This window comes from Ptychodera flava, chromosome 1, assembly GCF_041260155.1.
Source record: "Ptychodera flava strain L36383 chromosome 1, AS_Pfla_20210202, whole genome shotgun sequence".
NCBI classification, from domain to species: Eukaryota; Metazoa; Hemichordata; class Enteropneusta; family Ptychoderidae; genus Ptychodera; species Ptychodera flava.
In genome coordinates this window covers 43,948,648-44,050,636 of record NC_091928.1, presented here as the reverse complement: position 1 = coordinate 44,050,636, position 101,989 = coordinate 43,948,648, and the positions used below count along the sequence as shown (strand labels likewise).

At 38.0% G+C, this 101,989-nt stretch overlaps 5 protein-coding genes and 2 long non-coding RNA genes across 7 annotated transcripts; all 7 read right to left on the bottom strand.

Moving 5' to 3' along the window:
• Positions 1 to 26,474: 26,474 nt before the first annotated feature.
• Positions 26,475 to 30,419, bottom strand: LOC139138593 (uncharacterized). Its single transcript, XR_011553640.1, has 2 exons — positions 30,118 to 30,419; positions 26,475 to 27,978 (listed from the first exon to the last, which is right to left on the bottom strand). It is a non-coding gene; the product is annotated as an uncharacterized lncRNA (long non-coding RNA).
• A 1,370-nt stretch (positions 30,420 to 31,789) lies between these two features.
• On the bottom strand, positions 31,790 to 36,076 carry LOC139138582 (uncharacterized). Its single transcript, XM_070707021.1, has 2 exons — positions 35,842 to 36,076; positions 31,790 to 33,924 (listed from the first exon to the last, which is right to left on the bottom strand). The coding sequence occupies exons 1-2, from the start codon at positions 35,993 to 35,995 to the stop codon at positions 33,704 to 33,706; spliced, it is 375 nt and encodes a 124-aa protein (XP_070563122.1). The 5' UTR covers positions 35,996 to 36,076; the 3' UTR covers positions 31,790 to 33,703.
• Positions 36,077 to 40,236: 4,160 nt separating this feature from the next.
• Positions 40,237 to 43,152, bottom strand: LOC139138600 (uncharacterized). Its single transcript, XR_011553641.1, has 2 exons — positions 42,756 to 43,152; positions 40,237 to 40,700 (listed from the first exon to the last, which is right to left on the bottom strand). It is a non-coding gene; the product is annotated as an uncharacterized lncRNA (long non-coding RNA).
• Positions 43,153 to 46,068: 2,916 nt separating this feature from the next.
• Positions 46,069 to 55,334, bottom strand: LOC139145078 (1,25-dihydroxyvitamin D(3) 24-hydroxylase, mitochondrial-like). The gene is made up of 9 exons (XM_070716026.1): positions 54,884 to 55,334; positions 51,802 to 52,001; positions 51,185 to 51,388; positions 50,459 to 50,622; positions 49,388 to 49,554; positions 48,097 to 48,175; positions 47,085 to 47,241; positions 46,730 to 46,773; positions 46,069 to 46,610 (listed from the first exon to the last, which is right to left on the bottom strand). The coding sequence occupies exons 1-9, from the start codon at positions 55,291 to 55,293 to the stop codon at positions 46,500 to 46,502; spliced, it is 1,536 nt and encodes a 511-aa protein (XP_070572127.1). The 5' UTR covers positions 55,294 to 55,334; the 3' UTR covers positions 46,069 to 46,499.
• Positions 55,335 to 56,661: 1,327 nt separating this feature from the next.
• LOC139138450 (1,25-dihydroxyvitamin D(3) 24-hydroxylase, mitochondrial-like) lies at positions 56,662 to 67,741 on the bottom strand. Its single transcript, XM_070706841.1, has 9 exons — positions 67,112 to 67,741; positions 65,754 to 65,953; positions 64,294 to 64,497; positions 63,440 to 63,612; positions 62,760 to 62,926; positions 62,072 to 62,150; positions 61,355 to 61,511; positions 60,319 to 60,362; positions 56,662 to 59,557 (listed from the first exon to the last, which is right to left on the bottom strand). The coding sequence occupies exons 1-9, from the start codon at positions 67,540 to 67,542 to the stop codon at positions 59,447 to 59,449; spliced, it is 1,566 nt and encodes a 521-aa protein (XP_070562942.1). The 5' UTR covers positions 67,543 to 67,741; the 3' UTR covers positions 56,662 to 59,446.
• A 2,654-nt stretch (positions 67,742 to 70,395) lies between these two features.
• Positions 70,396 to 86,123, bottom strand: LOC139138478 (1,25-dihydroxyvitamin D(3) 24-hydroxylase, mitochondrial-like). The gene is made up of 9 exons (XM_070706871.1): positions 85,667 to 86,123; positions 82,522 to 82,721; positions 79,559 to 79,762; positions 78,835 to 79,007; positions 75,408 to 75,574; positions 74,118 to 74,196; positions 72,929 to 73,085; positions 72,519 to 72,562; positions 70,396 to 71,321 (listed from the first exon to the last, which is right to left on the bottom strand). Exons 1-9 carry the CDS (start codon positions 86,074 to 86,076, stop codon positions 71,211 to 71,213), a joined length of 1,545 nt encoding a protein of 514 aa, XP_070562972.1. The 5' UTR covers positions 86,077 to 86,123; the 3' UTR covers positions 70,396 to 71,210.
• Positions 86,124 to 88,417: 2,294 nt separating this feature from the next.
• Positions 88,418 to 101,076, bottom strand: LOC139138496 (1,25-dihydroxyvitamin D(3) 24-hydroxylase, mitochondrial-like). The gene is made up of 9 exons (XM_070706899.1): positions 100,642 to 101,076; positions 97,504 to 97,703; positions 96,460 to 96,663; positions 95,732 to 95,904; positions 95,019 to 95,185; positions 92,332 to 92,410; positions 91,174 to 91,330; positions 90,764 to 90,807; positions 88,418 to 89,116 (listed from the first exon to the last, which is right to left on the bottom strand). Exons 1-9 carry the CDS (start codon positions 101,049 to 101,051, stop codon positions 89,006 to 89,008), a joined length of 1,545 nt encoding a protein of 514 aa, XP_070563000.1. The 5' UTR covers positions 101,052 to 101,076; the 3' UTR covers positions 88,418 to 89,005.
• Positions 101,077 to 101,989: the final 913 nt, after the last annotated feature.

The window sequence follows — 101,989 nt, the reverse complement described above, 5'->3', positions numbered from 1 at the left end:
ATACTTGGCTTTTCCCACTCGGTCGATGCAGTCATCAATCCTCGGGATTGGGAAAGTGTCTGTCTTTGTTAAAGTGTTGACCTTCCTAAAGTCCGTGCACATACGATAACTGTGATCTGATTTGGGAACAAGTATGCACGGCGAACTCCAGTTACTTTTACTGGGTTCAATAAAGTCATTGTCCAGCAGGTATTTGACTTCTTCCTGGAGATATTTCGCTTTTGTTGGATTCAGTCTGTATGGATGTTGTTTTACAGGCTTACTGTCCCCAACATCAACGTCGTGATAGATGACGTTGTCCTCGTTGGAACATCTTGAAACAGGTGTTTATATTCGTGGAGCAGTTCTTTCACCTGTTGTTGTTGTTCTGGCTGGAGGTGTGCCAACTTTGTAGACTCCAGCTTCTCCAGGATTTCTGAGTTCTGAAGCTTGACCGAGCCCAGCTTTGAGTTTAGAGTATTTTCACTCAAGTCAGTTTCAGTATCACTATCTTCATAATGGCTTGAACTGACTGCACTGACAGGCTGAGTTATAGTAGGATTATCCCTATCCAAATATGGCTTAAGCATATTTATGTGACATAGCTGTTTTTGTTTTCGCCTGTCAGGTGTTATTATGATGTAATTTAAATCACTCAATTTCTTATCAATTAGGTATGGCCCAAAGTAACGAGCATGGAGTGGTTTGCCAGGAATTGGAAGTAGAACAAGAACTTTTTGACCTGGTTCAAACTTCCGTTTTGAGGTGCTTTTATCATATTTGGTTTTCATTGACTGCTGAGATGACTCAAGATTTTCTCTGGCTAATTCACATGCTTTAGAGAGTTTTGTACGAAAATCTGACACATATTGCAAAATATTCAGACAATCATCATCGTCTGATAGGAATTTCTCTTTAACGAGCTTAAGTGGGCCACGGACTGTATGTCCAAATACAAGCTCAAATGGCTAAAACCAAGAGACTCTTGAATTGACTCTTTAACAGCAAAGAGCAGAAAATGAATTCCTTCATCCCACTGCTTCTCTGTGTCAAAACAGTAGGTCCTAATCATGTTTTTCAAAGTTTGATGAAATCGCTCAAGAGCACCCTGACTTTCTGGATGATAGGCGGATGACCTATACTGTTTAATGCCTAGCTGCATTACTTGTTGAAAAATACCAGACATAAAGTTGGAGCCTTGATCAGACTGGACACATTTAGGGAGGCTAAATAAAGTGAAAAATTTGACTAAAGCTCTCACTATAGTCTTTGTCTTTATGTTTCTCAATGGTATGGCTTCTGGGGAACCGAGTTGATGTACACATAATTGTCAACATGTACTCATTTCCTGATCTTGTTTTTGGTAGGGGCCCAACACAGTCTATTAGAATCCTACTAAATAGTTCTTGAAATGCAGGAATTGGCTGTAAAGGGGCCTTTGGAATGGTCTGATTCGGCTTTCCTACCATTTGACATGTGTGACAAGTTTTACAGAAATGTGCTACATCCTGCCTGAGATTAGGCCAATAAAAGTGACTGAGAATTTTATGATAAGTTTTCCTGACTCCTAAGTGACCAGCCCAGGGCGTTTCATGGGCCAGGCGCAATATTTCAGCACGGTAGGGCTTTGGAACCACAATTTGATGTTTTATAGCCCAATCGTCATCAACCAAAACATCTGGAGGTCTCCATTTACGCATGAGAATACCAGATTTTGTATAATAGGAAACAGAGCTATCTGAAGTTTTACCTTCATCATCTACCCTGTCAAACAAAGACAAAATATCTGGGTCTTTGTGTTGTTCTGCAATGAGATTTGATCTAGAAAATGTCTGACTTTGGTCAGCAGAAGTTTTACTGGAAGTTTCAAATCCACGAGGGATAACGGAATGATCCGTGTCAAACACCTGACTGAGAAAGGTGTCATTTAAGTCAACATCTGTGACATTATTTTTGAGAGTATTTGATTCTCGGAAGTTTTCTTTGACATGGCTCGAGTAATGCACATGAAGGAAATAAATCGGTATCTCTTGTTCAATTGGCTCTGGATCCTGATCTAAACTAGGATTATCAGTCACAAGTGGATTAGTAATGACCTTGTCCCCAGCAAGGTCGTTTCCAAGAAGAAGGTGAATCCCTTCAAAAGGCAAAAAAGGCCTAATACCTAAAGCCACAGGTCCAGAAACAAAGTCCGAAGACAAATAGACATTATGGAGAGGAACAGGAATGTAGTCATTGCAATCTACCCCCTTAATAAGAACTTTAGAACCTGAAAATGACTTTTCAGAAACGGCAGGGTATCTGCCAACAAAAGAGACTGGGAAGCCCCGGTATCTCTTAAAATTTTGACAGGGGTAGCGGAAGAAAAATCACTAGAAAGTGATATAAAACCATCGTGAATAAATGGTTCGAAAATACCCATAATGCTATCTTGAGAAGAATTGACCTTGACCTCATTAATTGGGGATAAGAGGGATTTAACCTCAGAAAATGTGTTGCACACATTATTAGACTCTAATTGAGTTGATGAAGAAATAAAGCCGGTGGCTTAGATCCACTTTGACCACTTTGACCTTCACGTTTTCTTTTCAATTGAAACAATCTGACATTAAATGGCCGTCTTTCTTACAATAATTACAAGAAAGTGTACCGAACTGTTTGTCAGAAGGAGATTGAGACTTGGGATCTGATGATGTGGGAGTGTTACTTGAACTTTGTGAACTGTTGTCATTTGATTTCCTACTTTCCTTTGAGAAATTCTTGGATGAAAAGGAGGAGTTAAATTTACCTGCATTGTTTCTGTATGAAAAGGACTGGGATGGTTTGCTGAGAAATGAAGATTTGTGGGTCAATGAATAATCATCGGCCAAACGTGCAGCAACCTCCAATGTATCTGCCTTTTGTTCATTGATAAATGTCTTGATGTCACTCCGGATGCACCTTTTAAATTCCTCAATCAAAACAAGCTGTCGTAATTTGTCATAATTCTGACTGACCTTTTCGAAGAACACCAACGATCAAACAGTTGTTCTTTTGTTCGAGCAAATTCAACATAAGTTTGATCCTTCACCTTCTCACAATCCCTAAATTTCTGACGGTAAGCTTCAGGCACCAACTCATAGCCCTTGAGAATTAATTCCTTCACAGAATCATAATCTGAAGCCTGCTCTACTGACAACTGAATGTAAATTTCTCTGGCTTTACCCACCAAAGCACTCTGCAAAAGCATAGACCAGGACTCCTTAGGCCAATTCAGACTCTGAGCAATTTTCTCAAAATGAAGGAAATATTTATCAACATCCTTTTCTTGGAAAGGGGGAACTAACCTGAAATGCTTAGTGATGTCAACTTGTCTGAAGGGAAGAATTTTCCTGACTGTCCAAGCTCTAAACGTCTCATTTCTAACTGTAGTCGATGTTCTTCTAATTCTCTTTCCTTTTCTCTCTGTCTTTCTTCCATTTGTAATTTCTCCTTTTCTAATTCCAATTTCTTAAGCTCCAAATCTGCCTGTATTTCTAATTCTAATTTTTTGAGTTCGAAGGAAGACTCAGGCTCATAATCTTTTAAGGCAGACTCCTCAAAATGGCCAGAATTAACTAAATGTTTTGCAATCTTGAACTGTATTTCTCGCTTGCGCATAGATCTTTTGACATCTACTTTAAGGAAATTGGCCAGTGTTATGAGGTTGTCTTTTCTGAGGGAATTAAATGTGTCCTGATCAAGGTCATCCATAAATTCGTCTGGCTTAAATTCCGCCATGATTGAATTTCGCTGAGTTCACAGTTAAAGTAGTTTTGAAAAGGTAGGCAAAATGTTGTCAAACGGCTCAAAATATTCGTCTCCCGGACGAGCCCCCAATTTGTTACGTGCAGAGAAACGAACAAAAGGGTGAACTCAGCAGTTAACGTTTAAACAAAATTTATTACAAAAATAAAACTAATTGCTAAGTCGGGATAGAGTACAAGCTTTAAAAGTGTACAGACTACTTATCTCAGCTGGGACGGCAAAGCTCCAGTCTCAGAGTTGTAACAGTCAGTCGGATGAATGAACAGTCCTTTGGCTTGCAGGCTTGAAGCTGCACAAAGTCCACAGTATAAATCCAGCGTTGACAGTGAAGGTCTTGAAAAGTCTTGAGAATGACTACTGCTGGAGTTTAGTAACACACAAGAGACACGATCCCAAAAGTCTGACTGGAAGCTGTGCACGTCCCTTTTATAAAGGCATATAAGAACAATCTAGAACTTTTATTGACATGCTAATTACTGTTCTAAAATTATCTCCCTTACACAACTAATCAACTTTCCAGAACATTCCAAACATGACTAATTGAATTCAAGGTTGTTAGGTCATCAAGGGCAGTGACCTTGAGAATGTTCTAGACTAATTGAACTCAGGTCATGATGAGTGTGGGGGGAAATGACCTACATAACAATATATATTATATATGCTGCATTTAGATGAATTAAGAACCGCTCCAACATGTTAAATTGGACATTGGATTTAAATTCTGATTTTATTTCTCTTACCTAAATCAAAATAGTAGATTGACCATAAAATGTCTTGGCACTCAGAACGTTTAGAGCACAACAAGAAATTAAATATTTATGCGAACAAATGCGGTGAAAAAATCATGGCAATGGATAATATTTCTTAAAGAAATCCTAAGAGTAGCTTCTGCACCTTTCAATTTTCTTGAACTCTTTTGAAGGTTATCCGATATCAGTAATGACAAGACAACGTGATTTGACGCCGAAGATTAGCCACGAGCAAACTTCGAAATTTCTCAATCTGATCGCAGTTCTGGCGTTTATTTCGTTGCGTAATTACATACTTGTGACCCACACGGAAATCGAAAGTTATAATTTTGACAATTCAGTGTACATGTTTGTAAAGTCTAGTCAGAAACAGGCTTTATTTGACGGATCTACATAGCAAACGTGGAGGCTTCATGACGACAGTCTGTGTCAAAAGTGATAGAGAGCATCTTTCCAGTATTAATTCAACTGATGAAGCGCTCAGAGTGGATGACGTCATCAGCTGTCGGAAAAAGCGCACACATCCGCATGCGAAAGCAACACGTCAACAGGAAATGACAAATCGAAAAATAATAACCCAGCGGAAATTCACTGATTCACTGTTTACGAAAGGCGTCTTTTCATAAAACTTGCACGTTTTGTTTTCAAGTGCTTGGAAACCAAGGTTTCACGGTAACACAATGGACAATTTTTGAAGTTAATTAAGTCAAGAATTATATTGACTGTACTGTATGATACATCAAACGGCAGAAGCACGAAATTTCCATTTTTCGAAAACATTACTTATTTGTTGGACAGACGCGAGCAAAAAAGAAACGGGGAACAATAATCATCCTTACACGGTCAAAATAATTTGATCGACAAATTAGGGCCCCCAAAAATAAATTGTGCTGTTACGATAACATTGTTTGCAAAAACAGGGTATATAGGTCGGCAGGAATTTTTTTTTTCAAAAATATTTTTATTTTAAAAATGCATTTGCAGGGGTTCAGGGCGGTCAAACACTGGCCACAAAATTTCCAGAAAAATGTATCATACATATAAAAGGAAACAAAAACATAAAAGATATCCTCGTTCAAGCAAAATTCAAATGCCAAGTAACAAACGCGTGATTTTACGGGTTTTTTTCTTATCTACTTCCGTCTTTACGTAGCTCTAAATAGTTTAGGGTCGGCAGGTAAAAAATAGGGTAGGTTGGGTTATCGGAACGGCACAATTTTTTTTGTTTGGCCTTAAGTGCGTTTAGTTCGTTTATTATTTGATACCTGTAATTCAACGACGCACATGAGAAAACGCTTGCATTGTGAGGGCATAATTCTCAAGATTTTGTTTGTATTTCAGCATGACATTCCTTTCCTGTCGGCTTATGTTCAGTCCATTCCCCTTGACTATTCTCTTATTACATATGACTGACTGACTGACTGACTGACTGACTGACTGACTGACTGACTGAATGAATGAATGAATGAATGAATGAATGAATGAATGAATGAATGAATGAATGAATGAATGAATGAATGAATGAATGAATGAATGAATGAATGAATGAATGAATGTGAATTCGGATATCGTCTTCCTGCTCACATAAAAATGATTTTTCTCGTGTAGTTTGAATGGTAATATATCGGTATGCTTCAGTGTAAATAAGAATGATGTCATCTTACAAAAATGTCACTGAAAAAACACAAATCTCTTGCATTCACTGTAATTTTGCACTAAGTCTTCCCTTCAGAGTCTAGTAAAAGCGCGTTCTTCACACATGTGCCCTTAATTCAAAAAAGGGCCATAATTATTCGACACAGAACGAGAATTTCTTAGTGTTAGGTTATGACTAAATTCTCTTTGTCTGGGTCACATTTTTAACTTTGAACTCCCTTAACCACATCTAATGTGAGAAACGTGCCTTCTCAAACCCCAACGTTGTGGGAGACAGAGGCATGTGATCATAATACATCAAAACAAATTCTCAATAAGGAAAGAGGTCGTTTTAAGACAAGGAAATGTTAAGAAATATCTTGAAGGTTTGACCTTTAGAGGAATTCGAACTCTCGTAAGATACTTTTCCCCCTTTTTATCATTTTCTGATAAACACCTTGGCAAACCCCGTGCATTTAGTTAACTTTATCCCTCTTCAGTACCATGACAACAATCCTGTCACCTTAAATTTATCGATGCTGTCACTATTACTATGCTGTTGGCACGTTTATGTTTCAGATATCCCATTAGAAAATTAATGACGGCAAGCTAGCTGCACAATCGACATTTTCAATTTACAGGAAACAGCAAAGCTTTGGCAGAGGTCTGAGGAAACTCTAGTGCTATGGGAACTGTATACCATATGAACAAGATCAAGACTACGTTTATGGCAAAACCATTAGAATTATGCACAACGTATAAATTGAGCCATGTCTGTTACTAATTCCTGAAACGGTGACGTACGTATGTATGTGGGTAGGTAGGTAGGTAGGTAGGTAGGTAGGTATGTAGGTATGTTTGTATGTACTGATACAAGGCAACAGACGGACGGAGAGAGTGACAGACGGAAAGAGAGACCGACAGACACAGGCAGAGGCAGACAGAAAAATAGACACAGAGACGAAAAAACAGACATTAAAGACTAATAGCAGGACAAAGACAGACAGGCAAAGAGAGGGGCAGACAGAAAAAAGACAGACAGACAGAACGACAGACAGACAAGTAGACAGAGTCGAGTAGTAGTTACGCACTACGAAGGAAATGAGATAAGATGCATAGTGAGACATAGATGAAAATCACTATGGATAAATAAAATTGTCAGGCTAAATATTAAACGATATTATTGTTGATCATTCATGCATCAGGAATTTTGATAATAAAATGAGACAACAGCCGGAGACAAATCTATTTTTAGTATGCCAAATAGCCAGGGCTATTGTTATAAATTTACGAAAAAGTTGTTACTTTTTCTTGTGATTTGAACTCTTGACCCATTTTCTGTGTCTGCAGCAGGTCGCAAGTTAGTGTTCGCGTTGCATGTGAATAAAATGCAATGTTGATGAACGTACATGTAATGCATATTTATCGTAGGATACTGTGTGCGTCTGTTGTCAACGTTATCCAAACTTATAAAAATGCTCGGTCTCGGGCGATGAATTTCCGACGTTCGATCTCTCATGCGTACGTTTTCTGCATTATGGGCTTAAAGCGACAAAAATACCCAAGCAAGACAACAAAGACACACAAGTTGATATAATATAATAGCAATAACCCCCTTCGCAATCGGGTATACACCCGATTTTGGTACAATTCGCTCCATATAGCACTCGCCTATCGGCTCGTGCTATATGTCGCGCATTGTACCAAAATCTCGTGTATACCCTCTTGCGGCGGGGGTTATTGCTTAAATAACGAATTGCGATTAAGGCAAATAACAAAGTAATGACATTGCGGGAATTTCTACGCAGTAGGATGTCACGGTTTAACATTGTATAATTAAGCAATAAACCACACCCAGCGACGATATCGCACGAGATTTTGACCAGTTCAGGGCGCATGTATGTAGCCTACACATGCGACAGCAGGTATGGAGTAAACTGGGCAAAATCGAGTAGTAAACCCATTGCTGTGGAGGTTTATTGCTATTATATCATATAATTAAAATGAAATCATTGCTTATGACGTCAAAATATTTGAAAATTTCTCTAGTAAGAGCTTGTGCCTGTCCCAAACCGTGCAATATTGTGAATGTAGCAAGGTTATTTCCACGCCTAGACCAATCAGATCGCAATATTTGCGCCATCAATATACAGGTATGATATAATGTCTGATGTTGTATGACCGCATAATACATCATGCGCCAGCAGCTCCCGCAGTACGTGATATCATTTTTCAAAGAATAGCAAAATTGTTCAAATTACAAGAACAACTTTATCCATGAATTGTAACGATTTATAAGTGAAAGAGAAAGAGAAATGATGCACTAAAATCAATTTTGTATTGTAATATATAAAATCGAGTCATTACTTTAAACCTAACCTTCCATTATCTGTAACTTTTCAGGTATTTCATGATCTGTTTTTACAGTACAGTTCATTGTTCTGCCCTCAAACGTTATATCATTATGCCAAGCTATCAACATTTCAACCTGTGAACACAACCTGTATAAGAGTAAGTCTGATGCAAATTGACAGCTGAATAATTTTTAAGTCAGAGTGAGCATTCCTTTTTTAACGATTACATTGCATACCATACATAAAGGGGTTGTGTTGGCAAGGCTTTTACTGAAATGAAACATTTAAACATTTGCTCAAATTTTCCTAAAGCAAACTTGCAACCATTCTCTTTCTAAATCAAGAATAGAAACCTGTGGACCACCGTCCAAATGTTGGTATTAGAAAAACGACTTACCCAATATTTACCGATCTTTGAAATTCCGAAATTACTGCCATCTTTGTGTTATCTCTTTTGAGTAAATAAACTTCACAATTTGAACAAAACTAAGGAGGTTTACTCCAAAGAGCGTCAAAATAAACCCTCACAAGAATCAGACAAAAATAAAACTGTAAGAGTTTGAGAGTCCAAATATCTTCAATGGAGGATCATTCTTAAGAAAGAAGATGTACTTTGTTTCCTAGGACAAAATAATGAAAGTATTGTCAAAGTTACCGTCGTCGTTCGTTTAAAGTAGCAAAGGACTAGAACATGGAAAAATTTAACTTTCGCTAGCCCACTTTCAGAGACAAACTCTTCAACCTTTTATAGATTAACAATAAACATCAGCACACATTTTCCGAATTAGACATTGTCATTTTCGACTGACAGTGATGCACGTGTACCAGACAAAACTCTTGCTAATTTGCATGTTTTGAAATTCAAAATGGCCGCCGCAATGTGCGTGCCCTGAAGAACACACTCGGTCTTTTGTTTTATTTTTGCAAAAAAAACCCATCAAAAACAAAAACAAAACAAAGTCTACACAATCTTTAAACAAGACAAGAGTTGTGAAATGTAGAAGTTAGTATCTGTCCAAATGGCGCTCTTTAGCTTACATTTTATCGTGTGCCTGCAACGCGATTGGAACTAATTTGGGATATTTGGATTTTCATATTTTGCAAAAATTTCAAAAGTGTTAGGTGCCATAAAGGTGAATGTTGCAATATCGCAAATTACTCATAAAAAGAAGTGTGTAATATAAAAAGAAAAGCAGATGAGATAATCTTTGTAGATTAAATCGACATTACTTCATCATTCAATTATCCCAAATTAGTTCCGAAATCGAATCGTGTTCTGCGCACTCCGGTCAGTAACGGCCTCTTATACAGTGTGGTGCGTACCTTTACCGTGCAATAGACGAGCATCCCCACTTTTGCTACAATTTCAAGTTGAAGAGCGAATTTGCTCTTGGTTCTCTCTATTTGTGTTAACAGATATGCTCTCTGTCACACGAAGTTGAAAGATACAGTCCACTGTCTTGAAGGCGTATATCACCCACACACAAAAATGGTTTGATGACAGGCTTTCACGTAGCAACTTGCGTCAGCATCTGCCTTTTGCTCTTAGATTGTACAGTGCCTGCGGTGAAAACACTGAACGGCTAGCTGACGTCATCGGCTAGTGAAGTAATAAATGTACAAAATCGAAAAAAATATTCTTCCAAATACAAGCAACGTACGGAACATATATCCCAACGATATCACTCGCCAGACAGCTAATAACAGCTAATTTTGCCACTGTTATTTCAGTATCAAAATGTTCTCTTAGTCTGAGAAATTCTCATCATGACATCGCGAGTATTTTAATCAACTACCTTTCCTGCTTACCTTGAAAAAAACTTACACAAAAAGATGAAATTTTAATGCAGTCAGTTCATCCACTGAAAAATTTGTTCAAATTTGCCCCGGACGTCATCCTTATTTCTGTGATGCTTTCGGGAAAATCGCGACTGACATGCCACACCCTGAAAAATGTGTGACGTCACAATTCCAGAGCTTGTTATGACGCAACGGGAAAAATATGCAGCACGGGAAACTATAGTTAGGGCAGCCATGCAATGTAGGCGATCGTATAGCATATGAGTTAAAATGAAAAGCGAGAGACGACCGTTGTCAAGGTAATGCCTGTTTCTACCATAGAAACCACGGCAAGTCGCTTGCATCGTGATAAATCGATGTAATTATACCCTGATTACTAAAAAAACCCCGCCGTTAATAATTTCCTCGCCACGACATCTCGATTTACAAGGTGAATTTACTTCGCCCGTGCAGCTACAATTACAGTGTGTAACGCTTTTGCTTGGAACTAATTTGGGATAATTTGATGGTGAAATAATGTCGGTTTAATCTGCCAATGTAACCTAATCTGCTCTTCTTTTAAGTTCAACACTTGTTTTAATGAGTAATTTGTAATCTACATTCAGCTACAGGGCACCTAACACTTCAGAGAAATTTGAAAAATATGAAGATCCACTTATCCCAAATCAGTTCCAATAGCGTTTATTTTACCATGACGGCAACGGTTCGCTTATATCATCAGTGGAGAATTTTAAAAGGGGAAGTGACACGTTCGGTTAATTTGCTGTCAGAGTCTCTGCAATGCTTGCGTGACGGGAAAACATAAAGAAAAGGGGAACTAATAGAAATTAAAAAACAACATTTCCGTGTGTATTTCACTATGGCAACACGACCAGCACTAATGCCCCATAGGCCTTTTCTGATGCTTGTTGCCCCTCATGATAGCATCCAATCGTTTAATGTTTTTATTATCTTTTCAAAGTTGGTGAATATCTTTCATTGTAGCAATTTATTTTGCATCAAGTTCGAAAAAAGTGCAGCGAATAGAGGCCAAACCGTACTGTACTTTGAATTATGACGTCACCTGTTTGGATCGATGATGCGTCAAATATTAATGATGTTTCAATGCATCATGTCTGCTAGTTTTGTAACACAGACAGGGGTTGAAAGCTCTAATTGGAAAGTTTTGAATTTTTAAGAAATCCATACGGCACTCAACCAGCATAAATACCAAGGGGCATAACCTCTGCGTCTGATATGAACACATTTCCATGACGCGTATGGAACTGTCTGACATCAATATGCGGGAAAGTACCGAAACACTTTCTTTCCAGTTTGTGATCAAAGCTTCGCTTTGGTCAATCTGTTGATATTTAGTTACTTTAGTTGATTTGGTTTTTTCATAACTGAAGATTTTTTTCCTTTTCGTTAAGCACGACAAGACTTGCAAAAGTACTATCAGTAAATTAATTTATGCAATATCAGTATTTGCATCCTAAACATATCGTCAACTGCGTGCAACTATATTGAAAGTAAGGGCATTACACACGCATGGTCGTCAAGCGACACAGTAAAGATAATAAACTAACTTGTATATTGTCGATTTCCCAACCAGCAAAATAAAATGTGAATTGCACTCAAAGCCATTTAGGAAGTGTCACGGAAGTGTATTATTTTTGAAATTACTTAAGAATGTAAAGGTCGATTGCAACCTGACAGAAATAAACAATACTATTTACTAACACCTCCGAGGGATGTTATCTATGTAATGTAACTGCATATATATATATATATATATATATATATATATATATATATATATATATATATATATATATATATATATATATATATATATATATATATATATATATAAATGCACATCTTGTCATTGCCTTTTTTTCGGTACCTTTGTAGATGTTTGTCACAGTCTCAAATTAACACACAACTGTCCAGCCATGAAATCGGCTAGCGCTAGGGCATTGAACTCTGTGTCTTATCAAAATGTTTCTGAGGAGCAAACTTTCTTCGTAACAGTCTCCACAATAGTCAACGTTTCACCTGTTTTGCTCCAGTGAAGGCAGAGAATCAATTAAGATTCTTGGATACCCAGATAAAGTAAAAGAAACATCTCAATCATGAACTTGAATAATGTCGATCATTGACACGAAGATCCTTCAGAATAACCGTGATGTTTGATGTACTGTTCCTCACGGTTATATATATATATATATTATATATATATATATATATATATATTATATATATATATATATATATATATATATATATATATAATATATATATATATATCTTTACAGAAGAAGATACACTTATCTTTTGTATATATACATGTGGATTGTTTCATATATTTTGGCATACTTATACTACCATTTACACACCATGTAAAAGCACTTTCCATCAAGTATAACAAATAAACCTCAATTGAGTCCAACGTTCTCGAAGGCATCAATATAAAATATTGGCCAGTAGTTGCAGAGACATTTGCTGCCAATACCCGGTGTCAAACTCTTCTGTAATTCATCATTGTGACACCGAAATGGTGAAGTGTCATCGGAGATTGACATATGATGTTTAATTTAACTCTGAATATTATTACTACGAACACTATGTTCGTCTTACGAGCAGGATACCAGAGATCGACCAGAGTAGAGGCTTGTGGATGATAAATAAGGATCTTTATTTCTTGAAGGAAGATGCTTACAGATGAGCCCGCTGGTGTTAAGAGCTGCTAAACCAACTTAATGCCCAACTATATACTTTATCAACTTAATTGCAAATACAGCAGACGTTAATTAACTTAACTATAAATACAGCAGAAATTAATTGTAAATGCACGTTCTAACTCATTACCATACAGAAAATGAAAACAACAGATGTTATAAGCGGATGTGTACCCTGAACTTCCAAATTTGTTGCTAAGTTTAACTTGTGGACATCTTGTCATTGCCTTTTTTTCGGTACCTTTGTATATATGTTTGCACCCTTACTATGGAATGATTTGCCATTTGAAATTAAGACCGCCAGAAGTGTAGATAGTTTTAAGCGCAGTTTGAAAACCTACTTTTTTACTCAGTTTTATGTGTAATTTTCTGTTTTAATTTTTTAGTGTGGTTGTATTTTTAAATTATTTTATACAGCTATGTACAATGTGCTGAGACGTATGTGTAGTGCATTTTAAACAATTTTTAATAATAATAATAATTTGTCACGGTCTCAAATTAACACACAACTGTCCAGCCATGAAATCGGCTCGCGCTAGGGCATTGAACTCTGTGTCTTATCAAAATGTTTCTGAGGAGCAAACTTTCTTCGTAATAGTCTCCACAATAGTCAATGTTACACCTGTTTTGCTCCAGTGAAGGCAGAGAATCAATATAGAAATAACGGGCGACGCACTGACCATTAACGTTTATTTGTGGGCAAGGGCGAGAGGAAAGCCAAAAATTAACGGGCGAGGCTTGCCGAGCCCGTTAATTTGGCTTTCCTCGAGCCCGCGCCCACAAATAAACGTTAATGGTCAGAGCGGAGTCTGTTATTTCCATTATATTATCAGCGAACCCAAGAAAACCGTCAAAATTTCCGAAAATTTCAGGAGCGAACGACAACTGGGCCCCAGAAACTGAGCAATACGCGACGCACTGTCACGCGCGCTGTAAAAAATTGGCAAATCCGGGTATGTTTTCAGAAAAAAGTATCTCAACTTACAAGTGCTCAACCTACAAGTGCTCCACTTTATTTTATGATTGATTTTGATTTACGTTTCAGCTGTAAAGTTACGATACTTTGAGTTGTTAATCTTATTATTCATATTCACGGGCATGTAAACAGACCATTACTGTGTATTTGTGGTCAGTCACGTGGTTCAGCTCGACCAATCAAAATGCGACAGGCAGGGCATGGTAATTTAATTAAGATTCTTGGATACCCAGATAAAGTAAAAGAAACATCTCAATCATGAACTTGAATAATGTCGATCATTGACACGAAGATCCTTCAGAATAACCATGATGTTTGATGAATTGTTCCTCACGGTTACTGTGTCTAGTTTGTTCACCATGATATTGTATTTCTGGTGGCTATCGGTGACCTTTAATGTTTTGTTTCTTCTTCTTCTGATATGTAATTAGTTGCTGTTTAGGTAGAATGTATTTCGCGACTTGGGGGAAGGTTATTTTGAAACTCGATTCTGAATCACAGTCTTGTTCAGTTTTTGTGTGTGAAAATCGATATTTTAATTTGCCTCACAAAGTTAACACAGCGTACAGTAACAGTATTTTTTCTCAAATCCAAAAAGGCGACCCCTTGCCCTGATTTGTACTTTACACTAAAACAAAGAAAGAGGCTTAATTTTGCTTGAGGGAAGTTTCGATCGTGAAGTTTAAAACGTCTTTTTGGAGTCTCTAATCACCCCTGTCCAACTATTTCAACATGTTTGAAGATGTCAAAAATTTAACTAGCTTCACAGTCACGTGATACAAACTGATGAAAACAAAGTACACAGAAAACCATTTTGTTCATATCAGCTGATTTAAAGTGTTGTCCTATATAAACACGTGCATACGAAGAAAATAAAAACAAAGCGAATCCCAAAGCACTACCTATCATTTGGCCTCATATAGTTTCTACATGACCATTTTCGACAATTCTGAGAATGACCGTTATTAGTGATTGATTCCTCGATAACTATTTCCCCGTGTGGAACTGATGTATCAACCAAACTTTCTAAGTCTACTTCAAAAGACAAGTTGAAAATACCCAGTATTCGATACGTCAACTGTTTATAATATCTATGAATCGGTATATCCATAGGTTGCAATAGTTATTATCACATGCCTCGTATATCGAACGTCGCGCGCTACATAGGATTCAATGGTAACTCGTCGATGACGTCGCGGGCTGCATAGTCATCACATGACTGAAAGTGAACCGGAACTATTTTCAACTTGACAACTTTTTGATATAAAGGTCTTGAAATTTCATGTTATGCACAGGAAATCCGGTTCTGGAAAATTTTGCATAAAAAATTTGATAAACGGCATAAACAGTAGTTTAAATATATCATTTGATGATGAAAATCGTTCCATTTTTAACGGTTTTTCATCTAAAATGGAAATAAAGCATTTGATTATCATTTGCCAATAAACGTAAATATTTTGAGTAAAAACTGTAAGAGAGGCATGTAATAAAAACATTATAGCCCAAACAAGGGACTATGTACCCTCGGGGCAGAAGACCATTTGCCCTCCTTACGTCGGACAAATGGTCACATACCCTCGAGCACATAGTCTTGAATTTAATCTGATTATTGAAAAAATAATAACAATTCACGTCATAGATATATGCTCACAGCGTTGAACAACCAACTACTGGAAATTTTAACATGTTATTTGGCGTAAAATAAGAAATACTTGACCATGTCTATCAGTTAATTATGAAAACATTGGAAAATGGTCCAAACTAATATAACGGTGTAGCAAGAGCTACTTCTCCGACGCGAAATGCAATAGAGAGACTGAATCTCATAATCTCACAATCTTCTCTGTCCTAGAATGCAAACAGAATCATTTTGAATATTGTGGGGAAAATTAAGTTTCATCGCCTTGTTTATTATATGAAATGGAAAATTCAATGCTACCCAAACAGTGAATACAGCAAATGGCGACCACTTTGAATTTGAATTTTAGGGTAATTTACTTCTCTAATACACTATGAAAACCATCAATTTTGAAGTTTTATCCTTGATTGTTGTGTTATGTAGGCCATTCTCCTCCATGGCCTTGAGTTTAGTTAGTCATTTTTATAACTTTCTAGAAAAACATGTTTACTACAAGTGAAGATATTTTTAGAACAGTAATTAACATATCATTAGAAATTCTAGATTGTTGTGATATCTTCTTGATATCGATAGAATCGTTTTAAATATAAATACGGCACGGTATAGATTTTCAGTTTGGCTATTAGGGATCACGTCAGTGTATATTTCAGGACCTTGGAAACTTTCCAAACCTTCACACTCACGCTAGATTTGCTCTGTAAACTCTGCACGCCGCGGTTCGGACTACATCAAGTCTGCAGCCAAAGAAGGACTTCCTCTCCCATAAGTGTCTGTCTGACTCAACTCTCTGGAGATTAGGAGTTTTGTGCAGTCCTAGCTGAGATACATGATTTTTGCTCTTCATTGTAATTTTTATTTAATTTACATCCTAAATTTAGTTGTTTCAATGAATTTATTTTAAAGAAAAGCGCTAACTTTACCGCCTTTTTCTGTCGTAACATCTGTTGGTTAAAATTTGGTTCCACAAAAAATGTCAGCGAAGCTTCAAAACCTTCATCGTCAAGAATTGTCTGTCAGGATGCAGTACTATAGTTCTTGTCTCCCATTCTGTCTTCAGTAGTTCAGAGACGTGCTCTACGAACTAAGTAGAGCTCTGCGGAACAACAAACTATTCCTGTTTACACAGTGAGGTCTTTAAATGATGAACGTTTATCCTTTTGTCATGATCGCCTGTAAATTTGGCAGATTAATACTTGGTGATGACATTTAATCTTCGAATATCGATTTGGTGAGGCCCACTTTTTAAACAAAAGTCTACATAGGTATGTTACCACAGTCACTTTAAATCTGAACATATCTGCGTTTAACAGAATAACGAGGCAAAATATTGTGATGGATGCTAATGGCACATTGCGATATCATAAACTGTTCGAACAATTGAAATCATGTTTTTAATAAAGGCTCTTGTTGCACTCATTTGAAGACTTAGTGTCAAATGCATGTTATTCTGAAAGCAAACTGATATGACAGGTTAAAACTCAAAATGCCTAGCTAGTGTGAAATCCTGGTAAAAACACAATTACTGAATATTTGAATATCCTATATAGGCCGCAAACGTTCGCTCTTTAAATACTTTCATTCTTCTGTGAAGCTATGATTCAAACAAAAGCAAATTTCAGTGGTCCTTTGGCAATTTTCAAAAGATTACTTTTAGGCGGTAAAATAGAAATCCCCCTGGAAATCGTTTCAGGTTGTCGAAAATGTCGTAAACAGCTCTGTTGCTATCAGAATTTTGAACAGCACTGAAATAACGGGGCATTCCATTCAGAAAGGTTTCCGCAAAAATCCGGCAGGACGGCTTTTCATTATTATCACCGGAAGCGATGTTGAAAGAAGGCGATTCTGAACTGCTATTTTTTCGTATACTGGAAACACCGACACCCACTGTGTACTAGTATCTCGTTGTAGGAACAATTTGCATGACGTCACAAATTTACGTATGACGTCTACGATATGACGTATTTACTATGAAACAATTTGTCTAGCTGTACACAGTCCGTACACCCACGTTCTGCGCCTGCACGTCATCTCACGTAGGTGGTAGGCCGTGTTGCCTACGCAACGTGTATCTATGAATCTGTTCAAAAGTATAGCTTGGAATGTCGACGACAGATGGCTAGCGTTGTTGACTTCAAAAGTCTCACGCGCAGACGTCACGTCCGATTCATTTTTAGAACCACCGTGACCAAATACCAGTGACTTGTTTCAACAACAAGGTGGAGATAAACAGTATTTATCCGCAAGTTATTATCTAATTGGAATATGACCGCTAACGATCTGACCGATGGCCCACGCAGTGTTCATGCTGATAAGTAAGGCCGATAAGAACTCAGCGCATGAATGAATCTCGCAAAAAGACATAATCGCCTAATGCGAGGCGGTGCTGCAAACCGACTGACGCATACAAATTTGCCTTTTTTTCATTATTTCTCTGATAATCACCACAACGTCTGGTTCTGTCGAATGAGAAAAAAAATCCATCCTCCATACGCCCTACACTCTTCCTACAGTGACAAATTAAATACAATATTGGAGAGTATTGTCGTAGATGGGTAGGGGAGAGACAGAGAGACAGATATAGAAAGTTAGTCAGTCGGTCGGTCTATCAGACTGGCAGACAGAGATGCACATATATACAGCCAGCCAGACAGACCGACAGACGGACGGACAGACAGACGGGGAGGCAGGGGATGATGCCGTTGTTACTGTACATAATATTTTCGACAAAATTCTTCCGAATTATATAAATCGTTCGCTTTTGGTGCATTAACTACAGTTTGCAAAAAATTTGCAAACCGCAACATTCTTTCTCCTACCTGTTCTTACTTATGAAACTGTCATAAGTAGATTGTATACACAAGTCAAATTGTCCGGCGCTCTGGCCTTGGTTCTGCGACCTGCCTTTGGAAGATTGTCGTCGACAGTTTGTTACGATCTTAAGTATGTTTACGGCAGAAAAGTCCACCAGTATTCAGAGATTTATGTCATTCTCTTGTTTTGTCGACAGATATCGATCGATAAAAAAGCAAGGTAAATGCCATACTTAGGGCAGCGGCCTTGGAATTGACAACGAGCGTAAAGTTCAATGTAAGGGACGGTTAGTTTTACAGTATGGTTCGGCGACTGTGTGGAATAAGTATATTAAAGGTTATTGAAGCAGTTGATTGGCATGGCAACAAGAAGATATATCTTGGTGTAATGAAGATTTTGAAACCCTGTAAGGCGTAAAGTCGTTATATTAGTTTGGTCTTCCCGCTTAAATTTACAATCCCAGTAACAATAGAATGATAAAAGTTTATTAACCTCGAAGGAAACATTTCAACGTCTGCCTCATGTCTATAAAGTGACGTAGAAAGACGCCATCAACGTAACAACACAACGACCACTCTGAATATACCCGATATTTGGCGCCATTTGAGACAAATTCGATAGTTCAGGGTTCGTTCAACTCGCCAATATTTATTTTTAGCATAAAGGGTGATGTTTCTGTAAGTTTGATACATTTCAGCTGGACAACGGCATATACTCGACAACAAAACCAAAACGTTGATTGCCAATGCCAGTGCGTGTGTACCTTTGCATTCAGTTATAACGACTCCCAACTGACGGATTAGATAATAACCTACTATTCCTGACTCAGACTGATCACACATTGATAGTTCGTCGTATTTCATGACAGACAGTATACTTGTCGATGCAAGATTCCGTTCACGAACTCAAAATGATTGTGTGAACAAATACAGCATATAGCTTACTATAGGCAGGTGTCCCCAACGAACATTTTCGTGCACAAAGGTGTTCAGCGGGCGGGGAGAAAAAGTCAATTTTTACAATGGGCCGGGAAGAAATTTTAGTTTTTTTACAGTGGGTGGGGAGAACATTTTTTGCGGTGGGTACCGGAAAATAGGCAGAGGAAGGGAATGCCGTGGTTGATATAACTTCAGGGATGATGAAGCGCCCAACTTAGAGGGAAGCAATGTCCAAAACTTGTCCAGTGTCCAAAGATGTACACGTGGCGGTCAATGGAAAATGTGGTGGGGAGAGGGCAGTTGGGACCTCGAACTCAGTGTACGTGGCGGGGAGTAGGGAGCAGGCAGCTCATGGACATCGGAGTGCATATTTTCCGCGTATGCCAGTGGGAGGGCAGTTAACGAACAGCTCCACTTTAATTTCCTTTCCAAATTTTAGGTCAAGGTCAAAAATATGTGAAATCAGTATATCAGCCTTTGTAGCATGTTTTGTGTCGATTTTGTAAAATTCAAAAAATATTAACAGTTGGCGGCACCTGTATAGGTTGGTACATGATTCCGTTCGGAAATACAAATATTGTGAACAAAGCCTACAGTGTACAAAAAGAATGGGTATATTGAAATCACAACATTTTCCTAAGGGAATTAATCTACTTTATCAGGGTGTTGTAAAGAGTAAAATATTGGGTAGGAATGTAACGTGTACTTTGTTGGCCCTAAAACCACGTTCAGGCACGCTGCGAGGGAATAACTTCAGACTTAGTCCGTTTAACGTGAAAACGCATGGAAGTGTGTACTTGCATCGGTACCGTTGGACGCTTACATGAAAGGGTAAATATTTGTAACTTTTTAAAAAAGTTGTTCTTAAAAACAGATCAATGTTTTACCCTCCTCTCTAAAGTGTGTCGAAATACCAAGAAGCAGACCTGTAAACACAATGCATAATATGAAATATGCCACGTTGTTGACAAAATGAATTTTAGTCCGGACTAGAATGCGGTCTTCGACAATAGCACTTAACGACATGATTTAGAGAACAGAAGAAAGAAACTTCGTTTTACCGAAAGAACAAAATAAGCGGGGGATAAATCACAATGTAGAGCTTACAAATCTTAAATAGTGTATTTTGCTCCATTTTTCAGTATTTTTTCTGATTGTTCAAATGTATAGTAACTGTAACTTTTGACAGTATTTTTCAACTTCTTGATGCATGTGTCGACTACAGTTTCTATGTCTACTTCCAACAACGTGTTGAAATAACCGGTACTCAGCATGTCAACAAATACCTTACATGTGTCTCTTGTCTTGCATTGTTAATGTGTTGATAATCAAATCCAAGTCCGGACTTGAATTCAATTGTCAACAATAATAATGGATGTCAAACACAGACACAACACTTCGCAACGACAAAACAACTACTTGGCATTTCACAATGCTGTTCCCAGTAGACCGAGAAGCCGTGGTTGATACGAGGGATAAAAATACTGAAAAATTACTATAGCTTTAAGTTAGAAAGCGTCTCTCGGCAAGATATTTTGACTCTCAAAGTTTTACAATTCTCATCTGATTTGTCACTTGTGGGGCTCATGTAAGGAAAATTTTCACCGTCATAGTTTTTAGAAACTCGAAAATTTTATTTTATTTCTTTTAGAGTTAACACAGGGATATGATGGCGGCCATCTTGGATTTCAAATATCGGTAGGCTACATGTAAGGTAATTTATTTCTTCAGTGCTAAACTTGCTATTAGTGCAAGATGCGAGGTATAATGATATTCAAATATGCAGATTACACTAATGAGCATTGTTTCGGTATTAAAATTCTATGCTAATGACCCTTAATCAATATGGAATATTCATGTACTCGGATCTTGCATTGTATAAAACTTTGCACGGTGGCCCATGATTTTTGTTCTTGATTTGGTGAGAGAATGGTTCAAAATTTCGTTGAGGAAAATTTGCAAGTCGTTTTTCACTTTCGAGGCACATACTATCACAACTGCTTAATAAGCACCTGTGTGTTATTCTTTTCAAATTAACATTTCAGCAAATGTGATTAAACTCACACTCACGTCACAATATGGTAGTCAAAGCGAGGCCAGAACAAACGGCCTTGTGAATTTACAATAGAAGACCCTGATAACACAAATCTACGTGCAAATCGGCTTTCCTGTGTGACGATGGAGGATCAAAATTTCGCCATCGACTGACTTTTGGTGCGAAAGATCACAGTCCCCTGTGATCTATTCCGCTCTTGGACTATGCGCCCCATTGACGTGTGTACGTATGCTTGAGAAAAACCGGGTTTTTTCTCGCTTATGTACACACGTCTATGGGGCGAATAGTCCCAAAGCTGAATAGCTCACGAGTGACTGTGGAAAGATTATCTGATGAAAAGCCTTCGCTAATGTTAAACTGACGATGTTCAACACCAATGATGTTATTTAATGAGTACGCCTTTGATGATAGTGTAGTGAATGTTTTCTATCGGAATAACGGTACCCTTGTGAGTTCTTTTCAAGACAGGCATTCATTGCTACACTGCAACAGACGATGATTTCATTGCCCTTTCACTCTTGGTTGAATCAACCACACCCATGAAAAATAAACAAATAATTAATTCAACGGTAAATTCAAACGGTGTAACGGAAGAGGTGGCCTTTTCGTCGTTCTATATCGTTTTTCCGAAAGCCCACTAATTTCAATGGTATGTCTTTGGGGTCGTTGTTCGAACTCCATGAAACACTCACAATGCATTTGATAAAAATCGATCAATTCTCCCCGACTGACTGTTTCTTGTTACTGATGGACTTACAGTGTCAGCATGCATAGAGCACGTACACTGTGCCTTGAATATATATGCCTCATGCAATCTTCGTAAATGTGCGTGTAGCGAATGTACACATAAACGCGAAGCCAATGTACACATAGGTGTTCTAGTACAATGAGAGTTCTCTTAGTGTTCTTATTGACACACACATTGAAGATATTTGTTGTTGTTTATATTTGTTGTGTACAAGATGTCGTTGTTGCAGATTCAAGTGCGAGAACGTTTAGCTTATCACTGGCCATCCATATCCCGCATTGAAATTACTGTGACTTCCCCCGAGGTTGTCTAATATACGTAATACACTCTTTGTACTCGACCGTACTGTACATAGGGCAAGTGATTGCGTTTACTGAGCATATAAGCGTGGGAAAGTAACAATACTTTCACGGAGGTGATATTATGGAAGGCAAGTTACAAGCTTAGTTCTCGTATATAATCTCGCGACAACAACAATGTAAAAATAACAAATATAAACAACAACAACAACAACAACAACAACAACAACAACAACAACAACAACAACAACAACAACAACAAGTACGTTCAATAGCTTTGGGCGTGTTGGAGCATGTTCCCACCGCTAACTACAGAACATACAGTGTGGTTTAGCCATTGAGCGTCATAGCGCAGAATACTGTTTTTGGATTTTCGCGCTATAGTATGTCAACTTGCTGATATACCTTAAACAACACCAATAATCGGAGAGGTTCCAGTGATTATAATACAAATAGTTTTTCGCAGTGTTTTTGTTAATGCTCATTGCTACACATGACAAACAATGTATCAACAACCGTATTTTTTCCATCAGTTCCTCATATCTGTTTGTTGGAATTTCATTTGAACCGTAGAAGGTAGCCAATGTTTCACCCTAGCAATGACAACCCAGACAGGCAATGATAAATTAGTGATGTATGATAACCTCTCTCAAAGGCGGTAAAGAGAGTGATGTTTGCATGGCAACGAATAAGTTGGCTTCTAAGCTCTTAACATTCGTTTTATATCGAGTTTCGGTACGTACACTTTGAGAATGCGGCAAAGTTGTGGCCATATGCAAAGATAGAGGGCGCTGTATATAAAAGAACATTTCAGTGCTTCCTGAAATTGCTTTTCTACAAGTAATCAGGAAGTATCTTAAAACGTTTCAGACAAATGTCACGCGTTTTAAATCATGTGTTTTGTGTGAGTTCGTGACAGCGACGCCATGACTTTCGTGTGTTTTGGATGTTGGCATTAAACAAACAATAGGTACATTCAATACCTTGACGCGTGTTGGAGCATGTTCCCGACGCCAACGTTTTGATGAATGACCATCCATTATCCAGGAGGTCACGGCTATAAATCAGTTGTGTCAATGAAGTGGTACTTTGTCCGGAGGGGGGAGGGGTTTAGGTCGTGGCATGACACATGCAGATAATTTTGACAAAATATGATACATATTCTGCGCTGATGTGCAGTTGACAAAGACCATGTTTCTGCATGTTAAAATCAGACACGACAAGTTGTGACAAGTCAAATATTCTCTCTTACTCTGTGTTCATATCTCGGGAGTAACCACAGACTGATGACGTGTTCTTCGTCTTCAATCAGTCATCTGGAAATAGGTAATAAACTCATTTATGAACTTTAAATATGATTAACAGACCATATTTGCATGTTACCAGGTATGTGCTGGCGATCGTGTCCGTAATCTAACCACTGGACCGTGAAAGTACAAAGGTCACGATAGCACTGGACTACAAGACATGAATAAGCGACAAAGGTATTTCAGATTGTAAATATGGTGATGCGGAAAGTGATTTTATTATTACTATTAATATTCCACAAAGACAGATCTCCAAATGTTTTTCCCGGGATACCCTTAGCGAGTCTTGGGACGAACTAAACCTCCTATCCAATAATCAAAGAAATTCATTTTGAATGAGTTAATGCTCCGTATTGCCCACTCACTCAAAACGTGATATTACATATCTGATGATGGAAAGGGACAATAGCTGACACAATGGTCAAAAAGATAAACCCTTTGACCATCAGGCGAGTCATCTAATGATCTAAGGTGACTCTGATTCTTAAAGTGCACCAGAATTTTTGAAAATGAAATATAACTGTTTGCTATTCGTTTCGAATATTCAACATCCTAAGTAATGTCCAATTGTTTTCAATGTTACAAATACTCATATCGCAGTTATCTGGTTTATTTTTCTCGTTGTCACCCACTGGCTGCCGCAACATATCTCAGTGACAAAACGCTTTGCATGTAATGTCATTCTAAATTTGGTATGCAAACAGAAAATATATAGAAAAGTTAGTATACGCATAGCAACAAACGTGTGGTTGGAGGTCAGGGACCTTTGTCGTGAGCAAGGCGCAGCCAGCGGCAGACATTGGACAGGGCACCAGACAAGCTTGGCCCTGGCACACACTGAACTATGGGTGCGCTCCCAGTATAATCCAAATCACGGCCTGTACTTTCACGAAATGGACAATCTAGAATATGGGAATCCAGTTAAGTTCTTGGCTAGATTACGGTTTCACTGCAGTCAAATGTAATTTGGCATCTTGGATGAACATGTTGTACTTTGTTTAAGATGGAAACTTTTTGGGAAAATATTATTCTGAGAGGTTGCCTTTGAAAACACAATTCCTGCCAAGATGGAAGGAAAAAAACTTTGGCAGCAGATATGATAGAAAAAATAATGCACATCTCTGCTTGAAAGTTTCGGCACCCCGTTTTATAACATATATTATTGCCTGAATACATGGGTTTATGTGTCCGAGAGCAGGTTACAAGTTGCCCGACGCCAGAGGGCAAATTGTCTCCTGCTGCGAGGGCACATAAACCTATGTATTCAGGCAATAGTATTTTTATTACATACCTCTTCACAGTTAATGCTGTATGACATTTAGTTACATGCAGGGCATTTTCGAACAATTTTACCATTATCGACCAGCATCAAACATATTTTAACGAAAGTTAAATTAGCAATGCGCGCGTGGATATTTTACATCTAGCGTAAAGCGTCTATTTTGATGAAAAATGTCGAAGGGCTTCACCGGACCAGGTAACCATGGAAAACCGGTAGGTACACCGTTCACCGGCCCGCTAACTCCCCGGATGTTCCAATTCAATTTAATGCACTAATTTGCACTTACATCGAGGGATGTAATAACATCTGTAATTTTCGACATGCCCTGGGTAATCCAATTTTATAATATCTTTCACAAGCTTTTAGCCTACCTGGAACAAAATTAATCACTAACAGCAGATAGTGGTCCAACAGATTGAGACCTGGATGATTTCTTATTTGTCTCCATCAGTAATTTTACTTTAGTAAAGGATGCTTCTATTTTCTTTCCAACTTTCCAGCATTCTGAAGCAGGTTCTGTTTGCCCATAGTTCCACGTAAACTTTGTGCTGGTTTACTTTTCTTTCCCTGTATTATTTTAGGCATGTCGTATGAAGAACAGCATCTTAACAAACAGAATGGCAAATATTGGCATTTCAGAGCGCCCATGTGCACAAAGAAAAAATCCTCTGAATGGTCGAGTGAAAAAAATGCTTTAATTCACACCGGCAAAGTCGAAAAAAATAATTCCTGGTGAAGCAGGGACAAAAAAAATAGTGCCCCGGGGTCAATCTTCCAAGCCGCCCCCGAATACTAAATGGACCAACCCTTAGTAAATTATCTTATGACTATTAGCTCTTGTAATATTTTTAGTTACAAATAATTCTTAAAGAGCAACTGATACAAATCTTTAGTACACGTGTCTAAATCTGCACTGCACTGGTAATACATACTGAAATAAACGATATAATCTTTAATCTTTATCGGTTCTAAACTTTGCAAAGTTTAGAAAATATACATTACAAAGTAACACTGTCCTCCATACGTCTTGTTGTCTTTTTAATAATGTGATTTCGAAAGAGGAATATGGCGACCATTGCTCCATACTAAGTGAAAATTTTAATTTGGTTTCCTGCAGAAAGTGTGCCATCACCTGGCCAGTTGCAGCGTTTTAAAATATGAATTACAAAATTTGGAAAGAAGATTGTAGATTTTCTAATTCATGCCGATTAGCTTATTCATTTCATTGAGATAAAGTAGTGACCATCTTCCTTCAAAAAGCATTTTTGCATGGTATTTTGATCTACAGTGCAAGACTTCATATCACAATCGTATTGTGTAATACGACATGCTGGTGATGATAAGACTGCCATCTGATAAATGTGCAGTACCAAGGATTGTGGATATCCAGGGTCGCAGAGAGTTCAATTTATTGAATATTTACTGTGTCTTACATAACTGTCAATAGATGTCCAAGAAAGTCTCCTGCTTTTGACATTATAAAGAAAATAGTGTGACGTCTTAATTTAAACACACTTGTTTAAAAGCAGTAATTCTTATCAATAATGACAAGAAAACACCCTTATACTATATATTTTAAAAAGCAGAGAAACTTACGGTTAGTATGGTAGCAATAGTTTATTCCAAAAATTAAGGGTGTACATTATGTTTGGGATAGAAAACTTAAATTTTGGTATTAATGAAAAAGTCTCAGTAATTTAAGTCAAAAACGTGATACTACTTATGAAATTTTATATCTCATTTGAAACTAGGGTATATGTAGGAACAACGACAATTTTATTTTGCATCCTTATTCTTAACATGGCAGGGATTGAAAGACTGACATTCAAAAAGTTAATTAAAGTCATGATTAGCAAAACTAAAATGACATTTATTCAAAATGTAAGATTTTTACGGCTAAGCAAAATTGTCGTTTCTTAATATAGTATTACAAGTACATAATTTAAAAATTTCACAAAAATTGACCTAGACAGAAATTGAAATGTTGAAGATCGAAGAAAAAAAAAGGAACAAAGGTGATTTGCATAAATTTATGTTTTTTTTTCCGTACTCAAGTGCTAGTCACGCTGAAAGGTGAACCAAACCAATATTCTAAACTTTGGATGAAAAATCAATGAAAACTGAATGAAGCTTTGCAAAAAAGTGATTTTGAGCAAAACACGCTGAGTAATGTGCAACGGCAACTTAAGCAGAGAAGTCAGGGCTACACTGCATATCTTATCATCAGATTTTAGATATATCTTAAGTGTGTTATCTTAAGTGCGTTGAAGGCGATCTTCTTTGGTAAATCATCACGTTGGCCTATTTCTTATTTGAAGCTACTCTCTTTTCTGTACTCGCACAAAACAGTTTGATAGGAAAACCTGAAAAGTAGCTCGTTCGTTCCCCAAGTGTCAATGAAGATAATCGATTAAAGTTAACGATTTTGAAAGTGAGCAGAGAAGTCAGTGGAAAATGATGATAGGTTTTTAAAGTTTAGCAAAATGTATCATTACAATTCGTTATGGATCCACCGGTGACTTGTTACATTTGTTTTATTGTCTGTGATTGATTTACATGCACGTAAATGTTGATTACATCAGAGATTGAGGAGAAGATTGAAGACGCGATAGCGCATTAGGATGCACAACGTTTACGTAAAGAGCCACCTCATTCCAGCCTGAGTTTCCCGTTTAATAGTTGGTGTTGCTGCAATCACGGTGTAAGTAGTAATCGCCGTTAATTTTCTTCCAGATGTGGAGATACTTGCCACTAATCAACACCGATCCATCTTCTTTAATCAGAGAATGTTGACCCCAACAGTACGCAAGATCTCCAACTCCAACCACCTCGTGCAGTTTCGAGGTCAACTTTGCAGCACCCGCAGCCTTCATTGATTTCATGGTCTCCACGATAGCTATCAAGAATGACAACAAATCTCTGATTAAAGCTAAACAAACTATGGTCGTTTACCTTTAGGGTGGAGGACAAATCGAATTCTGTCAAAAGGGCTCTTTCACACAGAAGCTCAGGGGAAAATACTTGCCGCCTGCAAGTAAGGGTTGAAACAAGAATGTTTAGTACCAAACTGTCTGATGTACATCACTGATACAACAAATCTGATACAAACTCACCGTCAAATTCCCGGGAGCTTCGGTGTATGGCGTTTGCATTAGTGGACGATATTTGTGATGAACTTGACAGAAACAGTTTACCCAGGGTTGAACTGAATATGGTTCGATGTATTGGGCCGTCGATTTCGGAGTAAATAAAGAGTTTGATCAAAAGTGAGTCAGTTAATTCAAACAGTTATGTATACAAATTTGGTAAAATCCATATGATATCAGCCTTAGAAACTCATAAAACAAATGTAAAAGCTGTGATAGTAAAATTTCATATGTTTAAAAAAGAGGATTTGTTTATCACAGGGTTACCGAGGCATACAATGTCGTTTTTTCCCTAAAATACGTCTATTGAAGTAAGCATTAAGGCTGCGCTCGATAAAAAAATGGAGGGGGGGGGGGACTGGAGGAATTCAGGGGAACTTGAAGATGTTGGGGATGGAAGGGGTGACTTGGAAGTTTTGCCCTGTGTATTAGGGGGCATGAAAATATTTTGGTTTCCTATTATTGCTTGCATTTTCAGATTCCATAGTTTGGTAGCTGATTCAATGAAAAAAAAATTTGTTTCCAGAGTGGTTCTGATGTTAGAAATAATTAAAGCCCCAATGGTTGCGAATGTGTAATAAACCTATCTCAAAATACCCTAAGTTTTCCAAGAGCTTCCATTATGTAAGATCCATTAGAGACTGAAGATGTGTAAAACGTTGTCATGGGTGTCGAAAATGGCATGTATATTCAAACGTTTTACCATCATTTTAGATTTCCCGCCATTTTCAAAAACTAATCATATGATAGAGAAAATAAAGATTATGACAACAAAATATTGGCCATTGTGTGTTGTGCATTCAAGAAAATGGCATCATGCTTGTTTCTTTTATGATCATGATGTGTATGCGCACGAAATACTGTTTTTTTGTATTTTTCCATGGGGGCGCCATTTTATGAGTGCGGCACCCGTTTAGTATTCAGCCTGTTAAAACGTGTAGCCAGGTCCAAATCAGCGAGCAGTGATACTTCTATACACGTCCTTCAGTTAGCACATTCACATGAACCAACTTTGGTTTGAAATTAAAATCATGAAAATAATGCATAAAATTAGCAGCTATTGGGGCTTTAAACAAAATGTAGACCCATTTTGTCGCATATCCTTACTTTCATTTCGAAAAAAACTAAAAATGTATGAACGTCATTGAATTTTGAAAGAAAACCGCAATAAACAGGCCTTTTAAGGTGACACAAGCTGCAACTATGATAATAATTGTTTCAATATTTTCATGCAATGTATCAAATAGGCCTTCAGTTAACGTTTCTTGTTGTCTCCCTACATATACGTATACAGCGTTCTGAAACACACCATTTATTCATTTTGTCGATAAAGCCTGTATATGTAAACACTATTGGTGATAATTGAATTAGAGTCCAGCCATAGGCCCCCAAAAAGCTTATTTGTCAAGGATTAAATGCACAGTACACATACAAAGGCTGTGTTGGTAAGCTGAAGACTGGAATGTTCAACATGCTGCAGTAGGGAGTGGAACAAGAACGCAGTGATGTTGCGTGAACTGATAACAAATATTGTCAATATCGTCAAGGTTAATAGAGCAACTGTCCTGCTACTGCCAAGCGGGCAGTGTAACGGTCACTGCATACCGACAGTGACAGAAAGATCTGACTCTTATGTAGTTGAAGAGAGTTTTGGTCATTTGACCATCAGGATAGTGAAACATACCGTACTAGTACACGAGATGAGAAACACACGGAAGATCAGGAGACTTGGCATTTATCAATAGACGATGGAGAAAACGGACAGTAATGTGTATAACTGTTCACAAAAAGAGTGCACTTTCTCGAATGAAATGGTCAGTTTACTTCTATTCCTATATGGCTAACCGCAGCGTCATGTTGACCCACAAGAGAAATACCCATTTACTCACAATCACGTCCGTACTGTACCTCCCTGCCCGGTTCCATCAATACCAAATCTTCAGTAAAGAGTTCTCTGCATGCTATAAATTCCCCCGAATTGAAAAGCTCGCTGATGGTATCTATCTTTGCATCGAGAATAGCTTTGAGGTCAGAATCAGCCATTTTGATTCCGTTCAAGTTCTTTGTTGAACACCTCCAATGTAGACCAATGATAGCTAGCAATGATATGAATTGTCTGTCGCCTTTACACGGGATGAAATATGCCGTTAAATATTGCGCCCTCTCGAGAGCAACTCGCGCAATGACATATCGTGATAGAGTCATACTAAAGTAATATTGATATATATATATATATATATATATATATATATATATATATATTTATGTATATATATGTATATATATTATATATACAAAATTACTTCAAGTTCAAAGTTATCAAATTGTAATATCTGTTACTTTAAGTTTCATGTATCCTGCAATCTTCAGAAAGAAGTGAAAGGATTCTTAGCTCTACGCTCTCACTCATATGGGACGTACCATTGTATTTGTAAGTGGTGTTAAAATTTGATTAATACTATTTGTTTTGATGGCGACATTTTGAAACCAACTCAGAGCATTTTTGAACAGCATAGATTAGCATTGATAATGTGCAGCTTTTATGATATACAAAGCTCTATGAAGAATATGGCTATTATAATCAAATCGCATAATAAGAGAGTAATTATCGGAGATCAGCGTAAATATCAACTAGCTGATTGTAATTGCCGGGACAAGCCTAATGCCCCTTGAAGGGTAACAGTCAAGTCAAAGGCGTGGTTTACAAGGCCAAGGTGAGACATTTTACATCGCATTACAAAGCTTAATTCTCGTATATGAATTCGCGACAACAACGTAACAACAACAACAACAACAACAACAACAACAACAACAGGTATGTTCAATATCTTATGGCTAGTTAGAGCCTGTTCCAACCGCCAATATGCAAAGAAAACCCACAAAAACAAAAACAAACAAATAAATAAACAAACTGAAAACTCACATGTTCTACAGAGCATACAGTGTAGTTTATCCATTTAGCCTCATACCTTGTTGCTGTTGTTGTTGTTGGCTGATAGTCTTCTTACTCCTGGATGACGAGGGTACTAAAAAATATGCAAAGGCACCGTCACCAGCTCCACATCTGATTTCAATAGGATTGTGTGTATTTAGTTAATGCCATCGATTTTCTTCCAGATTATGGACACACTTGTCTTTGGTGAGCGGCGATCCGGAATAGGTACCGCAATAGTACGCAAGATCAATCCCGTTCGCCTCTTATTGTGTTGCTACCAACTTTACAGCACTCACAGCCTTAGCAAACAACAATGGCAATCAAATGTTGGTATTCAGCTCAGGGTGTTCAAATTGTAGTTTTCATAAGCATGGCAGAATTTCGCTGAAAGGCCCCTTTCCCGGGTCCTTTTCCAAACACTTACAGAGACTTGGGGACAAGCAAGACGCTACTTATTCTACCATGCTAACATCTTATCAACAAGTATCAGCTTAAGGGCTGACATTATAAAGAAAATAGAGTGGCGTCTTAACTAACACACTTGTTTAAAAGCAATAATTCTTATCAATAATGACAAGAAAACTCCCTCATACTATATATTTTGGTACGCAAAGTTACTGAAGTTTAGTATGGTAGCAACAGTTTATTCCAAACATCAAAGAAAACTTAAATGTTGGTATTAATGACAAAGTATCAGTAATTTAAGTCACAAACGTGACACTATATATGAAATCATATCTCATTTGAAACTAGAGTATATGTAGAATCAACCATATTATTTTGCATCCTCGTTCTTAAATGGCAGGTACTGAAAGACTGGCGTACAAAAAGTTGATTAAATTTATGATAAGCAAAACTAAATGACATTTACTCGAAATGTAAGAACTTTACTGCCAAACAAAATTGTCGTTTCTTAATATAGTATTAAAAGTACATAATGTGAAAACTTCACAAAATTTGACCCAGACAGAAATTGAAATGTTGACTATTGGAGAAAAACCAAGCCAGGAACTCAGGTGATTTGTATAAATTTCATTTTTTTTCTCACTCAACTGCTTGTCATGCTAAAAGGTGAACAAAACCAATATTTTAAACTTTGGTTGATAAATTAGTGAAAATTGAACGAAACTTTGCAAAAAGTGATTTTGAGCAAGCACGCTGTGTAATGTGCAACGACAACTTAAAACGCAGACGTCAGGGCTACATTGCATATCATAAGTGCGTTGAAGGCCGTCTTCTTTGATAAGCAACCACGTCGGCTGGACTCTTTCATAGCCCCTCGCTGGCTACGCCTCAAAACATGACCCGGTGAGGGCGCATCACCATATGGTAGAGGCACGGTCCCCTGGGGACCGTGGTACAGGATAGAGCTGCGTAGCAGACGAGGGGCTGTGAGAGAGTCTACACGTTGACCTACTTTTGATTTGCTAGTAGTCTCTTTTCTCTACTCACACAAAACACTTTCCAGTAAAAACCCGAAAAGTACCTCGTTCGTTAACCAAGTGTCAATGTTGATAATTAAATCAATCGATTTTGAAGGTATTGTATTGGTAAGTATGACACAGCTAACAAACATCATGTGATCTGAAATCAATGCTAGATTTGAGATTAAGGATGGTAAATGAAGTTGTTTTGATTACAATATCGTAAAATTAATCACATGTTAATTTATTGTACCACTTCACATATCTTCTTATTATTATTCGATAAACGATGGCATTTACAGACGTGTGACGTCACGCCCGTCACGTTGTTGTCATGTGGGCCAAACGATGGCGGTAAAAACCTAGACATTCACATTTGCAACACGACATTTCAAAGCCCTGGATTTCAAAATTAGCCTTAGAGTGTAAAGGTAACGAAAGAGATCGTTAAAAACCAAGGTACCTAGGCTAGCAGATTTATCATTTTCGTGAGCCAGATCTAATATAAGATCTTGAGTAGTAAGCATTTTTAGGAAATGCCTGGAGCAAAGAAGACACTGGTTCACGATGACAGATTTTTTTTTTAAGTTTAGCGAAAGGTATCATTACAATTTCGTTATGGATCCACCAGTCATCTGTTACCTTTGGTTTATCGTCTGTGATTGATTTACATTCAAGGAAATGTTCATTACATCAGTGATTAAAGGGACAAAGTCGGCCATTTTTCATGAAATTTGTTTGATGCGAGATACTACTTATTGTTTGATATGTCGAAAGATACTGAATGAATGGGTGACCATGCATATGTTCCACCTCGTTTTAGACAAATTAAATTAAACCGTCGCAAAAATGAATTTATGGTCATGACCATTAATTCATTTTCACAATGGTTTCATTGATCTTGTCTAACACCGGGGTTGAGTATATGCATGGTCACCGTTTCATTCAGTATCTTTCAACATGTCAAACAATATATAAGTAGTATCTCGTATCAAACAAAATTAATGAAAATGGCCGACTTTGTCCCTTTAAGGAAAAGATCGAAATTACGATGCTTTATAAAGATACAACATCTACGCGAATAGCCACCTCATTCCAGCCCGAGTTTCCCGTGTCCTAGTTGGTGTTGCTGCAATCACGATGTAAGTAGTAATCGCCGTTAATTTTCTTCCAGATGTGGAGATACTTGCCACTAGTCACCAACGATCCGTCTTCCTTAAACAGTGAATATATACCCCAACCGTACGCTAGATCTCCAAATCCATTAACCTCTTGTAGTTTTGAGACCAACTTGACACCACCCGCAGCCTTCATCGATTTCAAGGCCTCTGGGATAACTATCAAGAATGACAACAAATCTTCGGTCAACGCAAAAAATATGGAATGGTCGTTTACCTATAAGATTTAGGATAAATCTAATTTTTTGACAATGACTCTTTTTGTACACAGAAGCTCAGGGGAAAGCACTTGCCACCTGCACGTAAGAGGTGAAGCAAGAACGTTTAGAACCACATTGTCAGTACACCACTGAATACAAATCTGGGACAAACTAACCGTCAATTTCCCGGGAGCTTCGGTGTATGGCGTTTGCATGAGTTGAGTCAGTGCTGAACTTGACAGAAACAGTATACTATCGGGCCGTCGATTTGGGAGTAAATGAAGATTTGATCAAAGGTAAGTCATTGAATAAAAAAATTATGTATAAAAATTTCGTGAAATCTCTGAATGATATCAACCTTATGTAAAAGCTGTTATAGTAAAATTTCAGATGTTTTAAAAAGACGTTTTGTTTATCACAAGGTTACCGAGGCATACCATATGTCGTTCTTCCCTAATATAAGTCAATCGAAGTAAGCATTAAGGCTGCGTTCACAAAAAAAGTGGTGAGCCGGGGAAGGGGGGGGGGGGGCGGCTGGACGATTTTTGGGGGCTTGAAAATATGGGGGCTCGTAAAGGGGGACTTAAAAGATTTGCTCTTTGTAAAAGGCGGCATGAAAGTATTATTGCTTGCATTTTCAGATTCCATAGGTTGGTAGATGATTCAATGAAAAATGAATAAAATTTTGTGTCGTCCAATGCTTCTAACGTTTTGTAATAATTAAACAAAATGTAGAACCATTTTGTCGCATTTTATTACTTTTATTGCGAAAAAATCTAAAAATATATGAATTCCAATAAACTTTCATAAGAAAAACAACAAAAAGGCCCTGTAACGTGACAAAGCTGCAACTGTTGATAATTTTTAAAAATATTTTTATGCAATGATCGAACACCGTTTCTTGCTGTCCTCAACATATACGTGTACAGCGTTCTGAATCGGTCTATTTATTCACTTTGTCGACACAAAACCTGTAGATGTAAACACTATTAGTAATAATTGAATTAGAGTCCAGCCTGAAAGTCATTTGTTAATGATACATATGCACAGTACACATACGCCGGCTGTGTTGGCAAGCTGAATACTGGACAGTTCAACGTGCTGTAGGGAGTAGAACAAGAAGTTGGTTGTATAAGCTGAACAAAAATATTGTCAAAATAATCAAAGTTAAAACATCGTCTGCCCTGATAGTGCAGTGTCACTGTACTTGCCTTCCGGCAGTGACAGACATAGCTCTGACTCTGATGTAGTTGAAGAAGAGTTTGGGTCAAATGACGCTAATAACAGTGAAATTTACTTGTACATACGATGAGACCAGAGAGCAACACATGATATGGAAGAAGGTGAAAGGGCCTACTATTCCATGAAAAGGCAAAAAATTGCTCAGAAATACAGAAGTAGACTTTGCAAACATTAACCCTGCGATCAAAGTCATCGAAGTTCTAGAGGTTTGACTTCGACTGCAGCGGAACTAGGTCAAACTGGTGACATGCATACAATTACGCATGCGCAAGCAAACTTCACGTGACATGAGGAAAGGGTCAAAACTTTGGATTTTGCACATTGGATTTGCAACTCACTCAATATTCCCTAGTACACGACATTAACATAACTTAATACTTAGGGCCCCTGCTTTCCGACAAGTATACGGCCGCGATAATTTCTTGTTCAAGGTCTGATTTCAACAGAGGCCAATAGAGGTCACCTCGTTCCGCAGCTCAACAAGTCTAATACTCTCAGCGGCGTATATTTGGCCCTCGCCAACACTCTACTAGAGTGTGGCCTGAGTTTGGGCGTAGGTCAACAAACGCCGTCAAGAGTACTAGACTAGTCCTTGACCCATTTAGGTCAAGCATTTAGGTCAAGATTTACTCACCATCACGTCCTTCCTGTATCCCCTTGCCTGGTGCAAGCAGTGCAAAATCTTCGGTAAAGAGTTCACTGCATGCTGTAAAGTCCCCCGCATTATAAAGGTCGCTGATAGTTGCTATCTTTGCATCGAGAATAGCTTTGATGTCAGAACCAGCCATTTCGATTCCCTTTCTTTGCGGAACACCTCGAATGTAGGCCGATGACAGTATGCAACGGTATGCAATGATATGAATTGCCTTTTCACGTGATGAAGAGGCCATTAATTGTTACGCCCTCTCGATGGCATCTCGTGTAATGACATAGGGTGACCTAGTCATACGATACTGTAATATTGCCCAATCGCTCAGTATTTCTGTTAGTCACCAGTGGCATCAACTTTGATCTAAAGTTTCCCCAACACAATTTTTTTAACCAATGATGCCATACCGATCGATAAGATACCCACTTACGAGAAGGACATAGCGCTACACCTTTAAGGGACCGTTCAGTTTCTTCGGCGGGGGATGGGGTTAATTTTTGGCGGACACCAAAAAGTGGTTGATCCCCATTTCAACTTTCGAAAACAGGCCTGGTGACCGCCGAGTCAAAGGTAAAACGAAGAGGTGATATATATATATATATATATATATATATATATATATATATATATATATATATATATATATATATATATATATATATATATATATATATATATATATAATCCCATGGTATTTTTCTCTGTTTGACGTCATCGTATACGAGTGTTTTTGCGGAGCCGTACAACTTCGAGCCGAAGGCGAGAAGTTGTGCGGCTCCGCGAAAAACACGAGTATACGATGACGTCAAACAGAGAAAAATTCCATGGGATTATATATTTATCACATGAACAGTCTTCTTATTTTTCTTTGATGTGATGGATCAAAATTATTGTAACAAATTGCATGATTTTTATCGCGATTTTAAACTTTGATACATGGAATGGTATCTCCACCAATCAGACATACGGATTCGGTCACGAGCTCGTGTCAATCGTTGTCTCGCGCTGGAGCGATGCCAAGGCAAGTCTGCGATCGGCGGACATAGCTTTCACCGCGCTGGCGACGGATAACGATACTATTTTGAGTTATTTAGAATATTTAGAATTATATTTATAAAGCGAATGCAACGGCACGATCGAAACAGTAATTATCATTCTTAGAGATGCTGTGGCTTTTAAAATATCACAAGTTTACGGCCTTGGCGAGCCCGAAAGTTTCAGATCGATGACACACACAGTGTACGCTTGTAGTGGGCACTGCCGTCACCGGTCTCCGCCGGTGGCCATCTCAGTCGTCAATGTTTTCGTCATAGGGCCTACGGACTTTTTTTTTATCTTTTATTTAAAATTGTCAGGAAGTTTCACATCGGTCATGTTATACAACAACTCCTACACTTGCAAGAAATACAAATAAATTAAATAAAATCTATTATTTTTTCAAAAGCTTCTACGAATTCATCTCTTCGTGAAACTTTCTCCACTTTACATCTCATAACACACTCGTGTCGGAACAGTACATTTAAGGGTACACTCTTGTCACCGAGCCAAAATTTATGAATTGACCATTTTCCAAGCAAAATCAACACTTTGATGACTTCGCCATCAAACTTTTTGCCAACAAATTTTTTTGTGTTACAATTAAAAATAATGTCAGTATTGGATAAAGTTACATTTCTATTCAAATAATTACAAATAGTCCCTGTAATTCTCCTCCAGAGATATTTAGCAATCTGACAATCCAGGTATTTGTGTTCTAAAGATTCTGGTACCTGACAAAGGTGACAGTTCATGGAATCAATTTTCTTCCAATAAAACAAATATTTATTACATGGTAATAACCGGTGCAGCAATTTCCACTGAAATTCTCTCAATTTTGTTTCTTTTGTGCACGAGTAAATATTTTCCCAGATTGCCTGATTGTAGACTTTGGTTTTTAAATGGTTTGCACCAAGTGAAGTATACCATTTATCAAGCTTATTAGCGTTATCAGCATCTAAACGTTGATTTTGTAAGAGGGTACAGTAAATGATCTTACAAGTAAGTTTTTCCAGTGGAATAAATTGCCCTTCTGTCCAAAGCCCGTATTGTGAATTATCGCCAATCGGCGACTTGTAAAAATGTGATATTCTTACACCATTTTTGTGTTACATGTCTGTTTAAATTAGTGTTGTCGCTTGCTGTGTACCAAGCATTCAAAATATTGACGTAAAAAACAGGAAGTAATGATAAAACTTGTTTTGGCAATGAATTCCAACACAGATTTTGTTGAAGTAGATCACATGACTCATCGATTTTGAAGTAATGCCATGGTATGGCAGCCCAAGTGCTGTCTTTACCCGAAACCAGCCTTTTCACCCAAATTGCATTGATGGCACGAATCTGTTTGTCGATGTTAAGGCACTTAACACCGCCCTTGTAATAATCTCTTTCAAGCACTGGTATTTTAAGTTATTTAGAATATTTAGAATTATATTTATAAAGCGAATGCAACGGCACGATCGAAACAGTAATTATCATTCTTAGAGATGCTGTGGCTTTTAAAAAAATAAGTTTACGGCCTTGGCGAGCCCGAAAGTTTCAGATCGATGACACACACAGTGTACGCTTGTAGTGGGCACTGCCGTCAACGGTCTTCGCCGGTGGCCATCTCAGTCGTCAATGTTTTCGTCATAGGGCCTACGGACTTTGATATTTGCTGTAGCACATATATCGCCCGTAGTACTATCCCAATTTTGTTACTTGACGGGAACTCTGTTCTGTTGTGAGTGTTGTCCGAGTCAACTTTCGAAATGCATCGGATTCTACAGCGCTGCACTGCAGAGTTTAGCGCTACGCTACAGTTCGACAGCTTAAGCTTAGGCTTGATTCCGATCGAGAAACAACGGAATAGTATTTGTGTGATGAAGGAAATTTATCGTTGTTCGTCGATATTTGTGCCTTCTATGTCCCTTTCCCGAAGTTTATACAGTATTCATTTATTAAGTTGAACTTTCGTTGAGGTGTATCTTTCGGGTTTATCGCCAACCGGGATCGCCAGGTACGACGTCGCTTGGCGATCGCCAGGTACGACGATATCCACATTGAGCCTTGCTACTGGAGACGTTACCGAGTCAAACGATCGACGGTATCCTCATTCGATTCTTGGGAAATGTAAGCTTTAGCGACTCGAAATTTCGTTGGGCATGCCTTCTATGTTTCCGTATCTGGATTTATCGGGTCACCTTTTTGTCAAAATGCCATGAAAGCACGGCATCGATCACGACAAATCGGTCTGTGTCGCGACGTGCATGTACGAACGGTACCATTGCAGGAAAAAAGTTCCGGTTGATGACGTACAACAGAGGTAATATGGATTTCTTTTCTGTGCTGGTGTACGTCACACAGGTGGAGATACGGGCCAGTTCAAGTGATAAATATATATATATAATTATATGTAAACATTCAGTTATTCTGTGATTTGCTTGTTTTTACTGAAACTATTTACATATCAGTTTTAACAGAAATTTCAAATTAAAGTTTGAATATAGTATTTTGAATGAGCTTTGAATGTATTTATACTTTCTACATGTACGCATAAGCAGATATCCAAAATGGTTGTAAATAAGATGATATCAATCACTAACATCAAAGAGAATCAAAAACTTCGGGGGGGGGGGGGTTAGACTGTTGCCAGCCATCAGATTGTATCTCCTTAGAGTTAAGCCCCAGAGAGCTATTTGAGCTATTTTTATAAGTTGGAGCCAAATCTGATGTGCACAGTGTCTGAGAGAGCCTTTTATTTTGTCGTTTAAAACCATTGAAGACACGTGCATGAGATGCAGTTTAAGACATTAGTTTTCATGATTTTATATATATATATTTAAATTTGTTAATATAAATGTTTTATTCAAAGAAGTTTACTCTTGAAAGTGTAATATCTTTGAAGGTATTATATTGGTAAGTACAATGCGACGTGCTTCCCAACAAACGTCATGTGATCTGAACTCCCTGCTAGATTCTGAGATCGACGATGGTATTAAATGAAGTTGTTTTGATGACAATTTTGTAAAGATGATTCACATGATAGTTCATTATACCACTGCATATACCTATTATACTGTGTACGTCACGATAAAGGACAGAGTTGAGAGTCGAGGCACGTCACGCGGGTATTGAAAGCGTGCTTGTAATGGGGGTCCGACTATGGTAAGATAGGACCTAGACAGTCACACGTACGATGCGATATTTCAAAGCCCTGGATTTCATAATCAGTGTTAGAGCAGAGTACAAGGATAACGAGAGATATCGTTAAAACTAAGTAACATATAGACCAGCGGACTTATCTACCTTATGAGGAAAATCTAGCTGTAAGCCTTTTAGGGAATGTCTGGAGCAAAGAAATCAGTGTTTCACGATGCACAGTTTTATTGAAAAGTTTAGCAAAATACATCATTACAATTCTTTATGGATCCACCAGTCGTTTGTTACATTTGTTTTATTGTCTTGTGATTGATTCACTTTCAAGGAAATGTTTATTACATCAGTGATCGAGGAGAAGATTGAAGATGCAGCAGCGTTTTATAAATGTAGAACGTCTACCTGCAGAGCCACCGTGACTTCCTTCCAGCCTGAGTTTCCCGTTTCCTAGTCGGTGTTGTTGCAATCACGATGTATGTAATAAACGCCGTTGATTTTCTTCCAGATAAGGAGATACTTTCCACTAATCAACAACGATCCGTCTTCCTTAAACAGGGAATATGTACCATAACTGTACGCCATATCTCCGAATCCATGAACCTCTTGTGGTGATGAGACCAACTTTGCGGCACCCGCAGCCTTCATCGATTTCAAGTTCTCCAGGACAACTGTCAAGAATGATAGCAAATCTCTGGTTAAAGCTTAACAAAATTTGCAATGGTTGTTTTTCTGCAAGGTGGAGGCCAGATCATTTTTGTGAAAATATCACTCTTTTCGTAGACAGAAGCTCAGGGAAAGTACTTGCCGCCTGCAAGTAAGGGTTGAAAAAAAAATTCTTAGTACCAAATTGTCTGATGTACATCACTGATACAACAAATATGGTAATAAGTCATCTTAAAATTTTCCCCGAGCTTCGGTGTAAGGCGTTTGCATGAGTTGACGGTATTTGTGTTGAAGTGACAGAAACACTATACCCGGATATGAACTGAATATGGTTCCGTGTATCGGGCCGTCGACTTCAGAGAAAATGATGATTTGATCAAAAGTGGTCAGTTAGTTGAAGAATTTTTATATACAAATTTGGTAAAATCTGTGAAATTTAAAAGCTTTCATTGTAAAATTTCAGACACCTTAAAAAAGATGATTTTGTTTAAGAAACTGAAGAAGGAAACTGCAGTAATTTTTATAGGCCAGTGGAGCAGTGAGGGGTAAAGTGCCTCACCCAAGCCTACGGCACCGCGTTAAAGTCACGCAATCACCATCCTCCGACGGCTAGTCTGTTGCCTAGACTTAATAGGTCTCGAACTCACCATCATATGATGGTGAGACCGGTACCCTAACCCTTGCCTCACTGTGCCTCGCCCACGGGTCTTTGGTTTAACTTGATGTAGTATACGCCTCGGGGACAAATATTCGGACTCTCAAACTTTTACCATTCTTTTCTGATCTACCACTTGTTGGGATTCAATTTAAAGCTCTTTGTGTCAGAAAACTTTTCACCGTTATAGTTTTCCGAAAATCGAAAATTGTATTTTGCTCCGTAGAGTTAACACGGGGTGGCGTCCATTTTGAATTTCAGATATCGGTAGATCTTGGGTAATTTGTTTCTGTTGTACCAAAATGTGCATGATGACACCAATTTTTATTCGTGATTTTAAAAGAGGGTAGATAATTGAAAGATTCCTTGAAGAGAGTTTGGAGCAAATGCTAAAGGGTCACTTATTTTCGGCGCATTCTATCTCAAGTGAAATGGATCGGGCGAAAGAATCAACTCAATGGGCAATCAACATAGCTAATTCGAGCAAACAAGTTGTATGTCAGGATAGACCTCGTGATTCAAAGGCACAATTTTCTTTCCGTACCAGCCGACGAGTGGGCAAGTTTTTGTAGATCAGCGAGCAGTAACATATCAATTTCCCGCTCAGCGGGAAAGGAGGGCAAGTTGGGGGTAAGAATAACGATTCTGCCGTTTTCTGTACTTTGCAATAGAAAACGTGAAAAAGAGGCTGTATAATAAAACTTTTGGATGGAAAGGATAATGATGATTTATATGTACAAATAGTATATGGTGACAATTCTCCAAACATGACTGGATGTAACTTTAACCTACATAAACACGCTCAGGTCAGAGTCTGCAAGTGATCGCGTGACCTTGTCAGTTTTGACGGTGTTCAATTTTAGGCGGCGACTTACTCACAATAGCCTAATGTATGTTGGCTTGACAATTTCACCGCAAAAGAGGATGATTCAAGTATGAATCTGTTCAATTGCCAGAGTTCGTTATTGTCAAATCGTGATTCGAAAATGTTAGATTACATTTTGAAATCTGTACTCCTTTTTCGCCCAAAGTCACTCGATTTACAACTGTTTGTACGGTCCATATCAAAGTCCAAGTGGGTTGATATACAAATGGAGTAAAGTTGGTGTAAAGTGAACTCGTGCTTGCTGCCTGAGGCCTAGTCGGTTGGTTGGTTTTACTCTACAAGGCTGTATTACCCTCTTATCCATTCAACACTTTGCAACTCAATTATTAATTTACCCGGTACATAATAGGAACTATAATATTATGGGTCCCTGCTTGCCCAACAAGTATCTGGTGATAATTCTTTGTGCAAGGTCTGATGTACACAGTGGTCACCTCGTTCAGCAGCTGGGTCTATCCACGAACCCTTCAGGTCAAGCAGAGCCGTGTTGACCCACAATAGAAATAGCGATTTACTTACCGTTGCGTCCTACCTGTATCCCTTTGCCAGGCGCAAGAAGTGCAGAATCTTCAGTAAAGTGTTCACTATATGCTGTAAAGTCTCCCGCATTGTAGAGGTCGTTCATAGCGGCCAACTTTGCATCGAGAACAGCTTGGATGTCGGAACCAGCCATTTTGATCACGTTTCTTCCGGATTGTAGATTTAATGGAACTGTCATAGAAAGGGTGAAGGTCCAAACACTCCTCGGAGTTATGATGATGTTACACTGTCGCGCTCGTAGTTAGGGGAATTACGAGTTGAGGTACCAGTCTGGATCGCAATGCTTTCAATAACTGAAGCTGACACACCAAGATGCAGATTATAACCCAACCGTATACTTTATTACAAGATGGCGACCGTGTCCTTCCCCGTCAAAGGTCAGAAAGGTCTGATCTGTAATATCTCTAGTCTGAATTCTCTACTGTACAAAGTTTCATATGTCTCTAGACTTACATAATTACAGCGGTGATCACGTGGTCATTTTCCCGCCAGTCCTTGATTTTTTCTTAAGATGAAATAAGATCACACCTAGGAATATCCCGTTCTCGATTGTTCTCATCTTCTTTTACATTTGAAAATTACCGACTGACATACGCATCTAAAATACTTACAAAATACTAATAAAATAGCTTAATATATATCCAATTACAAACTCAAAGTTCAACTACTCTACATAAAATTAAAGAAAATCGACTGAAAATCATTCGAAAATGGGTAACCATAGAAACGGCTGGAACGAAGCCGACTGGAAAGTGTACCACAAGCATCGTTGACGTTGGCTGGTCGTACTTGTTCTAGACTAGAACACATTGCAAACTTCTTCAGCCATTTCCGTAGACAACCACTCTCTCGTCCGGTGTATCTTCGAGGCATGACGTTAGCACCAACATTAATAATGTCACATTGCCTACCTCGGACGGCCATGTCTGCAACCTGCCCTCGTATCTCTTGGTCATGGTTCACCTCCATCCGCTGAAGTGCATCTTCGATGCCCCGCTACATACTTATATCACCATACAGTCGCTCGTGCTGCTGGTTCGGTGGTCCTTCAGCCGGGTTCTGACATCTCCCGTACACGCCCCCTCGTCGACTCTACCACCAGATCTACCACCACATCTCAGAACCCCACAGTCGTGCTGCTTCAGCTACCCGGAGACTCAATGTCTGATCTGATCACATTGACTACACTTACAACATGGCTTCGAAACGTCTGTATTTTTTTCAACCTCCTTAAAAGATCAGGATTGAGCACAAAGCATTTATAAACAAAATATATGTCAATCATAATTTTGTCCAATATGCATATCCCTTATGGCATAATGGCCTCATCGCAGCCCAAACCACCCTTCCTTCTTGCATCAGTTGAAAATAGAGCATTTCGAATCATGTATCCAGGCATAGACCCTCGTTTTTCTCGAGGGTCTATGATCCAGGTAAGTCATACCAAGAATCTATTAACTTTCCTTATTAGAGATATATATCTGAATTGGCTTAATCAAAGTTGACATTACGTGCTATGTACATTGGAAATACCACAACATTGTTGAAGTCATTTAGCATTTTTATTTTAGCTAATTACTAATTTGCGTATATAACAAACTTTCCTAATTAGGGATGTATATCATGAATGACTTGACCAAAGTTGACGAAACATAATGTATGTTGTAGATGCTATGACAAAATATTATCAAATATGTAACTGCATCAATGTATTGTCAAATATTAGTGCAAAAACACTTTGGGACCCCCATGAAGTATTTCAAAACCATGGTAAACCCCTCCCCAATCACTATAGTAAAAAACACGGTGCCCCTCTCGCCATGAATCCACCGCCCCTCCCCTCAGGCCGAAGAACTGACCAGTCCCCCAGTCGGTACTAACGTATATCAAAATTTAATCACAATGCTTACAAATGATTACATATCTAAAAAAGCGACCACAGTCAAACAGACTGAGCTTTATACAGAAATCAGTCCGTCAAGGTCTCACGTAGATAGACTACATTACGAGTACATTATATATCTCGCAGATAGTCTCCTATCGATCTACAATGATAGTCTTCGTTTATCAGTTTGCAGTCTACATTTTTAAACATTTTCTGAACTTACGTAACTGTAAAATTCATCTCATGGAAATTTCGGTTAGTCTATGATTGTTCAATAATGTAAATTGAGATCAAAAAATTTCTAGATTGTTCTCACCTTCCACGTTATACTGACAATTTAAGGGGTGGCGCCCTCCTGAGATCATGTCTTACCTATCGACTTGACACCATAGGCAAAGGAATTTGTGTTACTGCAGATCGAAGTAGTTGTTAATTTTACCAACAAAAATATAGAATAATAGGGCAATATGCCAGTATGGCAGGGTAACGCTACGTCACTACACGAGTTGCCATCGACGGGGCACTAACTGTGCTGGCCTCTTTCATTACGTTGAAAGGTGATAAACAATTCAACATGATTGATTACTGTCATAGTTTATTTATTTATTTATTTATTAATTATTAACTTTTGCAACCAGATTCCATCATAGACAGTTTGAATTCTTACATTTAATTTTTTTTCACAATTTCAAAAGTGCACATTAAAATTGGTCTGTTAAAAGTCATAATAAGACATTAAGTGGTTCTAAAAGCACATAGATATGAAAAGGAAAGTTTTTTGATAATTGTAAAGAGCGTAGGGGATGAAACTATTCTTAAACCTTTGTTTACGACGCCCAGGAGTAGCATATCGTTTTGAGTCGTTCTGGTGGAAACATGGTCGATCAAGGTCGATCAATACGAATTTTATGAAAGAAAGAATGACATAGCTTTCATCTTCTCTGGTGCAGTGTGTTGCAATTAATTGCTGAATACGAAAATTAACTGAGGCAACCTGAAGGCCAAATTTCGATCCTATCTTGCCTGTGGATACAGTTTTAGCAATTTGCAGGATTTTTCATTTTTACGTCATTCGCATTTTTGACAGTAACATATTCATTTCAAAGAATTCGTATCTCCACCCTTGGGTGAATCTGTACCCTTAATACTAAGATGGTAGGTCTTACGCTTATGGAATTTTTGATGTGGACGCCATACATACGTCCACCCATCCATCCATCCATCCATACACACACACACACACACACACACAAACAGACGCCGCCGACTTACCATATAAGCTCTCTTTAATATGTATATACATATACAACATGAGAGCTTATACACTGTTTTTGAACTTATATGAATATAGTGTAAACAATTTTTGTTGACTTCAAATGTAAAAAACATTCACTAAGAGGGAAAATGTAGGCTGTGTAGGCTGTCTTTAATTTGATATTTGATCCACACAATCACATTAATTTACTAGTACATTGCAAAACATGAATTTGCGTAACTAAATTTTTATAATTTCTTGCGGTCACCCTCTATCAGAAGCAAATCCCCCTGAAAATGTTCAAACGGAGACAGACGTTCCGCGTACTGAGAGTAACCTGTTTCATATTCATATTTCATATTCATATTTCATATTCTGAATCTTTGAGTCAAACAAGTGTTTGTTATGAAAGACATCATTAACGCGCCATTAGCCGTAATGTTTCGTAATGTACCTGTCTGTAAATGTGTGACTTTTGTTATCTCATTGGTGCCTATATGTCTAAAGGTCTCTGTAGAAAACACATTTAGGTTCATCATTGCCATTCTAGGATTTGGCGAAGGCTGTCTGCAAATCACTGCTTTTAAGTGTTTCTATTAATGAACCGAAGCTTGAGCGGTCTATCCGGCACAGCTATAGTTGTCAGCTTGGCTTCCACATCACAGGTCGGTTCCAAAGTAAACTGGTCACAAAACTGTAAAATGCAATAATATTATTGAAATTTAGGGGCATGAGAGTGTTCTTTACCAAATGATATTTCAACTGTTTTCACTGTATTATCCAAATATATGTGATGTTAAAATTCAAACTTACCCTTATTGTAGCTAGATGGATCTCTAGTTCAGCTAGCCGTTTACCTGGTAAAATAGAGAAGATTATGGTTGACTTGGTGACACATTTGTAAAGTAATCTTGGACTTTTTGTCACATTGATGGAATACCATGGTTAAATACAAAAACTGAACAAAATTGGAACTGCAGTGAAAATACACTGCATCAGAATAGCAACTCTCTCTCTCTCTCTCTCTCTCTCTCTCTCTCTCTCTCTCCCCCCATTTTGGTGTGAAAAGCGTATGTGTGCATGTAAACACTATGTGTGTGACTGTGTTTCCTCACCATTATATACATGCATATATACACAGAGAGAAAGGGACAAGTAACAAGCTCACCAATGCACATCCTAGGTCCAAATCCAAATGGTAGCGATTTAAACCCGTAGAACTGTTCATTTTCCTCGCGAATCCATCTCTCAGGGCGGAATTCCAGTGGATCTGGGAAGTTTTCCTGATCCTGGCCCATTAACCAAACGTGCCCTCCTATGATAGTCTGAGAGTATTACACAAAGGCAGCCGTGTCATTTCTCGTAATATGTCAGCTTACTTAACGAATTCACAGGCGAGTTGAACAAATCTATATGTTGATTGATAATGCACTGCCAGATGACGCACTTCTGTACGAATCGCTCCAGACATAAAAACTTATGACAGCATTCACGTTATACTGTAATTAAGGTGACAGGAGCAGCGATTTTTTAAAGCTATCTTTTTAGAAAACAAAATTTCTTTCTTTTTCTTCTACTCCTTCAGGAAAATTAATTACGAGTATCTGCCCTACGAATACACTTCTTTCTGAAAAATATACCAGTTTACTACTCAGAAGCATGACTGACATTCACTTGTTGACAAATAGGGCCGTCCATGTATTATATATCAACATGATATCAACGTTTAAGGGGGATGATATGATTGCATTGTATTTTAGTTGTATTCATATAGACAATAGCACATAAGAAGTATGTTTACGAATACAGGCGAAGAAGGGACAACGTCCGGAAGTATAAGTTACATAAGAAATAAATAGTGCTATCTTGGAGCCTATACTCTGTTTCTGTATCCTGATGACTTTCGTCTGCCTACATTTCATTGGGAGGCGGTGAGCTGTAATACGAGCTGTGTTGACAAGCTGGAACAATATATAGGTTTTTGAAAAGATTTTAGAAGTAGAACCAAAAAATACATCTTACAAATGGAACAACAATAATGAGAAGCACACAAAATTTAAAACTATTGAAATTCTCATAGGTAGAAAAGAGAAGTAAAATATGTTGTGTTTGATATTTTTCCTGGCAAGAGGAAATGAAGAGCCATTGAAATATCACAAAATGCCATTTGACATACTCACTTTTGCGGGAATTCTATAACCTCTGATAACAACATCCCTGTCCAGAATGCGCGAGAGCTGGGTAACAGGAGGATAAATTCTGGAAGGAAGGCACAAAAATACTTTAATTGTTAATGTTGTGCTCGAATTACTTTGAAGATGTAAGAACAAAGCTTATCCAACAGGCGAACCCAACTGCAGGATGAGGTAGTTATAACCCTCTACCTGATGGAGCAATGAGGAATGAAGTGCTTTGCTCAGGGGTACAACACCGATGCTGGAATCTCTAACTCATCATCCTCTGACAGGGAGTCCGTTACTCTGGACCTACCGGGTCTCGAACTCACCATCCTCCGATAGTGAGTCCGGTACCCTTACCACTGCCTCAAGGTGCCTCCTGTATGCTGAAAGTTTAAGATGGTGAAAGAGCATGGCAATTTGACTGCTCCTCTGTTCCCGGCCTCTGTTACAGTGATGATTTCCTCGGCAAGTTGAGACTTCACGGGTCACCCTGTCACCAAGTCACTGTGATGCTCTGAAGAGGCCATACAACAGCACAGTGTGTGGGACAAAAGATGCTTGGATAATCCTGGCTTATACTTTGGTCAAACCGTGACACAGAAAGTAATATGCTCATTTATTCCAGTTTCCTTCGATTTTAGGTACCCTCATGGCATTTTAAAATTACTGTAACCTATCAATATTTTTGCTTTTAAAAACTGCTATAAATCAAATTTTGGTCGGTTGTGTGTGTCTTTGTATTCAATTTACGTATATAGGGTGAACAGGACCCCTCAGGAGTGTGGAAAGATTCTTTAGCTAGGGAGGCTTTCCTAAGTACTCAGTTACTTTCCTAAGTACTCAGTTGTTGGCTTTTTCTTTCTGTTATAGCCGGGGAAACTGAACCCCTCAGAAGCGTGGAGAGTTTCTTTAGCCAGAGACCACTTCCTAAGTACTCAGCTACTGGCGTTTGTAGACAATCTCTGACAATGAATTCAATGTTCCCGGCTTGCCCAAACAATACTAAGCCCGTTTCAACAGCCCATCACAAAAACACAACAGAATGTCAAGCTTGGGGAAGAGGGTAGGAGTAGTTAATTTGAAAGGTAAGTATTATTAACAGAAATTAAAATCCTTGTGGAGATGTTCCATTTTTGTTACACAACACTGTATACAGACTAAACTAAACACCTTTACACTACTTAACGTGTTCACCGCTATGGTTCTGGCCAAGTCACCATTGGTGATTGCGGATTTGTTTACCGGAAATCGGGGATGATCGTATCAAGCTATGAAATGGGTCAACTTTCACCTCATGGTCTCTCTGAGCACTGCTTTCAAGTACGGCATCTTGTTGACATGTTCGTGTGTTGGAGTTACTCCCGTTGGAACGACTCGCTTGATTTCCTCGTATAAAGATTCCTGTACGTGTGGATGCTTTGCTAAACAGTACAGGACCCACAGGAATGTATTTGAAGTCTGCAATGCACAAACAGTGTATGTAATTACTTCAGAGTTATATACTTGTCAACAATCTGACTCAGCTGAGACCAATAGATCCGGTGCAGAAATGAAAATCTCAACAATGAAGGTACATAGCAAAGTAGACTTCGAACCATGCAGACCGTATGCTGCACTATTAAAGGGATATAAGTCGTCGGAACTGCGCTCAAAGGTCGTATGGGACCCATACGACCCATGGCAACAATGTTTCTAAGGCACAATGGTGATTTATGAAAGTTAAAACATGTCTGTCATAATCTATCATCGTATAATTTAAACGTTGCAGCTATGATGATGAGGTGCATCTTGATATCGTGCATGAAATACATTGTTTGTAAACAAGAAACTCGCACAGGCGCAGTCCGACGATTATATCCCTTTAACGCAAAGTGGAAAAATCGAGTGGTTTCGGTCACTAGGCTATACTTACTTTACCCGCAGACTCTAAACTTGTAAAAGCCATACGTAATTGAGGGAGTAAAACACCTGTGAAATTACGCGAGAATTTCGAGTCCGCCAAAACTACACTAAGACCTTGAACATATTTCATTCAGTTGTGCATACTACACATAACCAACATGTACGTGGCAGCAAGCGATTTTCAAAACAAGGGGTGTCCACACAGCCAGTGCGATTTACGCGCCCAACTTCCATTTTAGTGGCATCACGACACCGTAGGACTATTCCTCGCCTCTTTATCCACATTTGATAAGCTAATTATAGATTATAATGATGATGATGATGATATATATATATATATATATATATATATATATATAATATATATATATATATATATATATCAGAAGAACATTGAACATTATCATACTAATATTTTTAAGTGGTATAATATGAAAGTAAATGGCGAATTATGGAATACCGTATCGACCGCTGCAGCGAGTAACTCCGTTGCATTGGCGTAAATTTCATCGATCTCAAGCGTTCCCTTGATGAACAAGTACGTAATGAAATCAGTTCCTTCCACATCGATGTCTTCTCCAGAGGCCAGCCTTTTAGTGACGTCATTCACTTTTCTCGTCAATTAATGTTTTAGCTGTTATAATTAAATTTTATTAGACAGTAAGTGTTCATATGATATCCATGCATATTCTGAGACTTGCTCAAAAACTAAGAATTCAAAAAATCTTGAAGAAGTTTAGAAAAATGTATAGCAGACTCTGCCTGTTTATTTGTTCATTTTTGTCTGCTTCAAACTGATGCTTATACAACAGAATCATGAAGTCTAGATGCACCATCTGAATATTCAAAAAAAGATTCGCGTAATAATATGGTGATTATCAATAAATGAATAATTTACAGCTACAGATGGATGCTGCCCTCAAAGTTTCCATAAATGTATATTGTGTGTGACGTCAAACCCGAGGAGATTCGTCAATCTGTTTAAGTAAAAAGAATTCTGACATCAATGATACAAATTCAATTGAATATTCACATTATGTCTGATTCTGCTTTTCGGAACAAAACTTTAAAATTAAAGATTGGTACAATTTGAACTACGTAACCTAAAGTAGAAAAGGGTTTTAATCTTGATAAATCCGGTTGATTTGACAAGACTATGATTGATTTTGAGACAAATCTACATTACCTAATGCATAGATGGTATCCCATGATTTGAGTTGTTTCCTCCAAGGTTTACTGTTGAACCTTTTGTGAAGATGAACCGGGATTACGAACAACCACAACAAGGATTCAAACATATCATGTACAGCCTGGATGAACTCTTGAGCCTCTGGGTGTGGTTTGTCGTCAAGGAGATTCAATTTCTTGTTCAAAATAACGGAACAGGCCGCTGTAAAATATGGATAGAGAACAAACTTGTACATTTACAAACAATACTTTACAGAAGAAGCACAAGCCTGAGAGTTTCCGCCCCAACGTAACTTTTATTTTCGACATTTTTTCAACATTTAAAAGTAAATATGTTCTGTTACACGACCTTATGCAAGATGCTGGATAATAATACAAGCAGTTTGTAACAGCCTATCGTATGTAACTTTTGTTGCCGAACGTTTGTCCATCCATGGTACGATATCTGTACATTAAGTTAGCTGTCCGCCATCAGACTGATCCAACCATGACAATTAAGATGGTGGAGGTCATTCGGGGATCATGAAAGTAGCTTGTTGCTCTTTCCCCTTGGTTCACATGCATTATTGATCTTGGCGAAAGCGATATGAATTTTTACTTCAGAAATGTACTTACAATCAAGTGACCATTTGAAGACAGCATTTTCTATATCAGGCACAATGTTGTCTTTGCCATAGTTATTTCTGTCCCTTACGAGTGAGTTGACCAGGTCCGTGATGACGTCATTGACAGTGTCACTGTATGTGGCAACCTCACGTGGTCTCATCATCCGTTTGCTTAGTGCAGCTCTGTTGCGCTGCCAGTCCGATTCTTCACTGATAAAAATACATAGGAAAAACGTTTTACAAGCGAAGACGGTTAAAGTCTTCCTAAGGCTAAGCAAAACTACAAGTTTGATTCTCATCTGGGTCTCTCACAAAATTACACTTCCGCATGGATTTTAAACTGTACTTCCGGGTTCAAGTTTTTCTTTTGTTCACAAGATCCAACACCCTATATATCAACAACAAAAAGGGGACTTTTTTAATGCAGTGGTAACAATGAATTACAGCAAAATGACGGCAGGTACGACGAATTACGTCAAAATTAAAATGTATTATCATTTTTGTGAGTGCAAAAATAGAATAAGAATTGTGCGAGTGCAAAAATGAAATAACAATGGGGTCACCAAACTGGTTTCCATGGAAACGGACGTTAAAGTCACGTCTTTAGAAATAAAGAAAAATGAGATAATTCACTTTAACTAAAGGAATCAATTATAAAACACTAAGCAAATTAGATAATTTTAATAAATACCATGACGTCAGATGCATATCTATTGAAATTACAGCTTTTATGATATTGAAATTTTAACATTAGTATCGACTACAAAATGACGATATCAAAATTTTATCACTACATAATTTTCGAACTTTCTTCCTATCGCTCTGTATGATGTCATTTTGACCAAATTTGGCTAATCAAATCTTGACATCGTACTGATCAGTTTGCCCTATTAATAAAGTAGTGTCACCACCGTGACGCTACTTTTTGAAATATCTCCAGGTGAATGTGTAACCTGCGCCACGTAAAAAGGGAGAGTAATATAAATTTTTCGCTCATAGTTAATAAAAATCAGCTTCGTAGAAGTCAAAATATTACAAGGTCGTCGGTCACATTTATTGCTATGAGAGATAAGGTTAAAACACTGGGTAAAAGCGCAATTTCAACAATGACAGCTGATGTAAATATGTGCGCTACAACATGACCTATTTACGGCAAGCCGGAGTTAAATCGGCGCAGAAACGTTCTAAAACGTCTGCGCGTCCGAATTCGTCGTATTTAACCTTACACACCTTGAAGAGTTATAACTGGTGAAAGACAAGATACAAAACAGTAGCAAAGTGTATATCAATTAGCAAACGTCCATAAATGCATATTGTTAGTTTTATGTTTTATACTGGAAAATATCGTTTATAGCTTTCTCATAGACTACCATGTATAGTGAATCAACATTTCGTTGAAATTCCAAAATCCAATTTCTTGCACATGCATCATTTGTGACCAGCCTAGTCTAATCAAGTACATTAATATCGATTATCAAGAGTACATTAATGCACAGATTTACCTAGTTTTGTATTGAAAAAAAATATTCACAGTTTCCTAATAGACTGCCATGTATAGTGAATCAACATTTAGGTGAAATTCCAAAATCCAATTTCTTGTACACGCATCCACATGAATCACCAGAGTCCAATATACATTAATATCAATAACCAAGAGTAGGCCTATATAAATACACAGATTCACCTAGCTTTGTATTTAAAAAAATATTCCTAGTTTCCTCATAGACTACAATATATAGTGAATCAACATTTCGCTAACATTCCAAATCCAATTTCTTGCACACGCATGCACTTGTAACCACACGTCTAATCAAGTACATTGATATCAATTTTCAAGAGTACATAATTACGCAGATTTACCTAGTTTTGTTTTGGAAAAAGATTATTCCTAGTTTCCTCACAGACTACCATATACAGTGACAATTTCTTGCACACACTGCATACACGTTTTACTTCCCACTTCAAGCAAAGTACATTTACATATATTATCAAACATATATAAATGTACAGATATAGCTTGTTGTGTGGGGAAAATTGCCAATAGATTGCCTGATAGACTCCCACGTATTACGATTTGATATTTTTGGGTGAAGCACTATATCAGCCACATATTGCCTCCTTTTAGTTGAGCATAATATGATGACCTTCTCACAAATTTTTAAATCCTTCAAAAATGCTTGCATGATAAATTGCGACCCTCCCGCCCAAAACGCCATCCCCTATAATTTCTGTCCCTAGCTCAAATCACTGTTAAACCAATTGTTATGTAGATTAGCTGATACTGGTTCAGTCATTCCTGGGGACACAGTCCCTCGTGTTGAGGGACTGTGCTGGCGAGAATACTGGAGTGATTAGAGGGGGGTCAAGTTTTAGAATGTTAGACAAGGGAGGGGGGTCAAATTTTAGAGAAGAGGTTAGGGGGGGGTTTCACATTTTACAGTACAGGTGCGCACGGAATTCCCCAGGCCCACCCCTGTAATTACAAAAGGCTCCCTTAGCACATCGTTAATTTGAAATGGTCACTCTTTATAACACATTTTCTCTTCTGAATACCGAAAAGCATTGTGTAATGCGTAAATCTCAGAATGACACAATTGAATGATCTACCTACTCAATCATCCATACAATTCCTGCACGGTTGTCCATGCAGTCTTGAAATGTTCAAGTCGTGTGTATATTCCAGATATTCGGTGATCCATAGACCCTCCAAAAACAGGGTGAGTGATCCGACTACCCTATTACAATAAGCCTCTGATCCTTAACGTTTTGCGCATGTGTTGGCACCAGATTGTCTCATCAGAAATTTACCTATCAGATTACAATTTCAATGGAAAACAGAAGGCTACACACCTCCATAATCCTCTTACAGACTAGAACAAAGGCAATCCCAGGGATCGCGAACAGTGCCTTTAACCTTTTGCGCATTTTCGAAAGTTACTCATGATTCTGCTACATTTATTTCTATTTTATTGGTCACATCCACACACACAAAAACTGTTTTCGACCGTCTCACCGTATTTCCTGAGGGAATGGCATACCGAAACGCAATATTTTTACCGCAAAGGATATTCACGTTTTGACTGAGTACTTACTGAAGTAGAACACCAAGACCGAGGTTTCGCTCCCGCCTGTGAATTAACCATGGATCGACCTGTACCCTTCTCGGATATTTTCCCTCATTTCTCAACACGAATTCGAAATCTTTTGGCTCTGTTAAGTTGACCACAACATTCGACCCAAGCATTTGCTTCCATATCGGTCCGTAATCTCGCTTGAACTGGTGAAGCGGCTTCCAAGGTTTCTGAATTTGTCCGGTGAGTGCAGCTTTCATGAGGTGAAGCATACTGGGTCCTGGCATTTCGTCCAAAGATTTCACATCTTTGCTGTCGATACCGTCGGCTTCCTTAACGAGGTTGGCGGTGGAGCGGAGCCGTATGTTCCCGATGGTGACGCATTTCGGTCGGTTGAGGTAGCGCACCGTTGACGCTCGGATGAATGCCATTATAACCCGTCGCCTTCTATCAATTACTTCTTTGACCCTTGTGACCCGTGATTATATAATGACCGACCTCGCAAACAAACACAGTAACACTGTCAACATAGAAGTGCAAACACTTGAACTTCAAGTTGGAGGCAGCAAAGTTTTAGGGCTTAAGTTTTAGAGGGGCGGGTTTTGTCACGGTTATGTGTCAGCTTATCTCTGAATAAATCTAGAACTGATCACACCTCTCAAAAGAGAGCAAAATGATTCAAATTGCATAAACGGTCAATGTCAACTCGCGCCAATGCGAGAACCAGGGATTGAGGGCTGCCACCTTATAAAAAGTGCCATTGGTACCACCATGGAGGTAGTACTATTACCTCCATGGCACCACGGTCGCTTGGGTTAGCGGTACACGGCACACGGCCTACTTGCGTAACAGTTAACTGTTTGTTGCTTGGGTTGAACCATTTGGAATCGCGATTGAAATCTTTTTTTCAGATCCCCCTCAGTACCCTAAAAATTTTCAATTCTCCCCCTTCTATATGACCAAAATTGTTCAAGTCCCCTCCCAAATCATCATATAGTCGCATACTTATTAGGGATACACGCAAGTAAACATATATTAGGTAGTTCTACTAGCACGTGTTTAACACTAACTGTTATCTAGCAGTTTATAGAGCCACATTCCTGTAAGGCAAGTTCTTAAACTGATTCATTTTTAAACGCATCACTGGATTGTTTGGATATATCAGTCAAAGCCTAGTTGAGATAATCCAACTCTGGCCAGGTCAAGGGCACCTGCTGAAGAGCACAAAAATGACGATCATGAAAGAGTATGCAAATTGTGAATTCCTGGTTACAATTTGCCAATTTGTCATAGTGAAAAACTGAGCACAGTGACTTACCAAAAATTTGTTTTTCAAACGTACGAGACATGACTTAGATGCTGCTCAAAATTGACAAAACTGGAAGGTTAAAGTATTCCATAAAATGAATGTTTTAATCCCTGAAGTTTTTTGTGTAATAATGATAATTAGGTAGAAAATATATTAGGCAAATTTCAATTCATGTTTTACACGGTTGTTTCCATGTAATTTGAGTTAACATTCAAGAATCACAGTGCACACTTCTTTTTCACCTCAATCATTTACACTACCATGTGACATGCTGCAAGAATGCCGGCGTTTTCCAAAATCCATAAACACGGATTTGTAGGCAGAAAGCTTAAAGCTAAAGCCTTTTCAGTACATGGCTTTTTGTGGAGCCTCCCCCCCAAAAAAACAACAAAAAACAGAAAAAAACGAACACGCGTGAGGACACAAAAACAAATAAGAAATATCTTCGGTCCTAACGTAGTGAACCAAGAGAAACACTTTTACGCATTCATCCTAGTAGCAAGTATCGTTTATTGCGAGATTTACAGCACATTACAAACCCAGATGTGAACTGAATGTGCTCACGTGGTTTACAAAAGTTTCATATCATAGCAGTACGCTTCACAGAACAATCAGATATCTGGGTCAATTAGAGATCTAATAGACCACATCTCTAGCACGTTTCATGAAATTTAATGCTGTCAATTTAATGCTGTAATTTCGGAGTTATATCACTAATTACAAAGTTCATTAAATATGCAAATGAACCCTTAATTAACTTCACACTACTAAATGCTTCACAACACAGTCAGATATCTGTCGGATCAGTATCTGCAGCAGATTCATCAAATTTGGTGCATTTATTTCGGAGTTACATGACTAATTACAAAACTTCATAAAATATGCAAATGAACTATTCATTAACTTGACACTGCCCAATGCTTCTCTGTAAAATTAGATATCCATCAGATAACCGTCCCTCCACCCACAGGGCCGGTGATCAGATCAATTTTGTAGCAAGTATCATACCTAGGAATTGTGGAGTTATATCACTAATTTCAAAAGTTCATTAAATTGGCAAATGAGCAGATAATTTCCATGACACTCACAGTATCATATGTTCTGATATTGTCATCTGTGAAAAGTTTCAAGAAATTTTGTTCGGTATTTCTTGATATACGTCGATCGCCACTGTGATTACTGTCTCCATAGGAAACCGTTATGTGCAAAAATTATGTTTCGTAACTTAGTTAATATGCAAGCTACACCTACAAAAATCTAAGTATGTGTAGTTCTTGCCATAAGCATGTGGTACCTATCTATCAAATTTGACTTGAATCCGTTCAGGTTTTCTTGAGTTATGGTGTAAACAGACAGACAAATAGACAGGTAGACTCACACACAGACAGACATCGCTACGATATTATTTCATCCATGTGTGTGAACAATCAATGAATATAAAAGGAATTTAAATATCCTACACACTGGGAAAACTCATATTAGTATTAATAATTTTGTAGAAAAATCAAGTCTTGTAGTTGCTACACAGAGCTAAATGCTCGAGGTGACTGAATACACTTGTCAGGTTTTTTCATCCTGACAGGTACTTTTATCTTTTGTTGAGGTTAATATCGCAACCTAAATCTTCGCTTTATAAGCTTTAAAATTATATACATTTTTACCGTCACATAAATGGTAAAGGTGAACTTAAGAGACAAATATTTATTTAAATGTAACCTTGAGACAATTATTGCAATTTTACGCCATAGTACATAGCAGAACGAAAAAACAAACATTTCCATTCAACATTATTACAGATTAGAGTCTTAAATGTTCCTGTGTAAGACGAGAAAGGGCGAGTGTCAAAAAACAAACAGAATTCCGGCTTTTTAGAAACATTTACCATAAATTCGTTTGTGTCATGTACCAAGACAATACTAGATGTGCCTTTGAGTGTTTAAGTCCAAATGTGCAATTCGAAAGCTCTGATTACAGTTTACGAAGACTTACATGTTCTCAGGGCTGTTTATACAAGAAATACATAACTGCAAAGCTGGCATTTTTGTAGAGCGAGAAGAAAATATAACCATGACGACAATGCAAAATTACATACGAGGTTTAATATATTATGTAAACGTATTTGAGTATATATATATTATCTAGATAAGTTAAAACATCGTTCGATATAGTCTTCCGTCCAGGAACTGCGGTGCTTACTTGGGCTGGAATTTAATAAATATGTTTGCCGTAAAATTTTATGAATTGTGTGAGAAATAAGAGATAAAATGTGACAACTTGTCAGTGGATATTAGGGGTAATACTGAAAATGATTAAATTTAATTTTAGCTGTATAGACCACAAATGAGATTACGATTATAATGTCCTTAGCGGAAGTGAAGGACAGTCAGCACCACTCTTGCTTGAAGTCTGTCTGATATGCAAATCATTTCCACATCTCTGGAGTGGACCTACCAGCTGTTAGTCAATATAACTTGAAATCTACAGCTACCAAACTATGGAACAAATGCTCGAATCTAGAAAGTTTACATGTTTGTGACGGAGATCAAGCCAAAAGAATGCTTTCTTGATATTTGATAATACCATGTTGTATCCCTTATGGTCATAATTTATTTTGAACTTTTATTCTAACTTCTCCTGCAGCACCATAGTTTGGTTAATATACAAATGTATAATTTATATTTGCATAAACTCAGCTGCTATGTCGGTATGCAGAGACTGATGACATTAGCCACTTTATCACAAGTTTTATACTTAACCCACAGACTTACGAAGGTAAAATTCTTGCCGTTAAGACACATTAAGTCTACACATCTTGCGAACACAGCAATTGCTTATTGCAGAAAGAGATCGTGGTGTAATTAAGTGACAAATGGTCAACCGGAAATTAATCAGCAGACATATGGCATGTGCTGCTGACAATTCTTGCAAGGTTGATGATAATACAGTACATTACAAAGTGAAGAGGTTGTGGTAATCACACCTAGACTTTGTAAAGTCTTAGATCCGGTACTGTTGAACCGTTGACGATGGGCAGACATTAGATATTTTGATTGAGAGTACAGGAAGATATATAATAATAGCAATCACATGAATAATATTATTAATGAAATGTTCACCACTTTGGCATAAATTTTTAATGCTGAAAAGTGGTGAAGCTCATCCTGTCTCTCTTTACGAAAGAAACCTATTTGCCGGGCGCCAGAAAGACTTTTCTCAAAGTCACTTTGGTTGTAGTGATTGGCGAATCAGGGATGGCCAAGTCGATCACGCATGCTCTATGGTGTTCTGTCAATAAACTTCAAGTTGAGGGGCCTGTCTGGCATAACGATGGTTGTCATCTTGGCCTCTACGTCAGTTGTCGGTTCCAGAATAAACTTCTGACACAACTGCAACGATGAAAAGCGTGAGACAGGAAAATATCAAACCCGAAAATTAGATGTGTACTGAAATTCTAAAATTTTCTGCAGAAAGAAGAAAATAAGGTATACTACACAGCCACAACTTAGTTTCACCTTGGCTTTAAGGTCAATAGTACAAAGGCGGAAGATTTCAGCCTATAGCTGTCAATGAAGTAAAATACTGGATTATCCTTCGTTTTTATTTCTAATTTGTTCAATATACTTTCAAATGTCTATATTCATTAATGGTAGATTCCATTTTTGGTTTATAGACAATAGTAAGCAGTTGTCTGCAGTCTAATTTATCTCTACAAAAAAAAAAAAAAATTGAGAAAACATTACTAGGGGTTCGATATTCCCTTAAAAGTCACACTACGTTAATTTGATTTAACAGTAATTTGTGTACAAAATGCAAATTATTTGAGAAAATTTAGCATTGAAAGTGTTCACTAAATATTATCTCCTGCATTCCATGTAGCATCTTATAGCGAAACGATGATGCGCGCATCCACAAGTATGATGTTCAGAGACCATGTCTAAAAGTCATATGAATGATAAAAATGGTTACAAGACGGCCGTATTGGATCTTATAGCGAAAAAACACGTAGGCTAAATCATGATGAATTAGCCCCGGAAATTATTTTAAACTTTTTTCTTACATGTTTGAGAAATGGCTTCACCCGAATGCTCATATAGAGAGAGAGAGACTAAATGTACAGTCCTCGCCTGGAGTTAATAAAGAGACTTACCCTTGCAAGTGCTAAGTGTATTTCCAGTTCTGCTAGTCGTTTACCTTTCGGGGAAAATGGTACAAAATGAAATGGTATGTAAGTGAAGACAAAATTGATAAAATTAAAAGTTATCTAAATGTTAAGGGACATAAGCAGTAACTTGTGGCAAGTTTTTCAGTATTCTGATTCTGTATATCAACTAAGGTGTCTGACCCTAATCCGTTTGTCATGCTACATTTCGAGTTTTCTTTTGTAAACAGATTGTATGTGTGTAGTGATCATTGTTTATTGTTTACAAATGAATTCTAATCTTGAAAAGACAGGTCTAGACTTGAATTATACAATTTTCAACAATAACATGTAGACTATACTCATATAGGTTGTGTTCATATGCTAATACTTGGCATTAAATTACAGTTTAGGGATTCAATGCAGAAAGTGCTGGGAAACCACAAAACAAAAGTTCTGAAAAAATAGCCTAAAGATACAGCATATTAAGTTGAGGTCCTCAATGTCTGACCGTGGCATTAGCTCCACCGACACTGGCATGCCCATCTGTCCTTCGTTTCCGTTTGAAAGTTTGTTGTAAAGTGGCAGGTCATTTGTATGCTATATCTAAAAAACCAATTTGCCGAAAGGATGGACATTTCAAGGGAAAAGGATGGGCTAGCACAGTGTAAATACTCAATATTAACAACAACATCTAGTGGAGGAGCAGGAATCGATAGCCTGGTGATGTTTGTACATTACAACTCTGGGCTTATCACAACAAGCGCTGCGTAAACCGTCCAATGAAACCATACAAGAACATAATTGTTCTTCAAATCATGAGTTTCCAGTTAAACAGACTCCCAATACCGATGTAGTTAATAAGGCCACAATTAATACTAAGTTTGTGGCCTACTTTATAATGCCAGGAGAATTAAAAACAAAAAATAATGCTCTGCTACAGTTTTAATATCGACGCAAAGATCAGTATTCATTACTGGCGTCAAAGTATATCAATTGTACCTACATTGACACAGTGAAGGCTCCTTAGGAGGAAAAAACTCACCGATGCACATCCGCGGTCCGTAGCCAAATGGCAAGGACTTGAATCCATAGAAATGCTCTTTTTCGTCTCGAACCCATCTTTCTGGTCGGAACTCAACTGGATCTGGAAAAGATTTTGGATCTTGCCCCATCAACCAAGTCTGTCCGGCAAAGAGAGTCTTGGAGATAAAAGTTAAAGAGAAAGTCAGCCTTGGTCGTTTATCCCGAATTCCTATTCGAACCGTGCTTTTCCTAAAGCCTGCATACTGAACTTGACATTCAGAAATGGCCACTTTATCATACTCCAAATGATAGAATCATGACATACAGTCAAAAAATGTTTCATATCTTGAAAAGATATGCCCCTCTCTTTAAATCGAAAAGATAAAACGACTGTGTGGTTGACGTAGTACCGCTGATAAGTTGCATAGAAGGCTTGCTTGATAGAGTTGCAACATAACACTCGCTAAAATGAACTTTCAACGACACATTAAACATGACTTGGCATTTTCAATGAACTTCAAATTTACATCAAACTTACTTTACGAAAACTCTAAAGAAACGTTAACATCCGTATTCAAATTAAAATCGAACGCACAGCGCGCACATTTCCTTTGGCAAAATAGGACATTAGCGTCAGACTTAACGATAATGCGCGAATTTTGTTAAGCTGTGCCGCTATTTTCTGTCTCACCCGGAAAATTTCTCAGTTACTGGAAAATAGCTGAGATTCACTAACCTCAGCTGGCATGCGGTAACCGGCAACCGTGACTTCTTTTTCCACGATCCGGGTAACAGTAAGTATCGGAGGGTATAACCTGTGTCGTTGTTTGAAACAGAAAGAGAAAAATTAGTTGTTTCAGAAAGATTTTTTCGCTGATCACTGCGTCTCACGTGACCAGACAAACAGCACGAAGTAAGACGCAGATACAGGCAAACCGCCATTTTTGTGCTTGCTTTTGGTCTCCCGGAAGTTGTTAATTGCGCATGTCCGCACATAGTGCATCTTTTTTTTGCCGCGTGTGTTTTAATCTAATCTGGTAGCTGCCAATATTTCAAAACTGTATGGTTATTAAATCCGTAGTTAAATTCTGGGCTCGTTCGCATCATGAAACTGTAATAATTTTAGCTTTACTTCCAAGTAAAATTGAACAGCCAATGACAGCGCCCCATGATTCAACCAATCAGATTTCGTAATTCGATATATGGAGGTTTCCCATTACCTGCCTCTTTGTGCTTGTCACTGAGGTGGGGACCAGCCAAAAAGATTATCAGTTTGGGACCAAAGATATCTGCAAGAATTTCGTGGAGTTCAGTAATATCGCAGAATTTTTAATGTCCACGGTGAAAGATGTAATTTAATAGTGCTCACGTGATATTTACTGAAATAATCACTGCTCGAAATAATTTGTTGGGTGCCTAATTACCTCATGGTCTCTCTGAGTACTGCTTTCAAGTACGGCATCTGGTTGATATGCTCGTGTGTTGGTGTCTCTCCCATTGGAACGACTCGCTTGATTTCCTCATACAATGCTGTTTGCGCATGCGGGTGCTTCGCGACGCAATAGAGTGTCCACAAGAACGTGTTTGATGTCTGAAGCAAAGAAAGGAACAGGCATAGTAAGTTAAAGAATGGCTGTGGGGATATTGTCCACTCTTTGGAAACAGAGATTTGGCAAAGATTAAATTTGTGGAGTTTTGTTAATCTAAACAGCCCCGTTATTTGTGGTTAACAGAGTCCAACACGATTATAATCATACTCTGACAAAGCAGAGCAACTTCTGCAGTATGAAACACGGTTGACCTTTACTATCGATAGGATATTAAGTCAATGCTTGGCATTAAGATGTAACTCTTCATGGTTCGTTACTGGGTGGTGAAGTCATTTCTCTCTTAATGAAAACTTGTGTAATTGACCTTGAATACCAATAATGTACACGCATTACAATACTTTCTGGTTAAGTGACAGTGGTCGAAGAGGTCGAATAGCTAAATGAAGTAAAAATTACCACAGTGGGTCTGTTAACGTTAGTTAGATCTTATAGAATCTAATCGCCATAATATTATGATGTTGAATAGATCCTTTAAGATCTCAAGGTATCCTGACCGTATCGACAGCTGCAGCCAGCAATTCTGTAGCATTGGCGTAAATTTCATCGATCTTAAGCGATCCCTGGGCAACCATGTAAGTGACGAAATCAGCCTCTTCTGTGTCGATTTCCTCCCCAGCGGCCATTCTCTGGGTGACGTCATTCATTTTCTCGTCGATCAACTTTTTCGCTGCGAAGAGAGACATAATGCAAATGACTGTGCTGTTTTTGACCGTGACCGTGACATCATTCTGTCTTTTTTGTCCGTCAGTCCTTGTAACAACATTTCAATTATTTTTGTTTGGTAGAACAAATACACGTTCTTAATCTTCTCAAGAAGGGTTGTTGAAAAGCAAATTATTAGCCTTGCAAATACAGGTCTTGTAAATTGCAAATGTTGGCAATAAATGCTGGTCCAGACAGAAATTAATTGGCCAATGATAACACCGGTCATTAGACAGGTCTTGCTATCAAGTCTAACACTGGACGTTTCTACGTAAAACAAAATTGGAGTAGAAAAATCCTTTAATAGACAGTTCAAATATACAAGAAAACACACCATGCCTTATACAAGCAACACAACGTCAAATACAACTTGATTTGTTGGAAATCCCAAATGTAAGTTACCAGTAACAGCGCTCGGCGTCCTCTGAACTTCAAGTCTATGAAACTATTTTTCATATATCTAAGACCAGTCATTTTCAATAGATATTCATGAATAGGTACATGTATACTTGTGGCCACTTTTTAAAACCCACCTGAGTTTTTTTGTGGTGTTTGACACGTAAAACTAAGATAGGTACCAGACAACTAGACACCGATGTTTAGCAAAAACGAATACAACAAGTTTCGTAATTTCATATAAACTCACCTGTAGCGTAGATGGTGTCCCAAGCTCTAGCGTGCTTCTTCCAAATCCAGCTGTTGAACTTCTGATGAATTCGGGTGGGAACAACGAACAGCCATATTGTTGTATCGAACATATGGTGTACAGCTTGGATGAATTCTTGAGCTTCTGGATGTGGTTTGTCGTCGAGAAGGTTTAATTTCTTGTTCAAAATAACAGCACAAGCGGCTGCGTATAAAGATTAAGAGATTTCCTGTTAATAAACCGTTGGATGAAACGAATGTACTCAATGATTTAAAGGTTGTAAGATGCACGATGCAAAACATGCCCTATATTATGCGATGGAAGGTTACCTTCCGAGACTGCTTGCGATCTACCATTTTTAAGTAAGGCCTGATATGCTGTTCAACCCTACCCTTCTTTGGTGTACACAGGTTTTTTATATCCTTCTCTGATCCATAGTAGGAAATGTGGGTCCTCGCCTCGCCTCGTCATGACATTTTGGTGGCCGTGGCGGGACATCAGAGAGTGGACATTTACGGCAGGGTAATAATCTAACTAACATACACAAGTTATTGACTTCTGATATTGGCAAAAGTATGAAGTTCCATAAGCCTGACCTTTCACTGTACTTTTATCATTGTTGTTCTGTTCAAAAACAAAATTTCTTATTTACGCAAAAATTAATGGATGTCAAAATGCACTTTGTTCACCCTGTCGACACAGCGTACATGTCTGCAATGTCCGATTATACCATTCAAAACTGAATTCTAGTATTGATAAGAATTTCATTTGAATGTCACGAATATCGCATATTGCACTCATTGCATTGTGCTTACAGGGTTTCAACATTCTGTGGGGAAAAGAACTTGGCCAAAAATCGCACTTGTGTCTAACAACAAAAATGATAAATGTATGATCAAAAGTCACAGTGCTTGTCCCTTTAAGGGAATGATATAAATTTCCGTCTGAGTACAAGTAAAGCAAAATAAGTGCGAATGCAAATTTCCTCTTAAGACCCTTCTATGCTGACAGCAAAGCTAAAAAATATTACCACAGTGACATACTAGACTAATATTCCTGTCAAAGGCTCAAGGGAAGTTTGAAGGCGACAGACGGTCGTGAATAAATCGAAAGGTAGCAGCATTTATTCGTCACATCAACAAAAGTGGTAAATGAACGCTTGTCGGCGTGTACAATGACACTGGGAGTACAGTGCTTTCATCAAATACACAAATTTCATTAAAGTCAGGGTGACAGGCTTTAATTAGACTTTCTCTCGCAGCCCCTGGTTCGCTATGCAGATTTAACCTAAGACCGAAACTGATGCGCCCTCAACGGCCTTGCTTTGCTTCTGGTTATGGAGCCAAAAACAGCTGACTTGGCTTGGGCGAATTATCTCAAAATCAGGGCAGGGGATCGAGATGGACACATTGTGTAGCAAAGGAGGAGCGATGAGAATGACTGGACGTTAATACACTTACAATCCAAGGACCAGGTAAACAGTATATTTTCAATGTCGGGTACAATGTTATCCTTTTTGTGACCATCTCTGGCTCTGACCACCTTATTTGTCAGGTCAGTGATGACGTCATTGACAGCGTCGGTGTAGGAGGCAACTTCACGTGGTCTCATCATTCGCTTGCTGAGTGCAGTTCTGTTGCGGTGCCAGTCAGCTCCTTCCCTGTAAAAACAAAAGTTTAACAGTTTGAATCTTAACAGTTCTGTAGTTATGTTTATCATAACAGTATTTACAAGTTACCCAGGTATGGCGGATCATATAAGCCTAAACGTAGATACTCATACTGCAAAAGTGTTGTTGCATGGATGAGAAAACTCGCGCCCTCTCATTGTAGTAATATTCCCCGCACGAAATTCTTTCGAGTTCAGTGTGCATCTTTATTTTGAGGTTCCGACATGTGTCTTGCATAGACATGGCGTCAAAGAGGGAAGCGACCTTAATTCGAAGATGCTTGGATGATAATATTGTACGATTGAAATGGTGATATTTACAAAGACAATATGGCCCAATAACGGGAATCAAAACAACTCTCCGAAAGATAGGATGGTATTGTTTTGATGAATGCAAAAGATAGACTTAATGGAGCTTTAAGGTAATTAGCGCCTCGAAAATGAAAGGGTGAACCTTTTCACTCCAACCTTCCCCCAGGAAACTTTCAACCAAATGCTTTTTTTCAAAATCAAAACTAAAAGTTGAGGTTTATCTTGCAAATGGTGATAGGCCTACTTGAGAAACAAATTACCCAAATTTTTCAGATACTTGAAATTCAAAATGGCCGCCATCCCTATGCTATGTCTATAGCTTAGGGAATAAAATTCAAAATTTTCACAAACCTCTATTTACTCCATAAGCTCCAAAATGAGCCCCTACATGTGGAAGGCCAGAAGAATATTGTAAAAATTGGAGAGTCCGAATACATGTCCTTGAGGCGCATTCTACCTTAAAACAAAAATTCTCTCTTTTGCGGAACACATTCTACCAGGTAAATGGTTCGACCCCGAGGTAGAATTCATTTGTTCTACGCATACTCAACAATAGATCATGTGTGAAAAATCAGATATATTTTAAATTATCATTGTAAAATTTGTCGCTCGTTGCTGAAAGATACATACAAACACAATTATTTTATGTCTTTTTTTAAACAGTGTCATCAGGCGCGTTCTCTTCAATTTTAATACAAATGGGAGAGTTATTGTAACAATTCTACTGATCAACGTTACTGGCTTTATCCACGGTCAAAATGACAGTATTGCCTTTCCCGCCAATGACAGTGTGCATTGACCTCATCTCTTTTGGTATATGCAAAATACGATCACTCACTGAAGTAAGACGCCGAGACCCAGTTTCCGTTCCTGTCGATGTGCTATCCAGGGTTCAAATGGAGCTCTCCTGGGATACTTTCCTTCATTTCTCAGTACAGTTTCAAAATGATGCGGATCTGCCAGTGACACCAAAACGTACTTCCCAAACTTTTGTTTCCAGATGGGGCCAAAGTCCTGCCTCATCTTCGTCATCTGGTCCCACGGTTTCTGAATTGTGCCCCTCACAATGGCGTCAACCATAAAGAAGATGCTTTTGAAGGTTGCCAAGTTGACCTCGGGTACTTGATCATATGGCTTCGCATTCTCAATGTCAATATTATTAGACTCATCTTTCGGCGACGTCGCAGCACTTGAGCCGAGCCGTACGTAGCTAAAAATGCCTCTGTTCTGTCGGCCCAGATATCTGAGAGCAGCACTGTGAATCGCCATTATGACCTTGAAAGCATGACCTCATCAGCTGACAGAGTACGGTGACCTAGATATATACGGCATAAAGCGCACAACACGCCACGACGTACGCCGAAAGCCATGGCGATCAGATCAAGATTTAGCTGTATCCCGGGGATATGTGAGTGGGTGTGAGTTGGCTGCTGTACACGTTCACAATACTGACATCTACACATCTTGTGGCTAGAAAGTGTGGAATCCGTGAAGTCTGGTGCCATCCGAATACATCAGATGACGAGCATGGCAAAGACCACAGTCACATGTGGTCTTTTCCGCTCTGCGTCTATATATGCACCCAATAGACGTGATACATGTATGTACATATGACTGTGCAAAGACCGAGCAAAGATGGACACGTAAATGATTTTATCAAGCTGGATCGTGCGCGGATTGCCTTTCAAGTTGTATAGATGAGGCTGCTGTTGTAGACACTTTCTAAGCTTAGGCTATTTCTTTATTATTAAAAATACACAAATATGCATGACTATTTTTTTAGTACGAACTGTGTTAGGTTTCAGAAAAATTGCCTGATTAAGGTCTAAAAATAGATATTGAAACTGACGTGCTTTTTGTGTACTGCGAGCGCTACTTCGATTTTGAGACAATGGGATATTATTCCCCTCATACTTTTCTTCGTTCAGCGAAGAAAAATACGAGTGAGGTAATGGCCGTGTAACCACTTCGACACGAGTATTTTCCAAGCAGAATGAAGAAAAATTAGGGATTAAAATACTTATCACATGCACAATAGCCAAGATTTTGTAATTTTTTGCTAAATAAAAAGTACTTTTACCTACAATTCCGTTTGAAACTTTTGAATTACTTGTGGAATAATATCAATACGCCAAGGGCAAGTGGGTACGTTGTCGACCATTTCTAGCCGTCGGTTGCGTAAGCGAGAGAAACAGCGCATATGTCCGGCGCTTACGTTCGTGCACGGCGAAAATGCCAGATTTACTTTCAGTCTTTACGTAACTCCCACGACGTTATACATAATTTCAAAGATAACCTAGGCCTAGACATTTACCTCAGACAAAGCTACGCTTTTTTCGAGAGCAAAAATCGACGAACTGTAACGTTCGCCTGCTTGCGGCTCCCTGCCCTGTTTGCAATGCTTGAGGAACCCACGGCCATGGGCTGAGTTCGATTGTAGCCCTCGTCACCCGAGTTGCAATTTAACAAATCAACGTCAAATCACGTGCATTTGCCAAAACTTCGTCAGCATAGTCCACGGTTTCTGAATTGAGCCTCTGAAAATGGCGTCAACCACAAACTAGATGCTTTTGAAGGCACTCATGTTGAATTCCAGTATTTGGTTCAATGATTTCTCATTCTTGGTGTCAGCAGTGTTGGATTACCCTTTCGGCGACGTCGCCGCAGTCGAACGTATATAGCCGCACGTAGTTTAAAATCCCGCTGTTCTGTCTGCCAAGACACCTGAACTCAGCACTGCGAATGGCCATGATGACTTTGGAAGCATGACATTATCATATACCAGGTGACGGGTTATATGACCCATACACAGCATCGCGCACAACACACTCAATGTACACCGCGTGTTGAAAACTTGGCGTTAGATATCAAGCCTTTCTGTATTAGTCCACAGTTGCTTGGTGAGTTCGGCGTACAGTATACGGCATCGAAAAATGCAAGTGCCTATGTAAAAATTTACGTTCACAAATACTTGCACCTACACACTGCCTGCATAGGATGATTAGGGACGATGGAGCGCAATCTGATTAAAAGTTGTTACCGAGATTTACGAAGAATAATCCTAGATTGATAATTTGCCATCCCAATCTGATATAATTCTTAAAGGCAGTTCTGGCTATTTCTTCGTTAATTTGAATAAAACGTAAATATGTATGTTAAGCAATAATGCCCTTTTAACAAAACGTATGGTATACGGAAGTGAGATAAGACAGAAAACCTCTACTGTGATTTTCAAACAATATTCTGTTCGCAGCAAGCAAACGTGCTTGATGCAAAATATTATCATAGGGATGCATTGTCTTAAGGTTCCAAGACAAGAAATTGACCTCTTTAATCTAACAATTCTCTGGTTGTTAATAAGCTCAGAACCCCCGTAAATTATACATTTTCTGAACTAATAAATATAAGGGAAGATTTTGGTAACCAGGGTGTCACCATTGTTTACATAACTATCACGTGACAGGTAATTTGCATAACCTTTCAAAAAGCGGTTTTCCCTATGTTTTGTCTTAATACTTCAAAATATCTGACTCACACTTGCTGGAATGCAAGCTGTCACAACACTCTTTAAAAGTGTGTCTCAGATTTTTTAGATCTCGCTTAGGTTTTTTGAGCACAATTTTAAAGAAATTTTAAAGAAATCAACTGGGGTTTAATTCACCGCTCTGGAAGTTTTCTGGCATAAAAATTGTTTAAGAAGATTTAAAACAGCTTGCACTCACACAAATTTCAGCCACATATCTCAAAACATGGAAACAAAACATAGGGAAACCGATTTTTGAAAGGTTATGCAAATTACCTGTCACGTGATAGTTATGTAAACAATGGTGAAACTATTGTAACCAAAATGTTCCCCTATATCTAGGCTTTCCGAAAATATATAATTTACGGGGGTTCTGAGCTTATTAACCACTAGAGAGTTGTTAGCTTAAAAAAGTCAATTTCTTGCCTGTGAACCTTAAGACAATAGATTACTTCGAGACCAGACCTCGGCCATACGCACGTTCACTTTATATTTTGTAAGTTTTAATCAGCAAAGCATTCTAACTATTAGCTCAATATGACTTTCTTGAATTAAGATGTACATTAATATTGAGTACGCAAATTGTGACCAGACCTCTATTGTTTATTGATCATACTTAATTGTTTTCTTTGCATTATTTATTAACAAAAGAGAAAGATACAGAAAAGGGAAAGACAACAGAAACAACTTTTACAAAAGACTCAGAACAAAGGAGAACCAAGTATAGTGCTTATATAAAAAATGGCATTCTAAATCCATGATTCAAAGTATATTACCAGAGTATGCGACTCATATGTTTTTCAGTTTTACTATTTTTGTAAGCAATATTTCTCTCAATTTTTTGTTTTTGTTTCCCCTCCGTTATAAATAAAACGGGCGAATTTTCTTTTCTCGTCTCCTCTTATACAGGATATGTTTTCCTACGATAAAACAGTAGTTTAAAATACAGCTGAATTCAAGGTTTTCAAGAATAATGACCTTGTTGTTTAAGTTGATTAAATCACAGAAAACTCTCTGCCACCTTTCTTCGAATTGGCGCCAAAATATTTTTACAAACAAACTTACAAAACAAATGAAATTTTTTAAATTTTATTTTGGTCACCCTCTATCAGAAGCAGTCCCCTGAAAATTTTCAAGCCGAGAGAGACATTCCGCGTACTGAGAGTAGCCTGGAGAAACGCTGTTTCATATTCTGAATCTTTGAGTCAAACAAGTGTTTGTCATAAAAGACATCATTAAAGTGCCATTAGCCGTAACGCTTCATGTATTTTTGAATGGTTTTTGACCTTTCTGTAAATGTGTGACTTTGTCGTCTCATCGATGCCTATATGTGCAAAGGTCCCTGTAGAAAACAGATTTGGGTTCACCGCTGCCAAGCTTAGGTTCTTTTGAAGGCGGTCTGCAAATCACTGGTTCAAGCGTTTCTATTAATGAACCGCAGATTGAGTGGTCTATCCGGCGCAGTTATAGTAGTCACCTTTGCTTCCACATCACAGGTCGGTTCTAAAGTAAACTGGTCACAAACCTGTAAATGAAAAATATTATAAACTTATGGGCATTGCTTTTATTCCCGACCTATTCCACGAGCGCGCTCTTTACCTGAAGGAAGTTTGAATTTTTCCCACCGTATTCTAGAGTAAGTCAATGTTCCACTCTGAGCTTAAAATATCTCAAATATTCCTGAGAAACTAAGCCCTTCTTCTTCATAGGGTTCACTGCAATCAATGTTCTCGAACTGTCCACTGTAAAGTTCAGAACTCCTTACATCCTATTATGACAAAAGAATAATTATGTAATACTTATGTAATTAAGAGCATGGCCAATTGCTAGGGTGCCCTCTTGTGACAGCCTACTGTTTTCTATTAATTCCATTGTTCATGGTGTCCGGTTTCTTATTCAAAATGATTATTTTAATTGCTTGTAAATTGGTGCATTGGTTTAGGCTCAGGTTTGTTGTGATTTCTGACAGGAGGTTTATGGTTCTGTATACGTTTGTACAGAGTATCACCTGTTTCTCCTGTATAGACTATTTTTCACACAAGCCGCATGAAATGGCGTACAAAAGGTCAGTGGAATTGCAGTTGATGTCGCGGTTTATACTGTAACATGACTTTTCTTGTCCTTTTAATATGCTGGTTTCTTCCATATATTGGCAGATGGCGCACTTCTTGCTGCCACATAGTGCTGATCGTGGATTTATCCTAGGTATTGTTTTCCTCGCCCGGTTGTCAGTCACGGTCTTGATGCATTGTTCCTCCCTCTTCTCCAGGCTACTATTGGTGGTTGTGAAAAAGCTTTTTTTACATTGTTTTACATTTAGTAGTCTGTCTTCTTTGTCAATGTTGTTGATTTGTTTCCGTACATTTACAGGCAAATAAGATCATCATTTTGCACCAAGAAACCGGACACCATAAACAGTGGAATCAACAGAAAACGTGTGCTGTCACTAGAGGGTATCCTGGCAATTGGCCATGCACGAAATACAAAGCTATTACATAATTATTCTTTTATCCTTCAATGATGTAAGGAGTTCTGACTTTCACAATTGACATAATTGACAATTGATTGAGATAATTGATTGCAATGGGCCAATGAAGAAAAAGGACAAATAATTATCTCTTCGAAATATTTAAGATATTGAAAGCTCAGAGAGAAACGTTGATGTCCACTTTATTATTCAAAATATAATCATTTTGTGATGCCAGTTAAAATTCAAACTTACTCTTATTGTAGCTAGATGGATCTCCAATTCAGCTAGTCGTTTACCTGTAAAAGGGAAAAGGTTCTGGTTGGCTTCGTGACACAATCGAAGATCGATTCCGGACTTGAGAAACGGTTTTTTGTCACATTGATGGAATACAATGATTCAATACAAACACTGAACTGACAAAGTTTGGAACAACAATGAAAGTATTCCATCAGAAAGAAAGAAAGCAATCTCTCTCTCTCTCTCTCTCTCTCTCTCTCTCTCTCTCTCTCTCTCTCTCTCTCTCTCTCTCTCTCTCTCTCTCTCTCTGTTTTGGCGTCTCGAGCGTGTACGTGACTGTGCATGTAAGCACTGTGTTTGTGTACGTGTGTTTACACGACATGAGTGCATATTCGGAAAAAGAAAGGGGCAAGAAATAAGCTCACCAATACACATCCTTGGTCCATATCCAAATGGTAGAGCTTTAAACCCGTAGAACTGTTCATTTTCCTTTCGAATCCATCTCTCAGGGCGGAATTCTAGTGGATCTGGGAAGTTTGCCGGATCCTGACCAATTAACCAAACATTGCTTCCAATGACAGTCTGAAAATATTTTTTAAAAAGTAGGTAAAGAAAACCATGTCACTTGTTCTAATATATCAGCTTACTTGACTAACTTAGACGAATTGAACATGGCTGTATTTGGACTGATATTAAAGGTACAGTCACCTGTAATCTAAAATATGCCCATATATGGTCAAAGAGGCGTTCCTTGGTATTCAAAATGCCATGTGAGGGTTCTGTTTTTATAAAGCGGCCACCCGCTTAAAGTCTGTGATTGATTAGATTTTCTCTTTCCATGGTAACTGATGCAAAATTGGAACAGGTGACAGTAATGCACTGTCGCTCAAGACATAAGCACTTAGGATAATATTCAAATTATAACTGCTATTAAAGTGCCAATTGTGGCATTTTTTAAAAGATATGTCTAGAAAACAATAGTTTTTTTCCTTTTTTCTTCTGCCCCTCAAGGAGAATTGAATTACAAACTATCCGCCTGGCGAACACACTTCATTCTGAAAGATATACCAGTTTACTATTCGCGAATGAACTCTAGTCCAGAAAATTCATTTGTCGACAACAATATCGAGCCGACCGAACATATCCGCATGATATCCACGTGTACAGGGAATGATATCATAATTTTATAGCTTTAACTGTATTCATATGTACGATTGTATATGAGAGGTATGTTTAAGGATACAGGCGGAGAAGGGACAACGTCCAGGAGTATGTAAAATCTACACATAAGAAATAAACAGTGTTATATTTCAGCAAATACTCTATTTCTGTGTCCTGACTATATGGCTGGCTACTCCTCATTTGAAGGCAGTAAAGTGTAATACGGACTGTAATGACAAGTTGAACGAAAGGGTTTTTGCAACGATTTTAAGAGTCAAACAAAAAATGTATCTTACAAATAGAACAAAAACGACGTGAAGTACATAAAATTGAAATAATGAAATTCTGATTGGTAGAAAGAAAGAAGTAAAATATGTTTTGTTTGATATTTTGTCAGGCAATTAGATACGAAGAGTCGTTGAAATACTACATAGTCCCATTAGATCTACTCACTTTGGCGGGAATTCTATAACCTCTGATAATAACATCCCTGTCCAGAATACGACCGATCTGGGTAACGGGAGGATACACTCTGGCAAAAAAAGCACAAAGACAATAACGTTTTGTTTTCACATTAAGGTAGAACGCACCTCGGGGACAGACATTCGGACTCTCAAACTTTTACAATTCTCTTCTGATATACCACATGTGGGGGTTCATTTTAAAGCTCTTGGTGAAAGAAAACTTTTCCATGGCTTAGTTTTTCGAAATTCGAAAATTTTTATTTTTCTCCATAGAGTTAACACAGGGATGGCGGCCATTTTGAATTTCTAATATCGGTAAATCTTGGGTAATTTGTTTCTCTAGTACCAAAATTTGCATGGTGACCCCCTATTTTTATTCTTGATTTTGAAAGAGAATAATTGAAAGATTCCTTGAGGAAAGTTAGAGCAAAAGTTTAAGTCTTTCACTTTCGAGGTGCATACCACCTTAAGTTAACAATTGTCATCAAATAAAAAGCTTACAACATGCTGATTAAGATACATGGTAGAAGAGCATGGCAATTTGACTGTAGTAATCATATTCTCTACAACAACGAAGATAATACTTCGTGGATCAACTCTGATTGCTCTGAAGATGCTTGTCAACACCACAGTGTGCATGTGACTAATAATGCATGGATATTTCCCCCTCACTTTTTAAATTGGGTAAACCGTGACATAGAAAGTATTAAAAGGTAAAATTATGCTCATTTATTCCCTTATTCGTTGTGTTCAGGTACCAACATGACGTTTTTAAATTACTGTAACCAATGTTTTTGTTTTACAAAAGTCTTATGAATCACATTTTTGTAGGTTGTGTGTGTGGGTATACGATTTCTGTTATAGGGTGAACAGGACTCCTCAGGAGTGTGAAAAAATTCTTTAGCAAGAGACCCCTTCCTAATTACTAGCTTTGTAGACTCTCTCAAGAACAAAACTTTCCCAGCTTGCCCCGACAATACTAAGTCCGATTCAACAGCACATCATAAATAGGAACAGAATATCAAGCGTGGGGAGGTGGACGGGAGTAGATTTATCTCAAAGGTAAGTATTATTCACAGATCTGAAGTTAAAACACTCGGGGAGATTTTATTCAATTTTTGTTACACAACACTGTGCCTTAGAGACTAAACACTATCAATACTTAAAGTGTTCACCAACATAGTTTTGGCAAAAACTAATTGTGACCCATATTTAGTGATTGAAGACCCATTTTAGGGCTTTCGGGGATGATCAAGCTGAGGAATGGATCAACTTTCACCTCATAGTCTCTCTGAGCACTGCTTTCAAGTACGGCATCCGGTTGACATGTTCGTGTGTTGGCGATTCTCCCGTTGGAACGACTCGCTTGATTTCCTCGTATAAAGATTCCTGTACGTGTGGATGCTTTGCTAAACAGTACAGGACCCACAGGAATGTATTTGAAGTCTGCAATGCATATAAACAGAGTCCTCTAATTACTTCAGGGCTATTTTGACTTGTAAAGCATTCAGCTTAGACAAATAGACCCGTTTCATAAGTAAAATCTCTATACTTAAGGTACATAGTAAAGTAGCCATAGAACCATGACACTATATCTTACACTAAAGGCCAAGCTGCAAAATCGAGTGGTTTCGGTTGCCAAGGCTATCCTTCCCTTACATGAGAGAAAATGCCGAGAGAGTTTGACCGGTTGACCTCGCTGTTAATTTTATGCAGGAAATTACAATAACAATGCTTGGTCGAATGACGCAGTGCCTTGAGGGTGGGATCACCAGTGGTATATGGGGAGGAGTACCTTCCCGATGGTGATAAGTGGTGCAGATTACCGTCGCCTAGGTGACTGGCGTATACGCGTGCCAAAAGACACCTATGGTTGATTTCCTGTTGACCAGTCGGATGGCAGAGTTGCAAATACCTGGACTGAACCATTTGGTTTTTTGTGGGTGTCGGTGGTACTTTGACAATATAAGTAAAAATGCACATATATTGAGTTTATTGTCTTGTTTATGAGCGGCCAGTATTTCCAACAGCATAAATTATGTGCATTTGCCCTTGAAGGAATAAATAATTTTTCGAATAAAACATCGCGAATGTAACTACATTCCTTAAGCTCGACGTACACTTAAGTGCCCCAAAACAAGAACCATGAAATCGCCCGACTTTCGATTGAAGAGATGAGTTTTGCCAAACCGCGTATACAGAAAAAGTGGCAGATGACTTTATTTTTAGAATCATAGACAGTATAGCGAGATGTAAAAAATGTGAAACAGGCTCCCCACCTAACTATCCTAAATGTTTTTGTGTCGAGTTTGTGTTTGATTCGTTTCGAAAATGTGTTCCTACATTCTTATCCGATTTTTTGTGTTAATGAAATGTTTGTTTCGCTTTGGATATTTATAGAGAAGTTTGGATTAGTGTGTACGGTAATGTTTTGTTTGTGTGGGGAAAGCTTATGGCGAGACGCAGCCGGACCTATGTTGTTACAAAAGTTGATAGAGTCGCCCTTTGACGCTTGCGTTTCGAAACCCGAGTGTGGTTTCTCATCAGTCGCAGTGTAGATTCTTTCCTTAGTTTTGTGTTTGTGAAAATTTATTTAATGCATTTTAGTGGTCTTGCTTTCCGATTAGCGAGGCAAGTATATTAATTTTGGTCACGTTGTGAGTCCGTTTGGTGGTTCGGTTTGTTTGTTCTATATTTCTTTACTTCGGTAAATTTTGTTTTGACTGGTGTGTCTTTTAGATTTTTGCGGAGTTTGTGAATTTTTAGGCAATAAGTACCACTGCGGGGTACGGATTTTATGTTTATTGGATCAAGATACTTACAAGTATCCTGGTTGATGTGCTTGTTCTCGTACATTTTAATTAATAGTTCATTTACTTTGTTTACTGTTTGTTCTGGCTTGTTGTGTATAATACTGAGTGTTACGTAATTGCCTTTCGCATTCGAGTACGTAATCGTTTGTGTTGACAATAACGAAAAACCGACCCTTGTCGAAGGGTTATTTTCCCAAAATTTGTCCAATGTTTGCAAGCTGGTTTATCGCGATTCTTTTGGCACGCGACATGTTTTGTTTCCTTGTTTGAAAGGGTATCTCTAGAAGTGCGAGTTTAGCAGCTTCAGATAGCTTTCAAGTTTTTGTTTTTTTGTTGTTCGTGGAGTCCAATTTGACTTTTCTTTGAATTGGTGTTGTTGCGATTGTTTGTGTCTCACGATGTAGCGTAGTCACATTATACGACTTATTTGTTGAAATCCTGAGGTGGTTTTATTCTGTTTGGTTTTGTTGGTGTCCGAATGAATTTTAAGGCTTTTGCCTAGTACTATTTTTCGGAGTTTCATAGTTTGAGCGATGATAGGTTGTTGTTGAATTTCATGTTGTTGTCGGCTTTTCTTTGGAAATAGCTGATTTATTTCCACGGCCATGTTTTCTGTTACGTTACTGTGATTGTTTGTTTTGTATTTAATGTTGTGTTTCAGTTGTTTGTTATGTGTATAATTTTTGTTATTTCTTTTAAGTGTTTGTGTGTTCTATGTCATCTTATCGTATTTTTTGGTAGTTCCCTTTTTGGAGTATTTGGTGGCCCTGAAAAGGGCCGCTTGGTATGGTTTTTGTTAGGGCTTGGCGCGTTTGTTTTGGCGATAAGCCTAGCTTTTTATGCTTCTTTTCGCCGATTCGATGTGCTTGGTGAGTAGGTGTTTGCCGCCTTCTTGTCACTGTGTGTGCTTACATGGACAGTCTGCATAGCCCTTGAATGTGGTCTCGATTTTGATCAAACTTACAATTTAGGAGTATATATCAAAACTGATAAATGATTTATGTGGTTACTGTAGCTATAGATAGGCTACATTCAGGACGGGCAGCGACGGGCAGTAATTAGTAGGCAAAACAGGTGGTTTTCACCGTGGGCAGAACTCGGTGCAATGATACTGAACATTAATAGTAAGCCTGTCACCTTGAAGGTAATGCTGTAGGTGAAACAAGGACACACGATGGTACAAACAACACCACAAGTGAAAAGTACACACAGAAATACACGCGTTCCTACGTTGTGCCCACCCGGGCCACGCGATTAAAATATGACTGATACTGCTGGATAGTGTTAATTGGGTCGGTAAACAGTCAATTAATAGTTTAATTGACTACCTGGGTGATTGGCAGGTCGTGTCCAACGACGCATATGCAAAGCAGGCCAAAAGACAAAAGCCCCCAAAGTTATTGACAGCTGGCCAGGGGTCACCATGAATAGGTAATGAAGCTTCACTACGCAGAAACTGCGTAGTCAAGCCCTTCTTAACCGGTCAAACTCTCTCGGCATTTTCCGGCATGCCCGCTGATTCTAAACTTACTGAAGCCATACATAATGGAAGATGCAAAAAAGCCGTGAAATTATGTAAGAATTACATGTCTGCCTAAACTTCGGTGAGACCTTTGACATATTTGATTCAGCTGTGCACACTATACACAAACATGTAAATGGCAGCAAGCGATTTTCAAAACAAAGGGAATAGCAAGTGCGATTTACGCACCCAGTGCACCTTCCATTTTACTGGCCTTACTGTCCCCTTAGGACTAGTACCTCATCTCTTCATCTATATTTGTTAAGCTACTTATTGTTTATATATAAATCATAATAACATTGAACGGTCGTATATCACTAATAGTTTAAAATGGTATAATTTGAAATTTAAATGAATCAATTGAGCAATACCGTGTCCACAGCTGCAGCGAGTAACTCCGTTGCATTGGCGTAAATTTCATCGATCTCAAGCGTTCCCTTGATGAACAAGTACGTAATGAAATCAGTTCCTTCCACATCGATGTCTTCTCCAGAGGTCAGCCTTTTAGTGACGTCATTCACCCTCTCGTCAATTAATGTTTTAGCTATTACAGTCAAATTTCATGAGACAGTAAATTGTTAATATACACGTAATATTCTTACATACATGTATCCTCGCTAATCCACTAAGAATTGAAGAAGATCAGAAAAATGTACAGCAGACTCTCTGCCTGACAAGTTGTTTATATTTGTTCTCTCCACACTCATTCTTCATAGCCATAATTATGAAATGTTTATGTACTACATCTGAATATTCGAATACTTATTTGCATAATTATATGGTAATCATGAGTACTTAGATAGGTGTAGATGACTGTTGTCGAAAAAATATCCATACATGTATGTTATGTGTCCTGTCAAACCGGTCAAGGGTCGTCAAATCTGTTTACATAACAGGCATGCTGACATAATGATATAAATTCAATGGAATATTTGCATTCTTTCTGATTTTGTAACAATTCAAAAATTGTACGATTGATACGATTTGAACTACTTCAAGAAACTGCATGGAATGAAAAGACAAAACGGTTTTAATTTTGATAAATCTGATTGATTTGAAATGACTGTGATTGATTTTGACACAAATCTACATTACCTAATGCAAAGATGGTATCCCATGCTCTGAGTTGTTTCCTCCAAGGTTTACTGTTGAACCTTTTATGAAGATGAACCGGGAATATGAACAACCACATCAAGGATTCAAACATATCATGTACAGCCTGGATGAACTCTTGTGCCTCTGGGTGTGGTTTGTCGTCAAGGAGATTCAATTTCTTGTTCAAAATAACGGAACAGGCCGCTGTAAAATAGGAATGGAGAATAAGATTTTACAGTTACAGAAACATCTGTATAGAATCTTGTATTTTCTGCTAAAAAGACAAGCCTATGAGTTTCCACGTCAATGCAACACTATTTTCGATATTTTCCGACATTTTAATATAGTGGTGAATATCAAGTGAGTCAGTCCAATCACAGTCCATATGTGAAATTTGCAGCGGGTACTTGTAGACACAGACAAATAGAAAGACAGACTAGCAACGCGGCATGCCTTTTGTTGCATGGTCGTCTCGGTAGACTATGGCCTTTTCATATTAAAATGAGCTTCACAGGTGTTAGATTTTTTGGAGACTTTGTTCGTGGTTGATAATTGCACGAGATTATGCGAAAAGTAAGACGAGAAGGCATCGTGTTGCCAGTCGCGTAGCAACCATACTTACTTTGTGAGCTCTCAGGGCAGAAACACTGCTTCACGCCAATCAAAACATAACATGCCAGCAGTTTCATAAACACGTCCTTCCATGACCAACTTTTAAAAGACGATATGACTAACCGTAAACCATTGAGTAAAACCAGACAGTATCGATAAAAGACTTTCAAATTTTGGTTAAATGACACTCATTATTTATTCAGAAAAATGTGAGAGGAATTTTTAAAATGGTAAAACTCACTTTCCCGAAGCTCAAAAATTTCCCGTTTTTCGCCCGCACGCCAATTCCGCTCAGCACCACACGATAACAACAACACCAATTTTGCCAAACATACTTTCACTTAAAAATTGGCGAAAATCAGGAAATTACCGAAGGATGCATGGTCGGCACTCTTCGAAAAAGAGAGGCGAGAGCTACCTGAGGAGAGACTAACATGGAGGGCTTACATAAGCGCTTCACACCTTGAACAATTCCCGTTGCTAGTCTGTCTTTCTATTTGTCTTAGTTGTAGATAATGGATACATGAGGTGTGAAAAATAGTTGAAAAGACACAACTGCTACTATACAAAAGATGTTTATTCTTCCTAACGTTTCGGACGTGCACGGACGACCTTCATCAGAGGCTATACAGACACAATGGAAAAAAGGGAGACGAAAATTACATTTTGTTCTACTTGGTCAATGAATAGGAGAACAAATACGCAGATATTTAGCGTATATTAGGCAATGCAGAAATGGTTTGGTATCATGTAAAATCTATAGTAGAAATGTGACTACTGTAAAGAAGGTACAAACAAAAAATGAAATAGCTGAAAAAGGCAATGAAGTTGTGTAGGAAAATCAAAGAATGCAATATATTGACAGGTGGATACTGTAATTCCTGAAAGAAACCAGAAAGGAACTTACAAGTATGTGGAACACTACTGTTCGGTTTGAGCCGTGACAGTGAACAAAGAAAAAAGAAAAACGGGCTCCTTAGGTTTCATATGAATGGTGGGGCCTCTTAAGAAGGGTCGACGTTAACTACCAGTCTATTTTGTTAATTCCAAGAGGATGGATGGTGCCCAGATTATAGATATATTGTATTTCCATTTGTTTTCTGATTTTTGTTTGTGTTGATGATATTTTGCAGGTTCCAAACATTGTGAAATTGTTAATATTATGGTCCTTCATATTAAAGTGTTCGCTTACGAGCGTGTCGTTTTTGTTTTGATGTTATATACATATGTTTTACTATAACCCAAACGGGATTCGTATGTCCATGTTTTAAGTTTCCTGCCGGTTTCTCCGATATATACAAGCTTATCCCATTGTGAACAGTTGATGCCGTATATGATATTGCTGGTGTTGCAAGTTATATTGCCAATGAAAGGGTGAAGTGAACCAATTTTATTGTCGTTGACTCTGTCTGTGTTGAGGATGAATTTACACTGGTTGCAGTGGCCGCATCTATTGCATGATCATGGGCTTTGCACGCATCACGTCTGGGTTGTAACAATTGTGATCTTGATTTGAGTCTAGCGAAAACCAACTACCGAGGACAGAATATCACTTGAAATTACTTTCAACCCCAAACTACCAAACATACCTGCGATTATCAACAGATACTGAGACATAATCCAGGCAACTCAAGACACAAGAGACATTTTCTGCAAACCGCCCATAGTTTCATACAGACAACCTAGCAATCTCTCAAAATTTCTCGTCAGAGCCAGAGTTAACAACAACCAGAAAAACACAAAACTCAGCCCAGGATCATACAATAGATGCGGCCACTACAACCAGTGTAAATTCATCATCAACATAAACAAAAATGAGAAAACAAATGGAAATACAATATATCTATAATCTGGGCACCATTTATCCTCTAGGAATTACAAAAAAGACTGGTAGCTAACATCGACCACTGTTAAGAGGCCCAACCATTCATCTGAAACCTATAGGGAGCCCATTTTTCTTTTTTCTTTGTTCACTGTCACGGCTCAAAGCAAACAGAAGTGTTCATGTATTTTAATATGTTCAGTCATCCTTGTAGTGTACATACAATGTTCTGTTATAAGGTCATATTCAAGATGGTGAATGAAATACAAGTAGCTTGCTGCAGCCTATCGCGTGTCCTTATCATTTAGATCATCTACATAGCTATTTGACTCTGGTAAACGAAAGTCTGTTTATTCATGGAGAGATACCTACACATATACATTTACTGTCTACCATCTAGCTTATCCAACCGGAACTAAGATGGCAGAGGTCATACAGGGATCATGAAAGTGGCTTATTGCTTTTTCCCATGGTTCATAATTGATCATAGCGAAAGCGATATGAATCTTTGCTTGAGAAATGTACTTACAATCAAGTGACCATTTGAAGACTGTATTTTCTATTTCAGGCACGATGTTGTCTTTGCCATAGTTACTTCTGCCCCTTACGAGTGAATTGACCAGGTCCGTGATGACGTCATTGACAGTGTCACTGTATGTGGCAACTTCACGCGGTCTCATCATCCGTTTGCTTAGTGCAGCTCTGTTGCGATGCCAGTCCGCTCCTTCGCTGATAAAAATTGATCAGAAAAAAGACATCCAAAGTTTATCATGCGAACACGGTTGAAGTCTTTCTCAGGCTGAACAAAATATCAGGTTTGATTCTCATCTCAGGTCTCTCACAAAATGACACCATCACAAGGGATTTAAACTGTATTTTATGGTTTCTCCTTTGTTCAAGGATTAAGCAACCGACATATCAGCAGCAACGCGGAGACGTTTAAAGGGAGGCCGTCCTCGGAACTGCGCGTGTGCGAATTTCTTGTTTACAATGTATTCCATGCATGATATCCGGATGCATCACGTCAACATAGCTGCAACATTTAAAGTTTCTTATTTTCTTCCTTGTTAGCAAACATGTTTTAACTTTCATCAATCGCTAATTTGACTATGGATATACGGCTTACCAAACTGCTGACAACATTTCTATAACTACTACAAACTATTTTATCAGATACCCTCCGTCAAACGTCTGCGCACAGAACTGCACCAGACATGTTTATTTATCTTTGTACAGGCCCTACAAGCTTAATAAATATTTTGCCATATGATAGTCGGGCGGATTTCAAAGTTTTTTGATCAGATAGGTTTAAAAATTTTAATTGTATTGAGGGGGATCTCAAGAAAAGTAAGATTTCTCTCGTGATTCTCCAGCCCCCGCCAGTATGTATGAATGCTGCCTTAAAGTTGCTATTACAGAGGTCTTGATTCAGAACAGCATTGCACACCTTCCATTGACAACTAGAAGGTTTGTATTCGTGTACCGTACATTTTAAGTGGCCATTCTTTGTAACGCTATTTGTCTACTGAACAGTGGAAACCACTGTGTAATGAGTAATTCTCTGAATGAAACAATTAAACGATACACAACTATCCCTACAATCGTTGCACGGTAGTCCATGCAGTCTTGAAATGTGCAACACCAAGTTACAGTGCAGTTACCAATGATTTTGACGATGAGATACAGCTGGATATTGATACACTACCTAATTAGGTTTGTCAGTTTGCTCTTGAATTTACCCTTTTAGTGGTAAACTTTTACAACTTTGCGCCAACATCAGACAGACTAAAACAGCAGGTGACGCAGCAAGATGTCTGTAAACTAATTTACTATGTAGTATGTTTATATCTTTACAGCAGCTATCAGTTTCAATGGTGACACACACAGAGACTGGTTGCCAAGTTTTACAAGCAGTTCAAATTCACGGAGAGGTGGTAAAAGAACAACGTTACTGCAAATTTAGACTCAGAGGACAGTGTTCTTTGTAGTTGAATATCAATAAAGTTCATGACTTCAAAAATGATAGAGTGATGTGTAAAATGAACAAACTTTACTTTGGTTTTTTGAATGACACCACATTTCTCAATGAGCTGACATCGGGGCCTACTTCAGTATGAAGTGAACTTGGGGGTTTCAGGCTATTTCGTGAACGTCATTTGTTTTCTATATTGACAAGATTGTAGCGACAAGCGATAAAAACATTGCAACATTGTAAGAGTGTTTATCATTTCTATTTGATCCGACGTTTTTATTAAACACAAAAAAATCTAAAACTAACAACCCAAGGTCTTTGTGTCAGCAACTTTCTAGCCTAAAAAAACTCAGAGAACAGTTTTCTATATTGACAAGATTGTAGCGATAAAAACCTTGCAACATTGTAAGAGTGTTTCTCATTTCTATTTGATCCGACGTTTTCATTAAACAGAAAAAAAAAATATATAAAACTAACAACCCAAGGGCTTTGGGTCAGCAACTTTCTAGTCTAAACAAACTCAGACAAGTGTTTTGTCGAACGAAGAAATAATTCAAAACTAAGTAAAACATTTCTCTTCAACTCAAATCTAACCAAAATCTAAAAGTAGTACAAAATGGATCACACAAAAAAGTAGTAAATTTTGCAATGGGACGTGTACATCATTTTTCAAATTTTACTTGAAGTAGACGACCTGAATGGGTTATATTTAATTGTCACTAGTACTATAATCGCTGGTAGTGGCAATAGTTGCTAAATCTAGCAATGTTATATTTTCATTTGGCCTATTCCAAGGTACATTTGGTTGCTGAGACGTGGACATAGTTTCGGTATGCGTAGCTGATGTAGACACAGGTATAGGTTGCGTCAGGACATCCTGAGTTGGAGAGGGAGGGAAGGGTTTCTTCGGTACATACCCCATGAACCAGTAAATTCTGCCGTATCTCACGCCTATAAATGCTTGGTTTTACACTTTTGTAGTATTCAATATGCTCCAGAACATTTGCAGTCAGTTTTTTTACCGATGTTCCCAGATGATTTGCCTGGCAGGAAACTGCCAGTTTTCAAGTACCGCAAAACAATGTTGTTGGCCGTTTGCTTTGAAATACCACCACAACGTTTACCAATTTCTGAAAATGACAGACTGTTTAAATACAACTGAACAATCTTCTCTCTCACTTCAGCTGGTGTCGTCCGGGAGCCATCCATGTTGCGTTTTTTGTCTGGTTCAACGTCTGTTTGTACAAATGTACAGATCATTACGCTTGTGAAACTGATAGCTGCTAATTACGTGTCAGCGTATGTATACAAAGCCCCACCATGGCTGGCAATACCAGAACATCTCGTTGTCTGAGTTTTATATTAGTTGCCTGACTCAAAGCCCTGAAAGGAGTTAGGTAATGAGCAATAATCAGAGTTCAGGCAGGTATAGGTCATTTTATTGAATTACGCTCACTTTGGTTTATTTTGCCGTTCAAAGTTCCGATACATGTTGTGTCGTCGTAATAGACCCACTTTCGATGGCAGTTGGCCCGCAGCTATCCGTGGCGGGGTTGACCTTTGACCCGCATAGCGATCCCCGCTACCCCGCCAACAGATAGCTGCGTTTCCACAGCTATAACTGAACGCTCCCTTGAGCACATCGACCTACCCTATTTAAAATCCTCTGACATTCACATGCACGTTTGGACTGTGTACTTACTGAAGTAGGACACCAAGGCCGAGGTTTCGCTCCTGCCTGTGAATTAACCATGGGTCGATCTGTACCCTTCTCGGATATTTTCCCTCATTTCTCAACACGAATTCGAAATCTTTTGGATCTGTTAAGGTCACTAAATTATTCGAGCCAAGCTTCTGCTTCCAAATCGGACCGTAATCTCGCTTGAATTGGTGAATCAGCTTCCAAGGTTTCTGCAATTGTCCGCTTAATACAGCTTTCATAACTTCTAGCATACCGGGTCCTGGTATTTCGTCAAAGGATTTCACATCTTTGCTGTCGATACCGTCGGCTTCCTTAACGAGGTTGGTGGTGGAGCGGAGTCGTATGTTCCCGATAGTGACGCATTTCGGTCGGTTGAGGTAGCGCACTGTTGACGCTCGAAAGAACGCCATGATAACCGACACCCTCGTCTTCTATTAAACAGTTCGTTGACCCTTGTGACCTGGTATTTAAGCAATAACCTCCGCTGAGGGCGGGTATGCAACTCGATATAGCACAATTCGATATATAGCACAATTCACCATTTAAAAAAATTCACGATATATATGAGCAACAAGCGAGTGCATATATTGAGTGAATTGTACTATATCGAGTGGTTTATCAGTCCTCAGCTGGAGGTTATTACTATGGCTAATTATAATCAGCGAAATAGCAAAATGAAAAAATAAAGAAAAATAGAGAAATAGAAAAAAAGAGAAAATTCATACATAAATAAATAAATAAAGAAACTGAAATATCTAGCAGAGACAAACCCTTTGTGTGCCGTAATTTTTTCCCACCAAAATTTTAGTACAACATTTTACCAGTTTTTGGAGATTTTCCTGGATAATTTTAGACCAAATAGACATCATATTTATTTCCTACAGTTTTCATCAAAATTTGGCAAAATCTGAAAAGAATTGCTAGAGTGTATTTTTATAAGAGTGATAAAAATTGACTTTGGGGCTTAAAGAGTTAGACGGACTGTCGATTAGATGTGTTACTCGAAGCACTCGTGCTCTATTGTCCTACTTAAATTTGTAAATCTCAAATGTCCCATAGACCTGGTAATATATTACCTTGAATGAAAAAGATTATTGGACCAGTTTAATGTCATATTACAGCGCCCCCTATATGGCTAAGGGATTGGACAGAAATCACAGGGCGGGAGTGTTGGTGTTTTGCAAAATGGCGCTGTGAAGGGTTATTCATGATGTACCTATTAATTCACATGATTCAGGTCGCATTCATATGTAAATATTTTATTGTGTTGAAGTTTCAGAGTTGTACAAGCCTGTTGTATTGTAGAGAGTTACGTGTGTCTATCATTGCAAAATTAAAATTCTCTGACGAGGTGAGTTTGGTTGGGCCGTGAACACATGCTTGATGTGCCTCGTCTCAACTCCAGCAGAATCTCGCACAGTGCACGCAGTTGCCCTTACACAGTGATTTGTATAGGTTGTCGATAAATTTGCCGCTTTGGAGATAGCTCTCATCATGGAGCCCAATGTATTTTCGCCAAGAAGTGAATATTTTTTACCCATATTTTGTCTTCCGGCTTTACATCGACACAAGGCCTCTGAAATAACGCATTTCCCCCGGATTTAACTGGGACACATATTTTGCTAATTATGCGACGGGACCGCCGGTGGCGAACATTTTGTGGGACATGTCGCATAGGTACGTTGCGGTTAAACTGTGGAAAGTTGCTACAACTGTTGCCTTGATATTGCTCAAGTCCGGGAAAAGGTTAAACAGTGATTTGAATGTAATATTTCGTTAAAAGAGGAACAGTTGAAGATAGTGCAATCTGTCGTACAAGGCAGAAATACATGTGGTATTTTACCTACAGGATATGGAGAGAGTCTCTGCTTTACAGCTCCGCAGTTGATTTTGGTCCGGGACAAAGTAAGTGATAGAGTAGTGAATTATAGGTAGCAGCGCTATGATTGCCTATCTACTGTCAATCCGCGATCGTTTGAAAAATGTAAATTTAGGACATCACGGCGCTAGTGCCGCTACAACCGCTGACCCTCCCGCTGCTGTTGCAAGGTCGCAGTTTCATGCTAAAAACTCCGGTCCAGTCGGAAACCGCACCCAGAAATACACAGAAGATAGTTTTTCACTCAAAGAACATAGCAGGTATTTGGAGATGTATTGGAAGCCATCTATGCTGATTTATTGAATTAATCGTGGCATTATATGCGAAACGTGCGTAAAGTGGCCATTCCGTTTCCCATTAGTTCAATTTCCCACTTCTCTAAAGCATACCGCATAACGGCCGTCATGTCTCGATTCACAAGCGACTGTGATGTCAACCAGCACCAGGGATTGCTGCCGCTTTATCAAAGGTGGCATGGTTACCACAGTCGCTTGTTGGTTGGTGGTACGAACGCCCCACTAAGGTACCATTTGATATCCTAAGTTCACATTCAATGAATTTCCATAATTAGGCTCTACATTACTACTGAGAACACCATTTTTAACCAGACCTCGGCCATTGTTTTATCATACGCTTAATATTTTGTAAGTTTTAATCAGCACGACATTCTAACTATTAGCTGAATTGCATATTTAATGAATTTCTTGAATTAAGATGTACATTAATATTGAGTACGCAAATTATGACCAGACCTCTACTATTTATTGATCATACTTAATTATTTTCTTAGCATTATTTATTAACAAAAAAGAAAGATACAGACAACAAAAGAAAGAAACAGAAAAGCAACAAAAACAACATTTACAAAAGTGCTTATATAAAGGTGGCATTCTAAATCCGTGATTAAAAGTATATTACCAGAGTATGCCAGCGACTTTTTCTTTTCTCGTCTCCTCATATACAGGATATGTTTTCCTACGATAAAACAGTAGTTTAAAATACAGCTGAATTCAAGGTTTTCTAGAATAATGACCTTGTTGTTAAAGTTGATTAAATCACATATATTTCTCTGGCACCTTTCTTCGAATTTGCGCCAAAATATTTTTACAGACAAACACTTACAAATGAAAATTTTATAATTTATTTTGGTCACCCTCTATCAGAAGCAATCCCCTGGAAATTTTCAAGCGGAGAGAGACATTCCCTGTAATGAGAGAAACCTGGAGAAACGCTGTTTCATTTTCTGAATCTTTGAGCGACACAAGCGTTTGTTACAAAAGACATCATTAAAGCGCCATTAGCCGTAACGTTTCATGTATTTTTGAATGGTTTTGACCTTTCTGTAAATGTGTGACTTTGTCATCTCAGCGATGCCTATATGTGCAAAGGTCCCTGTAGAAAACAGGGTTCACCGCTGCAATGCTTAGGTTTTTGTGAAGGCGGTCTGCAAATCACTGGTTTTAAGCGTTTCTACTCATGAACCGCAGATTGAGTGGTCTATCCGGCACAGTTATAGTTGTCACCTTTGCTTCCACGTCACAGGTCGGTTCTAAAGTAAACTGCCCACAAACCTGTAAATAAAAATATAATAAACTTTGGGGCATTGCTTTTATTCCAGACCTATTCCATGACCGCGTTCTTTACATGAAGGAAGTTTGAATTTTTCCCACCGTATTCTAGAATAAATCAATGTTCCACTCTGAGCTTAAAAAATATCAAATATTCGTGAGAAACTAAACCCTTCTTCTTCATTGGGTCCACTGCAATCAATGTTCTCGAACTGTCCACTGTAAAGTTCAGAACTCCTTACATCCTATCATGACAAAAAATAATTATGTAATACTTATGTAATTAAGAGCATGGCCAATTGCCAGGGTGCCCTCTTGTGACAGCCTACTGTTTTCTATTAATTCCATTCTTTATGGTGTCCTGTTTCTTATTCAAAATGATTATTTTAATTGCTTGTAAATTGGTGCGTTGGTTTAGGCTAAGTTGTTTGTGATTTCTGACAGAAGATATATGGTCCTGTATACGTTTGTACAGAGTATCACCCGTTTCTCCTATATGTAAACTACTTTTCAAACAAGCCTCATGAAATGGCGTACACAAGGTCAGTTGATTTGCAGTTGATGTCGTGGTTTGTAGTGTAACATGACTTTTCTTGTCCTTTAAATGTGCTGGTTTCTTCCGTATATTGGCAGATGGCGCACTTCTTGCTGCCACATGGTGCTGATCGTAGATTTATCCTAGGGGTTGTTTTCCTCGCCCGGTTGTTTGTCAGTCACGGTCTTGGTGCATTGTTCCTCTCTCTTCTCCAGGCTACTATTGGTGGTTGTGAAAAAGCTTTTTTTACATTGTTTTCCATTTAGTCTAGTCTGTCCTCTTTGTCAATGTTGTTGATTTGTTTCCGTACATTTACAGGCAAATAAGATCATCATTTTGCACCAAGAAACTGGACACCATAAACAATGGAGAAAACATAGGCTGTTTCTTGAGTGTACCCGGGCAATTGGCCATGCACGAAATTACATAGCTATTACATAATTATTCTGTTGTCCTCCAATGATGCAAGGAGTTCTGAACTTCACAATGGACAGTTCGAAATAATTGATTGCTGCAACGGACCGATGAAGAAGAAGAACAAATTGTCTCTTCGAAATATTTGGGATATTGGAAGCTCAAAGTGAAACATTGATTGCCACTGTTTTATTCCAAATATAATTATTTGTGATGCCAGTTAAACTTCAAACTTCTCCTCTCTAGGGAGTACTTTGTAAGGCTTTGTCATTCGCCTTTTCTCACAATCATAGTGCGATCGGTTTTTACAGCTCTCCAGTATTGTAAGTTATTTCTTCGTTCATACTGCTCTCCAGACACCAGTTTGTTGTCAATATCTCGTTTTGCCTTCACTTTTTATTACATGTATGAATCCCGCTTTTGATTTTACATATTTTTTACACTTGCTTCATTGAATTTACATTTCCTATGATACGCGCTAAGCCAAGCTTTACTTTTACATCTCTTGTACGCAGTATCTCTCTTTTCATTTTACTGTGTTGTATCGTTGTTGTTGTTTTTAATTTTAATCCTTTTTATCCGCTCATGTTATTATTTTAGTCCCTGAAGAAGACCTCCTGTGTGTGGTCCAAACGTTGGTTTTTTAATAAAGGCTTAACCGTAGACTACCGGACTTGTTTCCTTTACCAAATCAAACTTACTCTTATTGTAGCAAGATGGATCTCCAATTCAGCTAGCCTTTTACCTGGTGAAAGAAAAAATGGGGATGGTTGGTTTCGTGACATAATTGCAGATCAATTCTGGTCTTGAAAAACGGCTTTTTGTCACATTGATGGAATACAATGGTTAAATGCAAACACTGAACTTACAAAGTTATGATCAACAATGAAAATACTCCATCAGAAAACTCTCTCTCTCTCTCTCTCTCTCTCTCTCTCTCTCTCTCTCTCTCTCTCTCTCTCTCTCTCTCTCTCTCTCTCTCTCTCTCTCTTTGTGCTTTGGCGTGTCTAGCATGTACGTGTGCATGTAAACACTGTGTTTGTGTTTGTGTGTGTGAATTTACACGACATTAGTGCATATTCGGGAAAAAAGGGGCAAGACATAAGCTCACCAATGCACATCCTAGGTCCATATCCAAATGGTAGCGATTTAAACCCGTAGAACTGTTCATTTTCCTCTCGGATCCATCTCTCAGGGCGGAATTCCAGTGGATCTGGGAAGTTTGCCGGATCCTGACCCATCAACCAAACATTCCCTCCTATGAGAGTCTGAAAGTATATTTGAAAAAAGATAAAGGCAACCATGTCACTTGTATATCAGATTACTTGACTAACTTATACAAATTTAACATGGCTGTATTTGGACTGATATGTCTGTGATTGGTTAGATTTTCTCTTCCCATGGTAACTCTGGGAAAATTGGAACAGGTGACAGTATACCTTTAATGCGCTGTCGCTCATGACATACGCACTTATGACAACATGCAAGTTATAACTGTTATTAAAATGCTAATAGCGGCATTTTCTAAAATATATGTATAGAAAACAATATTTTTTTCTTTTCTTCTTCTGCCTCTCAAGGATAATTGACTTCCAAACTATCCGCCTCGCAAACACACTTCATTCTGAAAGATATACCGGTTTACTATTCGCGAATGAACTCTAGTCTAGAAAATTCATTTGTCGACAACAATATAGGGCCGAAGGTACATATCCGCATGATATCCACGTGTACAGGGGATGGTATCATAATTTTATAGTTTTAATCGTATACGTATATACCATTGTATATGAGAGGTATGCTTAAGGATACAGGTGGAGAAGGGACAACGTCCAGCAGTATGTAACATCTACACATAAGAAATAAACAGTGTTATTTCAGCCAAAACTCTATTTCTGTATCCCGACTATATCGCTGGCTACTCCTCATTTGAAGGCAGTAAACTGTAATACGGGTTGTAATGACAAGTTGAACAATAGGGTTTTGCTACGATTTTAGAGTCGAACAAAAAAAACTATATCTTACAAATAGAACAAAAATGCGTGAAATACATAAAATTGAAAACTAATAAAATTCTGATCGATAGAAAGAAAGTAGTAAAATATGTCATAAGTATGCATGTCTATTGGTTTCACAATTCAATGCAAAATGGGAACCTGGTGGCCATTTCGATACGGTTTTTTCATGTACAGAGCCATAATATATTTTGTCAGGCAATTGGAAATGAAGAGTCATTGAAATACTACAAAGTCTTATTAGATTTACTCACTTTGGCGGGAATTCTATAACCTCTGATAATAACATCCCTGTCCAGAATACGACCAATTTGGGTAGCGGGAGGATACACTCTGGAAAATAGCACGAAGAAAATATTTTATTTTCTTTTTTTACATTGAAAGGTGTTAACAATGGTTATGAAATAATAACCTTATATCATGCTGAAAGATATATGGTGAAAGAGCATGGCAATTTGACTGAAAATGAATAACGAACGAAGGTAAAACTTCGTGGATCAACTCTGACTGGCCTGAAGATGCTAGTCAACACTACAATGTGCATGTGACTAATGATGCATGGATATGTTCCCCTCGCTTTTTATTTTGGCCAAACCGTGACATAGAAAGTATTAAATGGTAAAATTATGCTCATTTATTCCATTATGCATTATACATGACATTTTTAAATTACTGTAACCAATCTTTTTGTTTTACAAAAGTCTTATGAATCACATTTTTGTTGGTTGTGTGTGTGTGGGTATACGATTTCTTTTATAGGGTGAACAAGACTCCTTAGGAGTGTGGAAAGATTCTTCAGCCAGAGACCCCTTCCTAAGTATTCAGTTATTTGCTTTGTAAACTCTCACGAGAACAAAACATTCCCAGCTTGCTCCAACAATACTAAGTCCGATTCAACAACTCATAATAACCAGATATGAACTAAAAGTGCTAACTTGTTTAATTATATATTACATTTTTGTGCAAATTTGAACCTTTGCCACATGTTTGCAACTAATTGAAAGTGTTATGATCAACATAATTAACAATATTCGCCACAGATCAACGCTAAGGTCATAAAGTATTCAAATATGTAATTAGCTGAAATGAAAATAATTAATTTCTTTGAGTACTGTCATTGTATCACCACTTAATATAGCACGTGTAATTAATTGTCTTTAGTTTAGTCCTTCGAGCTATATATGCCAAACTCTAAAAGCTTATTAGATATGCAAATTATCAATTATCTGACGTGAAAATGGGAAGTGACTTTCAATATTGTTATAACCTGGTATAATCATCAATGTACATAGCATGTTTTGCCAACTGTGATCACGTAAATCCAAGTATATATCCCTAATTAGGAAAGTTCATTAAAAATGCAAATTAGGAATTGACTGAATTGTTCTCATTAAATATGCAAATTCGGAATTGGTTGAAATAAAAACGTTAAATGACTTTTAATAATGTTGTATCATAGTATTTTTAACGTACATAATAAGTTTCGTAAACTTTGGTCTAGTCAATACAGATAAATATCGCCTACTAAGAAAGTTAATCAAATATGCAAATTAGAAATTGGCTGAAGTAAAAATGTTTAACGACTTTCAATAATGCTGATTATAGCATCTTAAATATTTGTAGCAAGATTCATCAACTTTGTTCGAGTCAATTCAGATATATATCCCTTATAATTAGAAATGTTCATTACATATGCAAATAAGGAATTGGCTGAAGTAAAACCAATTAATGACTTTCAATAATGTTATATCATAGTATCTTCAATGTACATAGCAAGTTTCATCAACTTTGGTGGAGTCAATTCAGATATATATAACTAATTAGGAAAGTTCATTAAATATGCAAATAAGGAATTGGCTGCAGCAAAATGCTTAATGACCTTCAATAATGTTATATCATAGTATCTTTAATGTACATCACAAGTTTAATTTATTTTGGTCAAGTCAATTCAAATATAAATCCCTAATTTCAAAAGTTTATTTAATATGTACATTTGGAGTTGGATGAAGTAAAAATGCTCAACGACTTTCAAGAATATTGTATCATAGTATCTTCAATATATGTAGCAAGTTTCATCAACTTTGGTCTAGTCATTTCAGATATATATCCCTAATTAGGAAAATTCATTTAATATGCATATTAGGAATTGGCTGAAGTAAAAATGCTTAATGACTTTCAATAATGTTAATAACATAGTATCGTTAATATACATACCAAGTTTCGTCAATTTTAATCTTGCCAGCTCAGATATATATCCTTAAATAGGAAAGTTCATTGAATATGCGAATTAGCCATTATCTTTCATGTCAACCCTTAATATCTTTCACGGCTGAGACATCTTGGTTTGATCAACATTTATAGCAGATTTCATCAAGTTGTGTTCAGTAATTCTAAATGTATATCCGTTTTTCTAAAATCATTAATTATGCAAATGAGCAAAAAGTAAGCAAGCCACTACCGCCAAAAACTAATCAGTTCTTGCCATTTGAAAACTAAATCTATGTACCAGATATGATTTTGATCTGATGAGCCGGTTTTGAGATATCGAGCACACAGATAGACAGACAGATAGACAGATAGACATCGCTGCGACATATGCTCACGTGAGTGAAGACGTGAGCAAAAAATATTTAATATGACCTTTAAAGTTAATCTGTGGTGAATATTGTTCATTATGTTGATCATAACACCTTTCATGAAGTTGCATACATGTGGCAAAGGTTCAAATTTACACATAACTGCAATATATAATGAAACAATGAGCATTTTCAGTTCATATCTGGTTGTTACACAACACTGTGTCGTAGAGACTAAACACCCTCACTACTTAAATTGTTTACCACTATGGTTTTGGCAAAAAAACCATTGTCAGCGATAGAGATTGTTAACCTGTTTAAAGGCATTTGGGGATGATCAAACTACGAAATGGGTCAAATTTCACCTCATGGTCTCTTTGAGCACTGCTTTCAAGTACGGCATCTTGTTGACATGTTCGTGTGTTGGAGTTACTCCCGTTGGAACGACTCGCTTGATTTCCTCGTATAAAGATTCCTGTACGTGTGGATGCTTTGCTAAAAAGTACAAGATCCACAGGAATGTATTTGAAGTCTGCAATGCACAAACAGTGTATATAAGTACTTCAGACCTATCGATTCGCCAAATATTCAGCTGAGACCAATATATCCCTTTCAAAAATGAAAATCTCAATAATTAATGTACGTAGCAAAGTAGCCTTAAAACCATGCAGTTCCGTAGGCTGCGTTGTTAAGGCCCGTATTTTACCCGCCGGCTCTCAACGACTTAAAGCCTAACATAATGGAAGAACTAAAAAAACCATGAGACTAGGCGAGAATTACAAGTCTGCAATGAGGGAGACCTTTGACATATTTCATTCAGTTGTACGTGCTACAAACAATCAAATATACGCAAGCGATTATCAAAACGTGGCGATTTCAAATAGAAAATGCGATTTAAGCACTCATCTTCCATTTGACTGGCCTCACTGCGCCCTCAAGACTAGTTTTCACCTCTTTATCCACATTTGATAAGCTAATTATTGATTATATCTATAAATCATAATATCGTTGAACATTCATATATTACTAATATTTTAAATGGTATAAATATGAAATTAAATGGCGAATTGTGGAATACCGTATCGACCGCTGCAGCGAGTAACTCCGTTGCATTGGCGTAAATTTCACCGATATCAAGCGTTCCCTTGATGAACAAGTACGTAATGAAATCAGTTCCTTCCACGTCGATGTCTTCTCCAGAGGTCAGCCTTTTAGTGACGTCATTCACCCTCTCGTCAATTAATGTTTTAGCTATTACAGTCAAATTTCATGAGAGAGTAAATTGTTAATATGCATGTAATATTCTTACATGCATGTATCCTCGCTCATCTACTAAGAATTGATAATACCATGAAGAAGATCAGAAAAAGGTACAGCAGACTCTCTGCCTGACAATTTGTTTATATTTGTTCTCTCCACACTCATTCTTCATAGCCATAATTATGAAATTTTTATTCACCACATCTGAATATTCGAATACTTATTTGCATAATTATATGGTTATCATGAGTACTTAGGTAGGTGTAGATGACTATTGCCTTAAAAATATCCATACATGTATGTTATGTGTCCTGTCAAACCGGTCAAGGGTCGTCAAATCTGTGTACATAACAGGCATTCTGACATAATGATATAAATTCAATTGAATATTTACATTCTTTTTGTAACAATTCAAAAATTGAACGATTGATGCGATATGAACTACTTCAAGAAACTGCATGGAATGAAAAGACAAACGGTTTCCACTTTGATAAATCTGATCGATTTGAAATGACTGTGATTGATTTTGACACAAATCTACATTACCTAATGCAAAGATGGTATCCCATGCTCTGAGTTGTTTCCTCCAAGGTTTAGTGTTGAACTTTTTATGAAGATGAACCGGGAATACGAACAACCACATCAAGGAATCAAACATATCATGTACAGCCTGGATGAACTCTTGTGCCTCTGGGTGTGGTTTGTCGTCAAGGAGATTCAATTTCTTGTTCAAAATAACGGAACAGGCCGCTGTAAAATAGGAATGGAGAATAAGATTTTACAGTTGCAGAAACATCTATATAGAATCTTGTATTTTCTGCTAAAAAGACAAGCCTATGAGTTTCCACGTCAACGCAACACTATTTTCGATATTTTCCGACATTTTAATATAGTGGTGAATATCAAGTGAGTCAGTCCAACCACAGTCCATATGTGAAATTTGCAGCGGGTACTTGTAGACACAGACAAATAGAAAGACAGACTAGCAACGCGGCATGCCTTTTGTTGCATGGTCGTTTCGGTAGACTATGGCCTTTTCATATTAAAATGAACTTCACAGATATTAGATTTTTTAGAGACTTTGTTCGTGGTTGATAATTGCACGAGATTATGCGAAAAGTAAGACGAGATGGAATAGAGAATAAGATTTTACAGTTGCAAAAACATCCATATAGAATCGTGTATTTTCTGCTACAAGGACAAGCCTATGTGTTTCCACATCAACGCAAGGCTATTTTCGATATTTTCCGACATTTTAATATGTTCAGTCATCCCTTAATTGTACAATGTTCTGTTATCAGATCATATTCAACATGGTGAATGAAATACAAGTAGCTTGCTGCAGCCATTCGCGAGTCCTTATCATTTTGATCATCTACATAGCTATTTGACTCTGGTAAGCGAAAGTTTGTTTATTCATGGAGATATACCTGCACATATACATTCAATGTCTGCCATCTAGCTTGTCCAACCCGAAGTAAGGTGACATAGGTCATACAGGGATCATGAGAGTGGCTCTTTGCGTTTTCCAATGTTCATTATTGATCTTGGCGAAAGCGATATGAATCTTTGCTTCACAAATGTACTTACAATCAAGTGACCATTTGAAGACTGTATTTTCTAAATCGGGCACAATGTTGTCTTTGCCATAGTTATTTCTTCCCCTAACGAGTGAATTGACCAGGTCCGTGATGACGTCATTGACAGTGTCACTGTATGTGGCAACTTCACGTGGTCTCATCATCCGTTTGCTTAGTGCAGCTCTGTTGCGCTGCCAGTCCGCTCCTTCGCTGATAAAAATGGATCAGAAAAAATACATTAAAAGTTTATCAGGCGAACACGGTTGAAGTCTTTCTGAGGCTGAACAAATAACAGGTTTAATTCTCATCTTAGGTCTCTCACAAAATGACACTATCACACGGGTTTTAAACTGTATTTTATGGTTTTACCTTTGTTCACAGGATCAAGCAACCGACATATCAGCAGCAACGCGGAGACGTTTATAGGGAGGCCGTCCTCGGAACTGCGCATGTGCGACTTTCTTGTTTACAATGTATTCCATGCATGATATCCGGATGCATCACGTCAACATAGCTGCAACATTTAAATTTTCTTATTTTCTTTCTTGTAAACAAACACGTTTTAACTTTCATCAATCGCCAACTTGACTAGGAATTTACGGCTTGCCAAACTGCTGACAACATTTCTAAAACTACTACAAAATGTTTTATCATATACCCTCCGTCACACATCTGCGCACAGAACCGAACCAGACATGTTTATTTTTCTTTGTACAGGCCCTACAAGCTTAATAAATATTTTGCCACTTGATAGTAGTGCGGACTTCAAAGTTTTTTTTTATCATAGATAGGTTTAAAAATTTTAATTGTATTGAGGGGATCTCAAGAAAAGTAAGATTTCTTTCGTGATTCCTCCAGCCCCCTCCCCCTTCCCAGTATGTATGAATGCCATAAAGTTGCTTTTACAGAGGCCTGGATTCAGAACAGCATTGCATACCTTCCGTTGACAACTGGAAGGTTTGTATTCGTGCACCGCACATTTGAAGTGGCCATTCTTTGTAACGCTTTTTGTCTACTGAACAGTGAAAACCACTGTGTAAAGAGTAACTCTCTGAATGACACAATTAAACGATACGCAACTATCCCTACAATCGTTGCACGGTAGTCCATGCAGTCTTGAAATGTGCAACACAAAAGTTGTGTGCATATTGGGGAGCATTCAGTTATTATGGCCGGGATGGGGCGGCAAATTCTTCCTGTGCATCATCCAAAATAAGTGAACCCCTACCCATTGCACAAAAAAAATTGATGAGCCCCTTTTAAGATGACAAAAATTTCATTCCATTACCCCCCCCCCCCCCCCCCGTCCCCAATAGCTTAAGTAAAGCTGCACACACAAACACATCTGGAGGGGAAGATAGAATCCCCCAAAAGCTTCTGTGATGTTTTCTAATGACCCCTAACAAACACACAATGTGTTAACGTTCAAAACCCCTTCTGGCTTGCTAGAATGACCCCTCAAAGGAGTTGGACAGAAATTACAATTGAGTCGCAAATTTTTTGCGCAAACATTTTTGAAGGGTCATGAAATTCCACGCATGCCTCTTTGGGGCGGGTGACCATATTTTACGCAACTATTAGAAGGCAAACTGTAGCTGATATTGTGCTTCGTCCTAAAATATCAAATCATAATACATGGGAGTGTATTGGGTAAGTATGAACATTTGCTCATATAAAACAAGCTATATCTGTACATTTACTCGTATTTGATGATTCATGTAAATGTACTTTGTTTGCAGTGGCAGGTCATGGTGTGTACTGTGACAGAAAATTGATATTTGGATTTCACCGATAACGTTATTCACTATACATGGTAGTCTAGGAGGAAACTACTTAATAATTTTTCAATACAAAACTAGTAATGACTATGCGTTTATAGAAGTATGATAATTGACATAAATGTACTTGATTTGAATAGGATGGTTACAACTCCTATGTGTACAAAAATTTGATTTTTGAAGTTCACTGAAAATGTTCATGCATTATACATGGGAGTCCATGGTAAAACTGTGAATAATATTTTTCCAATGAAAAACTTGGTATACTTATGCATATAGATGTTGGCTAATGGACATTATTGTACTTGCTTAGACTAGGTGGTTACAAGTGAATATGTGTGCAAGAAATTTTATTTTGGAATTTCACTGAAATGTAGATTCACTATACATGGTAGTCTACGAGGAAACTATGAATATTTTTTTCCAATTCAAAAGTAGCTAAATCTGTGGATTTATAGACGTTTGATTATTCATTTCAAAGTGCTCGATTAGACTAGAGTGGTTACAAGTCGATGTGTGTGAAAGAAATTTGATTTTGGAATTTCATCGAAATTTTGATTGATTCACTAAACATGGTAAGCTTATTCTTTGAGGAAACGATCAATTATTTTTTCCAATACAAAACTAGCTAAATCTGTGTATTTATAGACGTTTGATGTTTCATTTTAAAGTACTTGATTAGACTAGGGTGGGTATGTGTGAAAGAAATTTGATTTTGGAATTTCACGGAAATGTTGATTCACTATACATGGTACTCTATGAGGAAACTATGAATATATTTCCAATACAAAACCAGCTAAATCTGTGTATTTATAGAGGTTTGACAATTGATACGAATGTACTCGATTCAAATAGGGTGTTTGAAAGTTCAGATGCGGACAACAATTATGATACTGGAATTTCACGTAAAAGTACTATTTTAATTTCAAAACTTGCTATATCTCTAATATGTAAGTAATAGGAATTGTTCATTGCCCTCAGTGAGCTCGATTTACAAGAAGAAAAGCCTCAGATTTGACAAGGCAAGACATTAATGTGACAGATATGCTTTTATTCAGATTTACAGTTAAATGACTTCAGAGAATGAAATCATGAAGCGAATCATTTTTATTTCCCAGAATATTTTTGACACTGCAACGGCTTTTTTATGGCCCGGGGACGGATACTTCTGAAAATAAAGTGACCCACCCTCTGCTGTTTGAAAACTACATGACCCCCTGACCACTTTGCAGTTTTCAAATTAAAGGTGACCCCCCCCCCCCTGGATTTTGCCGGCCTATCTTCCGCTATAATAACTGAACGCTCCCTTGAGCACATCGACCTACCCTATTTAAAAGCCTCTGACATTCACGTTTGGACTGTGTACTTACTGAAGTAGGACACCAAGGCCGAGGTTTCGCTCCTGCCTGTGAATTAACCATGGATCGACCTGTAACCTTCTCGGATATTTTCCCTCATTTCTCAACACGAATTCGAAATCTTGTGGATCTGTTAAGTTGACCACAACATTCGACCCAAGCATTTGCTTCCATATCGGTCCGTAATCTCGCTTGAATTGGTGAAGCAGCTTCCAAGGTTTCTGCAATTGTCCACTGAATGCAGCTTTCATAACTTTCAGCATACTGGGTCCTGGCATTTCGTCGAAGGATTTCACATCTTTGCTGTCGATACCGTCGGCTTCCTTAACGAGGTTGTTGGTGGAGCGGATTCGTATGTTCCTGATAGTGACGCATTTCGGTCGGTTGAGGTAGTGCACTGTTGACGCTCGAAAGAACGCCATGATGACCCGGTACCCTCGTCATCTATTAAATATTTTGTTGACCCTAGTGACCTGGTATTTAAGCAATGACCCCCGCTGAGGGCGGGTATAGAACTCGACATATCACAATTCACGACCCGAGCCGCATATATGGAGTGAATTGTGCTGTATTGAGTGACATATCCGTACTCAGCTGGGGTTATTGCTATGGCTAATTATAATCGGCGAAATAGCGAACTGAAGAAATAAAAAAACTGGAAAATAGAGAAATTGATACATTAAAAAAGAAATAAAGAAACTGAAATATATAGCAGAGAGAAATCCGACAAACGGTCAGTAAGATGTGATACTCGCACCACTTGCTCCCTATTAATTGTTCCCTTATTACAGCGCCTCCATATAGCTAAGGGACTGGACAGAAATTACAGGGAGGGAGTTTCGGTGTTTTGCAAAATGATTATGTGAAGGGTTATTCATGATGTAACGATTACTTCACATGATTCAGGTCGCATTTATATGTAAACATTTTATTGTATTAAAGTTTCAGAGTTATACAAGCCTGTCGTATTGTTGACAGTTACGTGTGTCTATAATTGCAAAATTAAAATTCTTTGACTCGGTGAGTTTGGTTGTGTGTGATATAATACTAGCTTCTTTTTTATGGGCCGTTAGCACATGTATGATGTGCCTCATATCAACTCCAGCAGAATCTAGCACAGTGCACGCAGTTGCCCTTACGCATTGAACTGTATTAGGTTGCCGATAAATTTGCCGCTTTGGAGATATCGCTCATCATGGAGCCCAATTTATTTTCGCCAAGAAGTGAATATTTTGAACCATATTTTATCTTCCGGCTTTACATCGACACAAGGCCTCTGAAATAACGCATTCCCCCCGGATTTAACTGGGACAGATATTATACAAACTATGCGACGGGATCGCCGGTGGCGAACATTTTG

Excerpts from the sequence above, each read along its gene's own strand:
- LOC139138450 (XM_070706841.1), bottom strand. The coding sequence starts at position 67,542 with ATGGCGATTCACAGTGCTGCTCTCAGATATCTGGGCCGACAGAACAGA. Across the intron at positions 63,613-64,293 it reads GGACACCATCTACGCTACAG|CGAAAAAGTTGATCGACGAG; the intron begins GTGAGTTTATAT and ends CTCTCTTCGCAG. Across the intron at positions 62,151-62,759 it reads GTACTCAGAGAGACCATGAG|GTTATACCCTCCGATACTTA; the intron begins GTAATTAGGCAC and ends ACAACGACACAG.
- LOC139138582 (XM_070707021.1), bottom strand. The coding sequence starts at position 35,995 with ATGGCTGGTTCTGACATCAAAGCTATTCTCGATGCAAAGATAGCAACT. Across the intron at positions 33,925-35,841 it reads GATACAGGAAGGACGTGATG|TTATCCCAGAGGCCTTGAAA; the intron begins GTGAGTAAATCT and ends CATTCTTGATAG.
- LOC139138478 (XM_070706871.1), bottom strand. The coding sequence starts at position 86,076 with ATGGCGTTCTTTCGAGCGTCAACAGTGCGCTACCTCAACCGACCGAAA. Across the intron at positions 79,008-79,558 it reads GGATACCATCTTTGCATTAG|CTAAAACATTAATTGACGAG; the intron begins GTAATGTAGATT and ends TGACTGTAATAG. Across the intron at positions 71,322-72,518 it reads TCCATCTAGCTACAATAAGA|GTTTGTGACCAGTTTACTTT; the intron begins GTAAGTTTGAAT and ends TTTCATTTACAG.
- LOC139138496 (XM_070706899.1), bottom strand. The coding sequence starts at position 101,051 with ATGGCGTTCTTTCGAGCGTCAACAGTGCACTACCTCAACCGACCGAAA. Across the intron at positions 95,905-96,459 it reads GGATACCATCTTTGCATTAG|CTAAAACATTAATTGACGAG; the intron begins GTAATGTAGATT and ends TGACTGTAATAG. Across the intron at positions 91,331-92,331 it reads GTTATAGAATTCCCGCCAAA|ACTCTCATAGGAGGGAATGT; the intron begins GTGAGTAAATCT and ends ATATACTTTCAG.
- LOC139145078 (XM_070716026.1), bottom strand. The coding sequence starts at position 55,293 with ATGGCATTCATCCGAGCGTCAACGGTGCGCTACCTCAACCGACCGAAA. Across the intron at positions 49,555-50,458 it reads TCGCTGCAGCGGTCGATACG|ACTTCAAATACATTCCTGTG; the intron begins GTATTCCATAAT and ends TGTGCATTGCAG. Across the intron at positions 47,242-48,096 it reads GTTATAGAATTCCCGCAAAA|ACTATCATAGGAGGGCACGT; the intron begins GTGAGTATGTCA and ends TAATACTCTCAG.